The 124,799-nt window shown below is 47.5% G+C and overlaps 1 protein-coding gene across 1 annotated transcript; it reads left to right on the top strand.

Annotated features, from left to right (window-relative positions):
• Positions 1-35,751: 35,751 nt before the first annotated feature.
• Positions 35,752-100,614, top strand: LOC142772303 (uncharacterized). The gene is made up of 11 exons (XM_075874504.1): positions 35,752-36,059; positions 36,699-36,912; positions 45,785-45,847; positions 52,615-52,684; positions 54,767-54,833; positions 64,037-64,196; positions 70,620-70,676; positions 80,384-80,456; positions 83,666-83,878; positions 86,374-86,645; positions 100,237-100,614. The coding sequence occupies exons 2-11, from the start codon at positions 36,703-36,705 to the stop codon at positions 100,612-100,614; spliced, it is 1,563 nt and encodes a 520-aa protein (XP_075730619.1). The 5' UTR covers positions 35,752-36,059; positions 36,699-36,702.
• The last annotated feature ends 24,185 nt before the right edge of the window (positions 100,615-124,799 follow it).

Raw genomic sequence — 124,799 nt, 5'->3', positions numbered from 1 at the left:
AAAAAAAGTTCTTCATTTTAATGCAATTTTTAAGCAACCCTTTATTTATTTAGAAATTGCAGATAGTCATATGCAGTGCTCACCACTGTTACCAATGCAAACGCAAACAACATTTGGCGATAATGAAGCGCGAAAATCTACGTGCTTCAACTTTCAAGTAGTTCCCGCTAAGCTCGCTTCAACTCGTAACATAGTGCCTTCCATAATCACTTCTCTATCGATCATGCTGCCCTCTACTGTGAAAAGATGCTTTCTGCAGCTTCGCAAGCAGTCTATGTGACAATTTTAGGCAAACAATGAGTGGTAGCATTTAAGCGCGAAAACGGTGGCATCACCATAGGGAAAGGCAAGAGGTACCACATTTACTCTTATTTGCCACGTTCTTCTTCGCCTCGCTGCCCTCATAGTGCTTCATTTGTACAATAGAAGATCAGTCGAATGCCATGTTGGACGACGACCTTGTCAACAACAAAAGAAAAGATACTTCTCGCGTTTCATTCAATTATCAGAGCCGTAAGATATGGTAGTTCCGCATAATATGTGAATTCAAGGCTGGAAACTTGGACAAACTGCTGGGACATTAAACATGTAAAAACAGTGTCACAGACAAGAACTGGCGAATACCACACACACAGCGCTCACCATTGTCGCATTACAGTGATCGGCATGGTCGATAACTGCACTTTCTACGCATACCTCCATGCCACATTTGTATGGTGTTCGCTTTGACAATACATGTTGCTCAAAGTAAGCGCTGTCTGCCGTGGGGGTGCTGACACCTCCTGTGGAGTTGTTTGCGCCGCGTAGCACTTGTCTTTCGCGCAGAAGCCGTATTTCGGGGTCACAAGTATTGAGCGGTAGGTGGCGTTGTGTTCGCGAGCGCAGATCACCGCTATCATCATCATGGTTGTTAGAGCGGTAGCGCTGGCGGTGACCCCTGGCGACATGTAAGCCTTGGTGGCAGGCGATAGAGTTGAGCGAGTCTTTTTTGGCGTGGGGCGGTGGCGCGGACGGTTGCCTCTAGAGGTGGGTCTGCCGTGGATGGCACCACGGGCCGTCTGTGGTGGGCCCACGTGGTGAGTCAGGCGTTAGCGACACCGCCTTGTTTGTCATGTTGTTGAGCATTGTTTATCATTGTGTAAAGATGTCCTAGCGTGTTGATCACGATTGATGTTACAATAATTCGTCGGACGATATCATCGTTCTAAACTGGTTAAATAAATGTGTATTCTTTGGTTTGTTCCAACTGTGTCTGCCATGTCCGTTCACTCTAATAGCGTGGCGGGGTGTTTGACATTTCGAGACGCCACACTGGTAATACTTCGCCAGTAGTTGTCTGTTGCACTGTTATAAGATTCCTTAAATTTGAGCGACAGGACAGTAACTGTAAGCTCACAATCGCTTTCTGAAGTTTTAAGCGACGTATACATATCCGCTCTCATTGACACGAAGACAATAGTAATCACTCATCACGTTCTACAAAACACAAAAATTTAACGCGAATAAATGTCGATATTTTAAAATATTGCAAGGAAAAATTTGCATGACATCATATTAGCCCTAACTCGGCCCTGTAACGTGTGATAGTTGTGAAATTGACATGAATGGAGGTTCTTTAATGTCACGGGAGAAAGTCACATATCCACCTAGCTTTGTGGCAAAACGCTATGGGTGGAGGGGGCGCCGGAGGAGATTACGAAGTCTACGGAAGGTATGATATCCCAGTAAGTACAGGACTGTGTGATTTATTTAACATGAAATAATCATTGACCCTGATATAGGCGCGGTCAGGCTGAAGGTTATCTTTTATAAAATTTAGATCAGAAATAAATCGTTCATTGGGTAAGCTCTTGTCGTTCGACCTTCAGGTCGACGTACCCGATGTCATCGAGCAGAGAGAAGAAGAGGAACCTGGAGGCGAATGGGGCCGCCGTCCACATGGCGTAGGCACCGAGCCAGAGCTTCAGCCTCTTGCGGCTGAGATCATCGGCCCACAGCTGCTCGCGCTCGAACTCTCTATACAGGCGCGGTTGCAGGTTGACCACGGCCTCGTCGTACCACAGCTGCGAGTCGTCCGGCAACTCGCTGTTTATGGCCAGCCGTAGGTCACTGTCGTTGAGCGCCTGGTACGCTGGTGGCGAGAACTCGTCCCACAGGCGCTGCACCTGAGCGCGCATACGCGCTACGCTAAGTCTTTCATCGATGGCCTATAGCGTATAATAGTCCTAAGTCTGCTTCTTGGCGCAATCTCAACATTGTGATGAAAGTCCCAGAATAGCTATGTCTTCAGTTATGGAAGCCCAGAGAGTGCGTATTTAAATTCTTAGTCAGGTGTAGAGGTGAAGCTCCACTTAGTCTAACCTTGTCCTGCATCGGCAGAACCGGCAGTATCAGACAGACACGAACGGACGAGCGGATGGAAAGACGGACGCACGAACGGAAGGGTGGACAGAAGCACAGACGGACGCCCTGACGGATGAACGGATGGACAGACAGACGGACATATATACAAACAGATACAGACAGACGGACGGATGCACAGAGGCTTCGTCCCACTTATCGTCATTCACTTCGTGGATATGCTGGAATTTTTTTCGTAGCGATAGTTACCGACTTAGCCAGGAAGGGGAGCCCCCCCCCATTCAATTTTTTTCTGTTGTGCACGTGCATATGAATACGCAAGCCTACAAGTGCACGCAAAAGCACTTATAAATTCAGGGGGAACCTACCCCACCCCCCTTCTTTAAAAAAAATTTGGCTACGGCCCTGGTGCTGATAATACGACGTTATACATTAGAACAGCCACTGCCCAATGAACTTTGCAAAACAGGAATTCTCTAAAAATATACACGAAATATGTAACCATGGAGTGCTCTAACACTGAGATTTTATTCTACTGCACTGTAATCAAGGCCGGCGTGCCTCTTTTGCAAAATCCGACTGAGAATTTCATAGGCGTACCAAATTCCGAAAGTGGGATATGACAGTTTTTCTCTCAGCTATGCTTCGGAAGTCGTACATCCTTGTTTCGCTGACATGCTTCACTGCAAAACATGTTAGTGCTAGAGAGACTCGTGCACACTTCTGAATATAAGCTGGTATTGGAAACATGACCACTGACATATACGGATCGGCTAATAAATCACAGATGGTGAACCTATAGGAAACGTGATACACATAAAGCACCATACATTTCATAGGCTGCTGTCATCCTATTTAAAAGACCATGACCCGGTCACCCAACAATTTGTGGTTGCGGCCGAAACAAGATTTGCAGGGTCTATTATGCCTATGCAGGTATTAGAAGTTGGACGTAAATTCATATTTTCGTGCGTAACAGGTCCTAGAAGTCACCGGCTGCAAATGCCGCCTATTACCAGCCACCACCGTTTTTGCAAGACGCCTGTGACGTCACGAGCAGCAAGGAGTGCTTTCGTCATCACCGACTAAATGTTCTGCTCGGCTTTCTTCTGCCAAGCAGAGGAAAGGTAAAAAATCTGGATTTTACACGCTGGTGAACGCGTAAAAAATATCAATCGCTGGAATGCAGGTGAGTCTCAGACATTGTCGTGTTTGTAAAAATATTCAAAAATAATGAAGCCGATAAATAAGTACGCTGAAAGTCCGCCAGCTTATATGTAAATGAAGCCCGCTAAAGTTTCGCCGTCTTATTTCAGAATAGTCAAGTATTAACCGATATAACTCATATTACGGTCGCAAATTGCATGTCATGACACCTTCAATGCACAGGGTCCTTCAAGAATTGTGTTTGGAAACCCTTTATTTAAAGAAAGTGAAATATTTGTTTGCTACCGTCGTAATGACGTTTTCTGCAGTGGTTTACGAGGCTTAGCCGGCCCACTTAGCATCTGATAGGGTAATTTTATTATTAGCATGGTAACTAACGTTCTATTTAGAGAAGGCAGGTTGTTGTGCACAATGGTAAAGTCAGAGTCATTCCAGCCTACAGCCCGTTCGCTGCTTCAAGGTTTCGAATGTAGTCACATGGTACTTTGCATCGCCGCTGCATGGGATCTGCGGGATTTCAGTGACTTCCTGTGCAACAGACCTTACGCCACCTTGTATATACTTAGCGCAGCACATAGACAGCCACATTTTCAAGCAATCTGAATCGCAGTTACCTGTTTGCTTAGCTGTTTGTGGGTGGCAGCCACGTCGGCTATCATGAGCGCGTACGACTGGCCGACGCCGCCGATCACCTCGGCAGCGCGGCGCAGAAAGAGTCGGAACGTGCGACGCTTGACGAGTTTCTGGACGTCGCTTATCCATCCGAGCACTCGCTTGTCGAACGCCACGTACAGGGTGTTTCGTCGTGTCGGCTGCTCCGGGTCCCGGCCCACGTGGAAACCCCAGAGCAACGGCAGCCCGAGGCCCAGCGATGACTTGGTCATCGAACGCAGCAGGTTAGCGCGAGTGGCGGCCGAAGGGTTGGGCCACGTCAGGTCGAGCTCACGAAGAAAGTCCTTCATGTCTGAGGTTCCTTCGTGCAAGCCCTGCGTTTGCCGCATACATGGCGTGACAGTTATGTCGACTAACTCACTGATGAGTTGACTCACTCTAAGACATCAGACTCATCGGGCCATAAGTCTGTGTTTTAGCGAGTCTGTGTTAGTAAAATTTGGGTGAGTTTCAGTCCGAGCGAACCCCGTTGGAAAACAAAATGTATTCAAGCAGAGTCCGAGTGAGTCCCATTGAGGAGCTTACTAGTCAGTATACGTGAGAGGAGCCCCAAAAACAAAATACATTTGTCGGTGTCATCAAAGTGAGCTCTCCTTTTAAAGACGATAACTCTAACTCTTTCTTGGGGGCCTTCGACGAAAATATTTTGGTCTGTCTGTCTGCCTGTTTGTCTGTACATTTCTCTGTTTGTCCACTCTAACGGCCCCAGGTACTTGAAACGGCCGACCCCACCCGCAGCGCCCAGCAATGTTGCTCCAGGTTTAGCGTTCATACTTGTGCAATTGTCAATTAATAAGCATTTATTGCGCAAGTCTGGGGCACCATAAGAACACGTATATATTCTGCCTGATCATCTTTTACTAGAAAATGCATACATAAGTAATTTTAAGCAACATAGCGCTTAACTCGCTGCGCTGACCACTCAATGCTTGCACGAAAAGGTGAGTGTTTCCAACGCTTTGCTAAAACGCGATGGTGGTGGCACCTACCTGTCGCTTTGCGTTTCTCACCTCATCACATCTGAGACGGGCGCGCGCACCCGCATCAGAACACGCACTTTGTTTTGCAAGAAGACTGCCAGTTGGCGCTCATGTCTAACGTGTGACGTGACTTAATACGCTTGTTCGCCTCCACTGCATGCTGGAGTCACTCTAACGCAGCGCCTCCAAAATACCATTCACCGATTTTCTTGCGCAGAACATCAAAATAACTGTTCACTGTCTCCACATGCAAGACTATCGTCTTTCGACGGCATTTGCAGATTACATGCAGATATGGGGCCAATTTTTTCTTCCCGTCCTGTGGTTCAATGAACTCACCTTCAGCATTTCTATGACACTTATATCGGCCCATGATTACAAACCAGAGCAGGTCCATTTTGTACTAAGACGCCTAGGATCCCGGCGGCATACTCTCGCGCCCCGACGCCATTTTGTTCTGGACTGCAAAGGCGTGTATCTATTGCGCCAAATTGACATGGCAAGCGGCAGCTCTGGCATTTTAAAACGCGCGAAAGCACCGATAGTATGCGGCAACAAATCATTACCGCACTCCTTTGCAGGCTGCAGGTCAATAATAGTAGATATTGCGACTCACACGCGAATGTACATACTGCGCACGTTTGGTACAAATGTAACGGCGTAACATCGCGATGTAAAGAAAACTGAACGGCGTCAGCTCAGTCGAAAAGCAGCATGCGGCATGAAAAACATATTCGTCGAGCAGTATCATCACAATGAGCAATGATATTGTACGAGAGCGATCGTTGTATGACAAATGAGTTTTACGCGTTTCATCATCGACACACGTAAGCCGCCGAGTAATGCAGGGTGCAGCGTCGTATATACCTGTCCCAAGCAGTGCAGGAGAAACACGGCCGCTTTGTCGAGTGCGCTCTCGGGCCACCGGGGAATGGCGCGGCCGAGCAGCGTGTTGATCACTTGGCGGTCGGCGTAGCGCCGGTACTTGTGCACCGGCACGTCATGGCGGCGCCCACGAACAGATTCCCAGCCGCCGCAAACGTGCCTGAATGATGAAGCGGGTGAAGCAGAAGTCACTAAGCAGGACTCAGCACTATTGCGATACATCGGTATCGCTATAGTAACTTAGAGGTACTTTCGAGTATCTGTGTTTCTATATCCAGATACATTTTCAAAATGCATTTCTATCTCAGTAGTGGAATACAATTAAGATATATCGATTATATCTCGATAATGCAGAGGCCACGGGAATCTCGTTACATTTTCAGTCGGAAGTGAGCTGGCCATTTTTTAGAGGGGCACTGAAACGCTTTTTCAAGTAACCACGGATTGAATTCACTGGAATATTTTATTGCCTCACGAATTCAATGCCGCAAAAATTTTTAAAAATTCGTTCAGTGAGAGTGGAGTTACATAGGCTTGTCGCATGCTGCAATTGCATTCTCTCTTCTCTCGTCCCAACAAAAGCGCTGGAAGCTAAGCGGGGAGGGGTAGCAGGGCCACAAAAGAACGTCACACGTGCCTCGTGGCCTCGAGTACTTTTTTTCTTCGAATGCGCCGCTTTTTTGGTGAGATCGCGCGCGCACGTGTGGACAAGTCATGGCCTCCCGCGGCGATCTCTGTAACGAGTGAGCGTGCCGTGTTAAAATCGGCCAATGACTGATAGATGGGTAATTCAGGTGTGATTCTTGGGCATATTCCGCCATTTCTAGAGAGAAGAGAGCAATTTTTAGTTGAATTTGATAACTTATTGTGAATTCCAGGCCACGTATTGTTATTTATTATTTCGCTCGCGTGTTGTCCGGAGCCTCTATACCGATCAGCAGCGTTTTCTGACCATGCTCAAAGAGCGTTGCAGGGCCCCTTTAAGAGAAAAAGAAGACCTTTTCGCTTCGCCAAGCAAAGGCACGTCACACGTGAAACTTGGCAGCAATGCGTTTCCGGTATTTCATAAAATGCTTATATTCGCTTCTCATTATCGAACCAGTACTTTATCTGTATAACTCGCGCCTTGATTTATAGGGCAGTGTCAATCCTGTAACTCGTAATGCCTTAACTGTTTCCTTCCACATGATCATCCGAGTACTAGCGGTTAATTGATTGATTGATATGTGGGGTTTAAAGTCCCAAAATCACCATATGGTTATGAGAGACGCCGTAGTGGAGGGCTCCGGAAATTTCAACCTCCTGGGGTTCTTTAACGTGAACCCAAATCTGAGCACCATGGCCTACAACATTTTTGCCTCCTTCGTAGATGCAGCTGCCGCAGCCGCGATTGGATCCAGCGACCTGCGGATCAGAAGCAGAGTACCTTAGCCACTAGGCCACCACGGCGGGGCGATGTTGAGCAGTGTGCACGACAAGGTGAACCATAACATAAAAAATAAGGGGGTCATTTCAAGTTTTGGTTCTACTGTAAGCCATGTCCATATTGTCATGGGGTTGTGACGTGGCTGAAGTCAGGAGACTAGATGGTTAGGCCAAAGTGTTTATTTGGGTTGATCCTGTGCCCGGTAAACGGAAAGTCGGGTTACAGTAGCGCACTTGCACTGATAGCGGCAAATGCAGCGTCAGTCGTCGATCAACTGACAAGCGACGAAGCGTGACGGCATTTATACACTCGCCATCGAACATTCTAACGTTATCGCTATAGCGGCGACGTAGATTCCAGAATAATCTGAAATGCTCACGAAGTGGGCGTAATCTTAACAAAATGATCTACTGCAGTCCTGAATCTTCTCGAACACTGTAGGCGCGGTTCGCACCGAGAATCGCGTACAGCGTAACGGGTGATAAGAGAACTTGAGGAAGGAACGTGGCAATATATTTGCGTGTTGCATCTTTAACGTGGTTGACCCCGGGCTCCGAGCTCGAAAAGCGGCGGTAAAACAACTACGCAAAGCTAACTCGGAGCTGTGAGCGCGGGAAACTGTGGCTCGTCGACAACGCCAACAGGACCCTGCTGCTAAAGCTCGAGCAGTAGCGGCTCGACGAGAACATCGACAAGATCCTGACGAGATCCTTCCAAGTCCACTTACTCGATGATGACTGCTTAGGGAAACACATGTTCGGCGCTTACTCGCTACGCTACATGTCCAACAACCAACCGACCACCGGCTAAAGCAAACGCCCTGACATAGTGTTTAAAACCTTTCAGATGTACACTGTCGTCCTTTATGAAAAGGAAAACGCGAACGCGTGGCCTGTGCTCTGCAGCGGCTGCCTGCAGCACCATCAAGTGACAGCAAAAGACAACACGTTCGCTTTCAGCATCATCTGTTCCCCCCCCCCCCCCCCAAAAAAAAAACGAGTTGTGGCCGGTAGACAAGCGATGCTAGATTGCATTCCCTTTCTGCTCAGGCCTGCAGTGCGTAGCTCAATGCCAACATACCAAACGTTGTGCGCGACCACGGCGCAGGCATTGCGTCATGCTGCCAAACGGGCTGCAGAAATTAGGTGCCTTTCTCCTCTTCTAACCAATACCCCTACCACCACCATTGCGCAGACCGCAGTAATCACTCGATATCGCTGGTCATGCGAGCGGTGAGGGAACGTAATCTAGCAGCGCTTGTCTACCGGTTATGACTCGTTATCTTGCTTGACCATAGATGACGCCAAAAGCGAACGTGCTTTCTTCACTTGTCGGTTGATGGTGCTGTAGGCAGCCGCCGAAGAGCGCAGGACACGCGTTCCCTTTTATAAATAACTACAGTGTACAGTATCAATTTTTATGAAAGGGAACACGCGAACGCATGGCCCGTGAACTCCGGTGGCTGCTTGTAGCGCGTTCAAGCGGGAGCGACAGCAACCACAGTCTCTATTTCCGTCGTGTGGTGGCGAGCAGAACAACCGGTCATTGGTGATATGGAACTGACGACAAGATAGCAACCTCCTCCTTATTCAAGGCGATTATGCAAGAGGCCAGGTGCCTTACTTCTGCGACACGTTGGAGGACAAAGAGTGCAAGGCGTGCCCGAATGGAGCTCCACCGAACAGGTGAGGTTAGGAGAGGACCGAGGACGTGAATATACTTTCACCACGTATGATGGCAGGCACTGCGCCATGCTCCCGGCCGGGCTGCAGAAGTTAGGTGCATTTCTCCTCTTTTAACCACTACAATGTATGATGACTCGGTCATCGCGACGTTCATTTGTCCGCGAACTCGTTTTTTTGGCCGCTTGTTTGGTCGGGTTTATTTGGCTGATGTTCATTTGGCCACAGACATGGCTGTAAACTCTGGAGTGAACAAGCGCCACGGATCCGGTGATAAAGAGCACACCGAAAAAAAGATTAGGATGATCAACCAAAACCAATGGTGATTGAAAGATGAGGATGAATATGTGCCACAGTAAACACTTCGCTTAAAAGCGGGAAATCAAAACAGAATAATGGGAAAGTGCCGCACCGGTAGAAGTCGTCGCACGGGTGCACGCTGTGGTCGATGGAGGCGAGCAGCTCATCCTCGAGTGAGAAGCACTTGTCGCCGCAGCCGGCGCTCCCGGCGACATGCAACAGCAACGCGGGCGTCACAAGTAACGTCGCGGTCGCGGAGAACGCCGCGAGGACCACGAACGACCCGTACCGGAGTGCGGACTCGGCACACGATAAGTCCGTGGGTGCCTCTGGACCTGAACGACGTCGGTAGCGGTGATGCAGGGGCGATACCGTCAGTTCCAATGCAGAACCTTGTCTTGCCTTGTCACCTGAAACAACTCGGCTCATGCTTTGTTTTGTTTTGTTTCCCTGGGAGGTTGGCTCATACCCACTTAGGGGGATTGGCCAAGAAAGTGTAGTGCAGTTTATCTATAATCATTTTAACTATGTGTAATGAATTGGTATTATAATAAGACTAATGTAAAAATAAAAACAACATAAAAAGAGCAAACGAAAAAAAAAATCAAGTTGAGCAATTTTGAGATTTGAGGTGTTATGTTTACCACTTAGCTGCGTTTACTTCACTCTGCCCTTGGGAGTAATAAATAATTTTTTTTTGTTTTTGATTGAAGATCACAAAGGTATACGCTTGGTTGCCTGAATATAATCGCAAACGGCATTGAAAGCATCCCTGTGGCAATGTCCCAAAGCTGAGGCGCCAAAGCTTAGCGCCGTTTCCGCCGTCAATGTAAGACCTATTTTCCGAAATGGCATAACTAGTAACCTTTTTCTAAGTATTTCGTAGCGGCGACAATACAAAAAATAATGATCTAGTGATTCCATTTCTCCGCAGAATGCGCAGAGGGGTGATGTTGTCTGACCAGCTCTGTGTAGATATAGGTTTAGGGGGGGGACACGACATCGAAATTCCTCTCGCATGTGTCATCTTCTTCTTGCTCGACTGCTCTTACCCGCGAGGTGTAGACCCACTGTTTGGGTATTAGTCTGCAGTGAATACTCTTAGCACGAAACGACACCACTTGAAAGAAGACGGGACACTGCGCTGCTCTCCACATCACTTATTGCTTCACTTCACTTTTTTTAAGGACCACAAGTGTGCACCATGAATGCGCAGCAGTCAGTGCAACTTTAACATCATGGCGAACTCATGCTAGCGCATTCTGAAAAGAAAATAAATTTCAGTGCCAAACAACTAAAAGAAAGGAGCGCTATTGCACTCTAAACCCAGTGGCAGAATGAAAAAGTGCTTCGAATTATTACCGGGCGGTGGTTTCACGGCTCTTTAAAACAGTTGTCAGTCTAAAGAACGCTTGACACTTCCACTTATTGCAGAGTGCAGCTTAACGGAATTGATTAATTTCAATGATTGATATCTGGAGTTTAACGTCCCAAAACCACCTTATGATTATGAGAGACGCCGTAGTGAATGGCTCCGAAAATTTCTACAACCAGAGGTTCTTCAACGTGCGCCCAAATCTGAGCACATGGGCCTACAGCATTTTCGCCTCGATCAAAAATACACCCGCCGCAGCCAGGATTTGATCCCGCGACATATGGGTATACAATTCTAAGAAAGTTCCTAAGAAGGTGGAAGCAAACATCGTATTCTAATCTTCATATACGTTATATATAGGCCACTTATTCACTTCAGAAGCCTCACCGCTATGAATGCCTAAAAAAAGCAACAGTGCTCGTTTGAATGCGGAGCACAGGGTGCAGTGTCTTGCTCCTTATTCTCGTGTGGGTGAAACATTCATAGGCCAGAGCCTTCCCACTAAATGGGCCATTGACAAAGGTGTAGAAAGGTGCAGCTCATTGCCTGACGTAATGTAGGTAGTCGCGTTAGGTCATAGACGTCAGTTTTATCGGGACCGAGTTGACGCTATAATTAAATGTCATGTCGCAAGTAGGTGTCGTTGGTGCTTCAGCAACATTTGACTATACATAACTTGCGGAGTCGTACTTTAGATATGTCATGATAATTACGTGAAAACGGGTAGCCAACTCTGCAAAAACCTCAGGTGTTTTCGCGGCGTGACGCTTGCATGAAGTCTTTTGCTACGATAGTTTTGATCACTTGCATGACTGTCTAGAAGAATACTTACTGCCAGGCACAATGCTGGATTCGACTGTCTGCACTGGGCTGATGCGGTGGCGCATAGTGAAGTGAAGAGAGGCGCCTTTCAGACGACGTCCAATAGAGTCCGTGAAGACAATTGGCTGCCCTCAAGCCGAGTTTTTTTAAACAAAGTAGCCTTTTTATTTGACAACAAAAAAAATCAAACATGACACTGGTCACTAAAAATGAATTACTGACAGTCATACACAAAAAACGTATCCGCGAAGTGAATATGACGACCGCGCGAAGCGCCGGGTATTGTAAGAGTGAATAACTTTACGTTACCGAAGCGTTGCCCTGTATTGAGGGACATAAGGGGACAGAAAGTAGCATAAAAAGTCAACAAGAAAGCTAAGTGCCAAGGTCCATAATTTTTACCTTGCAGTCGCCCATGAGTATAAAGCATTTGGGCTTGGAGGTGTTCTATATGCTTTCGTCACAATGATGATTGATATTAGCCTATTGTTAAACTTTTTGGAGTATGTCACATATGTTTCGACCATGGCGGAAGTTAGTTACCCAAGCATTGCAATTTATAATGTAAATTGAGTGACAAAGTGACATAAAGTGTCGATGACAGAACCATGTATATAATGTCTTCATTTAAGTCGCCAAGTATATAAAGGGTTTGTGCTTGTGGTAAGTTCATATTGTTACTTCACTATTGTGATAGTGCTAGGCTTTTAAATGCGAAGCCTTTCTTAGCGAACTTCGGGTACTTTGAGCGTATCTATCTATCTTTCTAGCCGCTTTCGTTTGGGTGCTCTCGTGGTCACCCCCTTAACTTGGCGTGAACCTAAAATTAACATGGAAGGGTAAGATGGTTTGACGAACATAACGCGCTGGTCAAGACGTGAATGATCTTACAATCAAGTCGCATACGTCGTCAAACACTTCTCGTCAGACTGTGACACATAGCCATGGGCGGGTGTGTGCTTATGGTATGCGGGTATGTGCCAGGGGTGATTGACACAACCTAGGAACGACGACAACACACATGAACAATTTTAACGCGTAAGCGTTAACAAATACCCGACATCGGTAATGTCGACCTAACGATGGCATTCAGTAAATTTCAATGTTAAGAAAAACCTGACATATACAGCGTGGACCCCCTGATGAATGCAAATAATGATATTTCAGGGTCTCAGCAGGAATCGAACCCAAGCATTTTGCGTGACAGTCAAGCATTCTACCGCAGAGCTACGCCCGGCCTCGGAACTACTTTTCAAATAGACGCTAATCTTCGTGAAACGTCAGTAGTGGTTGCAGTGCTGCATACCTAATTTAATCAAAATTACATATGCACTTCTTTGATACAGCCGTCACGTCGAGTTAACGTCAATTGTGCCTAGGTGCCGTGCGCTGAAGTTGACTTACATAGCATTGCTCAAGGCCGGCATCTTCGTGAGTATCAGCACTTCATATCTTCATATCAGATTCTGGTGTTGCTAATATGCATGTTCCAGTTGACATCGTTGTGCAAGTGCAAACAACTGGTTATATAAACATCTGCAACTCTTCAAGATATGTCTTTGTGTGCAAAATTTGTACATATACTTAGCGTCATTTTATTACACGTCGCTGATGATGAAAAAATTGGCAGCATATTCACGGAGTGAATGATGGAGAGTGGGGCGAAGCATTCGTCCATCGTTTCATTCTTGCTTCCTTCCGTCCATGCGTACATCCACCCGTCCGTGCGTGCGTCTGTTCGTGCGTCCATCCCTGCGTTCATCCGTGCATCCACCCCGGCGTCCGTTCATGCATCCATACATGCATATGTCTGTGTGTTCGTCCGTCCATCTATTCAACATCCCATATAGAAGCACCGCCACCCAGCGGACATTCCAAGGACTAAACGAGAGGTGGCACGCGCCCACTTTGTTACGGCTTGCCCTTCGTATCTACTTCCCACCTATAACCACCTCGAGTTCATTCATGGCATATACTAGTTCACTGTATTCATGGCACTGCGGCTCAACGCTCGCTAAACCTTTCTAAAACCAAGGAGGTTACGCCCAGCGAGTATAACGTAGCAACATTTTCCTGTCAGATAGTGCTCAATATGCATGCCAATGGCTGCTAATGGGAAATGAGAGAAATGAGAATTCGGCTTTTTTTTTCTTACGGCTTCCGCTTCGTATCTACTTCCCACCTTTAACCACCTCGAGTTCATTCATGGCATATACTAGTTCACTGTATTCATGCCACTGTGGCCCAACGCTCGCTAAACCTTTCTTAAGCCAAGGAGGTTACGCCCAGCGAGTATTACGTAGCAACATTTTCCTGTCAGATAGTGCTCAATATGCATGCCAATGGCTCCTAATGGGAAATGAGAGAAAGGAGAATTCGGCTTTTTCTTTCTTACGGCTTGCGCTTCGTATCTACTTCCCACCTTTAACCACCTCGAGTTCATTCATGGCATATACTAGTTCACTGTATTCATGGCACTGCGGCTCAACGCTCGCTAAACCTTTCTAAAACTAAGGAGGTCACACCCAGCGAGAATAAAGTAGCAACCCTTTCTTGTCAGATAGTGCTCAATGTGCATGCCAATGGCTGCTAATGGGGATTGCAGCGTGCGCGTTAACTAAAAGCCGAATGCTCCTGTCTCTTATTTCCCATTAGCAGCCATTGGCATGTACATCGAGCAGTATTTTTTATTGTTCAAACACGCACAGAAAAACTCTCACCGGCACCCCCTTGGAGGTCAAAATGTTATACTCGTTACATACTACAACGGCTACGAGGGATGAACGGGTGTCGCTATAAGGAGCTTCGCCCATAAAAACTGCAACTAGGTCATCTTCCCTCCGCATGCTTCGCATCACGTCGATTCCCGCACACGTGGGTTCTGCCGAATTTTTAGCTCTCCTGGTCGTTTGGATAATAGTATCTATACCAAACTTGGTATGGCATAGTATGACTGTATGACTAGCATATTTTACTAGTCATAACATGTTAATCATGTATTGTGTGTCATGAATATCATGATTCACTTTTAATGGTCCTGCTGCTCTTGCGGTGGTCTCGTTTACATGACATGTTGCAAAACTGGCATGGTATGACACGATTGCATGGTGAAGACAAGTGACAGGCTCTAACATGAAAATCATGACATGCGTGTCATCTAACAACTTGACTAATTGCCACGCTCATGATGCGCAGGCGGCCGTTTTGCTAGCTTTACTTATACCAAATTTGGTATTACGGGACGTGAATGGATGACGAAGATTGGTGCGAACATGATAAACATGATATACATGATATGCGTGTCATGTAACTACATGACTACATACTACGCTCAAGATGCGCTCGCGGCCGTTTCGCATTTCGCGAGCTTCAAATGTACCCAATTATACATTACGTGACACGCACTGACGAGCAGGGTGGATGACACATTGAAACATGCAAATCATGACATGCGTGTCATGTAACATGACTACATGCCACTCTCCTGATACACTCGCGGCCATTTCGTTTGCGTCACATATACCGAATGCGGTATTGCGTGACGCCAATGGATCATGAAGGCATGTGACTGGTGCAAACAAGATATCTTTCGTTTCATTTATTGCATCCTTAAAGGTCCGAGGGCATTACATGAGGGGGGGGGGGGGCAATAAATACACTGTGGGTATGTACAATTCAATGTGAACAAATTATCATAAGCAATACAGTTCTAAATACGCATATGGTAGTTTGGTCAATAATGACAACAAAAACTAATCAAACAACAAACAAAAGAAACTTTTCACTGGTAATATGAGTACAGCCCCGCCGCGGTGGTCTAGTGGCTAAGGTACTCGGCTATTGACCCGCAGGTTGCGGGATCAAATCCCGGCTGCGGCGGCTGCATTTCCGATGGAGGCGGAAATGTTGTAGGCCCGTATGCTCAGATTTGGGTGCACGTTAAAGAACCCCAGGTGGTCGAAATTTCCGGAGCCTTCCACTAGGGCGTCTCTCATAATCATATAGTGGTTTTGGGACGTTAAACCCCACATATCAATCAATCATTATGAGTACAAACAACATGGCAAAAAAATTATACATACAGTACGCTGGTGGGATATATTTACAGCCATGGGTTACGGGGTGGAATCATAGTGGGATTCCCATTTTGCGCGGAATGATGTGCGGTCAGGTGTGGCAACTATGGAGTCGTGGAGGCGATTCCAAAGTGTAATTGCTTGGGGGGAAAAGGAGTCGGTCATTGCAAGTGTACGGCCGTTGATTGGTGCATTGGGGGTAGAATAGTTAATGCGAGAAGAAGTTCTCTTTGGAGGCTGTAAAAGTTCGTGTCTTGATTTCGAACGGAAAAAGAAACTGTTCAGGAGGCATAGGCGTGAGATCAGGTGGCGTGACGCGAGAGATGGTAGTTGGATTAATTGTTTTAGTGTGGTGACGCTCATTTCTCTGGAAAATTGTGAGGTTATAAAGCGGGCAGCGCGGTTTTGGGCTGATACTAGTTCGTTAGCAAGATATGCCTGGGATGGATTCCAAATGGACGATGCATATTCGAGCTTTGGGCGTACGTATGTTAAGTATGCTAGTTTTTTAACGTCAAGAGATGCTGATTTTAGATTACAGCGCTGAAATCCAAGCGTGCGCAGAGCGTCTGAGCAGATGGACTGCACGTGCGGTGCGAATGAAAGAGTTGGGTACACGTGCACACCGAGATACCTGCACGACGAAGCTGAATAGAGAGGAAGCGAATCGATAAAGTAGATATGATGAACAGTGGCGCCCTTGCGGGAAAATGACATTGATTTTCATTTGGTTAGGTTTAACGGCATTGATGAGTCTTGGCACCATAGCGCATCTTGTTGAGGTCTTGTTGTAGTTTAGTGCTGGTTTCAATGTCGGGATTGGGGGAGTATATGACACAGTCGTCCGCAAACAGTCGTAGTTTTGATTGAATGTTTGTGGGCAGGTCGTTTATGAATAATAAAAATAGAAGGGGTGATAAGCCCATGCCCTGAGGTACGCCTGTTGATACGCTAGTTAAAGAGGAGTTATTATTATTAGCAGAGGTGAATTATTTACGATTAGAAAGGAAGTGTTCAACTCAGGAGACAATATTCGGAGCGATTCCAAGTGAATGAATTTTGCTAAGTAATAGATTATGCGGTACGCGATCAAAAGCTTTAGAAAAATCAAGGAATATGGCATTGGTTTGAAGGTTATCATCCATGCTTTTTAGTAGGTCGGGGGTAAACTCGGCCAATTGGGTCTCGCATGATAAGTGCTTTCGGAGACCGTGCTGCTGGTTATAGAAGAAATTTTTATATTCAATGTTAGTCGCAATGTGAGAAGTTATAATGTGTTCCAGTAATTTAGAGGGAATGCTAGTCAGGGAAATCGGGCGGTAGTTTGCTGGATTAGTTCGTTCTCCCGTTTTGAAGATCGTGACTATTCGGCCTATCTTCCAATCGTCTGGAATTTCACTTGTTTCAATCATGGACTGCATGAAGATGAGACAAAGAATCTGACTAACCACTGTTACGGTGTTAACTAAATGTTTTGCGGTTATTTGGTAACATCCTGGAACTGAAGATATCTTAAGACCAGTGATTAGTTTAGCGATTCCTTCAGTGTTAAATGCTATTTCGGGGGACACAGCGCCGGGTAAACGGATAGGTAGTCGTGTGGGCTGGGTAGTGTTAGGGGTAGAAAATACAGACGAAAAGTAGTCATTTAAGGCGGTGGCAACGTTTTTTGTGTCTGTTGGTTCGCCGTCTGGGTCTAGAAGATCTGTGTTACCATTTAGATTTTTGTGAGAGAGCATGCGCCAGAATTCAGTAGGATTTGAGCGGAGGATAGATAGTAGATCACAAAAAAAATACTTGTCTTTGGCTTGTTGTAGTTCCTCAATATATTTTTAGTGTAGTAGTGGTATTTTTCCCACGCTAAAGGGTTATTGGATTGACTGGCGGTCCTGTAGAGACGTTTTTTTTTTATTTAGGAGGCTTCTCAGTTGTTTGTTCAACCAATGATTATTGTAATTCGATTTTACGCGGGTGGTTGGAATGTACTCTTTTTCTAAGTTTAGTATTGTGTTTTTGAATATCTTCCAGTTGGCGTTTACTGATCGGGTTTGATACGATCCGCGAAAACTGTGAAGCAAGGAAGCAAGTTTGTCAGTGATAGTGTCAAAATTTCCTCGTTTGTAATCAGTTATGAATTTTTTCAGTTGGCTACCTTCTAATCAGAGGCAGTGATATGTGGTTGTAAATAAGGTTATGATCGGTGAATCAAGAGACTACTGTTGTGCGTTTTATGTCATCCAGGCTTGACGTTAGAAAAAGATCTAAAGTGTTATCGCCTCTTGTGGGGCATGTTATAGCTTGGTGTAGGTTGAAATCTTGCGTCAGATCGAGAAATTGCTTGGATTCGTTCGACAGGGTTGCTCTTGGAGTTGAGAGTAAAGGCCAGTTTATTTGAGGGAAATTAAAATCACCGTAAAGAAAAATAGGGGCTTCCGAAAACTTGTCTTTAATCTTGATGAGTGAATTTGAAAGGAGGATGGAAAAACCTGGTTCAGACTCAGGCGGCCGGTAACAAATGCCAAAAGTTGCCTTTACGGCAGCGTTTGAGACTGGCACCCAAGTTAATTCTAATGTGTCGTCACAAGTGATAAGAGAAGAAGATTGTTTCTAATAGCCATGAGCACGCCTCCACCCCTACGATTAGTGCGATCATGTCGATATAAAGCGAAGCCCATGCTAGACGGAAAAATTTCGTGATCGAGCACGCCTTCGTGTAACCACGTTTCCGTTAGAAGGACAATGTCGGCTTCTACATCTTCAATAAAACTGTGTAGTTTGTCCAGTTTAGGCAGCACGCTTCTTGTAGTAGTGAAGGCAACATTTATATTTAGCGCTGATGATCGGCTTGGTCGAGCGTGAGAGGTACAGAGGACAGAGGGGCGTCATTCGGTGGTTTTATTGCTCACACCTTGAGATTCATCAGCTATTTATTTATTTATTCAGTTACCCTCAAGGCCCAAGGGCATTACAGAGGGGAGTGGGTACATACATACATGTACAGCATACAAAGCAAAATACAACAGAAAAATTGCTATCATCACTTGCTACAGGGTTGAACTGAGGCTACGTACAAATAAAATTAGTGACGGCAATTTTAAATAAAGCGGCATCTTTTATACCAACAATATCACAAGACAGGTGATTCCAACATACAGATGTTTTTGGCACAAATGAATCATGAAAACACTTGGTGTGCGCTAAAGGAAGTCCTACTTTATGGCGATGATCAATGCGAGTGGAAACGTAAGTTGGTTGGGCCAATAATCTGCTTCTGAGTAACGAACTGGTGAAGTAAATTTTATGGAATTTCCATAAATTTTATGGAACTGCGGCGTATGGAAGACGCCGTAGTGGAGGGCTCCGGAAATTTAGACCACCTGGAATTCTTTAACGTGCACCCAAATCTGAGCACGCGGGCCTACAACATTTCCGCCTCCATCGGAAATGCAGCCGCCGCAGCCGGGATTCAAACCCGCGACCTGCGGGTCAGTAGCCGAGTACCTTAGCCACTAGACCACCGCGGCGGGGCCATGCGTGTCATGTAAGGACTTGACAACATACCATGCTCATAGCGTGCTCGCGGCCGTTTCGCTAGCTCCACATATACTAAATTGGGTATCACGGGACGTCAATCGATGACGAAGATAAACTACACATCGAAACATGATAATCATGACACGGAAGTAATGTACGGCGTCATTTACCTCCACCTCGTAACGTTGTGCTGATTTGAAAGTGACAGATCAACATTTCTCATACATGGTTCGCATATCATCGATTCCCACTGTACGTGGGATCTGCCAACTTTTTGAGTCACACAATACCGTACTCTATGCGAGTGTTGGCGCATGCAATCTAGCCGTGACAACGGACACCAGACCATCCTTGCCTTGAAGGGGCTTCACCGGCTGAGCTTGCACAGAACCGCACACATCAGTTGTAAAGTACTAGAGTTGCACTGAGCATGTGGCGAGCACGCTTGAAGCTGTCTGAGGCTGGCTCATATGATACTACACTATTGATTTGGCGCGTTTAGAAAAAGTGGCTAACGCTTTGCATTGCCTCGTGCTCTAAGCGGGAGAGCAATTGGCCAGCCCAGATTCTGGTGCTCAGGTGCAACAAAAATTTCTTGTCTTTTATAATTGCCGTTTTGAATTAAGTGCTTTTTACTTAAAAAATTATATCACAGAGAAGAGGGTTAACATTTTGTTTCCTGAAATAGGTAAATGAGAACGACAAGACATCTGTGGCGCAGACATAAACAAGATATTACAATCACTGAAGACACTGCGATTACAGTAAACAGTGAACTGTTTTGAGTACTGACTACTCCTTTACGGGAAGGCCTTAAGCCTCAACCTGTTTAGGATAAATTTTCAACACTTTAGAGCACTATAGTCACTCTTCTATGAGAGAGTCATAAGCTGTTCCTACCCAACAGGAATCGGCAAACAGTGTGAATTTAGAAAAAAACTGTTTAGCAATTCAGTGCTCGGTAATGTACTATGGAACGGCAGTAAGCCATCTCAGTCGTTAACCCTCAAGCATACAAAATGTGTGTCTAGAAAAAGTATTTACGATTCACAGTACTTCGTACTCTTCTATTGGAGAGCAGTGAAACGTGTGTTTTGAAAAAGCTGTTGACGACTTAGAGTACGTGGTACTCCATCATGGGGAAGAAAAAAGCCATCCCGTGGGCCTCACATTTCATGAGGCCCTGTCGACAAAAATTACGCCATGAATTAATTCATGGACTGGAACAACGAACGGCTAGCCACAACGCTCTCGACGTCTATGTGTTTAGAGAAAAAAGTGTTCAACGATTTTGAGTACTTTGTACTCAACTATGGGAGAGCAGTGAGCCATCCAAATTAGGTAACGACCACTGAGACCATTGGCACAAAGGTGACATCTGTATTTTAAAAAAAAGTGGTTAAAGGTCAGTTAACAGACTCCGACATTTTTTACACCACCCACACAAGCTCGCGCATCTTTCATATGCCTGACCAGCCTCCTTCCACGCGCAGTGGCGTCAACTCGACGACCAGCGACGTTGACTTCCTTACTGTTCGTTCAGACCTGGTTTAGGCCAATCGATGAGTGACGTGCTGCGTCACGTTGCTGATTGCCGAGTTTACGTCACTGCGCGTGAAAAGAGGTCAGTCAGGCGTAGGAAAGATGCGAGAACTTGTTTGGGGGGTGTAAAAAAGTCGGAGCCCGCTAAATGGCCCTGCAATGATTTAGAGTATTTGGTGCTCTAATAAAGGAGAGCATAACCAACGTTAATAAGTAATGTCAAGCATTACGCCATCCAGTAGGCCTCAAGAGAGAGAGGTACCTCAAAACTCGTGGTCGACTGGTTGCGAGGCCAACATGTGTTTAGAAAAAGTGGTTAACGATTTAGAGTACAAGGTACTCTACTATGGGAGAGCTTAAAGCCATCCCGTAGGCCTGTATATCAAGGCCCTACTTCACCCAACGGATCAAGTGAAGTGAGTATTCTGATTACAGGCGCGTGTTTAGAAAAGAGTGGATAACAATTTAGAGTACCATGGGTACTCTATTATGGCATAGCGAAAAGCCGTCCCAGTAAAGCTGTAGTACGGGGTGCTCCGGCAACGCTAGCCGTCATCGCAAAAAGAACCAGCACCCACTGTACGGGTGTTGCGTGAGTGAAGCGCTTTAAGCCGTATGTATAACATTCTGGTGACTTATTTCAAAAGTCACAACGACTCTAGCTGACACAAAAAGGTTATTCCAAATGTAGACATTGCAATTCAAAGTCTTTTCTACAGCATAAAGTGTCGTGACTCATGTTCGGAGGAGACATGACATCTTATTTCAAACTTTTGACGTTTAGAAGCCAGTGATTTTACAGAAATGAAACAATCCCTCTAAACGCTAATGGCATTCGTTCGTGTCGTCGGGCAGCTTCTGAAGGTAATACGTTGTACTCCAAATGCCCCTCCCCCTCCTCAAAGGAATAGAGAGGAAATGAGAAGGCATTGCGTAGCGGCCATAACGGAGTTTCGCACATGTAGCACTGCGCAAAGTAGTTTGTTTTTGCATGACTTTCGTAACTCAGTGGAACGTGACAGGGGAGGAGGAGGAGCAAAAAAATTGGCAGCATATCTACGCAGTGAATGATGGAGAGTGGGGCGAAGCATTCGTCAGTCCATTCGTTCTTGGTTCCGTCCGTCCATGCGTCCGTCTGTGTGACCGTCCATGCGTCCATCCGCCCGTCCGTGCGTGTGTCTGTTCGTGCATCCGTCCCTGCGTTCGTCCATGCATCCGCCCCAGCCTCCGTTCATGCGTCCGTTCATGCGTCCATCCATGCATCTGTCTGTGTGTCCGTCCGTCCATCTATTCAACACTCCAAGTAACACCATCTCACATCTTTTCATCATATATTCTCCATATAGAAGCACTGCCATCCAGCGGACATTTCAAGGACTAAACGAGAGGTGGCACACGCACACTTTCTTACGGCTCGCGCTTCTGGTCTACTTCCCACCTTTAACCACCTCGAGTTCATTGTATATACTAGTTCACTGTATTTATGGCACTGCGGCCCAACGCTCGCTAAACCTTTCTAAAACCAAGGAGGTTACGCCCGGCGAATATAACGTTGATTGATTGATTTATATGTGGGGTTTAACGTCTCAAAACCACTGATGATTATGAGAGACGCCGTAGTGGAGGGCTCCGGAAATTTCGACCACCTGGGGTTCTTTAACGTGCACCCAAATCTGAGTACACGGGCCTACAACATTTCCGCCTCCATCGGGAATGCAGCTGCCACAGTCGGGATATGAAGCGAGTATAACGTAGCAACCTTTTCCTGTCAGATAGTGCTCAATGTACATGCCAATGGCTGCTAATGGGAAATGAGAGACAGGAGAATTCGGCCTTCACTTTCTTACGGCTTGCGCTTCGTATCTACTTCCCACCTTTAACCACCTCGACTTTATTCATGGTATATACTAGTTCACTGTATTTATGGCACTGCGGCCCAACTCTCGCTAAACCTTTCTAAAAACAAAGGAGGTTACGCTCAGCGAGTATAACGTAGCAACCCTTCACTGCCAGATAGTGCTCAATGTACATGCAAATGGCTGCTATTGGGGAACGAGAGACAGGAAAATTCGGCTTTTGAGTGCGAGTGAGCTTTATAAGCGACCCCCAATCCGCCGTCCGCGTTGCGCCTCCTCGTCTCCCCTAGCAACGGCGTGAGCAGCGGAGAGGAGCGTAGCGGCGCTGCAACGTCACACACCACGTGATTACGCGCGTTCCGCCCTCCGCTTCGTGGCTGCGCGCGCCCGCACAGCCACGACTTGCTCGAGATCGGCAAGTGGTGGTGGTGGTAAAAAACATTTATTTCAGAAAAAGTCTACTAGAAAGTGCCGACGTGCTAGAGCACGTCGCACCGGCATGCTAGAGTGGCCAGACCTTATTCCGGGACGCCAGTGGAGCTGGAAGCTGCGCGTGCGCGCTCCACCAAGGAGCGTTGCGCAGCCAAGGTAGAGCAGCCGAGCAGGTTCTCCTCCCAAGCCTCTCTAGTTGGGATAGGAAAAGGGGATGAGAAAGGGATGGGATTAACTGGGCACGATGCTACGACGTGATATGTAGCATCGTGCTACACGATGCTACACGATGCTACGACGCGAGGACCTGACAGGTCGAGTAGGTGCCATTGGTTTTCTGCAAAAAGTGCCTGGCGACCGCCGGACTGATAAAGGTGTTAGTCTGCAGGCGGCGTAGCAGTCGTTCGTCCGCTTTCTCCAAACCGCGTGCGGGGTCCGGGTAGAGGCGGCGCGAAGCCCGGTAATAAGCCAAAATTTCGCGAAAGCGCGTCAGGTTGGTATTGCCAGATTCCGTCTCGGGACATGGAGGGGCAACGGCTCGGACAGGAGAAGCACGGGCAGCGCCATTTGCCGCCTCGTTGCCGGGCAGGCCAGAGTGGCCTGGGGTCCAGACTATACGAATGGGATGAGGGTTAAAGCGCCAAGAGGCTGCCTGTAGTAGGCTAGCCGCCAGCGGGGCAATGGAACCATGAAGGTACTGAGAACAGGCCGAGCGCGAGTGCGTCAGGATGGTGCGTGAGGCAGGGTGAGAGGCGGCCAAAGCTATGGCAACCTCTTCAGCGTGCGTTACTGTGTCTGCTCGAAAGGAGAGGCCATCGACGTGTTTGCCCTCTGTAATCACGGCAGCCATGAAGTGACCCGAGGGGGAAGGACCCGAGACGTCCACGTAGAAAACACCAGGACGATCGGAGTGTCGCGTATGAAGGGCCGCGGCGCGTGCTAGTCTACGGCCAGGATGGAGGTCGGGGTTCATATTACGGGGAAGAGGTTCCACCTATAGCTTTTGACGCCAGAGCTCTGATACCGGCTGCAGAGGGTCTTGGTCAGATATAGGGTTAAGGCCAAGTCTGTGAAGAAGACGGCGCCCTGAAGGCGTCTGCGACAGTCGATTGATTTGGTTAACGCGATGAGCTTCGCCCATCTCTGCAAAGGTGTTTTGTACCCCACGAGCCGCGAATCGGCTGTTGGAAGTTGCAATAGGTAGGTCCAGAGCGCGTTTGTATACTGAACGAAGAAGGACGTCCTGCTGGTGCTCGTGTCTACGACGCAGGCGAAGGTAAGGCAAGGCGTAGAGGACGCGACTGGTCACAAACGCGTGGGCCAATCGGAGGGACTGAGACCCGCGGAGGCCGCCGCGCTTGGTAGACACTCGCCGTATCATGCGGCTCACCTGCTCGCTGGTGCGTCTGAGGCCTTCTATTGTGCCCTTTGGATCCAAGGACGATGTGAGGTGAAGGCCAAGAACCCGAATATTTTGCACTGACGGGACGGGCCCGGACGGAAAAAAAATTTTAGGCGGTGGTAGCGGAGAGACTGAAAGAAGAGCCGATTTAGCTGGAGAGCACTCCAGGCCGCATAAACCAGCGTAGGTGTCCACCAGAAAGGCAGCCTTTTGCAGGCGTTCTTCGATTTGCGCTAAGGAGCCGGTAATGGTCCAGATTGTGATATCGTCCGCATATAGTGCGTGTTGTATTCCCTCGACCTCGCTTAGAAGAGAGGGGAGGTTCATCATCGCCAGGTTAAAAAGCAGAGGAGACAGGACTGCCCCTTGAGGTGTACCCCGCGTGCCTAATAAGTACGGGCCGGGTTTGGTAGAATTAAGGCGAATGAAGGTGGTGCGATGTGATAGAAAGGCGCGAATGTAGTTGAAAGTCTTCTGCCCGCAGTTTGTGGTAGACAGGTTAGTGAGTATAGTGCTGTGTTTGACGTTGTCGAACGCCCCGCGGAGATCGAGAGCGAGCACGGCTTTATCGTTATGGCGCATAGTAGTCGGCTCTATGATATCGTGTTGAAGCTGGAGCAGGACGTCCTGCGCCGACAGATGTGGGCGAAAGCCAAACATCGTGTCGGCAAAGGTCCTCCTGGCCTCCAAGTAGGCGGAAAGGCGTTCGCGAACCATGGTTTTCATGAGTTTGCCTCATGAAAACCATGGTGCAGCTGGCGGTGCACCATGGTGCAGCTCACGGTGCAGCTGGCGTTGCGTTTCTCCCCTGGTGGTGGAGGGATCGAGAAGGCTTTTAAAGAGTCGCCACGCACTCTTAGAGCTCATCTGGTTTGCAGCCTTCAAACAGTTGTCTGCCCAGTTTGCATCAGAAAGTTGTGCGGAGTATGCGGCCGCCTCTGCAGTGAGCGCCTCAATGCGAGCGCGAAGTTTCCGATTAAGTTTGTTGTGTTTCCAGCGCCTTGCGAGCCCGCGGCGAGCGTGCCAAAGATGTAGGAGGTGTGGATCGACTGCAGGAGTCAAATTAGAGGTTGCAAGGGTGCGAGTGTTTGCTTGTTTCAAATGGAGGGCGTCTGATGCCCACGCTGCATATTCGGTCGAGGAGAGGACGGCGGGAAATGGTTGCATTCTGAACTGAGTCCAATCGGTGAGACGGGCTTGGCCCCAGTGTTGGCGCATTTTCTGCCGCGGTGTGAACGAAATGCGGAGTAAAAGTGATCGCTGCCTAGAGTTTCGCCTCAATTTTCCCATGTAGCATCGCGGATGTGACGGGTGAGGGAGAGGTCAGGGCATGTGTCTCGCGTGACCGAGTTGCCGGAACGTGTGGGTTGTGCCGGACGGTAAGAAGCGTGAGGCTCAGCGAAGAAATGAGCTCCTTGAGCTCTCTGCCCCAGGCCTTCTCGTAGTGGTAACCCCAGTGAGGGCTGGGGGCATTAAAGTCCCCGACAATCACCAGTGGTTGTCGGGCCGCTATACGCAGCGCCCGATGGAAGAGATGCGCAAACGAAGCCATCGAAAGGCGAGGGGGACAGTACACGTTTAAGATATGTATTGATGGTTGGCCCCTCCGCTGAGACAGCACTGATATCATGCAGTAGTCGTAAGGAAGATCCAGATCGAGGTCAATCTGTATCGCTGTGTAAGCTTTATGCACGAGGAGGCATGTGGTGGTGCCGCCTACATAGGAGCAGTATCCAGAAAGGGATGGAGCAGGGCCAGATTCTTGGAGCGCCAAGACGGCCGGCTGAGAGCCAAGTGAGCTGAGGAAAAAGGAAAGATGTGAACGCTTTCGCCTGTTCCCGAAGCCTCTAGGGTTCCACTGTATGGTCTCGAATTTAGACGCAATGTTTGAATGGGACAAACGATTGGTAGCCATCGTGACTGTCTTAGCTTTTATATTTAGTCCTCCATGTCCCGCTCGGAATCCTCAGAGGCAGGGAGGGGCACAGAGGCCGGATTGTCCGACGGCAGGGTGGTGGTAGCCACTTTACAACGACACCATGGAGCTGCACCCTCACTGCTCACCGAGCAGGAGCGGGAACGCGATGCCTTGGGTTGAAACTGGGTGATTGCCCAGGCTTGAATAGCCTGGGTAACCTCTACTACTATGCGTTGGACAGAGAAGCTGGTGAGGAGGTGATTAATCGAAGCTTCGATGCGCGTAAGGCGTTCCTCCATGCGCGAGGCACGCTCCTCGCTAGGTAGAGTACGGTTAGCGGGCAAGAGAACCTGAGGTGCCCCAGGAGCCTCAAGAGCTTCTGGAGTAGATGCGGCACCGGTTCCGAGTGCTGGAGCACGCATGGCTGCTTGAACCGGCGGTTTAATGGAAGTGGACTTAGCACAAGGACGAAGCTTTGACGTAGCTGGCGTAGCCGCGTGGACAGCGGAGGCAATACCAGATGGCCTTGCAGTACACTTTTGTTGTGGTTGAAGTCTATTATTTAAGAGTTCGAGTTGTTTAGTTAAAAGAGAATTTTGCTTTTGAAGTGCCGCAACTTGCTGGCGAAGGGCCGCAAGTTCGGGAGAAAGAGGATCGACAGAAGGGGGTGAGAGAGGCTTAGAAGCAGCTTTCCCTGCCCAACTGCTTACCTTAGGTACCGCCGCTGGTGCTTCGAGCGGTGGGAATGCCTCAGTGTCGGCGTGGAGTGGTGGAGCCGACTGAAACAGGTTGGTGCCGCTGTCTGGCTGTGACGAATATGAGGTGGTTCCTCGAGGAGATGTTGAGGGCTGCTTGCGTTTCCGATATTTTGCCGTGCAGCCACTGGTCCCAGTCTCATGGGCGCCGTGGCAGAGGAGGCACTTGGGTTGGCAGTCATGGGTATTGAGACCTGCAGGTGCGGGGGTTCTACATTTGGCACACTGCGTTGGAGCGGGGTGAGGACACTGAGGTGGTCGATGGCCGATGGTACCGCACTTGGTGCAAACAGGGACCGTTTTCTTGTAGGCCCGGATATACGTCGCCACGCAGTGGTAGAAGAGGAAGCGGGGTAACTTCGTGCCCTCGAAAGTCACCACTGCCGCCGCGTAATCTCCGAGTTTGCGGACCGCAAGGATAGTACCTCGAGGCCAATACAGCTCAGACTTTATCTTCTCCGGGCTTTCAGCAGGGTTTACGTTGATGACGCCCTTGCATGTATCCCCTGGTAGCTTGGCGTGGCCTCGAACGGGCAGCTGCTGATCCCCCACTTGCAGCTGGAAGTCCCCGAGGAGTCGCTGTGCCATAGGCAAAATAGTGGTGCTACAGACCAAGATGTTTTGTTCCCAGATCGGCCACACTTGAATTTGCGTGGTAGTCCGGTCGCCGAGGTAGCTGCGGATGGCGTCGCCCGCGCGATCTGCCGGGACAAATGTGCGTAGCTCGCAGGGAACGCGAGGTTTCACTACTACGATGTTGTCGTCGCGACAGAGGCGAGGAGTCTGACGCGGACGCCACTTGCGTTGCTTCGCTGGCTGCGAGGACGGAGCAGAGGTAGGCACACCACCGGAGGGATGGCGCGCCGGCGTTTCTTGCAAGGCTGGGCAATGGCGGCCAGCTGTGGCGTCTCGTTGTTGTTGAGACGCAGACTTCGATTTGGCTTGCTTGCGTTGCCACAGTCTCATCATGTCGTCGAGGTATTAATCTTCTGATGGCATAGTGTTTACGGAGGATCAAATCTTCATGGACAAGTACTTGGCTTGAGGTAGGATCATAGCCCGTAACCACGTTGGCGGCCGCCATCGCCGGGCTGAGAGCCCTTAGCGAGGCGGCGTTGTAGCCGGGAGTGAAGGATGTCCCTCAAGTTGTCAAAACTGGACCCACCTAGACGAAGGTGTTTTCTAGGCGAAGTGGAGAACTTGGCGGTGACGATAAACCCAAGTTTCAGGGGTACCAGGGTGGATGTCCGCAGAAATAGCAGAAAATCTACGGAGGCGATGTGGAGTGCGTCCGTCACCATCGAGCGCTCGCAGCGCCCCCCATATTGGCAAGTCGTCATAGGTTTGGATCCATCGCAGGCATCAACCTCGACTGCGATACCTCCAACAACGAGTACAACGCAATCGAATGCGAGCATTACACGCGTCATTGAAGATGTCACGCCGGTTGAAGACAAGAAAGCGGTGAAGGACCCGTGATGCCGAGCGCGAGACGGCGAAGCGGGCCGCGGACATAAACATCATTATAGTGCGAATTTACTCTAACATAAACGTGTAAACTCACCAAGATTTCCCGAGAGCGTCTAATGGTTCCTGGGAATTGCAATGTGATCACACGGGGGAGCTCACGTTAATTCACTGGCGAATGCAAACGAATTTTACTTTACTCCCCCTCATAGCATCACCTCGTGCATTCGCACTTAACCATGTTAACCCTCGGGGAAATGCTTGATAGTTGTTTAGTTACACGCATGCTGCGCATTTTATTGTTCAACAACGCACAGGAGAAATCTCCCACCGGCACCACCTTGCAGGTCAAAGCGTGAGACATGTTACGCACTACTACGAGGGACGAACGGGTGCCGCTTTAAAGAGCTTCGCTCCTAAAAGCATCAGTACAGCGCCTCGTTCACCCTGTTAAACAGGGCCGTCTTTGTTTTTTCGACCAGCGTTCCGAGCACACACACAGCGTTTTCTGGAGTTGCGAATTGCATAACTATTGTGCACGGTTAACTGATATCTTCTATTTCTGTGTTTGCGACTGCGGAAGAAGAGGTTGCAGTGCGCAGTTTAAAAGCGAGAAATCCCAACTGGCTCAACGCTTACTGCTGACGTTCCACGTGTTTTATGAAGGAATGAGTGGATGGTTTCGCAGATGGTTCATACCTTTGAAATTGTGTCATCGCTACACTAGCGATTAAGTGATGGAGAGCACAACACTCGCTGCAGCGACCGCGCTCATTATATCAGCATTTTGTTTAGGTATGGCTCCTATGATACAGCCGTCCAGTCGAGTTAACGTCGATTGTATTTAAGCACCATCCACTGAAGTTGACTGAAGTAGCAACAGTGTCCCGTCATACCATCCTCACGATCGCAAACGCTACATATCAGCCAATCGCTTCTGGTGTTGCTAATGCCTGTGTTGTTATTGGTATCGTTACGCAACCGTAAACAACAGGTTATATAAAACATACGTGAATGTCCAACATATTTTTGTGCGCATACGTATTGTCACGTAGCCGTGACGTCGACGAAGGCAGCAATCGGCGTGTCAAAGAAGACACTCATCATTTGGCCGAAATTGTGGCCGGATAACGGTAAGCGAGATTACAACAAAAGCCACCGAGTACAACGATAGTGGTGAACAAGGCTTCAGCCATCGGTAATCTGACAAGAGGTGACGCATGTGGACACTTGCCATCGAATATCTCCGCGTTATCACTAACGGCTATACGTAAGCTCTAGAAGAGCCTGTGATATCCTCGTTGTGCGTTTAATCGCATAGGAAGGTTCTACGATTATTTCTATGAATATCTGACAATCGGCGTAGTTGCGCAAGGCAGAACTTACACCTGTAATGAGGCGCTTAATGTGAGAAGGGTGCGTGGCAATAACTTTAGCGCAATTGGGCCGCGTTTCCCCCAATGAAAAAAAATAGAACACAGTCACGTTCCCTGGACCTGCTTTACATAACATCAATTTCAAGGTACGTGGTATCTGGCAATTTTATTTATTACTTCCTCTTCCACTCTTTGTAAACAAAGGCGAAAAGCACGTGAACTTGTTGAGGCAGCGCACATATCAAAATTGTCGTAAGCGATTTTATATTAAGCGTGTCTCAAGCCACATGATGAAAAAATTGGCCTCGTATCTGCAGGTTCGACTGCAAACGTCGTCGAAGAACGATTGTCTTCGGTCTAGAGAGAGTGAATAGAATAGAACATTTGTTTTATGTTTTGCGTAAGAAAATCAGTGAACGGGATTCTAAAGGCACTGCTCGAGACATGAGCGCCATCTGGCGGTAAGCTGAAAAACGAAAGAATGACCTTCGTTATGGTGAGCACGCATCATGCGCGCACAATCTTAGAGGACATATTTTGTATAGTGCTAGGTAGGTAACATCACCGCATCGCCTTAGCAAAGCGTAGGAAACTCGCCTTTTAGTGCACTGTGCTACATTGTCAGCGCAACGTGATAAACGATACAGTCCTTAGAATTACTTATGTATGCCTTATCTAGTATGAAGAAACACACCGCAGAAAATTGACATGTTAGTATTGTGCCTCAGGTATGCGCCAAATTTGCTTTTTATTCGACAATTGCACAAGAATAAACACAGACACACGAGCAATATTGGTGGGCGCTGTTAATGAGGTCGTATTTGAGCCAGTTCGCTTGACAAACAAACAGACAGACAAACAATAAACTTTAATACATGTCCACTGTATCATATTTGATACATAGAATATAATACCTCAATAAAGCTACTAAAGGCGACTGTTGGTGTCACGATAAGCAGATTTTGCAGATTTCACAAGTTATGAAAAAGGTACAGTGACATACATATTATAGAATAGTAATAACAATCTCTAAATATTACTAATTAGGTTATGCCTCAAACAAAATGTCATTGATATTTTCCCGAAAATGTACTGCACAATGTGAATAAATACAGACAGCGTTTTTTCGCAATTTTCCGGAAGGCATAACTGTTCGTGAGCACTACAGGACAAAAGTCTGAGGGGTGATTAGGAGAGTCCCCTTATGTGAAGGAGCCGCCGCAGGCAGCTTCCACGTCGGAACGGGCAAGTGGTGCCTGACCGCCGCGTCGTGGGCCCTCTGGACAGCCCGTAGATGAGCGGCGAGGTCGGAGCTCTTGAGCGCCTCCCCCCACTCTGCTCCGCCAGCACCGGAGACGAGACCCGCACCGAAGCGGCGTTAAGGAGGTTGCCCCCGTAATCTACGATGGCCGCCACGAACTGGTCCGACGAATCACACTGGGGCGGCGTCGACGAACGTGACGGACTGACGATCGCCGGCGACGGACTTGAGAAGTACGGCCACCTTGGCCTTTCGTCATCTAACATTGTGCTGTGGAGGCACGTTATGCGGGATTAGCGAGATTATGATGGCCTCTTGCGTCTACGCGTCCAGCGCGCACCATCTCTCTTTTCATTTTCATGTCATTTTCATTTTATTACCTCAAAAGCCCAACATGGGCATTACATAAGGGGTGGGTTTACATATGTTCGTTATACAATAGTTGAAAATAACATCTGTATAACCATTAATAAACACGGCATGAGTAATTTGGGTACATGATTCTGCAATGTATACAAGCAGTTGGAACGATGAAAATGACATCCAGTAGTTTTTATTCTGCAAAACGATCGGATATTTTTTTTTTATGAATGTGGGTGCGCTGGTTAGAGCAGCAATTTTGTTGGGCAGGCCGTTCCAATCTGTGGCTGTGCGGAAAAAGAAAGAACCTGAAAAAGTTGCAGTATGAGTACGGGGGCGGCCCACTTGGTTTATGTGCCGAGTTTGATGTGACGTTTCGCCAGCGGGAATAATGTACGGTGGTTGATTAAGCGAACAATGATAGAACTTATGAAAAAAAGATAGGGATGATACACGGCGACGAGTAGCAAGTGTCGTTAGTCCTAATTCATTTCGCAAAGACGACACACTGACATGATATGAATATTGAGAATGTATGAACCTTGTAGCACGGTTTTCTACATATTCGAGAGCGTTGATTAATTATGTTTGGGGGGGGGGGGGGGCTCCATACTGCGAATGCGTATTCGAACTTACCCCGGATTATGGTTTGGTAGGCTAGTAATGTTACATGATTTGGGGCTTGTTTTAGGTGGCGTTTAAAGAAACCGATGGCAGTGGGATTGCAGCTGAGGGCTTCCAGGACCCTCCGCCCGCAGGCGAGGAAGAGAGCATGACGACCTGGGTCATCTGCTGTACCTCGACAACTTTGTCGAGGGTATTGTGGATGCCTAAATGCATAAGCTTATCCCTGCTTGCTCCCAAGGAGATTCCAAGCACCTTTTTGGTCTTATACGCATCAGCACTTCGAATTTTGTCTTCTCGTACCCATACCAGAGATGCGCAGGGGCCGCACACGTGATGTGGCTCATTAGGAACGCGTGGTGCAACCTGAGAAGGTCGTCCTTCCCAAGCCCTCCACAGGTGTTCGAGACCCTGGTGATGAGTCTGACTATGTTATTCGTTTTGGTGACGGTACGAGTGATCGTTTGTCCGTTGCAACCGTTCGACTCTATCAGCATACTGAGAACGCAGATCACTTCAACTCTCGAAATGGCCTACCCAACCACCATGCGAATGGTAATATCGACCTTCCTATAGGAACCTGTCCTTTCAGAATGCGCCACTTTCTGGTAGGGCAACAGAAAATTCGTTTGAACTTAGACAAGGATAACCAGAGCCCTGTGGCCTCCAAGAATTCCTCCGTGCAGCTCAGGGTCACCTGCAGCGATTCGTCGACTCTACCTTCACTGCCACCGTCAAACCACACCATGATGTCATCGACAGAGAGAGCGTGATTAACGCCGTTTACTTTAAAGAGACGGGTGGAGAGGCCGCAAATGGCGACGAAGAGAAGCGGTGAGATTACAGGCTCCTAGCTGAGGAGCGCGCCTCACCCCCAGCTCAAGGGGATCAGGTGCAACCCCGCCAACCTTGACGGTGGCGCGTCTGTCCCGAGGGAACAAAGCGACGAACCCATGCAACTTGCACCCAAGGTCCATGTGTGAAATGGAATTAAGAACGTGCCTAAACGAAATATAATCGAAGGCCTTTTCAAGGTCCAGTGCCACTATACTCCGGACGTCTCTGGTGTTGCTATCGATGATCTGGTGCTCAATGAGTCACCCGTTTTCCACACGCGATTGATCTCGTATGTCAAGGTGGCGACAGACTTTGAGATGTGACGTGACCTAAGATGCGACGTCGATTGACGGCATTTTTCGCAGGACAACTTCTGTTTTTTTTTATGTAAATGAAAATTATGCGCCACGTCTGATAAGAATATTGCATTCCCGCCTTACTACGCCACGCTGCCGAAAATGTCGAAATTCCCTACAAGTGGGTAAATACAGTGCTGTTGGCAAACCTGCTTAAACCGCGTTTACCAGCTGTACAAGTCCACGTGAATGCGAGCACACGGCACGTTAATCCTTTTTGAAGATCAGCGAAAACACTCGCAAACTTAATTTGCACTTGTTTGAACCCAGCTGCTCAGCAATTCTTGAGAGACAAGAAACACCAAAAAGGAACACCTCCCCTAACAAGTTTATTCAGTCATAATGAAACAGTGCTTCAACGTAAAAAGAATTGGAGTGAGCATTCTTTGAAGCTATTGGCCGCGAGGGCCTCCACTAGAGAGGCCAGCGCTACGATCGTTTTGACGACACATATAAGATGCGTGGTTGTAGAATATGACAGCTTTGCGTTCGTGACACCACTTGCATCGTCTCCCATGGTTTCACCGGTTCTTAGTCGCCATTTTACGATGCAAATTAGACACGAGAGTGCTACCGGGGCCACCAATACGTAGTTTGCTTGCCCGTATTATGAGGTATTACCGCTTCTTTAAGCACTGAGCTTCAAAACAAAGGGAAGCATGCGTGGTGTCCACAGCAAGGCGCAGGAAATGCGGAGTTTTAGCAGACAGTCAACCCGGCATCCTATGAGTGACGTATTCACGTAGGTGGCGCCACGGTATATCCTCGAGGCCAATGTGACGTCAAAAACTTTGTGTTCGTGTACAACGTGCACCAGCGCAGTAAAAAAAAAAAAGAAAGTGTGCGCTTTGGCTCTACGCGTTGGCCACAGAAAGATGTCGCAACTTCGCAAGGTTTTCCAAAGGAATTGATATTGTGAAGGGTGCTGGTGCCCGCGCGTCTGCATCGAAGAGGTTTTTCAATGCTCATTGAATAATATTAGATTTGGGGTTTTACGTCCCGAAACCAGAGTATGATCATGCGACGCGCCGTATTGGTGGGCTCCGGAAATCAGGACGACCTGGTGTTCTTTAACGTAAACTTCACATCGCATAGTAAATGAGCCTCATACCGATTCGCCTCCACCGAAATGGCACCACCGCGGCTGGCATCGAAGCGGATGCCTTCGGGTAAGCAGCCGAAGAACCCAGCCGCTACTCTACCACGGCAGACTTAAGCAAGTTTGCGTGCTATTCTATAGCGTCAACGCAGCATCTCTACACAATTAAAAGAAAGATAGGATACTCACCAACTTTGAGGTAGTAATGTGCTGTCACAACATTCAATACCCAAGTATTACGTGCAGGTAGTAGATTTGAAGCAACACTGTGGGTAATAGACCACGGACATTTGCTACCTCTGGTTGGTTCAGGTCTACTACCTGCAGTTACTACTTGGGTATTGGATGTTGTGACAGCACTTTACTACCCAAAAAGTTAGTAAGTAGCACTACCTTTTTTATGAGAGTAGCGAAAGGTGTTGCGATGCAGCGATGCTTGTGAAACTGCGTCATGCTCTGCCAGTCTCCGCACGGTGTGTCTCGGGCGTACGACGCAGATATCTCGCATGGAAAGGGCGGCTCCCCTCTCTTTGTTCCAACAGAGACAGGGCGTGCACACCCGGAAAGAATGGAAGGAAATAAGGCCTTTGTGGTGTACTAACTTTATTCTTGTTCGCGGGATCGAATCCCGGCTGTGGCGGCTACATTTCCGATGGAGGTGGAAATGTTGTAGGCCCGTGTGCTCAGATTTGGGTGCACGTTAAAGAACCCCAGGTGGTCGAAATTTCCGGAGCCGTCCGCTACGGCGTCTCTCATATTCTTATGGTGGTTTTGGAACGTTAAACCCCACATATCAATCAAATTAACTTTATTCTTGTGCGCGTGTTTGCATGCCTTGTCGCTTTTGGAATGAATACGCACCAACAAGCACCATTATTTGAAATTGCAGGTTGTTGAGGTTAACATGACGAGTTTTTATCAGGGCACTTCTTTCCTTTTTAGCAGCGATTGGCCATCGAGTGATGTCCGATATGAGGCATTTCCGTCGTTTCGTATATGAGTAGTTGCGTGGATGCACGAAAAAAAAAGAACGGGCGCGATTGTGATAAGAGCTTTGTTGCCGCCGTGGCTTTGCGATAGCGACGCCGTATCAGCGTTATACGACAGAGGAATGGTAACGCGAACAAACCTGTTTTCTGGATTCGCTTCGCTTCTGTAGCTCACACAGTGCGGGCCCCGGAAGAAATCAACGCGCTCTTTTCACGCGCAGTCACACGATAGACTTAGATCAATGACGAAAAACTCATAAAGCAGTTAGATTTTTTTTTTGAAGTAGTTCCACTAGTGGCATTGCTGCAGAAAGCCAGTGCGCTTTCCGGCACACCTGATAATCGTGTTTTTTTTTCGCAAGTGTTATCTCTGGCGAACAACGAGCAATTGCTGTTTGTTGAGTGAATTAGGAGTGTAGAAGCTGCGCCACGTTGTGCTTTATTTGTAGAAGAGCCAGCACTCTCGGTCAGGATACGTATTCTGGAAGTGTACCGCCACCTCGAGGTGGGTGTGATAATTAACAAGTGCTAGCCTAACCGCAGCACGGGTCACTCGGAATCAGCCTTGTTACAGAGTAGTTATTGTTTTTGTTTCGCTTGCTTTATGATTGAGTGGTAATGTGAAATTTTCAGCCAAGTTGTTGGACACTAGCCATATATGCGTCCACATTTTTTCGATGTAGCTCCTTCCGGGTGGTTTAATTTAGATAGAGTCATGCTACCATGGCTGTGTTCATGATCGTGTCAGCAGCGAATGGAGTCAAAGCTGCTACAAGTGGCGGATTAAATTTCATCGTGTGCCTTCAGAACTAGGTAGTCGTGATACATGAGTGTGCATTGGCAGTCATTGTTTCTTCAACAATCATGTTTATACAGGAGCCCATGTGGTGCTCAGAACTTTGGTTTTGACATAAGACGTAAAACATGGTCGCAATACTGTGTTTATTAGAATTGGTGGAATAGAAGTTTATTGTTATTCTCCTACTTCTGAGAATGCGGCATTTGATTAATAATTACTTTTTCTCCTGGTCCCAGGAAGTTTGAATTCAGAAGCTTTTACTCTGTGGACAATATCAACAATTTGACCGGTAACTAATCTGTCTTTGTTTGTGGATTGAGGAAGGTGGTGTCGTTCGTTTTACAGTGGCATGCTACTACGTGGTACATTCCTAGTGACCCTGCTGGGTTGCTGTGCAGCCTTGGGAGTGGTGTTGACGACATACGAGGAAGACAACTTAGTGGTTGACATTGTCAATGCACCAGCAAACTCAATTATGTTTCTGGTACGGCTTCCTTCGGACGGCACCGGTTGTATGGACACAGAAGCTGCAACTGTAGAACAAGAGCTTGTGATCCAAGTGAGTGGCGTGAAAATAATCTTATCAAACGGTTGACTGTGCTGTTTGAAATGAGAAGCACTATCTAGCTGTAGTGGAAATCTCCATGAAGTGTTTTGATATGTTTTTGAAATACCAGAACAGAAACGTTAATAAGAGGGCCATCTGGTTGGGCCATCTACTTCCGCAGGAACTCGGTGACTAGCGTCGCCACGAGTAGACAGGGCTTTTTACTCTTGCACCATGCGTAACAGTGTTTAGCTAAGCTATGTCATCTAACAGTGAAGGGTCTTGTGGGCGCAAATGGAGATGCAGACCCTCTGGTGGATGCCACCTTAAAGGGCCCGTATACCACCTTCAATATTATTTCAAGCATTTCCAGTAAACTCGAACATGTTCAGAATTGCGTTGCGATCAACGCTCCTGCACCTACGAGCCGCCGGCGCGCCACAAATACCAAGAAACAATCCCTCCTCCTTTCCGGGCCTTTCGGGCCTCCGCGTGACACGCCATGCAACATCTCTTGCGCACCCAGTCATATATGCCAAATATGCTGTCGAGCAAGAGCGTACGACTTCCGGTCAGTCTGCAAGCAGCTCTCCCCGCTGCTTGTTCGTCGTGTTGCCTGCGTGCACGTCAGGTACGGGGCACGGCGTGTCCCCGTACCGGTCCATCACGTTGACAATCCTTTGAAGGCATGTGCGCATCGCAGCTAGGTTCCATACCGGCATGATTACGGCAGCCACGATTCGCCAACAAGCATGCAACTGACAGAGTCGACGGTTAAAGTCGTGGCGACCGGAAGTAGACAGTGTTTGAAGCAGTGCGTCAGCGATGACGTATGCCACGTGAGATCGGGAGGAGCGTTCGGTGAGAGTGAAAAGCGGCGTGGGAGAGGATGCCGGCGGAGTGAAGCGCAGGAAAGAGCAAAAGCTGTGGTCGTCACGGTTTCGATAATCAAACGCGTCTAACTCCGCTATTACAGCACCGTTTCGAAATATTCTCGTGGTTGCGTGTTCGTCGTACACTCGTGCACAATTTCCCCACAACAGCTGCATTTTGACCTCTGGGTGGTTTACGGGCCCTTTAATAACTGTTTCACCTTGACTGCGCACCAGAGTTTCATACCCGCCTTTTCCTACCCTTGTCATCTTTCTTTCACTCTGCTTAATTCCTGGCCGCTGGGGTTACTCTTCTGTAGGCGATCACTTGAATAAATGATCCTTTGTGTCACGAAACAGTGCATATTGCTACAGTATGTTCTTTGCCGCAACACGAGAGAGGTTCAGTCTGACTGGTTTTCGGCAGTGTTGCCCAGATCTCTTTGCAGTGGCTCATCTGACACGCCTGTGTCACACATGAGGTTTAATATGTTGCTGAAGCTGTGCAGGAGTTTTGTCAGCGAAATTTGAACTACGCTTATATCGTGGTTGGTTTTCGTGGCTGTAAATTCTCGTGCAAGACAAGTGCGAGCCAGCGTGTTAAGCATCGAAACCTTCTGCAAATCAAATACCACAAACCAAGGAAAATCAAGTATAAAATGACCCAGCACAATATATTAAGAACCATACAATGGTGTTTGTTCTTTGTGTAGTAACATCTTCATGTATTACTTAACCTAAAAAATCAGCCGCGTGTCTGCATGCCTTGCTGCAAAAGTCATCAAAAGACGATAGTTTTCCGTCTGAAAGGTCTTCTTGAGATAACTCTTCAGACACGAATTAAAATGCGCTTTGAGAAACACGTCCAGTTCATGTGGCATGATTATAAGGCACTCAGTCCTACATTCTAAGTAAGGAAATGAAGGGAAGTGTTGTTCCCTGTGAGTTTTGGAGGTTAGTGTTAATGAGTGTGTCACTTATCTAATTATTCTGTTCCCAGTCAGCGTCAGTACTTGCAGGAAAATAATTCGCTTTTTAGATCCAAAACGCATGACAGTTTGTTGTTTGGATGTGTTTGTTTCGAGTGAAGAAAAAATACTTTTCACGCTGATCTTGGAATGCGTCACTTCGAACAATCGTCGAGTACGGTAGTGCATCCTATAAAGAGGTCATCTCCACCAATACGCAGCATAATGAATGTAAATGATAGGCAGTTGTCCACTAAGGAGGCCTGCACAAATGTGCGCACTAAGTTTCAAGCCATTTGATGGAACAAGCGGTGTGTGACGTGCTATTGAAGTTATCGTCTCCTTGTACACACTCTGACGATGAATGAATGAATGGATATGACTGTAGCCTTTAGATCGGGCGGTGGTATAGCGCCACCAAGCCGAAATACTTAATGAACCAACAACTAGATTTATTTTTTTCCATTAAATAGTAAGGTTGAGAATTCGTACTTTTCACTGAAGGGTTCAATTTTCACTCATGCCTTGACTTTAGCCACCAATCATATAACCTCTTTCTAGTTATTTCTACCCGCTTAAAGTCTATCTTGCCCTCCCTGTCCCTAAACCCCAGTGCTTTTGAGAACTCTACGCCATCATCCTGAACTATAGGGTGAATCCCTTTACAGAACATTATCAAGTGTTCGGCAGTTTCTTCTTCCTCTCCGCAAGCACTGCATACCATGTCTACCCCTTCGTATTTGGCCCGATATGTCTTGGTTCGCAACACTCCCGTCTTGGCCTCAAGCAGCAGAGAACTACCCCGAGTATTATCATAGATCCTTTTCTTGGCAATTTACTGCTTAAAAGTTCAATAGATCTCAAGTGCGCACTTCTTAATCATGCCAAATCTCCACATGTCGATCTCAGCTTGCTTCACCTTCTTCTTAACCAATAATTCTTTTTGGTTTGACCCCCTGCTGTTTTCTAAGTATTTACCAGTCAATTTTGTGCTTCACTTCCTCCATTCTGTATCGACATTCTTCATGTACAAGTAGCTGAAAACCTTCCTTGCCCAACGCTCCTCCCCCATTTCTCTGAATCGCTTCTCAAATTTTATCTTGCTGCTAGCTTCTCTGCCCTCAAATGATGTCCATCCCATATCACCTTGTACTCCCTGATTTGGCGTATTGCCATGAGCTACTAAGGCAAGCCTACCTATTACACGTTGCCCTTCATTTCTAATCTTGCTTGAGCTTCTGACCTCATGCACAAGACTGCATTGGCGAACGTCAGACCACGAATCATGACCCCTTTCCATATTCCTCTCACAACATCATACCTATTGTAATTCCACAATGCCCTGTTTTTCATTACCGCTGCATTCCTGTTACCTTTAGTCGCCACGTATGTTTCGTGTTCCCTTCTTATCCATACGCCCAGATATTTGTATTTATCTGTTATCTCTAGCGTGACCTCCTGTATTCTAAGCTCACTACCCTCATTGTCATTAAAAATTATGACTGCTGATTTTTCCTTACTGAATCTGAAATCTAACCTATCTCCCTCATTACCGCAGATGTTCATAAATCTTTGTAAATCTACCTTGTTGTCGACCATCAGCACTATATCATCTGCAAGCATCAGTGCTGGTAGTGCCTGTTCAGTCATTTTTCCTTGTTTGACGAAAAAGAGGTTGAAGCCAAGTCCACTTCCCTCTAATTTGGCCTCTAATCCTTGAAGGTACATCATGAATAACAAGGGGGACAGAGTACACCTCTGCCTAAGCCCCCGTTTTACCTTTTTAGGCTTGAATACTTGTTTTTTCCACTTTATAATTACCTTGTTACCTTTATAGATATCCTTTATTAGATTAGTGACTTCATCTTCCACGCCTAGTGTGTCCAGTATTCTCAACAATTCCTCTTGAACCACGCTATCGTACGCTCCCTTGATATCCGAAAATGCTAGTCACAGGGGCCTGCGTTCTTTTTCTGCTATTTCAATGCACTGCGTCAGTGAGAACAGATTGTCTTCCAACTTCCTGTGTTTCCGAAACCCATTCTGCAGTTTCCCCAGCACCCCCTTATCCTCTATCCATGCCTGCAGTCTTTTCTTTATAATATGCATCGCCAGCCTGTGGATCACAGATGTCCCTGTTATAGGACGGTAGTTGGTTTATGTCAGCTTTGTCCACTTTCCTTTATAAATCATGCTCATCCTGCTAAGTTTCCATCCATCGGAAACTTCTCCTCCGATTATTATTTTGTTCACTGCCTCTCTCAAAGCCTGCTTAGACTTCGGACCTAATGTCTTTGATAGCATAATTGGAATGCCATCGGGGCCTGTTGATGTACTACTAGGAACCCTTTTCTCAGCCCTTTCCCACTCTCGTTGTGAAAATGAAGCCATTGCGCCACTTGATCTATCCTTGTCTTTTGTGGTGCATAAAGCACTTCTTTGTTGACACTTTTCCGTCACCCTTGTTCTTATATATTAAATAGCTTCATCCCCTTCTAGCCTAGCACCTTGGGCTGTAGTTATAAAACTCTGCTCTAGGCTCGTCTCATTTCTTAGGGAGTTTAGATGGTTGCAAAATTTCACAGCTGCCTTTCTATCTTTTTTATGTACTTCTGCCAGCCACTGAACTCCCTTTCTTCTAATCTTTTCATTGATCAGAAGGGATGCATCCCTTCTACAGCTTAGAAAGGTTTCCCATTTTCTTTCAACATCTTCTGTCGGTTCACCCCGCTGCTTAGCATGTCTGTGTTCTCTAGAGGCTTCCTAACGTTTTGCTATGGCTCTCTTAACTTCCTCATCCCACCAACTTTTGGGTTTGTGTCTTCTTTTCTGGGGTAAGTTGTCACGCGTCTTTGCAAGCTCCAGCTCAAAGAGTCTAATTAGATTCGTGTATGTCCACACTGTTTTATTATCCTCCGTGATTACTTTCTCAATTTGTTTAGTGGCTAATTCAATTTGCCTTTCTGGATAAAAGTTTTCCTGTAGTTGCTCATCTTGCCTCCTTCCCACTTTCACTGCTTTTCCAGAACTTAGCTTGTTACGTTTGTGATCACTACCCAGACTTCTGGAGCCACCTTCATCTATGTGCATTCCCCTGAGCTTATCATACATCCTATGTGACATCAGTGCATAATCTATCGTCGACTGCAGCCTTCCTACCTCCCATGTTATTTGCCCTTCACACTTCTCGGTACTGTTGCAAATGATCAAATCAAGCCTTTCACACATATCCATGATCATTTTGCCTGTCGGGTCGGTATACCCATCTATATCTTTTATGTGTGCATTCATGTCTCCTAGTATAATTATCTCGCACTCTCTTCCTAACTCCTGAATGTCCTTTGATATACACTCTACCATTGCCTGGTTTTCCTCTCTGGCCTTAGCTCCCGTCCACAAGTACACGAAACCAAGGAGTGTCATTTGACCTGCCACTTTTCCGTCTAGCCATAAATGTTCCTTGCACTCCTGCTTGACCCTTTGCCAGTCTGTACTTTTATGAATGAACGCCCCAATACCACCCCCCTTTCTGCTGCCTTCTGTTCTATTACAATATTCCCACGCGTAGTACGGATCATTCGGAGGTTGTTCCATGTCCCTGGGATGTGTTTCTACAAAACTGTATACCATCGGCCTCTCTTCCCTTTGCTGTTCTTCTATCCCTTCCCATTTCAGCCTGTTCCTACCACCCTGCATGGTAATATACCCTATGTCTGACTTGGCTCGGCGCTCGTGGCTACGTCTATTTATGCCCCGGACTCTACCTATCTTAGATATTGGTGCCACTTTGGAATCGTATCTATTCATACCACCTATCGAAGAATCTCCCTGGTTGTTTTCCTCATTACTAGCTATCCTGCACCCCGAAGGGCTCGCTAGCCCCCCAAGAAAGCTACTGCTCGTCCTGCAAGTCGCCAACCTACCTCATGACCTAGCCGCCCATCGAAGTCAATTCTGTCTCGTTGAAACCACCCCACCTACGCACCTCTCTGTTTATTTCCACCACCTCAAAGCCATCCTCTCGATTCATCCGCCATATCTCTTGGTTTGCGTTGACAACCGCTCTTTGCAGGTTGCTATCACGGACTGGTACCTCCGGTATCGTGCATATCACTACCTGTACCTTAGGAGAAGTGGCGCGCATGTCATCGACTGCCGAAAGGCAGTGTGGACTAGCAGCCACGCTGCCTTTCGCCAGTGTGTCTGCTAGTCCTGCTGCATCTTCATTTAGGACATCGTTTAAACCGCCTGAAATTATCACGAGGTTTCGTCTATCAGCTGTCGTTTTCAGCTTTGCGCTCGCTTGCTTCATGACTGCTTCCAGCTTGCGTCCTGGGAATGCCCCTACTGCAACCCTCTTGTCACCTGTTACCCTCTCTTTGATGGCTTGTGTGCATCTATTTAAATTCGAGTCCCCGGCGATTATCACATGCTTTGACTTTTCAGCTGGAGCGTCCTGCACCTGGGGGTTACTTGCACCTGTGACGCCGGCTGCTTTCTCCCCTCCCAGCCCTACCACTACTTCGCTAAAGCTGGGCCTTGCGACAATTGAACCGGCTGAACCTGTTTTTTCCGAACTTGCTTGCTCTTTCTTCTCCGCCATTCTGGTTGCCGGTTGCCTACTGTTCTCTCCGTAGGCCACTCCTCTGTTCACCTTGGCTAGTGCTTCCTCGGCGGACTTCAGCTTATCTCCCATAGCCCTCATTTTTTCTTGCTCTGTCGCCAACGCAATCTCGAGTTCGGCGATTCTCATCAGCGGGTCACTCTGGGCAACCATCATTTTCTCGCTTTTTTCCTCGACCTCACATTGCCTACACTTCGCGTCAGCCTCTTCTCTCTCCACTTCACTTGGGTCCACTTTCAAAGCCGCCCCACATCCTGAACACTTTACAGTCTTTTTAACCATGTCTTTCCGACACGAATTGTCCCTATGACTTGTCTCACTCGATAATTACAAAATTCGAGCCATGCCCTACGAAAAAGAGAAAGTCTAAGCTCTCCTACAAAAATTTGCGTTTTCGATGCATGTGCACCTTTCCCTCGAGGTGGCAAAAAACAACAAAAAGTTAAACACACTTACACACACACGCACAAACTAATAAATACCTGGTGACTGCCCCCGAAAAAGCCTGACTGTGATAAGGACGCCATCTGGCCCTAATGTCCGGAAACAGGAAATTGTACAAAACCAAGGACCACCGCCAGGTTGCAGACCCATGTCGTCTGCAAAGCACTTCTTGGTGTGCAGCGTCGCATCTTCAGTGAAGCGTAAGAAACGCCCGCTCTTTCGTGCATAGCGTCGTATTTTCAGAGCAGTCTCAGAAATACTGGGGACTTTAGAATTACGTTTCTATGTAGTTTTCAGTAAAGCAACACAACCTAATACTTCTGTATTGATGCTGTGTCTCAGATATGCGTTATAGCTGCTTTTTTTATTGACAACGATCACAAGTATGAACGCCGCCACCGGATCAAGATGACTGGGCGTTCAGCAAATGCTTCAACCTGAGCCGAGTGGCTTAATCATGTAGTCGTGTCACACACAGACAGGCCAAAATATTTGCGTTCAAGTATCCCAAGATATACTATCATATTTTAAAAAGAAAGTCAAATGTAAACTTTTACTCGAAGAAGTCTCGCTAGCTCGTACAGTGTAGTGTGAAACGAAACATAGACAGTGACAATATTATCATGCATGGACATTCCTGAGAATCACCAACTCCTAAACTTTTGGAATAACCCTCTCATTCATTTTTCTTTTATAATAGTTTTCACTTTTTTATTATCACGACTTCTGCGCAGGGAAGCGCCAAGCTTTATATTAAGAAGTGAAAGCATTCTATTGAAGTTTTATCGCTAATAGTTTACAATAGCTATATTTTTGCCATATCCCATCTATCTTTCGTGTTATGGTGTGAAGATAAAGAAAATATACTTTTTTTCCGCCGCAATGGTTTGGGATTCTGTCCATGACATGGTTGCAGTTTTTAAGCATCGTGCGTTGACAGGCATGTGACGTTTTACAAAGTGCATTGTGTTCGAAGGGCATTTGGCTCAATGCACCGCTGAAGTACATATGTTGTTTAGGCGTTGCAACGCAATCATAACGGTTCTCTCTGCGTACATTTTGAACTTTTGAAAAGTGAAGTGTTCTAATTGCATGAACTTAAGTTGTGTATAATCATGTTCATTCTTTATCATTCACACATTATGTTCATTTACCACTGTTCCTTTATTCATGCCCTGTGTCTACTTTTGTGCTCTATCACGTATTCCTGTCATTTTCTCATCGGATAAAATTTCCACCAACCGTAGGTATAGAAACAGCTTTTTTTTGTTTTTGTTCAAAACACTGCTCCTTGGCAACATTTCGCTCGATAGTGTGTGAAAATGTTGCACAAAAGAAATACCATGTTAGTTTACAAAAGTAATTTTCACTAAAGGGAAATTTTCCTAATTGGGGTAAAATATTAGTCTTAAAAAGTAGCAGGTGGTTCAGTCGTCATTTTTCTATCAGCATGAAACAGGCGTGCGTGTAGTTGCGCAAAATTTCTCGAAGGTTCCTTCAGGTTCAGATTTTTTGTTGACAAAAATAAATTATGTGTCAACCTAAAACTTCTTTATATATAAGGTCATGGCACTCAACGTAAAAAGATAAAAAGTCTAGCATTTAAGATCGGCATAGTATAGCACAAGAAGTGTTCTCAGAGAATAAGACAAGAGCAGAAAAATTTACTCTTAAATGGAGTGCTATATGTGCGCTTCATTTGTTGCCGCGTTGGTTTAAGTTTCTAGATGTTTGCATTCGTTATATGTAGCTGCTTTTGTGTGATTAAAATGCCATTTTTCGAGCTTCTGAAATATTTCGCTATCTCTATACATTGTTGCATATTAGTTTGAATTTCTACAAATAAAATCGCAGTCATGTATTTGTCCAAGAACGGAGATTTGGTTTTGCTTGTCTCGCACAGAAGACAGCTTTGCTAACCATGTTTTCACAGGATGACAAACTTTTGTGGTAAACTCTTGCATTTTTTAATGCAGAGTGCCAACGTGACGGCGTCTTATTCACGACATTTACTAGGGCCGGGCAGATACTGCGCGCTGGTGAGTGATCATGTTTTCATTTCACTGCGAACATCTGAACAACCCCATTCATGAATGTGTGAATAATTTGCTGCCCTGAGCTCATTTTCGGCGGTCCTTGAAGTCTTCCCATCCGGTGTCCAAGCGGGAAAAAGAAAACTGACCATTCGCTGCGTGATAAAGAGATGCCAAAACACGTCTACAATAGGTCTATTAACGCGCGTTAACGAACTTGTTTCGCGTAAATGCTGGCGTCAGCGTCGTAGTCGTTAGTTGTGAGCCAAAAATCGTCTTGTGCGTGACTCGAAACTTGAGAAAGATGCAATAAAATAAAAATTTTGTGTCTAAGTGGAATCAAAGCCGAGTAGTTTGTGTGGCAAGTGGGTGTTCTATCATACAGCCGTGCGTCTGCTTCAGAAATCATTGCTCGAGACGCCGCTGTGAAACGCCAACGCCGAGCCAAGAACAATAGGGAGTTTTAGCTTGTACGTATACTTCTTTACGTTACCGTGTTACCGGTTTACGTTTACCGTGTTACCGGCGCCCGAGTTTTAGCAGCGTTTTGCTACACATACGGGAACCTTTACGTTCGTACGTAAACGTTTACGTACGCCGATGATGATGATCATGGATGCAGACATATTCGTTTTCTTTTAAATAAAACTTAACCAGCGCTGCGGCACAAATATAATAACTTTTAACATGTAAAATTATCAAGTCTTTTAGTGCTATATAGTCACCAAACCCATTACAGTTGGCTGCGCGCAGAAGGCTATAAGGAGCCACCGCATAATTCTTCAAGCCTCTCTGGCTAAGCCTCTCTGGTTGAACGGTCAGCGGCTAGCCGCATTCGCAAAGAAGTGGTCGTCGATATGGCAAAGAGTGTGCTCCAAGTTCCATTCCTGGCACAAAATCTACCGTGGAAGTACATCGACGATCTACTGATTATAGATCTGCTACAGCCACGGAGGAACCTTCACGAGAACGGCGTGTTGGATATCGACGCTATCAATGGAACCACCTTTTATCGTAACTTCAGGTTCCACAAAGGTGATTTGGACGACCTGATCGTTGGCCTGCTCATTTCCGGCGAAGTGATGAGTGCGCAGCGCGTCTGAGTGTCAGATCGCGAGGCTTTGTGTATGACACTGCGGCGCCTCACTTCTCCAAATCGACTTTGTGACCTGGAGACGATATTCAACCGCCACAGCTCCGTGACCTCAAGTGTGGTGTCCAAAGTAATGTCTCACCTCGAATATTACTTTGGACAGTGTAAGCAGTTGGACTTGTCTAAGCAGTTGGACTAGTGTAAGCAGTCGGGCTCTGTGCCAGAGCTCAGATTCTGCTGGAGTCCAACAGAAATCTATTGGCCGCGAGATCGAGCAAAGTCGTCGCCTGGTGGATTGCTTCGTGCGTCGTCTGCTAGCAACGTCATGCTTCTATGTGTGCGTACGTCTTGGAAATTTTCAAAGTGTGGTTTGTCCAGTCATGTCAGTGCGAGTGTAACTGTTTTACCTATGCCTAACACGACGTACGAGAGCATTTTATCTTTCGGATGCTTATGCGTTGTAATAAGATCAGCGAGTGCAACTTTCCAAAGTACCGTTTATTGTCGTTGCACCCTTCTTTCACCAAAATAATTTCAGAGCGGGTGCCGCTTTCTGTTTCAAGCATATCACAAAATGCTCTTGGCATCCTCCCAAACATGAGGACTAATAAATAGTGTATAAATGCAGCGTGTTACTATAGAGACTCGGCAGCAAAAAAAAACAGGCTCTAGGCCATACATTTGGGTGCTGTTGGTAGGTGTACAATTACAGCACTGTAGTTTATTGATCATGCTAGGAGCCTTAGTTGTGTTTATCTGGCCGTGGTATCGCTACTTAGGAATATTACTACCACATAAACAGTGACACATCGGTACTTAGACTGTACTGAAAACAGAGTTACCGCGTGCAACCGTGTGCTTAGATTTAAGAATGCTTTAAAGAAGCCAGACATTGGAAATAATTCAGACGGCATGCCTTATATGTAATGTCGTGTAACTTAACTGAAAATTTCGTCTTTGTTACATTGTCTTCAGCGTTTATGTGGCATTGTTAGTGACTGACTGAAGGCAGTAATAATTTTGTCTGAAAGAAAAAAAAACATGCTTGTCTCATTAATCAGGCTTTTGTTGTAGCACTGTCATGCACGTAATCAATCGATGAAATGTTTTTGCTGAACTCTCATATAATATTTTTATGTTATTACTGGTGCGAGAACATGTGCGTATATCTGGTAAATGCAGTAGAGTGTCAGCCCCTGAGCCACTGAACGAAGCGCGGCTGCGAGTATTTGTGTATGCGCCGTCGACCGCCTATCCACCCTTGCGCGGGTGCGGTGCTGGCACCTATAGCCCGATCTTTGGGAGGTTGCCCGATATGACCAATCCTTGAGCCGCTAGACACCAATGGCTAAGGTACCCTTTATTGGCTGCTGCGCTTCGCTTTAGGAATCTTCTTCATAATTTACCTTGATGAGATCAGCTCCTGTGTCATCCCTTCTCTCTGCACATAACAGTGTGTTAAAAACAAAGTAGTGCACAACTGTCTGACACTAGGCATGTAGCTTATGCCTTTCTTCATGACTTATCTTCAGATGAAGGGGTGATTATTTCTACACTGTTATCCTCAGTCTTTTTAGGTGTTATGTGTTCTGGTTTAAGTGCAGTTGTTCTCTAGTGGTGTCAGTTCTTCAAGGAGTGTTTAGAAGACGCATCTGACATTCCAAAAATAACAAAACTTGCTCGTTGTGCCAACGGAACCTAAAAGCTACTCATGTCTGCGTTTTCCCATTAGTCTATTGAAAGATGGTCTGTTGAAGGCCGCGATTAAGTTTGGTGAACTACATGTGTGTGTGTGTCTGTATGCACATGACAAGGTAATCATGGTGGTGTTATCGGGTCGCTCCACACCTAAAAATCTCCAAATTTTTTATGAACCACAATGTAATGAAAATACGGGGATGAGAGCCAGACACCTTGCTATGTGTAAGGAGTGAAAGCAACTGCCTGTAGCAGCACCCTCTGCCGATGCTCGTGCTCTAAACCCATTTTTATTTATTTGCAACACACCTTAAATGTATTTAGAGCAAACTTTTATGCCCATTTTGCAAAATATGCAGATATATATATCCATTTTGATGCACATAGCTGCGCAATAATGATAAAATAATTTGCAAAGGTTGCTTGTGCTAAGTCTGCAAAATAACGAGTGCCAGAAATGAGACACCCAATCAAAATTACGCACCATGCAGAGTTTCACACCGATGGCACGCTTAAGTATGCTTGTTGAGTGCTTCTGATGGGACTTTGTACACGACTTTGAAGACTTCTGTTGTGTCTGTTTCAGCATATCTTTCTTGTTCACGCATACCCAACACACATAAAAAGGCCCTTAAAATACTTTGTGCTTTTTAGGTTATGCATTTTTAGGATTTGTGGTTACATTGACGTATAATTTGATGGGATGTTTGCAGTTGCATAGATGTATATCTGTTTGGTGCTGAAAGATGTGTATACCTTATGCAGGTTTCTGCAGCTGTGTGAAAATGAAGGATTGTTCAGTATTTCACCCAGTGTCGATGTTTTGAAATAGCATACAGTAGTCTGGAGTAGAAAAATCAAGGCCTAGGAGTAAAGACTCATTGCTCACTCAAAGTCGCAAAGTGTACACGAAATTGTAACATAAACCTGGTGCAAAAATATTTGGTTTTATTTTGTTTGACATATTTCATTACTAAAGTCACTGCTCCGCTGGGGCACTCAAGGTTTCCAAAGCATCTTTGTAAAATTTCAGGTACGACAAGCATCACAGAATGTATCACATGAGACCACAAAATGAAAACTATTTTAGCCCAGCTAGAAACTTTGATCTACAAAGTGAAAGCAAGAGGCAACATCTGAACAAGAGCCGGCTAAGCAATGTAAATATACTTGAGTTTATTGTCTATCGCATAATTAACCGACTAGACTTATTGAGAAATAGCTCTGGGACATTCAAGATCTTAAGTACATGTAACAAATTTCAGGTACATCTAGTATCACAATAATATATCATGATAGCCCCTGCAATGAAGACACTTTCTGCACAGCCAAAAAATTTCATCTAGCTTTTGACCAAGCTGGGTATGCACAACACCTTAAAAGAAATAGCCAAAGCACAATGCATTTCGCAGCTTGAATGCGTGTCAACCACTACCATAAGAAAACAAATTATGAACAAACTTGGCACAATTTACCACCAGCATGGCCAGAAAATTTATATCTCAATGAAAATTCGAAACACGGTTTCAGTGGCTAATATTCATGGACACGTGCACCTCGACTACAACAGAGGCCGACGAAAGGCCAAAGCGGAGGCTTCGCTTTGTTTTTCGGCAGAGAGAGAATTGCATGCTTTGTTGACGTGACCGAGTATTGTAATTGTGACAAGGGTCACAATTACACTGCCGTAAGAATAGACAGGTTTCAAAGCTGAAACTACATGCAGCATACGCATGGAACATTTGGAAATAGCAGATGAAGTAGCCATATTGTTGCAGAAAAAAACATGCACACGAGTGCAGAGTTAGTGTTTTGACAGTACTTGTAGTCATTGTGCAGGTGGTGATCAGTCAGGTCAATTTCCTCCGATGTAAGCGAGCTTTCTCGTTCTTTTTAGTGCAACATCATTCTCCCGGCAAGCGTAGCTCCATCCGGGTACAAATCATGGAGCATTAGTTAAGGCAAAGTATATATGGTTTGAGCCTGGCGACATGAACGTCACTATTGCCGTGACGTAGCAAAAACACGTCAGCTGGTGCTATTTCGTATACCATGTCACAAAATTGGCGTAAGGTCTTGTACGGACCAGAATGACAAGAGAACAGTTTTTCCGCTGAGCTAACACGGCACGAGGGCGTCCAGAGCAGTACAAGAGAACCAAGAGGCAATTGTGTCTTGGTGCTGATGATCGTAGCGTCGCTTTTGAGAAGGTTGCGACATTGCGAGGTCTTGACGAGCGACCTCTCGGGCATGGACGGCCGATTGCATCGTGGGCGTAATTGGTCGTTGAGAATATAACACCAGATGGTAGAAATGTGTCGAACAGCAAGACAGGGCCCGAGCCATACAAAAAAAGAATGGGAAAAAACGAGCGGTTTCGTTACAGGACGAATTGTAAGCAAAATGATGGTACAGTAAAGTGGTGGACAAAGTGATGGGGATTGTCAGAAACGTACATGGCCAGCATGTCAGTTAGGAGTGTGGTTTAGTCGCTCAGTGAGCCTCTTCCTTTGATGGTGGTATGCGGTAGCAATCTTGTGTTCAGAAGCTCAAAAGCGGAAAGGGCCATCGTCGACCTTTCACAATAAGTAACGGCCACGATCTGTTAGTAACTGTGGAAGGGTGCTGTGGTGTAGAGTAACATCGGGGAGTAGAAAGTCCACGACATCTGCTGCACAGCGGGTCGGCATTGCTTGTGCAATGGCGTATCTTGCTGCATAATCTGTCACAATGGCCTGCTTGCTTGCCTGCTTGCTTGCCTGCTTGCTTGCCTGCTTGCTTGCCTGCTTGCTTGCCTGCTTGCTTGCCTGCCTGCTTGCCTGCCTGCTTGCCTGCCTGCTTGCCTGCCTGCTTGCCTGCCTGCTTGCCTGCCTGCTTGCTTGCCTGCTTGCTTGCCTGCTTGCTTGCCTGCTTGCCTGCTTGCTTGCTTGCTTGCTTGCTTGCTTGCTTGCTTGCTTGCTTGCTTGCTTGCTCTTTTTTCGTGGCTCTCAACCACTAAGAGGATCGGCCAAGAAGCGGGCGGTTAATATAAGTCACTACCTTAGGATTATCCAGGCTAGGAAAATCGGATTACTTTGTTTTTACTTGATGGGATTATTTTAACACAATGTTAGAGCCTTTTCAAAACACTCGCTGGTTAACTGCGCCAAGCACACTTATTTGCTTGCCAGATCTTTTTTCGTGGCTCTTACCTACTAAGAGGGATCGGCCAAGAAGCGGGTGGTTAATATAAGTCACTACCTTCAGATTATCCAGGCTAGGGAAATAGGATTATTTTGTTTTGACTTGGCGGGATTATTTTGACAAAATGTTAGAGCCTTTTCAAAACACTCTCTGCTTAACTGCTGCAAGCACACTTATTTGATACCCACTAAGGCATTAATAATAAATTTTCGGGTAGTAGGCCGGCATTTGCTATGCTATTTTTCGTCATTCTTCTGAGAAGCGTGGTATCCGCTAAACACTTGCAAGGAATTTGGTGCTAATTGTTCATGCAGTGGCTGATGACGATGAGGAATGAAGGCTGAAATAGGTATGCGCCACAGTTAATAGGGGAACAAGAACAACCTGTTGTAATGGGTAGGAGCATCGGATGGCTCACTCATTACGCTATTTGCATTGTGCGACGACTCTGTTCTATCGCTGTTTTAAAACACTTTATAAGTCGAATTAACGCTATTGCTTTCCCGACATCAAGCCTGCCTAAGGCAATTTTGCGAACAATTCACACAAGCACCAGCGAAGCTCGGTGATAGAATACTGTGCTGGCACCCAACGGAATCGGGTTTCGAGCCTTACTGTGTCTTTGGGGCTACTTTTTTTCTAATTTTGGGCTATCTGGTTAAGGACATCGGTGCTGGCGGACAACTACGCGTTACCAGAGTTGTTATCTCATAGAAGGTTCCGCTGTAAATGTTTAGGAATAATTTGTACCAATGAGTGCCAGTACAGTGCACTCTTGATGAGCTTGTTCATTGCCCAGGTGGTATCAAACAGCGGAAATATCACTTCCCAGCAGCCACTGGAGCTCAAAGATGAACATCCTGAAAATGGTAAAGTAAAAATGGCGGCCACCTCTGCATAGCTTTCTGTGCGTCTTTGTGCATGAAAGAGCATGACGTGTGCGAGTGTTTGTGACTGCAAATTATGCCGAGTCTTACGTAGTTGGCAACAACATAGTGAAAGTTCGTTCTCGGTGGAAAGAATTGCTTTCAGCTACACACACTCTTCAGCATTCGTTGAAGAAGAAAGAGATGTTTTCTTTAATCCGAAAAGGCAGTACTGCAAGTCGGCCTTATCGGAAACCGTTTGTCCAATGAGGAGTCATTTTCCCCAGATCATGCCGTGGGAAGGCGTTTTAAGCTAATGCTCTTTCAAAAATATAAGTTTGTTATTCATTAAGCTCATAATTATTTTGCTTCTGTTTGTCTCCGTCTTTCTGCACGAAATTGTCAAGATTTAAAAACGTGCTGCATACTCAGTAGGCAGCTACCCTGCATAAGTCAGCTTTCCTCAAGTACATGATGCTAAAAATCAGTGCCTTAGCTAAGCACATACAATAAAAGGTAGGGTGCTCATTTTTTTATCCAAATGAGCACATTAAACCAATACAACATGAATAAGACACAAGGGCCAGCCCATATGTTCAGGTGCCTTCTTCATTTTGTCGCAGTATGCTTAGCACATTTTTTATCGAAAATGAATTCAAGCTATCCTTTTCGTCTTGCTAAAGGTAATGTGGTTGTTAAAATGAGCACACAGTAAGTACAAGACAAACAAAATTTCCTGCTTCACTCGGGCGGGGAAAGGCTGACAATCGCGTACTGACAATATGTGATCGGTGCTGTCTGAACAACTCTGAAATATTTCCTATTCTATGAGGGTGTGAATTATATTTAGGGCATGAATGAACGTTCGTTAATGATTTTAATATTGTCTTATTGGTATGCATTTCTTGGAAACTTGTGGGGACATGAAAATGCAACATAGCTGTTTGTGGCTCTTCGATGAAACACCATTCTAGCAGTTGTTGCTTTCCCCACTTCCCAAATTATTACCAAAGTTGAACCATTCTGGCTTGTCATATGTAAGAGACATGCATGCGTTGCGGAACATGGGAGAGGCCTTTGTCCTGCAGTGAACGTAGCCAGGCTGGTGATGACGGTGATGATGCAAGAGACATATGACACAAGGAGAAAAGATGACGGGTGCACTAACTGGTAAGAATACGTGTAAAGAAAAAATGTGAAATATTGAGGCACATGACACAAGCTGTGATTCATGAAAGATTTACAAAAAGTTGGCAATATCTGCATGGATTGTGGAAAATGGTTGTACGAGCAAAAATGTGAACTTATGTTTCAAATTGAAAAACAACGAAGACTTTGTCGAGGAACGTATGGCGGAAAAAATGCTTATTGTGTTTCGAAAATCTGATTCGTAGACCTTCCTTTTGATATGTAAGCCAAATGTGGCATCAAAATAACAAACAATACTCTGAAAACACAGTTTCTCAATCACATCACTCTGACAATATCACGTGAAGTTACGAAGGCTCCCATTCGCCAAAAACAAGTTTACCTCAAAATATTTTTGGTATTCACTGTTTACAACAAATTACGGGAGGAAATGTTTAATACATTTCCGGTCTATGAAAAATGTCTAGAACGTGTACATTGTACAAATCATTTGTGGCTAAATTGTGCATGCTTTGCCACTTAGAACAGGTTCTTCCCATTTATTTTCATTCAGGCTTTAAGGTCTGTTACTTGCCTGTATACGAGGAATACATAATAGGTCCAAAAGAAAAGAAATTATATATTTATCTTGGAACATTTTGATACCATACGAAAGATAAAAGTGTGGCGCAGTGCGAAACAGGGACTAGAGAAAAGAAGAACAATACAAGCGTCCCACATCCACCTTTCATAATGAACCGCTACCGACTAGCCCGAATGGCTGTTTTGCGACAATACAATGGGATACCTGTTCCTCATTCTTCTTAAATTTTGAACAGAAAAGAACGCAGGGAGCACGGACATTGTATAATAGTTGAATCGCTATAGCTTAGGAGTGGCAGTCTTTTACTGCAGTTTGTTCACTGAGTCATATTTTTCCACGTTATGCTCGGCCAGGAGGCTTTCTGGCACGCAGCGAAGCCAGCTGGAACACCACAGTTTTTCTGCAAGGATCATATACAGAGTAAGTGACCTCTTGCTAGATGGTTTCTTTGTGATAAGAAATATAACACTGATGCCTGTCCGTTCATAACACAAAGAGCGACAAGTAATTACGAACTGTGACTGTTTTAAAAGTTTAGTCACAAACATTCCCTCGCAATGTTCTGTCGGCTGTGAATTAAGAAAATTTAATAACCGTAACGGACAAAGTTCAGACTAAAATTAAGTTCTTATGCGTGGCTATGCGTGCAACACTGCTTAATAAATTGTAATATTATGCTTTGACTTGAAACAGATACTAATATTGACCTAAATATAGTATATAGAATCTGGTTGATATGTACTCGAAAAAAAAAACACATGATCAAAGAAACGTACGATCGGAATTCAGTGAAAGTTGAGGCTGACAAACCTATAATAAAGGGCAAGAGCAAAAAAGATCCATTTAAGAAAAAAAAAATGAAGGCGTACAGACACTCTTCTATTTTCGAACTTCTGGCAGCTCGCTGCGGCCAGAGGTCAGAGAGCTAATTTATGTCCTGACAGAAAACAATATCGGGATCACGTGTAAAATGGCGAGACAACCCAGATATTGCAGAATTGAATGCTGAGACAACGTAAATATAAAGAACTGCTGTCGCCGTGGCAGCAAACAAAACATCACGCCGAGTGCGCATTGGTTCTTTCACCCTTGCCATTTCGAGATGTGGGGTGACGTTGACCGAAGAGCGCAAATGGTGTAAGTGCGAAGGTTGCGGAGTGAAGGAAGGAAAAACATTTGTCACACAGAAAATATATATCTTTCAAAGGGGCCCTACACTTTTCTAAGTCACCCGAAAAATCCCGTCAGTAACGGCCGTAGTTCGATGGTGAAAGCCGACTCGACAGCCGCATTCCCATTCGACCGTAGCAAACATATTCGAATTTCATCAAGTTCGAGCGAAGTTGCAAATGTTTGTCATGGGCTGTAATTGGTTCCTTTAGAGCACACTCACAGTGAGAAGTGAAGTGAAAACGAAAACGCCAGAGTGGCAGAAAAACCACAATTGCATGCGCCGAAAATGTTCATATTCGTTCTGTACCTGACGCCGCAACTGCCGCCGCTACCTTGAGAAATAATTCGATTTTGCGTCCTTTCTGAGCACTACATTTCTTACCGAATTCTAGTTATTCACGCAAAGTAGTGAAAGAAAGAGTACGCACCTTTTGAAACGCTGTTTCTGGAGATAAGCCAGCAGAAACGACACGAGCGAGCGCATCGGCACCGGCGGATTCAGCTGGCTGCACGCGAGACACGTTGGGGCGTGCCGACTCGCTGTGGCTGAACCACCTAATTCCAGTGATTTTGGCGATCGTAATTCGAAGCATTCAAACCAGGCTCTCGATGAACGCCTTCTCGTTGAGGCCGTCAAGCGTCATCGTGCTGCACGGGCAGTTTGCGATTTGGACCGATGCCAGTCACCGCAGACGCCTTCGCCGCCATGCTGATTATGTGAACGGCTGGTTAGGTCACGTTGTTTGGTCTAGCGCAGCCACGGTCGTGAGTGCAGCCAACGCTGTGAAGCGAAAACCAGATCCGGTTCCGCGTGGCGGGAAATCGGCCTGATACGATTTCCCGCCACGCGGAAGCGGATTTAAACTCTTGTACTCACGGCCCCAAAATGAGCGTCGTAACCACTCGGCTACCAAGGCGCGGTAGCTGAGCAAGCCTATGTGGGAACCATATGTTTCTGTTGGCTAGGAAACAAAAAAGGTATATATAAAAAATAATAAATATCGACGAAAACAGTGAGAAAGATAAATAAATCAGACCATAGCTATGTATAGTTTTGCATAGCAAAGAGGTTTGGTGGCCGGGCTAACTGACTACTACTGCGAGTTGTCTCCCAGCTTAAAGCGGGGGAAAACACCGCCCTGTAAGCCCATTGGGGTTACAGTGGGACACCAACCATAAAACTGGGACATGTACCACCTGAATTGGTACGTCTGGTCACTTTATACATGCAGCCATTGTTAAATGCTGGAGTCTTCTCAAAGGGGGTGGTGGCGAGGGTTTCTATTGCAACGAACGCAATGAATTTCATTCTCTACGAGTGCCCTGGTTCCTCTGCATTCTAAGCGGACACAATTACCTGTAATCATGTTTTGTAGACGCCCCAAGTCTAACCGTAGCTAGCGTCCATTCAGGTAACATTTTGTATTTGCGATGACGCGTAGAAGCTACATATGAGTCAAGCCTTATTCTCGTATTCACAATAGCTCTTCGACTCGACTTTCACCCTTCACTTGTCAGAGTTTAGTACCGCACCGCTGCTCGGCTGAAAATAACACTGGGCTACTCAAGAACCACAACAGATTACCACTAATAGGCAGTGGCTTGCCTTGCCTAGAGACGGCGCTGCCATCGGCTTTCTCAAGTGAAGGTGAAGCGTTGAGTGAAGGAACGTTCTTGAATACAGGGGTTAGCCACTATCTCTGCATGCGAGTACACATTTTTATGCGGTGACGTTGAATGAGAACCAAGCCTTCTTGCTGAAGTTGTCGCAACAGTGTTCCGGTTGTCTTGCTTTTGTTAGGAGCCGAATCATGTGAATTTCTGGTCATAATGTGCTCCTAAACAGCTCATTTCACTTTGTGTACACAACTTATTCCATGCAACTAAATTCTAAATTGTAGAGTTCTTAACTGCGGCTGGCCAGAAGACTAACTCTTCAGAGAAGAGACCAAGACACAAAAGGAAGCGTTTCCGCTCTGCGTGGCTCAGCCGTGACTGCCCATCAACGCCTCTCGAGCACGAGCTGCCAACGCACTCGTAATTACCATTGTCCTCTTTTGTGGTCGAAACGGTCGCAGCCATCGAGTGCTCCCACACTCTGGTGAAAGTTGTGAGAGCAGGTGCTACGGCAGCAACTGGCCTTGACCACGATGAGCCGGTCGTGGTACGCACAACCACATGATGATGACAGCGCTCTCCACCCACAACTCTTCGTAGGACCCTATGGGCTGGAGTACGTCATAACAGCTGAATAGCGCAGCCTGGAAGAAGAGGCACACCGGACTCTCTCAGGTTGACCACCATGGTCGTCAGCGAGAGCGTGATGGAATGCTGATGCTCCCATGGTGCGGTGCCGATTCCACCGTGTTAGCGGGGTTGGAGTAGTCGAGGTAGTCCTTCAAGTACTGGCACTGTTTCGTGGCAGCGTCGTCGCAGTATATGTATTGCGCTGTCACGTTTCGTCATTGTAACCTATCAGACCATTCATATGTGGCTGGCGGCTACTCCTCCGCGTCGTTGGACGCTGGTAAACTCGCACTTACACGAGCACATTGCCTGATTGCCTGTGCCTTCTATGCTCACTTCACAAAAACTGACATTGGCAGCGTTGACCCGATGACTTCAAAGAATAGGTGTTATGGTCCCTGCAGGAATCGGACCCAACCATTCTACACGACAATGAAACAACGCTAGGTCGTGGAACCCAAAACAACGCTAGGTCGTGGAACTGTTTTGAGGAAACCCATATGAAGCTTTAGGGCGCGTTCAAACTTGAGCAGTGAAGTGAAGATAAAAACACCAGAGTGCCTGGTGACCACGGGCACGTGCGCGTGCGCGTGGCGCATGGCTGGACTCTTAGGCTAGAACGAGGTTTTGAAATAAGCCTGTGTTCACGTAACCCAGCTTCTGCCTTCTCGCATTCCTGACGACTTCAACGTGGTGTCAGAAGAAGAGGTGCAAACAGTGGACCTCGGCCTCTAGTCGTCGTCCTTCCGAAGGATGCCGCATGCAAAGAAGCGCCGATCATGGCGTCATTCTTTATTCAACCACCGGACGCCTTCAGTTTTTCGTCGCCGAACGAGTGGCCGAAGTGTAAACAGCGTTTTGAACGTTTCTGAACCTTTTCATGCTTGTGCGTGAAGCCCGAGCAACATCAAGTAGACGCCCTGCACTACACTAGGGGGGAGCAAGCCGAGAAAATCTTCGTTTTATCCGAAGAGAACTCCAAGAAATTCGACGCCACCGTGGAGCAGTTTGACAAGTATTTTATTCCGTGACGCAACGTAATCTTCGAACCAGCCAGATTCAACACCATGTTGCAACAAGATGGTGAGTTGGCCAAATATTGCGTCACTGCGCTTCACACGCTTTGGAAAGATTGCGAGTTCGGTGCTCTTCGAGCCGAGTTCGTGCGCGACCCCCTCGTGGTTAAGACAAAAGACAAGCAGCTATCCGCCAGGTTACAGCTCGTCTCAGAGCTCACACTACAAAAGGCTCTAGATTCCGTTCGCCAGATCGAAAGTATCCGTCAGCAACAAGCGGAGCTCATCCAGGAAGTTCCATCTTTGAACAAAGTTGCATCCACTGCGCAGACCAGTCAACATGCTTCAATGCTAGACAAAAGCGGCAGTTATCTACATGGGGCAAGCAAGTAATATTCACCCCCGGTAAAAACAGACAGCAGAAATCGTGCCGTTGGTGTGGTCAAAAGCGTCACTGTCGTACTCTCTGCCCAGCGCGCTCGGAAGTCTGCACGAATTGCCGGAAGAAAGGTCGTTATGCCTTCGTAGGCATGTCGCGATGTCTAGATTGTGTCGAAACCAAGCACGTAACTTTATAAGCAGAATTTCTTGGAGGAGTTAAGATGACGGATGCTGGAAACTGGGAAGCAACAGTCTTGGTTCAAGGCCAGCCAGTATACTTCAAAAATGACACTGGTGCCGATGAAATGGTCCTCCCGACGCACGTATTCCAGGCGCTCAAGGACAGACTACTTCTATCAGCTCCTCCTTGTCAGCTACATGGCCCAGATGGAAAGCTTCTTCCAGCAGCAGAAGTGGCACAATTCCAGCTCATCTACCGCAACCATAAGACTGCTCAGGATATGTACGTCCTGGATCAGATCTGCACTCCGTTGCCATGCAAGCCAGCCATCAAAAAGCTACAGATGCTGACCTTCGTAAACACCATTACTGACAAAGTGAAACCAAAAGAAGAATTTCCAGCGGTGTTCCAAGGACTCGGCAAGCTGCTCGAATAACACAGGATTCAGCTTCAACCAGGAGCAAAAGCTTTCGCAATCAGCTCCTCGAGGCGCATCCCACCTCTACTGGAAATGAAGACAAAGTTGGAACTTCAAAGGATGCAAAAGCTCGGTGTCATATCACCTGTTGATGAGCCGACCGAGTGGTGTGCACCAATGGTATTCGTCCCAGTGCCCTCCGGAGACGTGAGCATATGCGTTGACTTTACAGAGCTCAACCGCCACGCTCTCAAAAAATAGCATCCTGTTCCTTCCGTGGAGCAAACTCTCGGACTTCTTCATGTAGCTAAGGTGTTCTTCAAACTCGATGCCAACTCTGAATCTTGGCAAATTCCACTTTGTGATGAATCAAGGAAACTCACCACCTTCATCTCACCGTTTGGGCGCTTCTACTTCAACCGACTACCATTTGGCATTGCGTCAGCTCCTGGACACTTCCAGAAGCAGATGGCGTACACATTACAAGGCATCAGTCGAGTTGCCTGTATCATGGACGACATCCTCATCTGCGGTTTCAACCGCCGAAAGCACAATGAGACACTCTGAAACGTGCTGCAGGCACTTGCAAGGGCTGTAGCGAAACTGAACGACAGCAAGTGCGTGTTTAAGGTTCAGTGCCTTACATTCCTAGAATACTGGCTTGATGAAGACGGAATAAGACTCGACAAAAAGAAGGTTGAAGCCATAATGAAAATGGAGAGTCCCAAAAACAGGACCGAGCTGCAAAGAGTTCTCGGAATGGCGACATACCTCGCAAGATTCGTTCCCAATCTCTCTGATATTCTGCAGCCACTCGCACTCCTGTTGTCAAAAAAGCAAAAATTATTTGGGGTTCTCCACAAGAGCAGGCATTCAACTGGTGGAAGTCGCTCCTTGGAGTCTACGACCAATCAAAAGAAACAGTCGTCACCGCCGACGCATCATCATTCAGACTGGGAGAATTAATCTGGCAAAAGCAAACCAGTGGCAAGTTTTCTGTCATTGCTTACGCCTCGAGGTTACTCTCAGAAAACGAGAAGCGCTACGTTCAGATTGAAAAAGAGGCTCTTGCTTTAGTCTGGGTATGCGATGAATTTAGAGATTACATTGTTGGCAAGCTGTTCAATCTAGAAACGGATCACAAACCGTTGGTTCCAATCTTCCCTTCGAAAAGTCTTGATGACGTGACGCCTATAATACAGCGGCTAAAGATGAGAATGATGCGATATTAATATGAGGTTGCATACGTAACAGGCAAGGAACTTCTAGCCGCAGATGCACTTTCGAGAGCGCCTCTGCGATACACGGGACCCAGCAAGCTCGAAGAAAGCGTTGAAGTTTTCCAGTGCTCTATGACAACCTCTATTCCGATAAAGCAACATTGTTTACAATGATTAAAGGCATCTCAACAAGCAGACCCTATCTGCACACAGCTTTGTCTGCCATGCGAGAAAGAATGGCCCTCTAGGAAAGACTTGGGACTTAACCTAAAACCATTCTACGATCACCAACACTATCTCACTATCGAGAATGATTTACTCCTCTACGCATCGCGAGTTGTTGTCCCCAACTCATGACGAAAAGAAATCCTATGATTCTTGCACAAAAGACAATTTGGCATAACAAAGTCATTAGGTCGAGCCAGAGACTGTGCCTGGTGGCCCACCATAGAATCTGACGTCTCGTCCCTGGTGAAGCGATGTCAGCAATGGATCGAAACAAGAGTTAACAGGGAAATACCACTAATAAGCTCTGACTTCCCTGACAGGTATTGGTAACGCATTGCGATGCATTTTCTTCACTTCAAGAACCAGTGGTGGTTGATAGCTACCGACTTTTATTCAAGATACCCTGAATTAGTTCGACTTCATAACCTCACTTCCGCAGCTGTTTTCAACCACTGCCGGTAAATTTTTGCACGCCACGGAAATCCCGAGAGAGTGGTTTTGCGACAATGGCCTGCAGTATTCGTCGACCGACTTTTCACTATGCGCCCAAGAGTATGCTTTCAAGAAAATTACATCCAGCCCTCACTATCCTCAGAGTAATGGGCTTGCAGAGGCTGCAGTGAAAATCATCAAGACATTTATGAGGAAGACCAAGGACCCTTACCTGACACTTCTAGCGCACAGGTCGGCTGCTTTGAAGAATGAATATAGCCCTGCCGAACTGTTCATAGATCGTCGACTGATATCCAGGCTTCGTCTATGTTCCACCAAGCTGACACCCCGATTGCGAGACCAAGACAGCGTTCGGAATTTTGCGCAAAGATACAGACAATGTCAAAGGAAAGACTTCGTCAGACGTCACGGATTCCGCGACTTGCCGAAACTTTTTTATGGAGATGCCGTGTGGGTGACAGGCCTCAAGAGTAAAGGACAGTACAAGCCCCAGCCGATGAGCCTCGATCATATTGGGTCAGCACCGACACTGATGCTGTGCGTAGAAACCGGACGGAGCTAGTCCCATATTCCCAAAGTCATAACAACGCAGATAGTGCCCATACCAGTGATTGTGCTATAGACACTCGCTCACGTTGCCAGGACACTTCCCACGGGCATACCAGAAGTGGCAGGTGCGTGAAGCCGCCTGCTGCAGGGAACGTCGCTCAATTGCATTGGGAGATGGGGTCGATGCTGCCATGTAGGACAGGACAGGCGAAGCTGTTGATCGCGTGCGCTCGAGGTGCGCGTGGCGCGTGGCAGGACTCCTAGGCTAGAACGTGGTTTTCGAATAAACCTCTGTCCACGTAACAAAGCCTCCTGCCTTCTCGCTCATCCCTGACGGCTTCAAAAGAGTAGGCCGTAACAGCTGAATCGCGCAGCCTGGAAGAGGCGCACACGACTGTTTTAGGTTGGCCACCACGGCCCTCAGCGAGAGCATGAGGGAATGCTGGTGCTCCCATGGTACGGTACTGATTCCACCGTGCTTGCGGGGTTGGAGTAGTCGAGGTAGTCTTTCAAGTACTGACGCTGTTTCGTGGCAGCGTCGTCAAATTATATGGATTTCTCTGTCACATTTCGTCATTGTAACCACTCAGACCATTCACATGTAGCTGGCAGCAACTCCTCCGCGTCGTTGGACGCTGGCAAACTCGGCAATTGCACGAACGCATTGCCTGATTGCCTGTGTCTCCGGCGCTCACTTCACAAGTTGGCGCCATGTTCATTTCATACTGATCCTCGATGTAGCTTTGATCCTCCTCTTCGTTGTTGTTGAATCACTTGTGTCGGTTCAATTATGGTCCAAAGCAATGTCTCCGATGGAGATGGTCCTTTGCACGGTCTTAGCACTGTGTTTCCGGACTTCTCATCTGGTTGCCTCTTCACTGTCCTCGGCTTTGTCGTTCTTGATGTCCGAATATTCTGCGACGGCTTTCTCGTTCTCGGCACCCGCGGCACCATTTTTATTTGGTGAAATGCGAAGCATTTCTTTGCTTGCTGCGGACAGTTCGGGTGTTTCGTATCTATTAATCTATCTTTCTATCCGCTCATGTTCGTGTGCTCTCATAATCACCTCCTTAACTCGAGGTAGACTGAAGTTAGTATGCTAGGATAAGCGGTTTTGGCAATGACTGTCGGGGGACGACATGAACAATGCTAAACTGCCATCACACATGACGTTATACCCTTTCCTCCAGACACGTGTGAGACATACAGACATACCCATATATCATGGTCTGTGGTACGCGGGTATGCGTCACAGGTGTTCAACAGTTTCCAACTACCGAGAAAAAGTGAGAACATACATAGGAAATGTAAATGCGAGAGCGTTAACAAAAACTGACATTGGCAGCGTTGACCCGATGATTTCAAAGAATAGATTATATGGTTCCTGCAGGAATCGGATCCAACCATTCTGTATGACAATGAAATATTCTACAACGCTAGGTCTAGAAACTGCTTTGCAAAAAACCCTATGAAGTTTCAGGGGCGTTCACACTTGAGCAGTTCACACTTGAGAAGTGAAAATAAAAACGCCGGAGTGCCTGGAAAACGGCAACCACGCCCATTGAAGGTGTTCACATTCGTTCCGCCCCATCCCGCCTCCGCTACCTTGACAATTACTTGTTTTTGCCTGCTTTCTGAGAACCAAAGTTCGTACAGAATTCTAGTTGTTCACGCAAAGTACTCACAATAAACAGTTAGCACCTTTTCGAGTGTGCTCTTGATCAGCCATGCATGCCGATTGCTGCCTGATTTTGCAGCGGAACCATCGAAACAAGAGTGAACCTGTTTGAAAACGAGCTGCCCCAGTGCAAGGAGTTGCGTGTGGCTTTGTGGGAGGCAAAGAGCAGTGGTCTCGACCAGTTACTCCGATGTAACGAGGAAATCTTCTTTGTAGCGGAGAAGACAGTGGCCATTGCGGTAAGTAGCAGCAGGAAACGGAGCGGTGCTTGTTCACATGCACCATCGGTGTTTCAAAATAAGAAGGCAACAACAATGTATTGTAATTTTTCGCATATAAGCCACATACCCAAACGAAAAAATGTGGTTCAAAAGTAGAGGTGCGGGTTAAATGTGGTGGTCAGTTTATGTTTTTGTTTCTATTTGAAGAAGCGATGCTAAGGGCGCACGCTATATGAAAGGGCGGGTTATATGCGAAAGAATAAGTCAGTTATCGTCCACAACTTGAACGTAGTTTATATTGCATACAAAACCCGGATTTTTAGAGAAAATACTAACAACCACCTGTTTGTAGCGTGAAGTCTAGAATAAATCGGTACAGCTTCCTCGAGCTTAAGATAGCCTTCCTGGTATGGGTATTAAACCTGGTACGTTTGCCTTTCTCAGGCAGTCACTCTACCTGTTGAGGTTGCCAGGATGCTAGTTCCCTGGAAGCGACCGAGGCCCTCGCAACCTGAACCTCTTCGCCACCTGGAAAGAAAAGAACAAAAAATAAGGCCTGCCCAGTGTCCTTATTGTCCTGGTAGCCAGAAAAAGTGTATGCTTTCTGTTCACTGTTGGCCCTAATTGTGGCTTACCTGACATACCCTATATAGATAGATGTCCCCCCTTGAGGCAATGGTGACCAACTCTCCAGATGTGATCCCACTCATCTGCTTCGTGCGAGTAACCGCCACAATGACGTCAGCGTTCGGCCGCTTATGTGGGCTAGCTTTATTTCCAGAACATTTCCCAATAAACTGTTGCTGTTTGGTAGGTCGCGGGTTGTGTGTGTTTAATGCCACACATTTTAACCACGCATTATATGTACAATGTGATCCGGCACCATGTGTTTTTGCAGGGTGCCCAAATGGAAACTCCCCGCCAGGCAGTGTATATATATGAGCCCTAGTACAGCATAGACCACTTATGACGTAATTCGCGGCAGTCATGGTTATCCGAACTCAAGTGAAACATTGTTTACACGAATCTCACGAGGTCATCAAAAGTATTCGCACCATCCTAAATTCCTATCACCCAAAAACCTGGACAATTATTATATGCGACAAAACAAAGATGGCCCACGCTTTCATTTATCGTTTCTCGGGACCACAGCAACGCCATAATAGTCCTGAATGATTAAAAACAAACTATTTAAGCATGAACAATTGTACTTGTATATATACTGTGGGTTCGTGCGTGTGTATTTAATGAATCTATGACGTTGTGACCCATGACCGCGTGTAGCCCATTACTAATCTTCACACACTTTTTGGAAAAACAGTAAGTTACTGCCAAGAAAGTGACTTAATGAGCGCTTGCACGTGCTTGATGAAGGCTAGAATATTTAGAGACACTCTCATTAGCACATATTTTTCTTATCGGAGTGATCTCACGGATGATTTTAAGGAAATTTACATCAGTAACAATCGGGAGGTCTACAATGTGGCAGTCTTCCTTACAAACTGGGGAGTCGGCAGGTGTGCGCGTCCCTAACAATGGCTCGGACTATTGTGATGCTGCAAGGCTCTAATACCACGATCTTCTTGCTCTTTCGCATTCCGTTCACCTTTCATCGCATGTCGAAGTTCGAGGACATAGTTTGCATTTACGTGAAAGGCACGTGTCATCATCATCATTATCATCATCCTGACTACGTCCACTGCAGGACAAAGGCCTCTCCCATGTTCCGTCAGTTAACCCGGTCCTGTGCTTGCTGCTGCCAATTTATACCCACAAACTTCTTAATCTCATCCACCCACCTAACATTCTGTCTTCCCTAACCCGCTTGCCTTCTCTAGGAATACAGTTACTCACCCTTAATGACCAGTGGTTGTGCTGTCTACGCGCTACATGCCCGGCCCATGTCCATTTTCTCTTCTTGATTTCAACTATGATATCCATAACCCCCGCTTGTTCTCTAATTCACTCTGCTCTCTTCTTGTCTCCTAAGGTTACACCTACCATTTTCTTTTCCATTGCTCGCTGCGTCGTCCTCAATTTAAGCTGAACCCTGTTTGTAAGTCTCCAGGTTTCTGCTGCGTAGCTATGTACCGGAAAGATGCCGCTGTTATATACCTTCCTCTTGAGAGATAGTGGCAGTCTATAGACGTGCCAGTATTTGAGAGTGCTTGCCAAATGTACTCCACGCTATTCTTATTCTTCTAGTTACTTCAGTCTCGTGGTTCGGCTCCGCAGTTATTACCTGCCCTAAGTAGACATGGTATTTTACTACTTGAAGTGCTCGAAGCGCTGCTCTCTTCTGAAGTTGCTGTGCGTTACTTTCGTTTTCTGCAGATTAATTTTAAGACCCATCTTTCTGCTCTTTTTGTCTAACTCCGTAATCACGAGTTGCGATTGGTCCCCTGAGTTACTTAGCAATGCAATGTCATCGGCGAAGCGCAGGTTACTAAGGTACTCTCATTAGTTCTTATCCCTAACTGTTCCCATTCTAGGCTTCTGAAAACCTCCTGTAAGCACGCGGTAAAAAGCATTGGGGAGATTGTGTCCCCCTGCCTTACACCCTTCTTGATAGGTATTCTGTTGCTTTCTTTATTAAGCAATATGGTAGCAGTTGATCCCCTGTAGATTTCTTGCAGGATGTTTATATATATTTCGACGCCCTGATTCCGCAGTGTCTGCATGACGAATATTTCTACTCAATCAAACAGTAGTTCCTGTTACGTCTACAGCATGCATACTCTCGATTCGATGATATACGCGAAATATCACATGCGATTTGTCTCCTGCACTTCTTTGCCCTGCAGCCGCCCATCCGTTCTTCTTTGTCTCGCATGAATATCGTGCACAATGAACCAATCAAACTTCTCTTTTTGTGTGTGTGTGTGTTTACAACTCCACAAGCGGCAACGTGCAGCCGAGAAGCGCGAAATCCTGTTAGGCTATAGCGCTTAGTGCTGATATTGTTCACGTGCATTCAAGAAAGAAGGGGCGAGGAGATCGCATCGTGCGTATGAAGGAGAGGAGAAAATTACTCCCTCGGCTTTAAATGTGGGCTGGCTCTTTAAGTGAATTTCACACTGGCATGACACTTCACTCCAAATGCCCTCTTTTGCAATTCGAGGTGCGTGCGTGATGCCAAAAGCACTGACACCCATGAATCGCCAATCGAGTGTTGGACACGCACACTCTTGCGTTGAAGATTGCCATGCCTTCTAAATGCAACTGAAATGGTTGGTAATTTGCTTGGCACCAAACCACAACTTTGATAGTCCACGGCCACTTGCGACAAGGCATCTATAGGACGTGTTAGGCCTGGCGTGCGGATTTCCACTTTGAATGTGATCGCGCGAGGCTAGGCCCTTGGCAATACGGAGATCATACAAGAGATTTCACTCACGCCTAAACCGACGGCAGCACTCGTGAAACACGTTCGGGAGACCAGCGTGGCAACTATCGTGAAAACGTCTTCTAAGCTGAAAATCCGCGTGGTGTTGCTCGGGAATTATTCTCACTCGTTCTAGTTGCACGTTCCGTATCTGTGCTCTACGATGACATACGCCCTATTTTAAATGCGAAGCATTTCTTAGCGAACTTCGGTGACTTTGAATTTATCTATCTATCTATCTTTCTATCTATCTATCTATCTATCTATCTATCTATCTTATCTGTCTGTCTGTCTGTCTGTCTGTCTGTGTCTACTTTTAGCTCTCCTGGCCGTTTCGATAATGGTATCGATACCGAAATTGGTATGGCATAACATGACTCTGTGATGAGCATAAGGAATTAAGCGTAACACGAAAGTCATGATGTGTATGTCATGAATGTCATGATTTACATTTCACGATCTTGCTGCTCTTGCGACTGTTTCGTTCAGATGACATGTTGCAAAACTGGTGTGGTATGACATGACTGCATGACGAACACGAGCGACAGAATCTTACATGATATTCATGACATGCGTGTCATGTAACAACATGAACACATGTCACACTCACGATGCGCTCGCGGTCGTTTCACTAGCTTCACATTTGCAAAATTTGTATTACGTCACATGAATGGGTGGCGAAGGTATGTGACTGGTGCAAACATGATAATCATGAAATGCGTGTCATGTAAGAAAATGACTACATGAAGCACTCAAAGCCTAGTACACTTCAACGTTACTTTCGCAGGCATCCATTTCGTCGCGTCATGCTGGCGATGCTACGCCAGGCGCCGATCTGGCTCCACGCCTGCGTTGCGTTGACGCATGCGCGTTCTAGCGCGCCCAGCGTCCCTCCGTCACGATGAGAGGCAGACGCAGTGCTGTCTGGGTAACGTCATTGGCGCGAAATGCAGCATGTCGCATTTTGTGCCGGTTGCCACCGGGCCGCGCCGGCGGGTGCTGGTCACGCCGGTCGTGCCTGGCGTCAGAGTGTAGGCACCTTGCAGTCGAGTTTTCCAGTGGGACTGCAGCACCAGAACGCAATGCCTATAGCGGAGAAAAAAACGCAATAATAGGTTGCGGTCAGTTAAAGGAACGCGATGGCCGCGTCTCCCTGCCGCGTGAGTGCGCAGATCGATGCAGGGACACACGGGAACGCGTGCGTGCCTGTGTTTTCTGCGAGCCCCTAAAGGCCAACGTCAGCAAACTTAGGATATAGTGCCAGCAACGCAGCTTCCTCTGGTCAGCGGACGGTGCCTATAGGGTGCTCACGTTTTGCTAGCATAGCGTCGCTACACCCCGCGTTTGCGCGCGTCAACGTTACGTCGGAGCATATACATGATGCTCTCGCGGCCGTTTCGCTAGCTCCACATATACCAACTTTGCTTCCACGTGACGTGAATAGACGACAAAGGTAAATAACACGTTCAGACATGATAATCATGATATGTGTGTCATTCAAAGCATGACAGCATGCTACGCTCAGGGTGCTCGCGGCCGTTTCACTTGTACCACATTGTTACGAAGCGCGCCTCCGACGACGTTACGAAAGGCACCCCGAATCTCACCACTGCAACCACTGTTTACGAAGGACGGCGACGCCAACACGGTCCCGAAGGTGCCACTGATTCGAACTCCGCCGGAAAGGTCACCAGCCGTTTGATAGCGTAGGTTTCTCAGCTCGCGACTGCTTCTGCGCAGAGCTGCTTCTGAGACGAGCGGACGAGACGACGGTGAGTTAAACAAGGTTTATGTACAGCATATATACAGAGGCGTTACAAATTCGGCACTGGAGCCGACAGTTTAGAGACGCGAAGAGCCGAGCTCTCTTCTTTGACACATAAGTCAAATGCTCGCGACGCGCCGCAGGGCTTTTTTTATATGCACCGGGGAACTCTTTGAGTAACCAAATGTCCAACCAGAAGCGCCGCTGGTCGTGAGATCAGAGTCCTCCAATGAGGTCGCCGCAGGGCCGCGTCATTGTCATCGAATCGGGAGCCGCTGCGCTGCACGTAGCTGCACCCAAGGACGAGTGACGTCGCCACGCATTGCGTCAGACTCGCCAGACAGGAAGGCGCCGATTGCTTAGACGGGCTCGCTGGCTGAGGTGACTCACTGTGCGTGCGCGGCAGAAAGGCACCGCCGCGTGATGACGCCGTTGAGTTGTTCGCGTCAGGCGGGCTCGCGTGCTGGCCTTGATACAGATTGCCTTTTTCAGAGGCATGGACGCTCGGTGTGGACTCGCAGGCATAACAACATATACCAAATTGGGTAATACGTGACGTGAATGGACGACGAATGTAAATGATAGGCACAAACACTATAATCATGATATGCATGTCATCTGAAACATGACTACATATGCTACGTTCATTGCGCGCTCGCAGCCGTTTTGCTGGCTCAACCGAAATGGGTATTACGTGACGTGAATAGTCGACGAAGGTAAATGACACGTTCAAAAATGATAATCATGGCATGCGTGTCACGTAAAACTTGATTACACGCTACACTCACAGCACGATCGTGGCGGTTTCGCTAGCTCCACATGTATCAAATTTGGTTTCAGGTAACGTGAATAGATGATGAGGGTAAATGACACGTCGAAACATGATAATTTTGACATGGAAGTCATGTATACGGCATAGTTTACCTCCGCCTCGTAACGTTGTGCTGATTTTAAAGTGACGTATCAAATTTCCTCATTCATGCCACGCATATCATCAATTCCCACTGTACGTGGGATCTGCCAATATTTTTTTTTTCCTTTGCTTTCATGAGAACTTTACGGAAGCCGAATTACAACTTGTCATTCTCCTGGGGGTGATTCACCAAAACCAGTATGTTTATACATGGAGTTCCAAGGGAGGGGAAAAGGGAGTATGAAAATTTTACATTATAGCCGACCCTGCATTGTAAGCGGTCGTGCTATGAATGACTTCAGCCTCAGTAGCATTTGCCCGTTACTCAGGTATTCACAGTTGTCTTTTTTTTCTTTTTCTTCGTTTTTTTTCTTGCAGAACCTCTCGGTGGTGGCGAAGTTCGAGCAATTACAGGCAGGGAACTACTGTGTTCGGGTAAGTTCTTTAAACAGGTTGTATGCCGGCCGGCACAAGTAGTGAAGGAAAGCAGACAAGTGCTGATCACTGGAAATGTTATCCCACACATAATCAAGAAATTACCACAAGTACTGCACATAACCAACAGGTGATGCTGCTACGTATGTTTTCTTGATACACCTGAAAAATACAGTACAGTAAAGTAAATAAATTACAGTACAGTAAAATACAGCGAAATACAGTACAGTAAAATAACGTACGACGAGAACCGTCAAGTGCCTTCACATACAGTAGAGGACCACAGTATGACTATTGGCCATGATGGTCTTATAACCAAACAGCATGCCTTAGTTCCATGGCTCCGCACCTCTTATTGGTCACCGTTTTGTGGTGGATTTGACAACGAAACTAGCAAGGCTGGCTTTGAATGGCTGTTGCCAATATGGCACCTCCGTTTAACAAATGGTGCTGTTTCTGTCGTCCGGCAGATTTTGTCTGAAAGCTGAAACTGAAGTCGTCCGGCAGATTTTGTCTGAAAACCGAAACTGCACATTTGAAACCTTTAAGCACCATGAGTGTAGTCGGTGGTATTTCTCGCATGGAAATGTTTATTGAACAAGTAAAACCTCCATTGCTTTCTACATGTGGTCAGCATGTTTCTTTTATAGGTATGCTAAAATCATGACTGCAGTCGTTAATATTGCTGCAGTAATAAAATGACAGTCTAGATTTGAGGCAGTAGCTGTGAAAGGTTAATACAGTTGGCGTACCCCAGTCCTTCAATATCTTTAGTCGTCATGAAGCTTCGCCATATCATTAAGGGAAGCTTTCTGCATTGCAAGTGGCACCCAGTCTGTGCTTCTGCGATAGAAGCAAATAAGAGACGGTTGGAGTACTGGTGGCAGAAAAGTAAAGATAAAGAACAGAGTTGTAAAATGAGATCATTCTGCCTTAAGCAGCAGAGAGATGGAATACTAATTTATAATTGTCTTTGTTATAATAACATCGATTTAATGAAAGTAGATAAAGCATTAGGCCAAGTTAACAAGAAACATTTCTTTTTGGTTGTTTTTTTCTTGCAAGCCTGGTGGAACACATGTCACCGCCCCGTTATTAAGGGGACGCCCATAGCATCCACCCATTCATTGCATCGGGCAGAAGGCAACGAAGGTGGCTGCCGGTGTAATTGCAAAGAAAAAAAAATTGTGCTACTCAGCTAACAGTTTTCACCACGTGTTCTGAGCCTGAATGTCGGAAAGGATGCAGCGAATGTACTTGCTCCGTACCAGGGCACTAGAGAAACTACAAAAAAAAAGTGCGGACGTTCTGTCTGCCTTGAGAGAGCGAACGGTCGGAAACGCGGGAGCGTGCCATACCATGGCAAGCAACGCGCGGTCTTATGTTGCATTTCTCTCTTCTGTGTGTGTCAGCGCAAAATATTTCAACACCTCCGACAACAAGAGAATCGGAAGTGTTAGTGTCATGTCCCAGCGGAATCTTCTGAAACTTTGAGCGGGTGATAGGCCGAGAATGCTTGGTGGCCTACCAATGTACTTGTCTAATGCCAAAAAAAAAGTCTGGAGTTTGTCCGCTCACCCCACGAAAACGTAAAATATGCACAAAAGGCATGTGTTGTGCATGTGTATAAGAGGAAACATCTGAATTAAACAAACAACTACTTGATTCTGAGTGTTGGTCTCAGAAGGTTTTAATTTGGCAAAGCTCTAAAGAATTCCTACCCTCGAGCAAAAGATGCCTCGTTCAGAGACACAAACCATATGTGTAATCATCACCTGATAAAGACTGACACGCTAACGAACATTGGAAACAATGAAAAATAATGGCAGCATATCCACGGGTTGAATGATGGAAAGGGGGGCGAAGCATTCGTCCGTCCATTGGTTGTTGCTTCCGTCCGTCCGTGCGTCCGTATGTGTGACTGCCCATGCTTCCACCCGCCCGTCCGTGCGTGCGTCTGTCCATGCGTCCGTCCCTGCGTTCGTCCATGCATCCGCCCCTGCGTCCGTCCATGCGTTCATCCGTCCATGAATCTGTCTGTGTGTCCGTTCGTCCACCTAGTCAACGGTCCAAGTACCACCATCTCGCATCTTTTAATCATATTGTCACGACGTCGAAACAGAGGTCTTGCGGCAGAAACTCAGACACCAGAAGCAGGCAGGTTCTTTTAACAGAACGCGCAAGAGAGTTCTTCTTTTTCAACCATTTCATTGTACTTCATGGCACATGCACAACTGTCATTGTCTTTCTTTTTGACAAGCACGTGACATTTGCCTCCCTCCGAAAGAGGCATCGTCCCGATGCGCAACCTAGGCGCTCTACCAGGCGTATGAAGTGGTCGCGTCAACTGGATAAATACGGTTTCATACGCACGACGTGTATGACTTCGGGTAAATGATTTTGACGCTTAGAACTACAGTCAGTGTCAGGAACAACTTCATAGTTCACGTCGTTCAAGCGTCGCGTGACGCTGTATGGGCCAAAGTATCGTCTTAGCAGTTTTTCCGACAGTCCACGTCGACGTATCGGAATCTAGACCCAGACCTTGTCGCCTGGTGTGTAGCTAATAAACTTGTGTCGGGGGTCGTACCGTTGTGCATCTTGATGCTGTTGATGACAGATGCGCACACGCCCGAGCTGTCTGGCTTCCTCGACGCGCTGAGTAAACTCTTCGGCGTCCACATGGATGTCGTCACACTCATGCGGCAACATGGCGTCCAACGTTGTCGTGACTTCGTGACCATAGATCAGACTGAACGGCGTCATTCTAGTGGTTTCTTGTCGAGCGGTATTATAGGCAAAGGTCACGTACGGCAATATCTGATCCCAGTTTTTATGCTCTGTGTCAACGTACATGCTGATCATGTCTGTGAGGGTCCTATTGAGGCGCTCTGTCAGTCCGTTTGTCTGCGGATGGTAAGCAGTTGTTCTCCGGTGAGCTGTACCGCTGAGTCTGAGAACCGACTCCAAAAGTTCTGCGGTGAAGGCAGGTCCTCTGTCTGTGATCACTGCTGTCGGAGCGCCATGCCGAAGGACGATGTTTTCGATGAAGAACTGAGCGGCCTCTGCTGCTGTGCCGCGCTGCATAGCTTTAGTCTGCGCATAATGGGAGAGGTAATCGGTGGCCACGATTATCCATCTGTTACCTGTTGTGGAAGTTGGAAAGGGGCCCAGGAAATCCATTCCAATCTGGGTGAACGGCTTCGCTGGTGCTAGGATTGGATGTAAAAGACCGGCTGGCTTGCTAGGAGGTGCTTTGCGTCTTTGGCAGTCGGTGCAAGTTCGCACATGATGGTTAACATCAGCGGGTAACTTTGGCCAGTAGTACTTGCATCGCCATCGGCACAATGTTCGGGTGTAGCCTAGATGACCAGAAGTTGCTTCATCATGGCACGCTTCCATAATTTCTTTTCGAAGAGAGGCAGGCACGACGAGCAAGTGCGGGTTGCCGGCTGGTGAGAAGTATCTTTTATAGAGAACATCGTTTCGCAAGCAAAAAGATGGCAGTCCTCTGGCAAATAACCGCGGCACATCCTTACGTCGTCCTTCTAAGTATTCAATGAGTGGTAACAGCTTGGGGTCACTGCGCTGCTCCTGTGCAATAGTGGCCGTGTTGACGACTCCCGAGAATGCCGCGTCGATGTTTTCGTCATCACGAGCGACAGTCTCCACTGGCGACCGTGAGAGACAGTCGGCGTCGGTGTGCCGCTTCCCAGATTTATAGACGATGGTCATGTCGAACTATTGAAGTCTTAGGCTCCAGCGTGCCAAACGGCCAGATGGATCTTTAAGGTTGGTGAGCCAGCACAAAAAGTGATGGTCGCTAACATCTTTGAAGGAGCGGCCGTACAAATATGGACGAAATTTGATGACCGCCCACACCACGGCGAGACACTCCTTCTCGGTAGTCGAGTAGTTTTCCTCCGTGCGAGGAGAGTTCTGCTGGCGTAGGCTATTACTTTTTCACAGCCGTCTTGCCACTGCACCAGAACGGCACCCAGACCTACATTGCTGGCGTCAGTGTGAAGTGCTGTAGGGGCTTCCTTGTCGAAGTGCGCGAGGACTGGAGGTGTTTGCAGGCGTTGTCGTAGTTCATTGAACGCCATTTGCTGTTGTTCACCCCAAAAGAAGGGGACGTCCTCACGTGTGAGTCGTGTCAATGGCGCCGCAATAGACGAAAAGTCCTCAATAAATCGCCGGTAATAGGCACACAACCCTAAAAAGCGTCTCACGGCCTTTTTGTCGCATTGTGTAGGAAATTGCGCTACGGCGTCTATTTTGGCCGGGTCAGGTCGAACACCCTCGTGACTGACGACGTGGCCTAGGAAGCTGAGTTCGTTAAAACCAAAATGACATTTTTCCGGTTTTAAAGTAAGGCCGGCAGAACGTATGGCTTGGAGGACGGTGAATAAACGGCTGAGATGTTCCTCAAATGTTGCTGAGAATACAATAACATCGTCGAGATAGACCAAGCATGTTTGCCACTTCAGGCCTGATAGTACGGTGTCCATGAGACGTTGAAAAGTGGCTGGCGCCAAGCACAACCCAAAAGGAAGCACCTTAAATTCGTATAAGCCGTCGGGCGTCACGAAGGCCGTTTTTTCACGATCTCTCTCGTCGACTTCTATCTGCCAGTAGCCGCTTTGGAGGTCCATTGAAGAGAAATAGCGCGCATGACGCAGCCGATCGAGTGAATCGTCTATGCGGGCAGTGAATAGACGTCTTTCTTCGTGACTTGGTTCAACTTGCGAAAATCAATACAGAAGCGCGAGCTGCCGTCTTTTTTCTTGACCAAAACCACGGGGGACGCCCAAGGACTTTCCGAAGGTTGTATGACGTCATCCGCGAGCATCTTGTGTACTTGCATCTGAATCTTCTCGCGCTCTTTCGGGGACACACGGTAGGGCTTTTGCCGAATCGGTCGCGTGTTGTCTTCAGTAATGATGCGGTGCTTGGTCAATGGTGTTTGCTGTACCTTTGACGTACGCGAAAAGCAGTCTTCGAATTGGTGTATAAGTTCAAGCAGGCGCTTCCTATCAGAGGGCGGTAGCGTAGAGCAGATGTCCACCGACAAAGTTGTCGAGGCGGGGACAGCCGCGTCATCTGGTTGCAAGGTAAAACAATCCCCGGCTTGGCCTATATCGTCGTAGTAGGCAAATGCGGTACCCTCCTGGATTTGACGGCGCTCGTTGCTGAAGTTTGTGAGCAGCAATTCTGCCTGTCCACCAGTAAGCGCCAGGACGCCCCTCGCGATGGAAATGCCTTGCGTGAACAAAAGAGTGACTATGTGCTCCGCTATCACATCTTTATAGCAAAGACACCCACTGGACACCGACACAAGGCAGCAGGATCTCGGTGGGAGTGTCACATCGTCGGCTATTCGCAAACGGCCGCGTGGTTCTTCACTGCTGTTGTCGGCATAAGGATGAGCGCAAAACGTCACCATACGTTGAGGGATGTTGATAACAGCACCATGATCTTGAAGAAAATCCATGCCGAAAATTAACTCTTTACAGCAGTCTGGCAACAGGACGAAAGTGGCCACGAAGCTAGAATCTCCGATGCGAAGTCTAGTGGTGCATTTACCCGTGGGTGTCATCAGCTGACCACCAGCACTCCTTATGTGCGGCCCTGTCCACGGTGTCTTGACCTTTTTGAGGCGGTCGGCGAGCTCTTGTCGCATGATTGAGAAGTCGGCGCCAGTGTCGACCAGTGCTGTAACGTGATGTCCGTCAATGAGAACGCTCAGATCGGCACGTACAACTTCTTCAGCATTATTATTCGTCGTCGTATTCATCGTCGTTGTCGTCATACCTGCTTGCGATTATTAGGGGAACTTTTCAGTGTGTCGACGATTGGCAACCTTGCCCCCCGAGGTCGCATCAGTTAGTTTCCCCGGCGCGGGCTAAGCGAACGGCCTCTGGTGACGTCCGCGTAGCTCTGAGGGAAGTCACGGTGACGCGCAGGTGATGGAGATCGCCAGCGACGCGGTGGGGTTGCTTGAGCAGGCGATAGTTGATCGGCATCGTGGGCACGACGGTCTTCGGAGCGGAAAGAAGCGGGACGAGAAAAGTTCTCGAACCCAGAATCACCGTGATGGCAATAGCGGGCAATGTTACCGGGTTCTCCGCAGCGGTAGCAAATAGGTCGACGGTCGGCCATGCGCCACAAGTCAGTTCGGCGAACTGGTGGTCGTCTCGTAGAATCTCGTTGCCACCAAGGTACGGCAGTGGGTCGTGGCTGGAAGGGCGTCGCCACAAATGTCGGTGGAGGACGACAGACCACATCAGCGTAGCTCGCTGGATGTGGCTCAGGATTTGGCGCGGGTGGTGTAATGGCTTGCCTCAACTCCTGGCGGACGATTTCGGCAACAGATGCGACCGGCGGTTGGGCAGGGGGAACGCAGAGGGCCCGAAGTTCCTCACGCAGTATTTCTCTAATCATTTGTCGCAGGGAACTATCGCATACGGCAGTGTTCTGAGCTGCAGCACTTACAGCCGTGTGGTTCTGCAGGCGGTCAAAGTGTCGGCGTCGTTGTTGCAGTGCGCGCTCGATGACTGTCGCCTCTCTTATGAATTCATCTACAGTTGTAGGTGGATTTCGTACGAGGCCCGCAAACCCTTGTTCCTTAACACCCTGCATTTGGTGACGCACTTTCTTCGCCTCGGGCATGTCAGGGTCAGCTCGTCGAAACAGACGGATCATACCCTCTGCGTACATGGCGGCTGTTTCATTGGGTTTTTGCACGCGTGCCTCAATCACTTGCTGTGCGCGATCCCGTCGGTCCGAGTTCAAAAATGTAGCGAGGAGCTTTCGGCGGAAGTCTTCCCAAGATTGGAATGTAGCCTCGCGGTTCTCATACCACGTGCGAGCGCTATCTTCCAGTGCGAAATATGCATGGCCAAGTTTGTGCTGTTCGCTCCAGTGGTTGGATACAGCGACCCGTTCGAACTGTTCGAGCCCGTCTTCGACATCCTCGTACTCTTCCCCACGGAAAACTTCAGGAACGCGAGGATGTTCAAGAGTTACCTGCGAAGGAAGAGTGGTCTGCGATGGCGGGATAATCGTGGATGTCGTAGGACCTGCCATGCTGGAAAGAGGTGGAACAAGTGCGGACTCTGGACTTAGGCCTAGTAGGCACCGACTGAATCGGTGCACTGGAGTCGTGACAATGGGCTGAGTCTCTGGACTAGGTGAACGGGTCCGAGTAAGACTGTCCTGCATCAGGTTGTAGGCTCCAGCACCTCCACCAGTGTCACGACGTCGAAACAGAGGTCTTACGGCAGAAACTGAGACACCAGAAGCACGCAGGTTCTTTTAATAGAACGCGCAAGAGAGTTCTTCTTTTTCATCCATTTCATTGTACTTCATGGCACATGCACAACTGTCATTGTCTTTCTTTTTGACAAGCACGTGACAATATATTACGCATGTAGAAGCACCGCCATCCAGCGGACATTCCAAGGACTAAACGAGAGGTGGCACACGCACACTTTCTTACGGCTTGCGCTTCATGTCTACTTCCCACCTTTAACCACCTCGAGTTCATGGTATATACTAGTTTACTGTATTTATGGCACTGCGGCCCAACGCTCGCTGAACCTTTCTCAAATCAAGGAGGTTACGCCCAGCGAGTATAACGTACCAACCCTTTCTTGTCAGATAGTGCTCAATGTACATACCAATGGCTGCTAATGGGGAATGAGAGACAGGAGAATTCGGCTTTTAGTTAACGCGCACGCTGCGAATTTTTTTATTGTTCAACAACGCACAGGAGAAATCTCTCACCGGCACTACCTTGCAGGTCACAACGTAAGACTGGTTACGCACTTCGACTACGACGAGGGACGAACAAGTGCCACTTTAAAAAGGTTCGCCCCTAAAATAATCTATTGTAAGTCACAACTAAATAACGAAACGAACCCACAGTGTCTCTGATGCATTCGCCTAAGAAGACTCCAGGTCTCTTTAGCCAATCTATTAATCATTCTCTGCAACCTCATGTAAATTTATTTATGGCTGCACTAAAAAACAAATACAATAGAAGAGACTTGCGCAAGCTGGCACACCTCAGTGTTTCTGCAACACCGGCCCCCTCCCAGAGCTGTCTGCAGCTGACGCGGTTCGGCACTACCTCAGGGACCGGAGACACTGCAAGCTGTCTGCACCACCTCCATCATGGGCCAACAATTACGAAACCAATGCAGAGCGACGGTGTCATGTGATTACGTCATAGTAGTCAGTCATAATAGGTCAAGTAATAAAGACATCACAATTTTTGTGTCTTTATCCTGACGTCCTATTTGAACGTCATTACGTGATAATGACTTTTTTCATCACTTGTATAGGGGCGGCTGATAATGAACTGTCGCATTTATTAAGGCATCTGAAACTTTTGCTTAAGAACAGTGAAGATCGACTTTAAAAGCCACAAAGTATTGCATGAGCAATAGGACTGGAAGCATGGCATAGCACCGCGCAGATAAATCAATGATTTTTTTATAAAAGCAGGGAAAAGCAATACAAGATAATTGTTGGCCCTCGTCAGTAGCACAGATTCCATGCAGTAATCAGCTCAAGCTGACTATTAGTTTGAAAAATGCAAAGCCATTTCAATATATCTTCATGCAAAGCCATGAAGTTTATAGACTGAAGACTTTTTGTGTGTGCTCAAACGTTGCAGCCAGTGCACTCACACGACTCAATAAAGTGACACCAAAGTTCAAACTGGAGATGCGGTGTTCATTCAGTTATTTGACATGCATAAGGTTTTAGGCGAGATGTGACTGGCATCCATTACGTAAAATATTTTCTATTTCAAGCGCAAAGAGCGCCCAAAGCTCATGGGCGCGTTTCCGGCCATGAGGCATCGACAGCATTCTGACATGTTCAGCAAACTCTTAGGTCACGCCTCATGCGCCAAGTGGTGCTGAACTAGCAGCGACGACGTCAACAATTTTAGTGTTGTCATCGTGGTTTCTGCACGTGGTGCCGTCTGGCGGTGACGCCTGGTTGCCTGGCAACTACTTCATTCGTTTGGTTTTGCTTGGTTTGTGCAGCAAGTTCAGGCCAATCTTGCGTTTTCGTTGTGCCGCTTCGGGTGATTCACTGTGGAGTCATGAGTGCAAATGTGATCATTTGAAGCTACGACTATCGCGAACATGCACATGGCGTCCATACGTCCAACCAGCCAGCTGGGCCCAAGCGTACGTCTCCAGCTGCCTCATCGCTGCTCAGTGCAGCGTCAATTTCAGAATCACCGCTCAGGAGAATATTGAACCGAAAATGATTTGCCGTGCCGCGAATTGCCGCTATTCCATATTCCATACTGTTTTCATCGTCACTTCTGGAGGCTGATCCACGGTGGTGAGGAGAGTGGGGTGGCGATGACACGCTTATACATGATGCGTGACAGCAGACTAAATGTTAACTGGAACATGCGTCACCATTTCGCACAAAAAAGACCACCAATGAATATATGTTATGAATCGTGCATGCCATAAGATTACAGAATGAAATTTATGTACCTTGTTTGATTAAGTCATATTCGGTATGTGAAGCCCTAAAGGAAGCTTTTTGCACGAAAAAGCATCCGCCTGAAGAAGTGCTGCAGATAGCGAAAGATAAACGTGTACCACAATCTGGCTAATCGACCATCGATAAATTCAAAGCACGTGCACTGTTGTTGTCTTGACTCGATGGCGCAGGTGACTCCCCTACAGTGTGGTCCAGGCGTTGAGTACATCACCATCTACTCCAAAGTGGTTGAGCTGCCCTCTGGTGAGCACACGTTGATACATTTCCAGTAGTTCTAACAAGATGTCCAAAACGTGGAGAACGATTTGTCGATAGTGCTGCGAGCATGGAGAAGAGGTGAAAATTAGACCATTTCCGTGAAGGGACCCCCTGATGGATGCGAAGCAGCAGCGGTGAAACAGGCATCGATGTGCGTGCTGGAAGAATGGTTTTAAGCGAAAGTAGGTGTAGCATTCGCAGATCAACGAGCCGGAACAGTGTTTTCACTCGACGTGCGGTCGAGCGGTGCGCGCGGTGTAGAGGGTGAAGCGAGAGAAAAGTGTGTTGTGAGCGGGCGAAGGAGCCAGCAGCTGCGGGTGCTGCTGCGAGCGTGTTGTGGTTGAGGGAAAGAGTGACGTCAGCGTGAACCTGCGAGGGAAGCGTGCAAGGGGAGCCTGGCGTGTACGCACCGCTGCGACGTGACCTACTTGGCACCACTCCAACACCTGCGGTGAGGAGCATGCGTTGCGGTGCGCTCGTACGCACGCACGTAAGTATGGTGTTACCCACGGGACTCAGAAGGCTGCTTTGCATCTAAAAGAAAGGAAGGGACATTACGTCACGTTGCCAACTTTGGTAAGCCAACCCTTTTTGAAGCCAGCCATGTCAGCCCAACACGTGACTTTCTACGTTCAGATCACGCAAACAGCGATATTTCCTAGACTTCAGGGTGCCACACCCTGTAGCTTTCAATCCAAACGCGCTTGTTCGACGTAGACTGGCTGGTTTACACAGAAGGTTCAAAATCGGAACGCCACCGAAAGTACTAGAACTTACAGCATGCTCAGACCTCACGTGTTGGGCCGGCATGGCAGCCTTCACTTGAATTCACTCGTGTGACGTAATAATTCCTGCTTTCTTTTTCCTTCTTCCATGGCGTCAAGCACTGTTTGGCTTGTTCTTTTTTTTTCGTGTGTAAATAAATCCCGCTGCATGTAACAGAATTATCGGTAGTAATGCGCAGGTCTTCTTGTTTGTTTTTTGTCCTTGTCGTGCAATCACTTTCCTATTCAATTCGCAGACAACTAGGGAGCCATCTCAATGCAGGGAGCAAGGTAACACTGCTTTTACTTGTGTCAAGAAAAAAAATTGGCAGGTACTACGTACAGTGGGAATGGATGATATGGGAAGCACGACTGAGGAAGGTTCATATGCCACTATAAAATCAGCCTAACGTTACGAGGCGGACTTCAATTATGCCATACTTAATTTTTACGTCATGATTATCATATGTTTGTGCCTGTAATTTGTGTTCGTCATCCATTCACGTCACGTAATACCCAATTTGGTATATGTGAAGCTCGGGAAATGGCCGCGAACACGCTATGAGCCTAGCGTGTAGTCATATCGTTATATCACACGCATGCAATTATTATCATGTTTGGGTGTGTCATTTACCTTCGTCGTCCGTTCGCGTCACGTAATACCATATTTGTTATCTGTGGAGTTAGTAAAACGGCCGCGAGCGCACCATGAACATGGGATGTAGTCATATTATTACATGATACGCATGTCATGATTATCATGTTTTTTTCTAGTCATATACCTTCATCAATCATTTGTGTCACGTACTAACAAACTTGGTATATGGGAAGCTAGCAAAACGGCCGCAAGCCCATCATGAGAGTGGCATGTAGTCATGTTCTTGATTGACACGCATGTCATGGTTATCATGATTGCACGAGTCATATACATCCGTATTCATTCGCGTCACGTAATACCAAGTTCTATATACGAGTATGTGAAGCTAGCGAAACGACCACGAGTGCCCTGTGAGGGTAGCATGTAGTCATGTTTTAATGACACGCATTTCATTAGCATGTTTGGACGTGTTATCTTCGTTGTCCGTTCGCGTCACGTAATACAAATTTTGGTATGTGAAGCTAGAGAACAGACCACGAGCGCACCATGAGCGTGGCGTAAAGTCATCGGCTATGACTTATATAACGTAAATGTCATGACTTCCACGTTCGGGCCTGTCACTCATGTTCGACATGCAGTCATTTCATACTATACCAGTTTTGCAATATGTCCTGTGAACGGAACCACCGCAAGAACAGCAACACCACGACATGTAAATCTTGATATTCATGACATACATGTCATGATTTTCATGTTATGACTAGTCACTTATGCTCGTCATAGAGTTATGTTATGCCATACCAAATTTTATATACATCCCATTATGAAAATGACCAGAAGAGCTAAATGTCCTAGGCGGCGAGATAGATAGGTAGAGAGAGAGATATGGTCAAAGTCGGTGAAGTTCGCAAAGAAATGGTTCGCACCTTAAAAAAGTACCAAAGCGAATTCTTTAAATGTGGAGCATTTCTTAGTCACACGTACACACCCAAACTGTGCGTCTCGTGCTGACCCAGGAAAAGACCCGCGAAACTGTCACTCCCCTCCCCTCGCCTGGCAAGGCCGACAGAGACAGCGTCTGCTAGAAAAAAAAAAAAAAACGACTGATCGCTCTGCACAACCATTCGCTGGCCGCCTCGTATATGTAGGAACTGGGTCGCGAGTTGAGAATTCAGTCAGGGGCGTCTGTCTTTCGCTTGACGTTAAAGGTAACACTTCTTCTTCATTCAATAAATAAGAATATTAAAGACAAAATAACAATTGAGCATTCTTAAAGCATACCCAATTACGCAACATTCATGCGATACTCCAACCCTCTTCGACGTATTTACTCGCGTTCCCCCTGAGTTAATGCGTTTTGCTTCGGAACACGTGATGGGCAAGCACTAGAGCTGTGTAAATAGCAACATTCTGGGCAGGAAGCGAATCTGAATACGAAAGTTTCATACGAATTGAATCCAGTATTTGTGCAATATTTTTCAAATGTCCTTTCGAATCTTTTTTGGTCAAAACTACAGAAACAAAAAAATGTTGCAGAGGGTCTCTAAGCACATTCTAAAATTTTCATGTTTTTCTTTGTCTGCCCAACCCCGATTGGACGTGCATCAGTGTGAATGCTTCGGAACACTGGATTACATTGTAAGCTGTTCTTGTGTTGTTCTTCTTGTATTGTTCTTTTTTACAAATCTTCTTTTTTTACAATTGGTTATTTTGAGCTTGTTTTCGTGGTTCTTTTTTAATCAGTGTTAAGTAAGCAGCATGGTAGAATTTCTTAGCTGATTTGCAAGGCATCTTCACCATCATCGTGTACCTGAAATTTTTGTTTTGTGCAGCTCTAGAAGGTTCCGGGGAGCCGACCGGCGAAGCCCTGCGGAGTCGCCTGCTGTGGCTTGTGCTACTCCCGCTGCTGTTTGTTGCAGCTGTGTTCATTGCGCTGGGTGCCATTTGGGTGCGGCGTCGGTACAGGTTGGCACGCAACAAGCCGTTCATCCTGACCTCACCCCTTGCTACGTACCGCAAGTATCGAGTGGATCCAGGACCACCTGGTCAGTAGTTGTTTGGCATGTGAAACTGATAAAAAATAAGTATATTCGTGAAAAGTACTCTTGATTATGAAAGTTAAGCTCATACATTATATTTCTCGTAAGGAAAATAATCGCAGATGCGAGTGGTGGATGCAGTGTTTAAATCGGGACACATGAAGGCTATTTTTCCCGAACACAGTGGTGCTGTGAATTCCAGGCGCAATTTCAATTTTCAATGTAGGGGGAGTGGGGCAGAGGGCAGCCAAAGGAGCACCGCAAACCTATTTTTGGCAGCGGTTCATGCAATGTATTGTTGGCTTAACCAGAAACTCAGATAATGTAAACAGCTTTCCTAAACACCAGCATTAAAAAAAGAACACAAAAAACAACAAAAAACAGGACAGCCATGGTAATGCATGACCTTCAAGATGAACTTTCTGTCACCTATCCGTGTTTCCAAGGGTTCGGCTCCAAGGTATCGAAAGCTCTTCCCTTAGGTTGCAGATATGCGAGATGTCTATGCTTGAACATTCTCATGCTTGAATGGTGTTGTAAAATTTACGTGAAACCCTGAAACTTCCAGAAAGCTTATGATACGGCGGTAAGGTTAAACATAACTGTCCCAACGCGCCAGTCACGTGCATCAACCAAAGCGTTGTTCTTCCCTACCTGAATAAAGAGTACCACACCATACCCCGAAAACTTACCCTGCAAATGAGCGTAACTGTCCTCAATTTCAGCAAACACTCATGAGGGACACGCACTAACGAGTCTTACAACAGCGTGTTTTAGGCTGCATGCAAAGTAAAATTTTTATGCGGTAAAGGAAAGAAGTAAATTGCGTATAAGTATTGATAGTTCTTGGCTTTGAGCATTTCTGTGTGTATATTTGGAGCGTTTGCAATGAATGAAATTGAGTTGCAAGCACCAGCAGTGGCACAGAAAAAAAAAACTTCATCTGACTCAACAAATCTCACACAAAATTCCACACAAATCACATGCTATACGTGCCACTAACAACACTGTAAGTTGTGCTCCATTTATGGACACTTTTAAATGCAACAGCAGTCTAGCCACATTGGCTTCTCGCACTCGCGTCCGTAATGGAGCGTTCCTACTGTTGGTACGGCTGGCGCAATGCATCATTGCTTCTGTTGATGTGTTCACTTGCTAGGCTTTTTACAGTGAAGGCTGTTGTGAAATCACAATAAAGCTGGATTCTGATGCCGTAGTTGTCCACCACTGCCGCCGTCGAAGACGTTTGTGCACAAAATGTCTTACAATGACACAGCAGGTACCACGCTTTTCCGAATAATGACAAATAATGGCATAGTAGGCGCTGCCCCACCACACAATAATTATTATTTATGGCGTGGTGGGTACCCTGAGAGTTTACTTGTGCCAGTTACCCAAATAGTTTGTTAAAAAGGCTCCAAAAGGCTTCTCTTCCAGCTTTCGCTGTCACTGTGCTGCGCGTTCTGCAATGGCCTAGTGGTGCTTTTTTAAACACCTTAACAATGTCTTGTGTTACGTCTGTAGAACAGTTTCACTGCTGACGATTTGTTTCACGCAAAGAAACATGAATTAGTTAGGAGGCGTTTCTCGAGCGTTTGTGTCACAGCTATCCAGGGTCCGTCTCAACACATGAGCTTCTGTCACAGCTCCAGTGCATTCGCGCGCGTTAAGTTGTCGTTTTCAAAGGCGACCTCTCAATTACTTTCCCACCCCCGTATTCACAAACGCTCCTCGACTCGACTTTCACCCTTCACTTGACGGAGTTGAGCAGTGCGCCACTGCTCGGCTGAAAATGACGCTACGCTACTCAAATATCGCAGCAGGTTATTCCTGATATGCAGTGACTTGCCATTATTACAGATGGCGCTTTCATCGGCTTTCTCAAGTGAAGGTGAAGCGTTGAGTGAAGTGATGTTCTAGAATACGGGGGTGAGTCCCCATAGCAACACGGAGGACACCTTATCTCTGGCGGTTGCAGTTACCGTGATGTACGCTGGTGGCGCTCCAGTCTGTAGATCGCGGGTCCGCACTCCGGAACGACATCGTGATCGCGACGGTCGTTGATCCCGCATTTGTAAAGCATTGCTGAACGCACAAGTGGAACTACTTCTTCAGTCGCGGAGACGATCAGCTGCCACGCTTCGGCTGTGTAGGCAGAGCTTCTACGGATTTCTTAAGTTAATTTTATCCGACTATAGCTCGGTAATGTAAAATCTGTACCAAACAGCTCATAAACAGTACACAGAAGCGACCACACAACATGGGTGCTGTGTTGTGTGGTCTTTTATGTTGCCTGTTTACGCACTGTTTCCAATAACTGTGCGTACTTACTAAAAAAGCCCGCCTAGCCGCCTTCATGGAATATATGCGGAAACGTTCACACAGATCCCATCGGCAACGCTTTGCAAGAACAAAAAGTTTGTTTGTACAAGGTTGAAGCGTGGGCGTCAGTTTTGAGCTGCGTTTCGGAGCTCAGTGTGTGTTTTATCCCAACTGTGCAGTGGTGAAAGTTGTGTACTCACGCGACAATGAATCTCACGTGGTGGCGGTGTCCCGGTTGTGCGAACTGCTGCGACGAGAGCTGGGCTTCCGAGTGGAATGGGACGAGGCAGCCATGCACCTGGCGCACGTCACACCTGACTGGGCCATAGCCATGGCCCAGCTTCCTTGTCCCCAATTCAACTCGACTGCCAAGACGGCCCCTACGGTCAAGATGCTGGTGATCGAGTCGGATGGAGCATTGCTCAAGCACCAGGCCTACCGAAACCACAAGGTTCGCTTATCCAATCACTTGTAAAATTTGGCATAGAGACAAATGCTGATATAACAATGCCTTATTGTATGGCCATGTCTCAAAGAAGAAAATGAACGTGATATGTTTGTTTTGTGAGAAAGGAAAAACTGGGCGCTCCGGTTGACGTTGAGTATTTCGACACTACAGCCAACACGCAGTTCATCCCTGCGGTTCCCTCTATGCCTAAATGGCACCCCTGTATTGACACGCCCTTGTGAAATTGGCCGTTGTCATTTCCTTATCCTCCTTTTCACTCTTTGTATTCTTTTCTGCCCCCCCCCTTTTCTTAATTCCCGATGTCACTGAAGCTAGGGTTAACCTTCCGCATGGTAAAAAACTTGCCCATTTGATATTTCTCTATGGTAACAGCATACAACGATTGTAAGGTGCACTGGCATGCATGTTCTGCGACGTCTCCATAGCATGTAAGCTCTTGTCTCTGCATTTTCAAGCATACGAAGTTATTTTCGCTGTATTTCCAAGCACAAGCGTGGCTCTGTGATATAATACCTGCTTGCCACGTAAACCGCCTGGATTTTATCCTCTCTCGGACCCGGCAGTATTTATTATTTATTTTGTTTGGATCTTTCGCGGTTTTTGTGTCAGACAAAATGATTTATCGCTCACAGCTAAGGACCTCCGCGCCGACACCGACGCCAGTGTTTCTGCAAAAAAAAAAGCTCTTTATTGCTATTCCTTTAACTATTTCCAGCACGGAGTTCACCCCTCAGGTAAACACTTTTTCTTCATTTTTTCGCCTTTTGGGACACGTGAGCCCCGCGTGTCGTATTTTAAATGGCGCACATTTTAAAGCTTTCGGCAATCCGACAGAGATGACGCTACTTAATTCGGACTTCAATGTGGCATGTAATGTTTGCTGTCTTTCGGCTGCCGTCTTCCTAAGGCGCGGTAGATGGTGAACCTGATATATATATATATATATATATATATATATATATATATATATATATATATATATATATATATATATATATATATATATATATGTGTGTGTGTGTGTGTGTGTGTGTGTGTGTGTGTGTGTGTGTGTGTGTGTGTGTGTGACGCTATGATGAGTCGGAGACGTGGCCTGGCTCATACGCCATGTTTATTCTATTCTGCACTTCTTCCTTCTCGGCCTCTACCAATCATCGCTTGATACGTCACACGATTCTCCCTCCCCCCGAAAGAAGGCATGGATTACGAACGAGAAAAAGTAAACAAGGCAAGGTTGAGAAGTCGCAAATGTCAAAATGCACAATTGGTTTCATGTCCCAGTGGTGTTCCGTAAACTCGCAAAACTTCAGAAATGAGTGCGGCAGTCCGGTGAATGGGGGAGTTCTGGTGGGCGAGGTTGGCTGTGGCGTTCTGGAGATGGTAACCGTGTCTTGCAAAACTGCACTGACCATGACATTACTTGAGCAGCTGCGAGGAACGAACAAGGTTGGAAGTCCTTGGAGCACTTGAAGGTCGAATGTCGTAGGCGCCGAATCCTCTGTCGTACGCGCTGTATTTTGTGTCGCGGCTGAGACAGAATTAGTGCTTGCAGCCTGCGTGTACAAGAACTGAAGTTCAAGGAATTATGTCTATGTTCGTGCGTTGTACAAATTATAACGTTGTCTCTTTCGTAGTTTTCTGTGGCGTTGGCTCCGTTGTCGTAAACTAATGGGATGGTGTCTGAATCTTTGCATGGTAGAACTGGTAACTTCTTGTCTTGTTCGGTGTTTCCTGAGGTTTTGGAGCTGTAATCTTAGGCGCAGTCTTGATATTTTGTGCCAAATGCATTTCTGGCGCCGATTCTTTATGCGAAGTTGCCTCGCTTCTTGAATTTGTTTTAAGAGGCTTGCTTTGCGTCGTCGTCCTTGTTGGTGTGTCCGTTGGAGTGTCTGTGATTCACAGACTTGCTTTTGCTGGCGTTGCTGACGTTGCTGTGGACCATATTGCGGTGGAAGCCCTTCTCGAACATCGCGCTGGTTTTCATGTCAACCTGATGGGGTATCCAGTCGGCAGCTGGTAGTCTTTGAGCAGTTGTCATGCCATTCAGGCAATGAAGATGATGCTTCAGAGTTGATAGAAAGTTCTTCAGAAGCTTTTTCTGCACTGTTCACTACGAGAGGCTCTTGCGCATGGCAGCGTCTGACGTTCGATGTGCCTAACCCTTCAGTGTTGCTTCGACTGTCGAGTGTGTATGCACGGGGCGGTGATGCATAAACCCGTGCGGAAGGAGCATGGCTCAACTGGGTATTTTCTCGGTGTGTCAACTCGTCTATCGTGAACATGATGTCCTTATGAGGCAAACGGTGAGCGTCAGGAACGCTTGAAGAGCCGCGTGATGAAAAACCGGGTGGTGGACCACGTATGCGAGACGAAAAATGAAGTGCATGAGGTGGGTAAGCAACGTCTCGTGTCGTGTGCTGGAGCGACGACTTTGAAAATACCGGCTTTCGTGAAGGGAAAAGCGCTTGACGGTTGGGTTTTTCCCAATATACGCATGGCCTTCTGTAAATAAACGCATGTGCCACTTTGTCTTGAGCCACTTGCCGATTCGCGCTGGGCTTTCGAATGGTTGAGGACTGCTTAGGAAATCGACGATAGTGTGCGGTTGTCTCTAGATGGTTGGCAATGAGTAGGTCTTCGCTATAGTCATTAAAACGGGTAATCATCTCCTCTTTGATTTTTTGCCATGACTCGTCGTTCTCAAATATGTGAATTAGGTAAAATTTGAATGCCTCACCGGTGACGTAGTCGCTGAAGTTCGTAACCATCTCCCGTTCCGACCAAGATGCAGCGGTAGCGTGGAGCTCGAACAGGTTGAACCAGTCCTGTACGGGTCCATCGTCCGCTGATCCGGTGTACTTGGGGATGTCGAGGTCAGCCGATGGTTCGGTCATGGTGCTGGTCGATGTCCTCCTAGGTGATGATTCGGTAGTCAATGTACGGTCAGGGCGTCTTGTGTAGAACTGCGTCGATGATGAGACACTGATGAAGTGGCTGGGAGGTCTTCATCCTGTCGACTCGTGTGACGCTATGATGAGTCGGAGACGTGGCCTGGCTCATACGCCATGTTTATTCTATTCTGCACTTCTTCCTTCTCGGCCTCTACCAATCATCGCTTGATACGTCACATATATATATATATTATGAAGTCTTGGTTTAGATTACCTTTATTCGGCCCGAGGAACCGGCAGCCGACAGCTACGATGAATGAGCCAAGATGATCATGCTACGCGACAACGATGAGGATGCATGAGCCACACATGATAATAATGATAATGTACCGGTGAAGAGGATGCGTATACTAAATGCCCACACCAATTCCCCCCACATGAAAGCGGCCAGCCTGGCCACGACAAGTCAAGGGGACAAAGAACGTCGCATGAAGGGCTTCATGCGACGTTCTTCATACGGGAGACATGGACGACCTCTGTAGTTCGATAACGGTGATCTGCTGGGGCTACAAGTGGCGTCATGCGATAATTCACTGGTGAAGTCTCTTCAAGAACTGTGTACGGCCCGATAAACCGAGGCTGAAACTTGTCACACAAACCAGGTGTGCGAACAGGCGTCAAAAGGAGCACTTCGTCTCCAGGTTGGAAGGATACAGCACGATGCGATTCATCATAAACTAGCTTTCTGTCTTGCTGTCGGGCTTCAGTGTTTATACGAGCACGTTGGCGGCACTGTGCGAGTCGTGAAACGTATTCCTCTGAAGAGGATGGAGATGAATTCGCTTGGCAGGTAAAAAAAGAGAAAAGAGACGTCCAGGAAAGAAGTAGGGGAGCATCCATAAACTAGGTAGAATGGCGAGTAGCCGGTTTTCCGCTGAATGGCCGCATTGTAGGCAAAAGTGACAAATGGTAGAACGACGTCCCAGTTTTTGTGGTCTGGTTGAATATAGGCGGCGATCATGTCAGCAAGAGTGCCGTGGAATCGATCAGTGAGGCCGTTCGTCTGGGGATGATAACTAGAGGCAGTGTTGTGAGTTGTGCCGGAGGCGTGAAGAAGTTCGTTCACTAGTTGTGAAAGGACGGCCCTTCCACGGTCACTGAGCAACACACGTGGAGCACCATGACGCAGCATAATGGCTCGGAGGAAGAAATTGGCAATTTCAGATGCAGAATCAGTAGTAACGGATGCCGTCTCGGCGTAGCGCGTCAAATGGTCGATGGCTGTTACTATCCACCGGTTTCCAGCAGCACTGACTGGGAGGGGGCCATAAAGATCGACGCCTACAACTTCGAATGGTGTGGCTGGGCACGGAAGAAGCTGTAATGTACCGGCGGGAGCAGATCTTGGTAGTTTTCTACATTGGCAGGTAGTGCAGGACCCGACGTACCGAGCTACACTAGTGGTAATGCCTGGTCAATAAAACCGACTTTGAAGGCGATCGTAGGTTTTATGGTAACCAAGGTGACCAGCAGTCGGATGGTGATGAAGCGCTCTGAGGACTTCGGACCGAAGCGATCGGGGTAGAACGGGAACCCAGCGCTGACCGTCAAGATACTAAATTTTGCGGTACAGCACCGAGTTGTCCAGCTTAAATTGCGAAAGTTGGCGACGGAGCCTTGAATTAGGTGGACGGGAACTGCCAGTGAGGTAGCCTATTATACATCGACAGTGTGGGTAAGCCAACTCCTCGAGAAGGAAAATCGTGGGGGTCGTCCGAAGGCAGCTGGTCCATAGAGGCGAGAGAGGAAACCGCCGTAGACGTGGACTCCGAGGGCGTGTTGAGCAAATTGATTGCGGAAACCCCGACTGGAGTCGCTGGTAGGGGGCAGCGAGAAAGAGCGTCGGCGTCACTATGCTTCCTGCCACACTTGTATACGATCTCAAAATCATATTCTTGGAGGCGTAGAATCCAGCGTCCGAGGCGTCCCGACAAGCTCTTGAGTGTCGAAAGCCAACATAAAGCGTGGTGGTCGGTCACAGTTGTGAAATGGCGGCCATGAAGATATGGACGAAATTTCTGTACTGACCGAACGCTGGCGAGGCACTCCTGCTCGGTGATCGTGTAGTTCCTCTCGGCTGCGGAGAGGACGCGGCTGGCGTATGCAACGACTCGCTCTCGCGAAGAGTTGTCGCGTTGCAAGAGCACGGCTCCTAAACCGCGGCCGCTAGCGTCTGTGTGCAGGAAGGTCAATGCATCATCGTGAAAATGAAAGTACAGGGTCGGTCGTGAGGGCACTCTTCAACCTGTCAAAAGCCGATTCACATTCCTGAGACCACTGAAAGGGCATACCAGAAGCAAGTAGCTTATGAAGTGGTGCGGCTATGGAGGCAAAGTTTTGCATGAATCGCCGTGAGTAAGAGGCGTGACGAAGGAAACTTCGCAAATCTTTCTGTTTGTCAGGGCGAGGGAAGCGAAGCACTGCAGCAGTTTTATCAGGGTCTGGACAAATTCCGTCCTTGATCACAACATGACCGAGTACCCTTATAGATCTACTGGCGGAATGCCACTTTTTGGTGTTAATTTGAAGACCAGCGCCCGCAAGACAAGTCAGGACCTCGTCGAAGCGTTGCAGATGTTGAGGAAACGTCGATGAAAAGACAACAATGTCATCGAGGTAACATAGGCAAGTCTTCCATTTCAGGCCACGCAGCACGGTGGAAATCATGCGCTCAAAAGTTGCGGGCGCATTGCATATACCGAACGGCATAACATTGAATTCGTATAGGCCGTCCGGGGTTTCAAACGCAGTTTTTTCTTTATCATCTTCGTGCATAGGGATTTGCCAATAGCCGGAACGCAAGTCGAGGCTCGAAAAGTATTCAGCACCTTGTAAGGAATCTAGGGCATCGTCGATGCGTGGCATGGGGTATACGTCCTTCCTAATGATCTTATTGAGTGCTCGGTAATCGACACAAAATTGTACGGAACCGTCTTTCTTACGCTTACGCACCAGGACGACGGGCGACGACCAAGGACTGGTTGAGGGTCGGATTATCTCCCGTTGGAGCATATCGTCTACGTTTTCTTCAATGATTTTTCGTTCGGCTAGAGAGACGCGGTACGGACGGCGGTGCACAATGGATGTTCCGTCGGTCTGAATACGATGTGCTGTAGCGGTTGTCTGGCCCAGGGAGGATGAATGAACGTCAGAGGAGTTTGCATGCTTTTCCAACAAATCAAGCAGCTGCTGCTTCTGTGAGACTGCCAAGTCATTGTTGATGGCTGCTGTAAAGGCCGAGGAAGCAGCATGATCTGCAGGATGGCCTTTAGCGGAGACAGGGGTAGGAGGCAAAACGAACACAGGCTCCAGATCGGCAACGCAGGCCACAGTAATGCCCCGTGGCAGTAAAATTTTATCTTGTGTGGTGTTGGTAGCAGCGAGGACAGTTGATCCATTGTTGAAGCGAGCCAGACCTGATGCGAGAGCTATGCCTTTATTCAGGCAACGCGGTGACGGAGTGACCAAAATGTCACCATAGTCGACGTCGTTGGACAAAACTGTGACTAATTGATGTTCGTTTGGTAGTAACTCGATGTCTACAGCAGCGATGAGTCGAAGTGGCCTGTAGGTTTCGTCGTTGAGCTAGTAGTGGTCCGTGTCAGTAAGATGGACGACACGTTATGCACAACAAATAGCCGCAGAAGCAGAGGAAAGAAAGTCCCAGCCTAAAATGAGCTCATGGGAGCACGGGGATAGCACAGCAAATTCTATATGATGAAGAATTTTGTCGATTAGTACACGGGCAGTACAGAGAGCGGAAGGGCGAATCATTGTTCCTTGGGCTGTAACCAGTGTTGGTCCATCATAAGGCGTCATGACTTTTCGAAGACGGGCACACAAATCAGAACGAATAACGGAAAACGCAGCCCCAGTATCCACCAAAGTATCAACGTCCACTCCCTCAACTGTGACCGCAATCATATTGTAGGGGCGCGCTGGAGGAATTGGAGTCCTGTGTTGGAATGCAGTTTGTCCTCCAAAAACTGCATCGCTTAGTTTTCCGCACGCCGATCAGAAGTAAGGGAAGCAGGCTGAAGAGGAGCGACGGTAGGGCGACGGTGAACAGCGTCGGGTTGATCGGTGACTACTGCGCAGTTCACCCGATGCTGGCGGAGATGGAGACCGAAGCGGCGGTGTCGAATAACGGCGGCCCTGGTACAAGGCTCCTGCGGTATAGTCCCGTTCGCGTATGTCATACCCTCGGCGCTCATCTTGCTGGCGCTTGCGGCAAAAGCGTGAAAGGTGACCACGATAGCCACAATAATAGCACGTAGGCCGAGTCGATCAATAAGGAGGGTAGTAGCTTGCGCTAACTGCACCGGGAGAGAGAACAGTCAGAGGGACCGATGACGGCTCAGGCGGTGGTGATGAAAAGCTCGTGGGAAAGCTTGTGGGAGGTGCGGCAGCAACCGACGCGTACGTTCGTGGCGGGGACGTCGAGCTGACGGTGTCTGGTGGCGCGGCGGCGGTGTGCGGGAACGATGGGAGAGTACGAGAGATAGAGGGCTGCAGGTTGGCCATCCATGTGGGTCATGGACGTGAGCTCTTCCATGATGACATCCCGCAATTACGTTGAAGAAGACTGAATGGGACACACTGAAGGTAGTGTTAATCCCTTTGATTCTAATTCTTCGCGTATAATCGCCCTTATCGTGTCTCGCAGGTTTGGACCAGTCGTAATACGGGCCGCGTCACTGTCTGGATGTAGGCGCATAGACTCAAGTTCTTCGAGGCGCTGACAGGTTGTCGCAACGTCAGCAACGGTAGCTGGATTCTGGATTGCAAGGGCACTGAATGCGACGGGTGCAATTCCTTTAATAAGCTGGCGCACCTTGTCTGATTCTGTCATCGGTGTGTGAACCCGGTGGCAAAGTGAAAGAACATCCTCGATGTAGGCTGTATACGACTCCCCGATGTGCTGTTTCCGAGTCGCGAGAGCTTTCATTGCGGGAGCCGCACGAACAGCCGGTGTGCCAAAGACATGGCGAAGCTGATCTTTGAAAGCTGACTAGTCGGGGATGTCGATAAAGGGGTTGAGGAACCACGTCTTCGCGACACTCGTGATGTAGAATGACACGTGAGCGAGTTTGTAGGTGTTATCCCACCGGTTAGCAGCGCCGACACGTTCGAAATCGTCCAGCCATTCCTCCACATTTTCCCCGCGCATACCAGCGAAAGGATGGGGCTCACGCTGGAGGCTGTTGATGACGTGAGAAGGCACGGCACGCGGTGGTGGAGTGGGAACGGCTGCAGCACCGGCCTCATCTTGGTGCGACATATTTCCGGACACCTGGCCCAAGCGGCGACCTGAACGTAGCTCCAGGGGGTAGAGGGGTCGAGAGGATAGCAGGGGATCAAACAGAACCTCCACCACGTATGAAGTCTTGGTTTGGATTACCTTTATTAGGTCCGAGGAACCGGCAGCCGACAGCTACGATGAATGAGCCAAGATGATGATGATGCTATGCCACAACAATGAGGATGCATGAGGCACACATGATAATGATGATAATGTACCGGTGAAGAGGATGCGTATAATAAATGCCCACATTATATATATATCATATATATATATATACATTATATATATATATACATATATATATATATATATATATATATATATATATATATATATATATATATATATATATATATATATATATATGTATATATATATATATATATATTGTGAGGAGGTTTATTAGCCGTTAAAGACAGCGACGAGACAGCGTGAAGCCGCGCCAGTTATAGCGATGGCAAAGGCGTTCATATGTTTTGAACACCCCGGCGTGGCCACATCGCCTTTCGTCGTGAAGAGAGGCGCATACCTGCATACCTGCGATCGTAACGCGTGTGGAATGACAAGTAGCCACCGGCGGCCATCAGCAGAGTAGTTGCGTCTATGGAGAAGTTGATCGCGGATGGCAAAATGGTAAGCTTGACGTCGTAGGGATCCAGATACCGGAAGGTTGGGCGTTCCGGAAGAAGAGATGCGATCCACGGGTCACGACGTTGTTCGGTGACAATTGAGTCAAGATTTAACGATGACAAGGTCTGGAGGCACGTGTTTCCGCACGTCGGATCTGGTGGCAAAGGTGAGCGGGACAGGGCGTCAGCGCCAGAGTGTTTGCGTCCGCAGCGGTATACGATGCGAATGTCGTACTCCTGGATGCGGAATGCCCATCGCGCAAGGCGGCCAGAAGGGCCTTTCAAAGTGGAGAGCCAGCAAAGCGCGTGGTGATCAGTTACTAGATCGAACGGGTGGCCGTATAAGTACGGCCGGAACTTTCCAAGCGCCCACACCAGAGCCAAACACTCTTTTTCTGTCACGCTGTAATTAGTTTCGGCTTTCGTTAGAGTGCGGCTAGCGTAGGCTACAACGTATTCTGAATAGCCGGGCTTTCGTTGAGCGAGGACAGCACCTAGCCCGACGCCGCTGGCGTCGGTGTGCACTTTGGTAGGAGCCGTCGGGTCGAAGTGGCGAAGAATAGGTGGGGAGGTGAGCAGACGGCGCAGAGTAGTGAAGGCAACATCACATGCAGGGGACCAGGAGGAGAGGTTGCCCAAGCTGTTCCTCTTGCGCACCACGAGCCGCCTCTATCCAGCCGTGTTCACTGCCAGCGTGTCGCGCAGCCGGTAGGCCCTCCTGTCGCCTATCCGCCAGCCGTGCAGCCTGTGGCCGCACCCCTAACGTATGCAGCGCAGCCTGTGGCTCCTCCTGTAGCCTGTTTGCAAGTGATGCAGTCTGTAGCAGCGCCGTTCACATATGCAGACGCTGTGCGTATGCTTCCGCAACTACCCCGCACCTCCACCAAATGTGAGGAGGTTTATTAGCCGTTAAAGACAGCGACGAGACAGCGTGAAGAACCATCCAGCGCTCGGCCAAGCAACAAACCGAAGCACGAGCCGAGAGAGCCGGGCATTGGCGATGCTGCTTGCTGCAGGCACATCTTCTTCTTCACAATATATATATATATATATATATATATATATATATATATATATATATATATATATATATATATATTGGTGGCTCTAAAGGGCGAGTGAGCGCCACGCCACGCTCTTGGAGTGAACGAACACAGCAGACGCGGTCGGTACAAACCAAACAACATACACACATTTATTTAACTAATTTACAACAACGATATCCGCCGAATCGTTACATCAATCGTAATTAACACGCTACCATACAAACAACATAACACAATGAACATACAATAACATGACAAGCACAATAACATACTCAAGGCGGCGTCGCTAACGCTTGACTTACCACGAGGGCCCCCGGCGCGCAGACCCGCGGTATGTAACCGCGGTGCCACGCGCCGAGTGCCCACGCTAGACAACCGTTCGCGGCAACCGCCACGCGCGGAAGAGAGTCGCTCAACTCTCGCCTGCCACCAAGGCTTGCTTACGCCAGGGGTCACTGCCGGCGCTACCACTGTAACAACTATGATGATGATAGTGGTACTCAACGCGAATACAACGCCAACTATCACCCGGTGGTTGTCACTTCGAAATGCGGCTTTTGGGCGATACAGGTGCGCCACGCGGCGCAAACAACTTTACAAGGGGCGTCCGCACCCCCCCCCCCCACAAACTAAAATGGGCAATTCTTTATATCCGAAGCATTTCTTAGCGAAATTCGTCGACTTTGAGTCTATCTATGTATCTATCTATCTATGTATCTATCTATCTATCTATCCGCCGACGACTTTTAGCTCTCCTGGCCGTTTCGATAATGGTATCAATACTAAACTTGGTATGGCATAACATGACTTGAAGAACATATGTGACTAGTCATAACATGAAAATCATGACATGTATGTCATGAATGTCATGATTTACATTTCATGGTCTTGTAGCTCTTGCGTTAGTTTCGTTCACACGGCATGTTGCAAAACTGGCATGGTATGACGTGATTGCACGCCGAACACAAGGGACCGACCCTAACATGAAAATCATGACATGCGTGTCTAGTAACAACATGACTACATGCTACGCTCATGATGCGCTCGTCCCTTTTTGCTAGCTTCAAAAGTGTCAAACTCGGTATTAGGTGACGCGAACGGACCACATAAGTTAATGACACATCCAAACATGATAATCATGACATGCGTGTCATGTAATAACATGACTACATGCCGCACTCATAATGCGCTTGCGGCCGTTTCGCTAGCTTCACACATGCCATATTTTGTATTACGTGACGTTAATTGGTGACGAAGGTATGTGACTTGTGCAAACATGATAATCACAAGATGCATGTCATGTGAGAACATGACTACCTACCACAAATCAAGGCGCCAATACATTTCGACGTCACGCGGCGCGCGTGCTGGCCGGCGTTCATTTCGTCACGTCACGTCGGCGTTACCAAGCCAGGCGCCGGTCTTGCCATATACTCGCAGGCGTGCGCCGCGCAGCGTTGCTTTAACGCATGCGCGTTTCAGCACGTCCAGTGTCCCTTCGTCACTAAAAGAGGGAGGCACAGTGTTGTCTGGGTAACGCATCGGGGCGATATGAAGCATGTCGCATTTCGCATCGGTTGCCGTCGGGCTGCGCCGACGGACGCTGGTCGCGGTGGTCGCGCCTGACGTCAGACTATAGAGTGCTCGCGTTTGGCTAACGTAGCGTAACTGCGCGTAGCGTGCGCGCGCGTCAGCGCTACATGGGGGTATATTCGGCCCTTCATAACGCGCTTGCGGCCGTTTTGCTAACTCCACATATACCAAATTTGGTGTTACGAGATGTCAATGGATGACGAAAGTATATGACTGGTGCAAACATGATAATGCTGACAAGCGTGTCATTTAAGAAAATGACAACATACCACGCTCATAGCGTGCTTGCAGCCGTTTCGCTAGCTCCACATTTGCTAAATTTGGTGGTACGTACGTGACGTCAGTGGATGACGAAGGTATATGACTGATGCAAACATGATAATCCTAACACGCGTGTCATGTAGGAACATGACAACATACCCCGCTCATAGCGTGCTCGCGGCCGTTTCGCTAGCTCCACATATACTAAACTTCGTATCACGTGACGTAAACAAATGACGAACAGAAACGACACATTCAAACATGATAATCATGACAAGTAAATCATGCACGGCACCATTTACCTCCACCTCGTAACATTGTGCTGATCTTAGAGTGACATATCAACCTTCCTCAATAGTGCTTCGCATATCATCGATTCCCACTGTATGTGAGATCTGCCAATTTTTGTTTATTGCAAAAAAGTTATTTTCTGCAAAAGATTTCGTCATTTTTTATAAAAGCCTGCTTTTTGCCAGAAATGAAGTTATGTGCATGAAACAGTTAACCGGTGATTTTTATAACAATTTCTTTATCGAACCTGTGATGTGTGGCTACAAAACGCGTTATTTGTGGCCTGGTTAGGGTTTCTGTGGCGCCAATGCATGTGGAAGCGCTTCTCCGTGGACGTGCAGGATCGGCAGCGGGTGTGAGCTAAACTATGCCGGAGACGCTGCTTCGGTGGCATGCAACAGGCCGGGCCTCTATGGAGAGCCCGACCTGTATTTGTAGTCATCAATGGCTGCTGTGGCAATGGACACGTGATGGTGACAGGGACGCGGCATGAGTGTAGCTTCGTGCGGCGTTGAGCGAACGCGTCAAGTGAGCTCTCCTCTAACGATCTCGCTTATTGCCGACGCGAGATCAGACGGCGAATATTCGTCAACATTCGCCACGGCGGTAACATTCGGTAGGCGACCGAACTTGGGAGTCATACGTCACATCTTCAAGGTCTCGAATGTGAGGCACTGGGGTATGACGTCGGTTACGGTGCGAAGGCTCTCTTTGCCGATGAAGAGGTGACTTACATCCTCTGCAATTTTTTTAATAGGTGGCCAACTATGTCTTCCTCAAACAAGTAAAGGTTTGATAGTCTTTCAGAGGTTCAAGACAGTCTCGATGTAGGCCGTGCACGTCTCTCTTCGAATATGGGCACGTAGTAATGGCGTTGGTTCTACTTCCTTTCTCTTTGCTACAGAGTCTTTGAAACAATTCCCCATTTCAGACATGAAGTGATCCTATGACATAAAGGTGTCCTTGTGGCTCTCATACCACACGAGCGTCTTTTTTGTCAAGCAGAAGACCCCATTGGGCAGCTCGGTCGTCATGTCCCCTTGGTAGTATTGGCTCACTCATTCACAGTGCGTAAGGCAGTCGTTCCCATCCCTGCCAGATTTGCCACCAAAAATGTGCGAGGCACTCTCAGGTCCCTACGCAACCAAGTACAAGCTACCACCAAAGTTTGTACTGCTGGTACTGGTGCCTGTGTTCAGTGTCTCTGCTCGGATCTCACCAACCTAACGGGTGATTCATTTTTATCCGGTTTCATTTTTATTTAATTAAGAAAAATTACACTATACTTAAGAAATCACAAATGATGTCCGCTGTTCTTTTCTTAGTTTCACTATCTGTATGTGTCATTTGTTGTGTTGATTTATGCACGTACTACAATGGCCTTTGGCGGCTGTAATGTTTCACCAGATAAGAGCTATGTCTGGTGAAAGGTTGTTAGCTTACCTCTGTTGCCGAAACTTTAAGCTTTGTACTGAGATAAACTACTTTCCACTACAGGATTTAGGCCTGTTAAGTGACAGCAACGTCGACGAGCTGTACCATACAACATATGCCGCACTGCTGTCGAACCACGCCCAAGCCCTCGGTGACTACTGCCACATCATGGTGGCCAGGCTGCCATACACCACGCTGCCTGATCGCCTCGACCTAGTGCCTGAGAAACGCTATCAGCTGCCGGAACACTTGCCTCTCCTTCTCCAAGCTCTACTCTATAAAACAAAGCTGCCGGTGACTGGTGCAAAATCGGCGCTTCGCTCGGAGACATACAGTCGTTTTAGCACTGCTCTGGCTGATGCTGGAAAATTCCACAAGGAGAAAGGGTTTGCAGAAAACAGCATCTGCGCAAAGCTGCGGGCCATTCTCGCCCAATATTGACCACACTGTCCTTTTGATAGATTTCTTTATTGAAGTATGTGCTGGTAGGACACTTGACTTGAATGTCCATACAACAGAAGTTTGTAGGATGATGGAGGCTTCAAGGGATTAGAAAACACCTAACAGAAAAAATTGCTGGAGCCAACGCTTTTTCATCGAGTTGGCTTGCCCCATCAAGTGGTTGAGCACATGTTTTGTGACGGTGACATTGTGTCTTACATAATTTATCATTGCATCATTTAAATGTAACATTGTGTCTTACATGATGTGTCATTGCATCATTTGAATGAGGCATTCTGTCTTACATTATTTGTAATTGCATCATTTTAATGTGTTGTGCCATTTTTACAAGGCTTGAGGTGGTTAGTGTCAAAGATAGGCTTCATGCTAGACGTAGTGGCCAGAAAATAATTCATTCTTTTGTGCGGGAATGCGTCAACATTTTTCATTTTTCTGCGGGAATACGTCTACTAATTTGGCAGTAGTTGCATGCCAGTTGACGGGTTTTCTTCAAACGCCATTTAGCATCAGTTTCATAACAACCATGACCCTAATGTAGACACATGTTTAGATCGAAGTAGTGCTCTGTTCTCAAATGATCACTTTTAAATGATATTGTCTTTCGGGCATGCTCATTGGCAAGTTGAGGATACGTCGGCAAGTACGTGCTTCATCACTGGACAAGCGAGATGCTACAACACACAATGAAATGGTGTCACCAAAAGTTGTCATGTGTTGATACGACCCCAGATTATGAGCTCTAGCTGGGCACTATTGCATATTGTTTAAATACCCGTTTATGCCTCCCTGCTGGTGCTTGTGCAAGAATGGAAAGACATCCATTTTGTAAAAGACAGCTGCAACGACATAGTCTTGGTGACGTGGCAGTTGCATTATATTGCAGCATTTAAGCGTGTTCTCTATTGCAGCTATACACAGCTGCTATCAGCACAGTTTGGCCTAACTGCACAATGGAAAAGTTGGTTTTTGAACTTGCTTAAGCACAGCAAACTGCTTGCAGTAATTCCGTAGTTCCGATGAAGGTGGATAATAACGATGAAGGTAGATCCATGAATCTGTCTGTGTGTTCGTTCATCCATCTATTGAGCACTCCAAGTACCACCATCTCGCATCTTTTCATCATATATTCTCCATATAGAAGCACCGCCATCCAGTGGACATTCCAAGGACTAAACGAGGGGTGGCACACGCACACTTTCTTACGGCTTGCGCTTCGGGTCTACTTCCCACCTTTAACCACTTCGAGTTCATGTTATATACTAGTTCACTGTATTCATGGCACTGTGGCCCAACGCTGGCTAAGCCTTTCTAAAACTAAGGAGGTTACACCCAGCGAGTATAACGTAGCAACCCTTTCTTGTCAGATAGAGCTTAATGTACATGCCAATGGCTGCTAATGGGGAATGAAAGACAGGAGCATTCAGCTTTTAGTTAACGCGCACGCCTCGAACTTTTTATTGTTCAACAACGCACAGGAGAAATCTCCCACCGGCACCACCTTGCAGGTCAAATTGTAACACTGGTTACACACTACGACTACGACTACGAGGGACGAACGGCTGCCGCTTTAAGGAGCTTCGCCCCTAAAAACAGAATACAAATTTGCGTACTCATTGATCTTCACCACATTATACTTTGTCAGTCTTTTCTTCTTTCTTCACTGATGACATCTGCAGAACAAGTTCATTTCAAGTTTGTCTGCTTTTTCACGCCCTATGCCTTAAAATTTTAGTGGCTTTTCGTCTAAGAGCTGAAGCAGCATTTATTTTAGTGCGTCAGTGGTGTTAGACCTGCAGGTAGAATTTATAGCGATCCTTTCAAAAAAGGTCGGTGTGCTCCGTTGTACGATACTGTCTGGAAAATACAATCAGTCCACGTAAGTTCACTCCATGAAATAGAGAATGCTTGTGTTCTTGCAACATCTTGTTACGCACCAATGTAACAGAAAAATACAATTTCGGGTATTTTGCATCAGGGAACTGCGCAACATCTCCCCAGAGGGCCTTATCTCGTCATTGCGGAGAAAGCTGCGGTTAGCGCATTGAGAAGTCAGGAGTGAATTGAAAAGAACCAGAAAGACATGTAAAGAAGGTATATAGATTAGCAGCTTATGAGACGGAAGTGAGTGAAGGCTCCTTCAGCTTTGCCTTCGAAGCTCGGACGTGCCACCGTAATCGAAGCCTGTTTGCACGTTCTGAAAGGCACGCCCCGCTAAGCTGGCCCGTGGACAAGCAACCATATTGTGATATTTTGGAAGTCTGTGCGCCTAACGCTGGTCGTTTAAATTTCTTCTGGAATGTATACACCAATTTCAAAATGTGAAGTTAAGCGCCTACTGTGCCGTATTCCGGAATTTCATGAATTAATGTAGGAACCAATGCGCATCTGCACAATTTGTTGATGCTGTGGCCAATGGTGTTAAATACGCCTTACGACCACCAACTCGAGGTACAGTTCACATGATAGGGTGCCCGGTGCCCGTATAACGCCCGTGTGAGGTTATTTTTTCAAACCAGTTTCAAGGTTCACTTGCCTCTGGGGTAGAACAACTAACAACGTGTAGAAAGCCCGTACGTTCAATTGCAGCCTGAACTTCCGGTTTTTATTGCAATAGAAATTACATGGACACTCTCGGCTGAATTTCGCAGCCGGCGTCAGCGTCGATGTCATGCACCGTATATGTATACGTATCAATATATATGGAAACGCAAGAAAGAAAAAAATGAAGATGACGACTAGGGTGCGAGAAATCGAACGTTGGACCACCGCCTCATGAATGCGAGGCGTTAACCACTGAGCTACCGAAGAGTTTTTTTTTTCTTTATTACCGGTTTCGCACAAGGTACACACATCAATATAAGTCACTGTAAACAGTAACATACAAACAGAAGTGATGACAAAACAACCGCGGAACTATTAGTGATTACAGTGCTAAAATTCCTTCAGGTTCACCAGGGGTTCGACCCTGGAGAGCCATTCCGGAACAAAATCTTGTTTTTTGAGTATATCAATGTACTGAGCAATGCTTTCGCGGAACAGCATACGGGCCGGACGCCTGTCAGGGTCGCAGTAGTAACCGGCCATTCTTGCCAGCCACAGACAATGGAAGCCAAGCAGCATTATAAGATCAAAAGGCAGTCACTCCTCTCTTTCTACTGTTAAAAACCTGATACCCAGTGAATGTAAGGGAAGTTTCTTTTTTAGAGTTCTCTGTAAAACATCCCAGAAGTAAACCCCTTCCCAACAATGCAGAAAAACGTGATCTATTGTCTCCGGCTTTCGGCAGATCAAACAGTTCGAACCCCATGGCATATAAACTCCTCTATCTTCTAAAAAAGTCTTAACCGGTAGTGTTCCGGAGTGTAACTTAAAGAAAAAGCTTTTTGCACTAGGCTGAATTTGCATTTTTTAAACACGCTTAAGAACATCATTGCCTTCACCCCCGCTATTAATTAACCTATACATAGGAACTGGAAAAATCATGTCGCATATGTTTTTATGCAATTTCTTTCGCCCGACCGAAGAAAGGTATTCATTGGAAAACCGAACTGACGAAACCGGACACTGTCTGCAACTTCCTTAAAGAAACCTCGCGTGGCTCCGGGCATGCTTGCGGCGCTAACCACAAAGTTAGGCAGAACACGACAAAGGCGTAACTGGCATACTGTTCTTAAGAAGGGGTGTTGAACATCTCGAAAGAAAATAAAACGATTAACTAGTTGTCGCACGAACAGATGCGACAGGCTTAGTCCCCCCTGTTTTACTCTTCGGAACAGATTTGTTCTACTACATTTTTCCCAAGCAGACCCCCATATAAACACAGCAAATATCCTGTGCAGCTTTTGCACACGCACCCGTGAGCAACACAAAACCTGCATCACATACCATAATTTGCTCATTAAAAATATGTTGCATACAGTGGCTCTGGCAAACATTGAGAGACAGTTGCCATTCCACTGCGCTGTCCTTTCGTGCGTTTCTTTTATTTGTTCAGTCCAGTGATCATTGGTGTCTTTGTAGTGCTAGAAAGGCACGCCTAGATATTTTACTGGAGTATTAAACCAGTGAACGTTAGCATAGCTATCTGGGGTTGATGTCCAGTCTCCGTGCCACAACCCCAGACACTTTCCCCAATTAACCCGACTTCCTGTAATTTCTCCGAAATTTTTAACAACGGCAACTGACTCTTTTACACTCTCTTTGGTGGTGCAACACACTGCTACATCATCAGCGTATGCCAAAACCTTTACCTCGGCGTCAAGCAATCTGAAACCACGGATGGTCTCGTTTTCTATTATGGCCAAGCATAAGCTCTCTATGTACAATACAAACAAGAGTGGACTTGCCGGACATGCCTGGCGTACAGAACGTTCCAGCCTAATGGGAGACCCCGGGATCTTGTTAATAATTAGTCGTGTAGTAGTGTTCTTATACGCCAAAACTATTCCCTCCGTAATCACCGATCCGACATTGACATGTTCAAGTATGGAGAATAACACATCTAGCGGAACGCAGTCAAAAGCCTTTTCTAAATCAAGCTGAAGGATCGCAACATGAGAATTAAAAGAAAGCATCGCAACTCTCAAGGACACATCACATTGTGTGTGTGTTCATCAATATTGAGCGCCCCTTGATGCCACACATTTGGTACTCTCCAATAAATTCCGGTGATTACGGACTGCAATCTACCTGCCAATACTTTCATGAGTATTTTGTAGTCAGTGTTGGTTAGCGAAATGGGCCTATATGACGAGAATAGTTTTAATTTTGCTTTGTCATCCGTCTTAAGTATTAGAATAGTGTGCGTCTCGGCAAATGAGGGTGGTAACGCTTTGATTGCGTAAGCTTCCTTGAACACAGCTTGTAACATTGGTGAAACTTCTGTTTTAAAAGCTTTATACCACATCGCACCGAGACCGTCAGGCCCTGGCGACTTCCCAGCGGCGAGACTATCTACTGCATATTCAATTTCAGAAACGGTTACCGGCCTCCCTAACGCTTCTTTCGTTTCGAGGGATAATTGCGGCATCCGGCTCAAGAAAGTGTCCTTGAACTTCGTAACATCTACTAATGCGGCTGCGAAGAGACCCTTGTAATACCGAAAGAAAGCTTCAGCGATAGTGCTGTTAGTATTTAGCAGAATTCCATGTTCCTCTATTTCGTCGATGTGATTAAGACGCGCTCGTGATTTCTCGATTCCAAGTGCGCGCTTGGTAGGCGTCTCTCCCATAGCCCACGCCTCTGCTCTCGCTCGAATAAGGGCTCCTCTGTAGCGTTCCTGCTCTACTAGCTCAATTTGTCGTTTCACCGTTCGAATATCTTCTTTATATGCACCGGGCTCCTTGCTTTCTAATGCTATCAATTTCTTAAGCGTTGTTCTGAGGTCATTTTCTTTCATTCTTTCTTGATATTTTAAAGTACTAGATCTCGATATGGCTTTCATTTTAACGCTTTGCTTCAAAAGCTCCCATTCCTCGCCATTATTACAGGCTCCGATCATTTTAATGTTCTTCATTTCCCCAATCACAAAATTCATAAAAATGTCATCCCGAAGTAGTTTAGCGTTGAACTTCCATAAATCCCAACTAAATTTGTTTTCTTTTTGCTTAGGTCCCACGTTGCATTGTACAAGACAATGGTCAGAGAAAGAGACAGGTAAGACTGTGTAACTATTGCTTTTAGCTAGCGTCTCCCCTGCCATGTATATCCTATCAAGACGTGCGTGACTGGTTCCCTGAAAATGCGTAAATCGAACTTCGCGACCTGCTTCGAGGCACTCCGCAACATCATCCAGGTCAGCTTCATTCAGCAAGTCATAGAGCACTTCAACACTTCTTTCTCGCACATGGCGGTTATTAATTCTGTCTTTCGCGCTCAATACACAATTGAAGTCCCCCAATAAAACAAGCTGTTTTGGTGTCCGTAAATATTGCTTAATTAACTAAAAGAAAGTTTCTCGGTCTGCCTCCACGTTCGGCGCATAGACTCAAATGACGCGCCATTCAATTTCACTAGTACTAAAATCTTTAGTCACTGTTCTACCAGAGTCACAAGAAAAGTGACTTTCAACAATCAATCCCGGAATCTTTTTAACAAAAAGAACACAACCGGCCGAAGTTCCATTTGCGTGACTAACTATGGCATAATATTTAGACGTAAACCGCAGCATCATGCTCCGGGTCTCCTCCTCACCTTCCACTTTTGTCTCCTGCACGGCTAACACGTCAATATCTTGGTCAATTAACAAACGATACACTTGAGCTTGCTTTTTCCTGGAGGCCAAACCTTGGACATTTAAAGTTGCAAAGCTCAATGCCCAGTAACTAGCCATCGTTACTCGCTAAAAAAAGGAGGGGGTAGGCCCGGAGCATGGTGCTTACCGTGTACGTCTAGCTCCCTGCTAGACGTCTCCGGGGCCATCCGGTGGTCCGGGATCAGTTAGCTGCTGGTCCCTTGGAGTGCCAACCGGTCGGTCCACAGGTAGATTGGACCTCGCTCTGCGGCCCGAGCGCCGCCCTGACGTCGCCTTCGCTGGTGGTCCCTCAACTTTGCTCTCGTGAGCAGTGCCCGCAGATTGCTCCAGCGAACGCTTGACCGCCGAGCTCGTGTTGATCCCGCGGCGGGTCGTTCCGTGCGCTGGCATGTCGCGTCCTCTCGCCGCTTGCGTCGACATGTCCACCAATTGGCTTTGCGCGTCATCAATGGAATTCTCTTGGCTGGTGTCCGCCTTAGCCGTTTCTTTCTCCTCGGGTTCCGACGCTGTATCGTAATCTTGAGGCGAAACCGGCCCGCGTTCAACTAGAGAACTAGCCGCGTCTCCTGCCCCCTTAGCCGCGCCTTCCGCCTCAGCGGCGTCCATTGTCTGCTCTTCGATCTCATCGCACGTTGCAGCGCTCGTAACTGCTGCATACGACCGGACGCACTGAGCGTCTCGATGTCCAAATCGCCGACAAATTGAACACCGTGGCATCCTGCAGTCTCGCCGTACATCTGCACCGGAAGCATTGCATAGGCCTGCCCGGCACCACAACTCGGGCCAATTCCCCTGCAACGCGCACTTGGTGCGGAAGGTCCTCCACCGTAACTCCACTCTTTAACTTGAGTAGCACGGTTCTCGTCGTCGACGCTTTGTCGCTAACGCCGTCGACTCTCTAGCGCTCTCGATTCACTCCGACAACATTGCCGAAGGCCGCGAACGCCGTCCGCTAATCCTCATCGGCGACTCCGTAAAGCAGCCAATGAAGCCGCAGTTTTATCTGCCGGTCCTGGGGATCAACGATGAGACACCGGTGTCCCTTCACCTGAAGTTCCTTGAAGGCCAGTAGTTTCTTCGTTGTGTCTTCTCCGTTCAGTGTAACCGCCCAGACGCGATTAATCTGGTACGCTCCGAGTGCTATGATGTCCGTTAGCACTCCCGTGGGGCCCAACGCGTCTCTGAAGTCTTCAACCCTGTAGGGTCTCGCTCGAACGTCTCCGTGCAAAAACACAGTATTTAAGGCAACGCGTCCTGTTGGCAGATGAGGCAGAATCACTTGGTACTCTTCAGTAGACCTGTTACCGCGGCCCTCAAGGGCCGCTGAAGCCGCTCCGACGCAGCCCTGCATCCTGTGTCCGTTCACTACCGTGGCCGAAAGCAGAATCCTGAGCTACCGAAGAGTACCTCCTTCAACATTCAAACGGCAAGCTATTTATATCTACCCCCTTACAGCTGTTGGCGGACATCTCGGGGTGGGGGGACTATTGTATTTTTAGCCTTATCAGTTAGATGGCGCATTTAGCGAGCGGCGGCTCTCATCTCGCACGCGTACTTTGGCCCATGGAGAGGAGGTAGCAGACGATCTCTCGCGCGCCCTTATCTCCCGTTGGGGAGGATCATACGTCTTGGCTGGTGTTGGGCTTGCACTGGAACGATTCTGTTGTAGTTACGGAGCGCACAAAGCTCACTGCAATCGTTCCACAGCCTCCGTTGGCGAAAAGGGCGCGCTTTTCAGACACCGCGAAGTAACAACTGAGACGCTTATTCGCGTTCATCTTTTACTGCGAGTACGTTTAGTGCGTCATTTGTGCGGGAGAAACGCGGAGCACGTTTTGATCTGCGTGCCATTCTGCGCGTGACCTTCCAATTTGTTGCTATTGCGTTCATTGCTTCACCTCTGCGGCAGAGCTGTGACTTTTTAGGTGTGACTACACTTTATAAGCGACCCCAAACCATCCACCGCCGTTGGCGGCGTCCACAGTCTTCTCTCTATCTTTAAAAGAAAGAGGACTTGGTGGGCCGCAGCGCGACGCTCTACCGAATAAGCCACGGACGCGGGGCTGATATCGGTGTCAGTAACGCGCCTTATATCTTTAACGCCGCGGCGCGCGTCCCCCTCCCCCTTCGCTCGCTCCTCCGCTCTCCTCGCTCGCTGCAGCTGCGCGCGCACCCTCTCTCTCGCGCGCCCGCCTTCTCTCTCAGTCTCCCTCGAGAGCGGGTCGTGCGATGGATGTCCCGGAGGCAACGCTACCATCAACAACGAATGCAGTACAACCGAATGCAAGCACTGCACCCGTCGTTGGAGGTGACGGTACCGTGGTGGTTTCGCCGACGTTGGAAGACAAGGCGGCGCTGCGAAGGGCTCGTGAGACCGAACGTAAGCGGGCGAAGCGTACAGCGGATGCCGAACTGCGTGCTCGCGAGGCCGAGTGCAAGCGGGCGAAGCGTGCAGCGGATGCCGAACTGCGCGCTTGCGAGGCCGAGGACAAGCGGGCGAAGCGTGCAGAGGATGCCGAACTTCGCGCTCGCGAGGCCGAGGACAAGCGGGCGAAGCGTGCAGCGGATGGTGAACTGCGCGCTCGCGAGGCCGATATGAGGCGTCAGCATCGAGCCGCGAACGCGGCCCAAGAAGCGGAACGACAACGCAAGCGTCAGGCGGAGAAGGGCGATGAAGGCCGGCGTCAAGACGCCGCTCGCAATCGTCAACGGCGAGTGGACGTTCCCGAAGCCGTTCGAGCCAGTGAACGTGCCGCGCGGGAGAGGGTGCGAGCCCTGGACCATAGAGAAATAAAAAAAGGTTAAGAGTGGACACTCCCGTAGACCCCAGCGGCCCAATCGACCCTAGCACACCTGGTGGTTGGTGAGAGCAAGTGGCGTGCGCTTGCTGTTTCGGTTTCACTGGCGCAAATTTTGAATTACTTTGCGTAACCGACGTTTGGCTATGCCGAAAGTTCATAATTTCAGACCACTTTTCATCGCCCAAATGGATAGTTTTTGTAGGTCGTTTTGAATTAGCGATTCCCTGTTTTGTTTTGTTCAGTGGTTCGTGCGAATTGGTCATGACGTAATTTTTTTTCGATTAAGTTATAATAAAAAGAGATGCAGGTAATGATAATTCACTACAGTTTTATTCATCGCGCTTGTGTTTTTCTTTTGGAACAAGTGATCAATGTATATATCAGACAAAGAGAGAGTATCCGCAGTGTTTTATTCAAAGGCAAGGTAGAGTATGAGAATATAAAAAGCACAATATGACAAAGGTAGACAACAAATGCATCTCGCCTTACAAATAAATTGTAACAAATATTGTAACAAATACATAGAGAACACAGACAACGCACACATCGCTAGAGTTGGCAGAAGCCGAGAAGCTGGTGAAGTATGACACACCAGGCCAGTGGGTAAGTAAGGATATATGGCAAAAACACAGCGCACAATGCTGATGAAGAAGGAAGAAGTGACATATACACAGCAATGAAGTCGCGAATCACGCCTGGGGTTAACCGAAATAATGTATAAAAAAAGAGCGCACAGCACAGAAACCACACGACACAATATAGCAGAAAGGCAAAGGTGCAGTGTGCTGGCTGTGCTTAAGAACAGCTAGCCCAAAATGAAAAAAAGCAGACTTGATGCCTGCTTGTCCTCAGAAAGGTAGGGCTTTGCAGCTTGCTCGCTACGTGAAAGACAAACTTTATGCTACAACACTGGCAGGTTTTGTGGCTCTTCTTGTGCGTCGCCTTCATCAAAAACTTAAGATCCCAAGTGATTTGCGTCTGGGTGTTGCTGTGACGCTTGCGAGCTAAAATAGATTGTAGTCATCACTTTATCCAGAATTGTGGACCTTAATTGGTGCTACGAGAGCGGTATTACAGGGCTAATAAATAGCAGAAGGAAACCACTTTGGCTCATTATTTTTCACAAAGGCTCTACATCGTACGTTATCACTCACAAGCAATATAAAAATAAAATGGCAGCGTCCGTAGCCCCATCAAACGCTACAAGTTTGGGTATTCTTTTGAAAATTTTGATGGGCGAGATGAGGAGGTTGATGAGAAGCTAAAATATGAAAAGCGTGATAACGTGAACCGTGCCCACTTTATACTGTGTTCCTTACCCGCTCGAAGACATTTCAACAAGCGGTTTTGTTATCGATATATTACTTGAGCTGGAGAGATAAAGCATACACAGTGACCAAGCGACCCACAGTAAAGTGTACAGTTGGCCCGCATTTGCTACAAAAATACAGACAGGATACCCAACATTCTTTTCAAGGTTATGCGAATCACTTCGAGCGAATACACAGTGTCCCTACTCCTCATAGCGGGTAACCTAAACAATGTATGCAACGAAGGAGTGGTTAGTCCAGTTGAACTGAATATAAGCATATAAGACCATAATGAAGTCTGCTGTAACGAAGTAATTAACATAACAAAGCTATTGCAGGATTCGGCTCAACTCGAATACTTTAGTGTAAACCCGCCGCTAATTGCTAACCTTTGAACTTGTCAAGCTGTATGCCTGAGATTGAAGACTGGAACCTAACCCTATCTAAGTTTCGGTTCACAAAACGCACATGCCAACATAAACGAACCCGGCAAAACATTTTCAGAAATTCCGCGCGACACCCAGCAGAGCAGAAATGAAAATCGCCAACACTTGACAGATGGTGATACAAAACATCGCACACTTTCAGGTGATGTGCAGTGGCCTCAATCATGGCAAGAAAGTGAGATTCAAGTTGTTGTACGTATGCAAAAGCTGCTTCTGATGGCACAGTGAGATTCCCAAAGTTTGCTGGAGACGTGGTATGCTTTGAGCATTGTGAAATACTGGTGGGTCCGCTGTGCTGCTACTTTGGTTTGCAGATGTTTAATGGTTTGCTTGTACTTCATTGATGGAGACATTGTCGCTGGCACACAGGAACGCACTGCAATAAACAAAAAAATGAATGTAAAAGCGAAGAACAACTAATCCCATACGAGCACTTTCCTCGCTCTTTCAGACCCAAGGTGCACAACTTTCTGTGGTGCAAAGTTTTCGATTCCACTACCTAAAAACAAACCATTCACAATGGTAAAAACAAACCATTCTCAGCATAAAATAGCAGCTGCAATAAAAGCATAGTCACCATTTTCTCTAGGGCACTCAGGCGTGGAGCTGTTGGCGGAGACGTCTTCTGGAGGGTCTTGTGAAGCTTGTTCAGTGCCTCTGACAGTGCTGTCGGAACAATCTTGCGAGCGGCCTGCGGAAGTCTCTATATCAATCCACTCTGGTGTTGAAATGAACATACAACTTACCGGTCACACAAGTTCCTTTTGTGACAGCTGAACGACTGGTTAGGGTTTTCTCCGGCAAGACGAAGTCAGCAGAATTTCTTTCACCAGCTACAAGGGAGCTGCCACCTGCAGAGGTTTGGTCAACAGTCAATTTGGGTAAAAAAAAGAAAACGCGACACTGAACGCACCCTGCTCATTGGGGCACCTCAATGTGTGGGAGCCGCTTTTTGAAGCCTCTACCGCAGGTCCTGAAAAAATGAAATTACGACAATGTGTCAGTAAGAGGCTTAAAATAACAGAAACTGAAGCTCATCCGCATCTTGCAGTGCAGCTTCTGCAGTCATGTCACAGTCACTATTTGAAGCGACGCTCAGAGAACGTGCATTGGTACAAGTTACAAAGCTTGTAGCATGGGGAAACTTAAACAGCTCTTTCAAACGCATAAATTGGTCGAACGTGGAAGAAAAGAGAAGGCACCAACCAGGAAACAAGTAATTTGTGATTTTTGAAATTATCAACAGTGCCAGCTTTCACCGATGAAAGGTATATGTACATGTGCACTCAGGCTTGAAGATAACGTGAAATAGCCCTTGAAAGTCTTTCAAAACAAGTTGCACAGGTCAAGAGCATCAAAAAACGACAGAAATGTAAAGCTGCTGTCAGGAAGGTAATTACCCACAATTCACAAAATTTAAGACTTTCCAAGTGTTACTTCTATAGTGAGGTTTCTCCATCGGCTACAAAGATCTTCGCGGTTAACTGTCGCCACTGATTCAATACAAATGGCTGCTATTGCACATATTTGAGTTTCAGTCAATCAATTACTTGGTGCAGCTGGTTACACACTGGGAACAGCCATTCCTGTAAGCCTTGTGTGCCCAGGGTCCATGAAACTTTGAGCAGTAAAATGGTCGCTACAAACCCTGTACGTTGCGTACAATAGGCTGGCCGGCTTACTCAGGAGATCATCGCATCCAACATACCGCATCCATGCTTTCATCCTGCAATGCCAATGAACTATCAGCTGAAAGGGGACGTGCTCGAATGGTGATTTTTTATTGTTACCCTCACTGAGCAAGTACGAACAGTAAGCCTAAAGACATGCAAACCATACAAAAGCTTTAACACACCTGCCGTCCCGTGGTATGCGGAAGAAACTCGTCCCAGGCTTCTTGTGGGTCCTGCCATTGTTGAAGCACCACGATACACAGCAGTAGCTGCCGTAGCTTGGACCGCCGGACGGCATGGCATCAGCGCGGTCTGAAAATGTTAGTAAGTGGATGCTTCGCTGTCAAATTACGAAAAAGATATGTGCACGCCATAAGTGTACCAACAAACCCCTTTGAATGATTAGCTAATCGATGCACAATACAAAACCAGTGATACATCTCTGACCCATAAAACTCTGACTTACAAAGATATACGTCAAGACCACGTACAAAGATCTTCAGAAGTTTCCAGGCCGCTATCCCTTGTAATGCAATGGTATCACGGCCTGGGAACTTTAGAACACCTTCGTGCGTACGCAGTATCAGCAGTACATTGGGAAGAAAAATCGTAGTTTAAATTTGTGCGGTAAAATTATATTGGAAACGTCAAAAAAATTTGTGAGCAGCTTGCACTAGTGGCACAAGGCTAGCGAAGAAACGAAGATGATGGCCACTTGGCTAGTCCAGATTTGCCTCCGGCACACCAAGAATTATTCGTGTTCCGAGCCTTCGGGAAACACGTCGTGAAGCATGCGAGGTCCAGCGAACGCTTCTCAATATTTTGCACCGAGCCACCGAGCCTATGCTCAGCGCACAGACGCTCGCGTCCGTGGCAGACGCAGCACGCGTCGCATCGGTTTGACGCCGTGCCGCCTTTGCTATACTGCATACGTTGCACAATGTTCCCGTCTAGCCGCCGCATAGAGCCACAAACTTTCTTTTTAGCGAACCTCCCAGTCCTTACAAGCTTCAGAAAAAGGTTACAACTGCGTGAATGAGACGCCACGTAAGAAACAAACTCGCACACACGAAGCGCAAGGTGTGCGTGTGCATCTTTCTGTGTTTGTTGCATGGTGTCTTATTCGCGCAGGTGTAACCGTTTTCTGAAAAAATGACCCAACAAGCCCAACAACATGTCATTCAACAAGCTTCGCTTGAAAACGTGCCTCACCTGTTATCTCACGCACAAAAACGCCGACGCAGCCGACGTTGACGAAAGCGACGAAAGCTTCTCGCTGTCAGTCAGGCATGGGCTTGTCGCTGGGTGGATGGTGTTTATGACAGTACGGCTGAAGAAAAATAATCGCGTAAGGTGTGTTGAATAAATTGTTTTTATGTATAAAGAACATACCAAATTTGGGCGCGTAATTATTATTTTGTGAAAACAATTCTGTTGCATTGATTATAACTGTTTTTTTTTTTTGCGCTTGCGCCCTCTGACGTTTCGTGAGAGCACTAGTTCGTTACGTAGACTTGACGCACTTCCTGAGGCCAGGTTTCGCGGAGTGTCCTCTCTTGTCTTTTCCTTTCTCTATGCCTGGACTTTGCTCGTCCGGGCGCGCGTTTCAAACGCGACTTTGTGGATCGCAGCTTCGGTCACAGCTGCGCCGTGTGTGACCGGCTGTGGTTCGATAACAACCTGAGCTGCATTTCCGGCGTGAGGAACGAGACCAACAGGTTGAACGCGTTGCGGGTTCTTTGGAACGAGTTCGGAAGACGGTCGGACGAACACAGATGCGACGACATGGATGCGCAAGACCCGCGGCTGGCTCCCTTCGGTGCGTTCCGGGTGTGTGCGTCTTGCCGAGGGTCCCTGCTGGCCGGGCGGGTTCCGCCGTTGAGCAAGAGCCACGGCTACGCGTACCCGCCTCGTCCCGCGGACCTCCCCGATCTGAACCCGGTGGAAGAGCGCCTCATCTCGCCTCGACTCTCCTTCATGCTTCATAGACTTGGCGTTCAGTAGGAACTGTACGGTCCGCTCCGTCTTGCCGGATCCGCTCACCGTACATTTCTCGGATCACAAAGCGCTGGTACTAACCGTGAGCTACAACGATAACACGAATAGGTGCTAATCTGTAGTGTAGTTTGTGTGTGTGTGTGTGTGTGTGTGTGTGACGCGCTCGCGATGTGTGCATTTATTGCATCGTACGAAAATCGTGAAGTGTAAATAAATAATACTTCGTATATAATGTATCTGTGTACAAATGCTTCATGACAAACAACACCTAAATTCATTAATTACACTTTAATCATCATCATCAGTAATAAAACTCCCAAGCATTTCCCCGAGGGTGAACATGGTTAAGTGCGAATGCACGGGGTGATGCTATGAGGGGGAGTAAAGTTAAAATCCGTTGGCATTCGCCAGTGAGTTAACGTAAACTCCCCCGTGTGATCAAATTGCGATTCCCAGGAACCATTACACCATAAAGGCACCATAGTGTGATTAATAAATATAATAGTGCGAATTAATAAATACCCCTCATAGCATCACCCCGTGCATTCGCACTTAACCATGTTCACCCTCGGGGAAATGCTTGGGAGTTTTTTTGCTTGCGTCTATTAGAAATTTTCATTCCCAATCGATTACACTGCATTTTAAGAAGAAGCTCCTTATGGCGTGGCTTGTGCGTCCCTCGTAGTACGTAACCACCAGTGGCACATACCCGAAATAGGGATAACATTTGACCTCCAAGGTGGTGCCGGTGAGAGATTTCTTCTGTGCGTTGTTTAACAATAAAAAATTGTGCTCAATGTACATGCCAATGGCTGCTAATGGAGAATGAGAGACAGGAGCATTCGGCTTTTAGTCAACGCGCACGCTGCGATCCACATTAGCAGCCATTGGCATGTACATTGAGCACTATAAGAAAGGGTTGCTACATTATACTCGCTGGGTGTAACCTCCTTAGTTTTAAAAAGGTTTAACGGGCGTTGAGCCGCAGGGCCATGAATACAATGAACTAGTATATTGTCACGGGGTCGTGACGTGGCCAAAGACAGGAAACTTCGTGTTGGGATTTAACTGTTTATTTGGGCGAACCTGTGCCCGGTAAAGGGGAAGTCTAATTACAGCAGCAGTCTTGCACAGATAGCAGTCTCGGACTGATAGCGGCGAACGCAGCGTCGGCCTTCGATCAACAACTGCTGACAAGCGGCGAAGCGCGTCGGCATTTATACCCTTGCTGTCGAATGTTCTAGCGTTATCACTGGTGGTGGCGTAGGTTCCAGAACAATCTGTACCGTTCGCGCAGTGGGCGTGATCTTATCGAAATGATCTACTACAGTCCGGAACCTTCTCGAAACCTGCAGGCGCGGTTTGCGCCGAGAATCGTGTGGTGTTTCGGAACGATAACAAAAACTTGTGAAATGGAACGTGGCATTGCCCCCCTCTGAAAAAAGGCATCGTCCCGATGCTAAAGATGAAGGTACAATAATAATGCAAGCAAGTAGAATGAATAAATTACAATACAACAATAATACAAAAAACACTGTTTCAGTTTGTTGACGTGCATGAAACGGCTTGAGGCGCACGACATGGACGACTTCAGGTCGTGATCGGCGTCGTTGAGAGTTCGTGATGCCGTCAGGGACAACCTCGTAATCAAGTGGGCCGAGACGTCGAACCACCTTGTACGGTCCGAAGTACCGTCGCAGAAGCTTTTCACTTAGTCCACGTCGGCGTATCGGCGTCCACACCCAAACACGTTCACCGGGCTGGTATTCCACGAAGCGTCGTCGAAGGTTGTAACGGTGGCTGTCGGTCGTCTGTTGATTCTTGATACGGAGACGCGCAAGTTGTCGGGCTTCTTCGGCGCGTTGAAGGTACTCGCTCACATCGAGGTTTTCTTCGTCGGTGACGTTGGGTAACATGGCATCGAGCGTCGTTGCTGGGCTCCTTCCGTAGACCAATTTGTATGGAGATATCTGCGTCGTCTCCTGCACCGCCGTGTTGTATGCGAAGGTCACATACGGAAGAATGGCGTCCCACCTCTTGTGTTCGACATCGACGTACATTGACAGCATGTCGGCGATCGTCTTGTTAAGCCGCTCGGTGAGGCCGTTGGTCTGTGGGTGGTACGCTGTCGTCCGGCGGTGGTTTGTTTGGCTGTATGCCAAGATCGCTTGAGTTAAGTCGGCAGTGAATGCCGTTCCTCTGTCGGTGATAAGGACCTCCGGGGCGCCGTGACGTAGCACGATATTTTCGACGAAGAACTTAGCTACCTCGGATGCACTGCCTTTTGGCAGGGCTTTTGTCTCGGCGTAGCGGGTGAGGTAGTCGGTAGCTACCACGATCCACTTGTTTCCGAAAGCCGACGTCGGGAACGGCCCCAGTAGGTCCATACCAATTTGCTGGAAAGGTCGGCAAGGTGGATCAATTGGCTGCAGAAGTCCCGCTGGCCTTGTCGGCGGTGTCTTGCGTCGCTGACAGTCCCGGCATGTCCTCACATAGCTAGTGACGTCGGTGGTAAGACGTGGCCAGTAGTACCTTTCTTGTATCCTCGCGAGCGTGCGGGAAACACCGAGGTGCCCTGCCGTCGGATCGTCGTGCAGAGCCTGCAGGAGTTCTGGTCGCAGAGCTGAAGGCACCACAAGGAGGTACTTAGCTCGAAGCGGTGAAACGTTTTTCTTTTGTAGAAGACCGTTTCGTAGAAAGAACGACGCAAGTGCGCGCTTGAATACCTTCGGGACTTCGGCGGTCTTGCCTTCGAGGTATTCTATTAGGGCTTTAAGTTCCGGGTCGGCCCGCTGTCGTTCAGCGAAGTCGTCGGTAGTTATCGTTCCCAAGAAGTAGTCGTCATCCGAGTCGTCGGGTAGCGGTTGGTCGACAGGCGCACGAGAGAGACAGTCAGCGTCGGAGTGTTTTTTGCCGGACTTGTAAATGACAGTAATGTCATATTCTTGAAGTCTCAGGCTCCATCGTGCGAGGCGACCTGAAGGGTCCTTCAAGGTGGCTAGCCAACACAAGGCGTGGTGGTCGCTCACAACTTTGAAGGGCCTGCCGTAGAGGTAAGGGCGAAATTTCGACGTAGCCCAGATGATGGCGAGGCACTCCTTTTCTGTTGTGGAATAATTTGCTTCTGCTTTGGATAGCGATCGGCTGGCGTAACTAATAACCCTTTCAAGTCCGTCAGCCCTCTGCACAAGAACGGCGCCAAGACCTACGCTGCTTGCGTCAGTATGTATTTCTGTCTCGGCGAATTCGTCGAAATGGGCAAGTAACGGAGGCGTCTGGAGGCGATGTTTAAGCTCCTGGAAAGCGTGTTCCTGTGGCGTTTCCCACTTGAACTCCGAGTCGGCCTTCGTAAGGTTAGTGAGAGGATCGGCGATGCGGGCGAAGTTTTTCACGAACCGCCTATAATAGGCGCACAGGCCCAGAAATCGGCGCACGGCCTTCTTGTCAGTGGGCGGCGGGAAGTCGGCGATGGCGGCTGTTTTCCGTGGATCGGGACGAACTCCAGACTTGCTGATAACGTGCCCCAGAAACAAGAGCTCCTCATACGCAAATCTGCACTTTTCTGGCTTCAGTGTGAGTCCGGACGTCTTGATGGCTTGAAGTACAGCTTCAAGGCGCCGAAGATGCTCGTCGAAACTCGAGGAAAACACGACGACGTCGTCCAAGTACACAAGGCAAGTCTGCCACTTCAATCCTGCCAGTACTGTATCCATAACGCGTTGAAAAGTTGCAGGCGCTGAGCAAAGGCCGAAGGGCATCACTTTAAACTCGAAGAGGCCGTCCGGTGTTATAAACGCCGTTTTCTCTCGGTCTCTTTCGTCGACTTCGATTTGCCAATAGCCAGTCTTGAGGTCCATTGACGAGAAGTACTTGGCGTTATGGAGCCGATCAAGTGCGTCGTCTATGCGTGGGAGAGGATACACGTCCTTTCTTGTGATTTTGTTCAGGCGGCGATAGTCGACGCAGAAACGTAGGGTCCCATCCTTTTTCTTCACTAACACCACGGGGGATGCCCACGGACTCTTGGACGGCTGGATATTGTCATCTCGCAGCATTTCATCAACTTGTCTCTTCATTGCCTCACGTTCTCGCGTCGAAACCCTGTACGGACTCTGATGGAGTGGTCTGGCATTTTCTTCGGTTATGATTCGATGTTTCGTGATTGGGGTCTGCCGAATTTTCGATGACGACGAAAAGCAATCTTCGTATTGCAGGAGCAGGGCCTTGAGCTGTTCTTGCTTATCGTTCGGAAGTCTGGGATTGACGTCGAAAGCTATGGGAGGGGCTTGGTTCCTCTGAGCAGGTTCCGCAGAATCGGCGAGGGCGAAAGCACTGGTGGCTTCGACAATTTCTTCGATGTATGCGACCGTTGTTCCTTTGTTCACATGTTTGTACTCGTTGCTGAAATTCGTGAGCATAACCGTTGCTTTGCCTCCCCGCAGCTCTGCAATTCCTCTTGCGACGCAAATATTTCGGGTGACCAACAGATGCTGACTACCTTCAACGACGCCTTCCAAGTCAGGTGATTTAGGAGCGCCGACTGAAATAATGACGCTTGAGCGAGGCGGAATGGTGACTTGTTCTTCCAGCACATTCAAGGCATGGTGTCCTGACGGCGTGCGTGGCGGTAGTGCTTCTTCTGTGGATAACGTTATCGACCTTGTTTTTAGGTTGATGACAGCACCATGGAGGCATAAGAAGTCCATGCCAAGGATGACATCTCTCGAGCAACGCTGTAGGACTACGAAGTCTGTAGGATAAATACGGCTGTTAATGGTGACTCTCGCTGTGCAGATTCCTGCAGGCGTTACGAGATGACCTCCGGCTGTGCGGATTTCAGGGCCTTTCCAAGCTGTCCTAACTTTCTTTAACTTCGCGGCGAACGACCCACTGATGACAGAATAGTCGGCTCCAGTATCGACGAGAGCAGTCACACTGTGGCCGTCGATAAGAACGTCGAGGTCGCTAGTTCGCCGTCTCGCATTACAGTTAGGGCATGGCGTCGGGTCACGGCTGCGTCGGCTTGTTCCGCTGCTTCCATGTTGCGTCGTCCGGCCACCTTCGGTAAGTGAGCTTTTGCCTTCAGGGCTTTGCCTGGTTGGTGTTGTGTTCAAAAAGCTCCGTCGCGTCGGCGTCGTCGTCGGAGGATCTTCGGTAGTTCGTCGCACAGCAACCGCACCTCCATCGGTTGCTGCCCTTAGTTTCCCGGATACGGGCTAGGAGACCGGCCCCGCGTTAGGCCAGAGTACTGCCGGGGGTGCGGTGACATGCAGCGGCTGGGCGACGGCGAACGGGAAGGACTTCGTGGTGTCCATTGAGTTCCTGCCAGGTAGTCGGCGATGTCACGTGGCCGATCTCCTGGCTGCGGACGCGGTGCATTGACGGCGAAGCCACGCCGTCCCATCTGTCGGTACTGGCAACGGCGGTACGTGTGCCCGGCCTCGCCGCAGTGGTAGCAGAGCGGGCGGTTGTCAGCTGCACGCCAAACGTCCGTTTTCCTCGGTGCACTGCGCTGGCCCGCTGGGGAACGGTAGGACGTCGGTTGAGGTGGTGGCGGCGGTGGCGTCTGGCGACGGAAGTGTGACGGGGCGGCGTTTTGGCGTGGACGGGGAGGAGCGTTGTAGCGCACTGCAGCGGCGTAGCTCATAGTTTCTGGCTCGGGCGGCGGTGTTTCGGGAATTCGAAGCGATTGCCGGACTTCTTCTCGCACAATGTCGGCGATCGAATCCACTTGAGGCTGCGCCGAAGGCAACAGTTTGCGCAGCTCTTCCCGCACGATCGCTCGGATCGTTTCACGCAAGTCGTCGGAGTCACTGGCTTGAGCAGCAGCACATTCTGGAGTCAGGCGACGATTATACTGTCTGGTGCGCATGTCCAGCGTTTTTTTCGATGGTGGTCGCCTCGGATACAAATTCTTGGACGGTGTTCGGTGGATTCCTCATTAGTCCCGCGAAGAGCTCCTGTTTGACCCCTCGCATGAGGAAACGAACTTTCTTTTCCTCAGGCATGTCTGGGTCAGCGTGACGGAATAGGCGGGTCATCTCCTCTGTGAAAATTCCAACCTTTTCATTTGGTAGCTGAACCCGGGTCTCGAGTAGAGCAGCGGCCCTCTCTTTGCGAGCGACGCTTGCGAACGTTTGCAGAAAGGTGCCGCAGAAGACATCCCACGTTCGGAGCGTGGACTCCCGATTCTCTAGCCAGGTCCTTGCGGTGTCTTCCAGGTAGAAGTACACACGACGGAGCTTTTCTTCGTTGTCCCAGTGGTTGAGGGCGGCCACACGGTCGTATGTTTCTAGCCAGGTTTCCGGGTCTTCAAACGATGAGCCATGGAACGTTGGTGGTTCCCTGGGTTGATGAATGACGATCGCGGGCTGGGTTGTCATTGTCGCTGCAGTCGAGGTCATGGTCTTGGTCTTCCGCGCATTGTCTTGTAGAAGGCCGTACTCCGGTGGGAGACCTTGCTGTCGGCGGCTCGTTCGCTGCTCTTGGTTGGCGTCGGTGTCTTCTCCGCGAAGGGGGCTGGGTTCACGGCTTGACGGGGGCGTCCGGTACATGAACGAAGCAGCACCTCCACCAGATGTCACGGGGTCGTGACGTGGCCAAAGACAGGAAACTTCGTGTTGGGATTTAACTGTTTATTTGGGCGAACCTGTGCCCGGTAAAGGGGAAGTCTAATTACAGCAGCAGTCTTGCACAGATAGCAGTCTCGGACTGATAGCGGCGAACGCAGCGTCGGTCTTCGATCAACAACTGCTGACAAGCGGCGAAGCGCGTCGGCATTTATACCCTTGCTGTCGAATGTTCTAGCGTTATCACTGGTGGTGGCGTAGGTTCCAGAACAATCTGTACCGTTCGCGCAGTGGGCGTGATCTTATCGAAATGATCTACTACAGTCCGGAACCTTCTCGAAACCTGCAGGCGCGGTTTGCACCGAGAATCGTATGGTGTTTCGGAACGATAACAAAAACTTGTGAAATGGAACGTGGCAATATACCATGAATGAATTCGAGGTGGTTAAAGGGGGGAAGCAGATACGAAGCGCAAGCCGTAAGAAATTAAAAGCTGAATCCTCCTGTCTCTCATTTCACATTAGCAGGCACTGGCATGTACATTGAGCACTATCTGACAGAAAAAGGTTGCTACGTTATACTCGCTGGGCGTAACCTCCTTGGTTTTAGAAAGGTTTAGCGAGCATTGGGCCGCAGTGCCATGAATACAGTGAACTAGTATATACCATGAACTCAAGGTGGTTGAAGGTGGGAAGTAGACCCGAAGCGCAAGCCGTAAGAAAGTGTGCGTGTGCCACCTCTCGTTTAGTCCTTGGAATGTCCACTGAATGGCGGTGCTTCTATATGGGGAATATATGATAAAAATATGCGAGATGGTGGGACTTGGAGTGTTGAATAGATGGACGAACGGACACAGACAGATGCATGGATGGACGCATGAACGGACGCAGGGGCGGATGCATGAACGAACGCAGGGACGGGCGCAAGAACAGACGCATGGACGGTCACACAGACGGACGCATGGACGGACGAATGCTTTGCCCCACTCTCCATCATTCACTCCGTGGATATGCTGCCATTTTTTTTTGTAACACAGACACTGTACTTGTATTTACTTGAGAAACGAAGAGGCTCGGAGTAACATATGTCTGTGCACAAGTAGTTTTAGCAGCAATTACAAAAAATAATTTGCTTAATATTAACAGCAACATTTATGAGTTCCCACTACTGCAAGAGGTAATCATCATTGTGAAGTAACTTCCGGGACAGAAGAAAGATACTCACAGAACTGGCACATTTGTGGTGAGTATTTTGTTAGTGTCTCGTCGATTATTAGCGTCCATTTAAACAAAAAATTGAAAGCATATTCATGGATTGAAATATGATGAGTTGGGAGAAGCGTCTGTCTGTCTGTCTGTCTGTCTGTCTGTTTGTCTGTCTGTCTGTCTGTGTGACAGATGGACGGACGGACGCTGCCCCCCACTCATGATCATTCACTGCGTATTTATGCTGTGAATTTCTTAGGATACCACCGCCATTTATCCTCTTTATTCGTCAACTGATGATGATAATGATGATGATGTTGATTATGATGATTTGAGGCTGATCTTTGTATCGGGCGGGCCAGATTAATCTGCCCTAGCCAGAGTAACTGTTAAAAAACCCATAACGCCATCTAGTGGCAACATTTTCAAGAATCGATGCATGGATGAATTGATGCAGTTGTACCCTTTAGATTGGGTGGCGGCTAACGCCACCTAGCCATAATATTTAGTGAACCAACAACTAGATTTATCTTTTTTTTTTCATGTAAATAGTGAAGTTGAGGACTGGTACTTTGCGGTGAAGGGTTTAATTTTCTCTCGTGCCTAGACTTTAGCCACCAATCAGATAACCTCCTTCAAGTTATTTCTACCTGCTTAAAGTCTATTTTGCCCTCCCTGTCCCTAAACCCCAGTGCTTTGAAAAACTCTGCGCCATCATCCTGGACTATTGGGTGAAGCCCTTTACAGAACATTATCAAGTGTTCGGCAGTTTGCTCCTCCTCTCTGCATGCACTGCATATCGTGTCTACCCCTTCGTATTTCGCCCGATATGTCTTGGTTCTTAGTACTCCCGTCCTGGCCTCAAACAGTAGAGAACTACCCCGAGTATTATCATAGATCCTTTCCTTGGCGATTTCCTGCTTAAAAGTTCGATAGATATCTAGTGCGGACTTCTTAATCATGCCAATTCTCCACATGTCGGTCGCCATTTCCTTCGCCTTCTTTTTAACCAATAGTTATTGACCACTGTTGTTTTCTGAGTATCTACCAGCCAATCTTCTGGTTCGCTTCCATCATTTTGTACTAACATTCTTCATGTAAAAGTAGCTGAAAACCTTCCTAGCCCAACGCTCCTCCCCCATTTCTCTCAATCACTTCTCAAATTTTATCTTGCTGCTAGCTTCCCTGCCCTCATATGATGTCCAACCCTTATCACCTTGCACTCCCTGATTTGGTGCATTCCCGTGAGCTCCTAAAGCAAGCCTACCTTTTCCACGTTGCTTAATTTCTAATCTTGCTTGAACTTCTCATCTCGTGCACAAGACCGCATTGCCGAATGTCAGACCAAGAACCATAACCCCTTTCCATATTCCTCTCATAACATCATACCTATTGTGATTCCACATTGCCCTATTTTTCATCACTGCTACATTTTTGTTACCTTTAATCGTTACGTATATTTCGTGTTCCCTTAGGCACTCGGTCCCTTTGCTTATCCATACGCCCAGATATTTGTATTTATCTGTTATCTCTAGCGTGACCTCCTGTATCCTAAGCTCACCACCTTCATTGTCATTAAAAATTATGACTGCTGATTCTTCCTTACTGAATCTGAAATCTAACATATCTCCCTCATTACCGCAGATGTCCATAAATCTTTGCAAATCTTCCTTGTTGTCGGCCATTAGCACTATATCATCTGCATACATCAATGCTGGTAGTGCCTGTTCAATCAGTTTTCCTTGTTTGATGAAAGAGAGGTTGAAGCCAAGTCCACTTTCCTCTAATTTGGCCTCGAATCCTTGTAGGTACATCATGAATAACAAGGGTGACAGAGAACACCCCTGCCTGAGCTCCGTTTTACATTTGTGGGCTTGGATACCTGTCTTTCCCACTTAATAACTACCTT

Source organism: Rhipicephalus microplus, chromosome 9 (genome assembly GCF_043290135.1).
Source record: "Rhipicephalus microplus isolate Deutch F79 chromosome 9, USDA_Rmic, whole genome shotgun sequence".
Classification (NCBI taxonomy): Eukaryota; Metazoa; Arthropoda; class Arachnida; order Ixodida; family Ixodidae; genus Rhipicephalus; species Rhipicephalus microplus.
Note: the sequence above shows the minus strand (reverse complement) of the source record. Positions and strands in the feature narration are given on the sequence as shown.

Excerpts from the sequence above, each read along its gene's own strand:
- LOC142772303 (XM_075874504.1), top strand. The coding sequence starts at position 36,703 with ATGCTACTACGTGGTACATTCCTAGTGACCCTGCTGGGTTGCTGTGCA. Across the intron at positions 36,913-45,784 it reads AACAAGAGCTTGTGATCCAA|AGTGCCAACGTGACGGCGTC; the intron begins GTGAGTGGCGTG and ends TTTTTAATGCAG. Across the intron at positions 54,834-64,036 it reads CTGCAAGGATCATATACAGA|CGGAACCATCGAAACAAGAG; the intron begins GTAAGTGACCTC and ends CTGATTTTGCAG.